This window comes from Xiphophorus hellerii, chromosome 20 (genome assembly GCF_003331165.1).
Source record: "Xiphophorus hellerii strain 12219 chromosome 20, Xiphophorus_hellerii-4.1, whole genome shotgun sequence".
Classification (NCBI taxonomy): Eukaryota; Metazoa; Chordata; class Actinopteri; order Cyprinodontiformes; family Poeciliidae; genus Xiphophorus; species Xiphophorus hellerii.
This window is the reverse complement of record NC_045691.1, coordinates 20635269-20776548: the sequence shown is the minus strand read 5'-3', so window position 1 is coordinate 20776548 and position 141280 is coordinate 20635269. Positions and strand designations below refer to the sequence as shown.

At 38.3% G+C, this 141280-nt stretch overlaps 10 protein-coding genes and 2 long non-coding RNA genes across 17 annotated transcripts in view; 5 read left to right on the top strand and 7 right to left on the bottom strand.

Annotated features, from left to right (window-relative positions):
* Positions 1-1481, bottom strand: part of LOC116709864 (uncharacterized) — a 2454-nt gene extending 973 nt beyond the window's left edge. The window contains exon 1 of the long non-coding RNA XR_004336982.1: positions 1301-1481. This is a non-coding gene — a long non-coding RNA (uncharacterized LOC116709864). The remainder of the gene's footprint in view (positions 1-1300) is intronic.
* A 10970-nt stretch (positions 1482-12451) lies between these two features.
* On the top strand, positions 12452-19994 carry LOC116710221 (leucine-rich repeat flightless-interacting protein 2). 2 transcript variants are annotated; one of them, XM_032549124.1, is made up of 6 exons: positions 12452-12680; positions 12955-13029; positions 16140-16175; positions 16445-16606; positions 16688-16771; positions 17842-19994. In XM_032549124.1, exons 1-6 carry the CDS (start codon positions 12582-12584, stop codon positions 18277-18279), a joined length of 894 nt encoding a protein of 297 aa, XP_032405015.1. In that variant the 5' UTR covers positions 12452-12581; the 3' UTR covers positions 18280-19994. The 2 variants fall into 2 exon arrangements, with proteins under 2 accessions (XP_032405015.1, XP_032405014.1); XM_032549123.1 differs by having other exon boundaries at positions 16137-16175.
* Positions 19995-22095: 2101 nt separating this feature from the next.
* Positions 22096-34188, bottom strand: avil (advillin). The gene is made up of 20 exons (XM_032549122.1): positions 34085-34188; positions 33895-33983; positions 33731-33805; positions 33386-33582; positions 33203-33311; positions 32210-32320; positions 30521-30726; positions 30360-30438; positions 29731-29829; positions 29496-29649; positions 29288-29388; positions 28262-28399; positions 28025-28183; positions 27412-27591; positions 27172-27329; positions 26383-26527; positions 26116-26304; positions 25017-25085; positions 22775-22882; positions 22096-22527 (listed from the first exon to the last, which is right to left on the bottom strand). Exons 2-20 carry the CDS (start codon positions 33952-33954, stop codon positions 22414-22416), a joined length of 2451 nt encoding a protein of 816 aa, XP_032405013.1. The 5' UTR covers positions 33955-33983; positions 34085-34188; the 3' UTR covers positions 22096-22413.
* A 5638-nt stretch (positions 34189-39826) lies between these two features.
* Positions 39827-44426, bottom strand: olfml3b (olfactomedin-like 3b). Its single transcript, XM_032550254.1, has 3 exons — positions 44181-44426; positions 42049-42334; positions 39827-40874 (listed from the first exon to the last, which is right to left on the bottom strand). Exons 1-3 carry the CDS (start codon positions 44409-44411, stop codon positions 40090-40092), a joined length of 1302 nt encoding a protein of 433 aa, XP_032406145.1. The 5' UTR covers positions 44412-44426; the 3' UTR covers positions 39827-40089.
* Positions 44427-45510: 1084 nt separating this feature from the next.
* Positions 45511-51244, bottom strand: cdk2 (cyclin dependent kinase 2). The gene is made up of 7 exons (XM_032550255.1): positions 50553-51244; positions 48733-48810; positions 48517-48637; positions 48244-48414; positions 47012-47113; positions 46725-46928; positions 45511-46634 (listed from the first exon to the last, which is right to left on the bottom strand). Exons 1-7 carry the CDS (start codon positions 50666-50668, stop codon positions 46530-46532), a joined length of 897 nt encoding a protein of 298 aa, XP_032406146.1. The 5' UTR covers positions 50669-51244; the 3' UTR covers positions 45511-46529.
* A 5375-nt stretch (positions 51245-56619) lies between these two features.
* Positions 56620-63882, top strand: pmela (premelanosome protein a). Of its 3 annotated transcripts, none has more exons than XM_032549635.1 (12): positions 56622-56784; positions 57549-57644; positions 57755-57901; positions 58039-58173; positions 59055-59216; positions 59321-59599; positions 60222-60962; positions 61065-61232; positions 61329-61431; positions 62222-62427; positions 62519-62609; positions 63351-63882. In XM_032549635.1, the coding sequence occupies exons 1-12, from the start codon at positions 56733-56735 to the stop codon at positions 63499-63501; spliced, it is 2331 nt and encodes a 776-aa protein (XP_032405526.1). In that variant the 5' UTR covers positions 56622-56732; the 3' UTR covers positions 63502-63882. The 3 variants fall into 3 exon arrangements, with proteins under 3 accessions (XP_032405528.1, XP_032405526.1, XP_032405527.1); XM_032549636.1 differs by having other exon boundaries at positions 56733-56784; positions 61077-61232; positions 63351-63501; XM_032549637.1 differs by lacking the exon at positions 62519-62609 and having other exon boundaries at positions 56620-56784; positions 63351-63472.
* Positions 60018-72608, bottom strand: LOC116710540 (uncharacterized). Its single transcript, XR_004337099.1, has 3 exons — positions 72558-72608; positions 66147-66148; positions 60018-60029 (listed from the first exon to the last, which is right to left on the bottom strand). It is a non-coding gene; the product is annotated as an uncharacterized LOC116710540 (long non-coding RNA).
* On the top strand, positions 72163-80055 carry prph (peripherin). The gene is made up of 9 exons (XM_032549638.1): positions 72163-72799; positions 74268-74328; positions 75591-75686; positions 77076-77240; positions 77648-77773; positions 77870-78090; positions 78186-78238; positions 79186-79268; positions 79345-80055. The coding sequence occupies exons 1-9, from the start codon at positions 72177-72179 to the stop codon at positions 79405-79407; spliced, it is 1491 nt and encodes a 496-aa protein (XP_032405529.1). The 5' UTR covers positions 72163-72176; the 3' UTR covers positions 79408-80055.
* An 867-nt stretch (positions 80056-80922) lies between these two features.
* timeless (timeless circadian clock) lies at positions 80923-94882 on the top strand. Its single transcript, XM_032549634.1, has 30 exons — positions 80923-81050; positions 81847-81975; positions 82065-82218; positions 82334-82448; positions 82581-82643; positions 83374-83475; positions 83556-83711; positions 83790-83923; positions 84710-84797; positions 84883-85059; positions 85680-85897; positions 85990-86093; positions 87285-87454; positions 87540-87665; positions 87761-87912; positions 88582-88679; positions 88761-88878; positions 89174-89375; positions 89937-90076; positions 90182-90261; positions 90373-90496; positions 90576-90658; positions 90794-90960; positions 91506-91725; positions 91889-91957; positions 92068-92186; positions 92975-93224; positions 93650-93701; positions 93786-93883; positions 94155-94882. Exons 2-30 carry the CDS (start codon positions 81894-81896, stop codon positions 94283-94285), a joined length of 3792 nt encoding a protein of 1263 aa, XP_032405525.1. The 5' UTR covers positions 80923-81050; positions 81847-81893; the 3' UTR covers positions 94286-94882.
* A 3078-nt stretch (positions 94883-97960) lies between these two features.
* On the top strand, positions 97961-114826 carry LOC116710534 (transmembrane protein 198-like). Of its 2 annotated transcripts, none has more exons than XM_032549630.1 (5): positions 97961-98347; positions 110933-111185; positions 111323-111898; positions 113156-113233; positions 113461-113637. In XM_032549630.1, the coding sequence occupies exons 2-5, from the start codon at positions 111032-111034 to the stop codon at positions 113511-113513; spliced, it is 861 nt and encodes a 286-aa protein (XP_032405521.1). In that variant the 5' UTR covers positions 97961-98347; positions 110933-111031; the 3' UTR covers positions 113514-113637. The 2 variants fall into 2 exon arrangements, with proteins under 2 accessions (XP_032405521.1, XP_032405520.1); XM_032549629.1 differs by having other exon boundaries at positions 97962-98347; positions 113156-113304; positions 113461-114826.
* A 385-nt stretch (positions 114827-115211) lies between these two features.
* Positions 115212-121307, bottom strand: mmp19 (matrix metallopeptidase 19). The gene is made up of 9 exons (XM_032549627.1): positions 120991-121307; positions 120811-120896; positions 120533-120663; positions 119560-119772; positions 119209-119454; positions 118358-118465; positions 117982-118146; positions 117751-117878; positions 115212-116423 (listed from the first exon to the last, which is right to left on the bottom strand). The coding sequence occupies exons 1-9, from the start codon at positions 121099-121101 to the stop codon at positions 116196-116198; spliced, it is 1416 nt and encodes a 471-aa protein (XP_032405518.1). The 5' UTR covers positions 121102-121307; the 3' UTR covers positions 115212-116195.
* A 3532-nt stretch (positions 121308-124839) lies between these two features.
* On the bottom strand, positions 124840-137244 carry suox (sulfite oxidase). 2 transcript variants are annotated; one of them, XM_032550297.1, is made up of 5 exons: positions 136944-137244; positions 133872-133942; positions 133536-133707; positions 131055-131324; positions 124840-129579 (listed from the first exon to the last, which is right to left on the bottom strand). In XM_032550297.1, the coding sequence occupies exons 2-5, from the start codon at positions 133928-133930 to the stop codon at positions 128368-128370; spliced, it is 1713 nt and encodes a 570-aa protein (XP_032406188.1). In that variant the 5' UTR covers positions 133931-133942; positions 136944-137244; the 3' UTR covers positions 124840-128367. The 2 variants fall into 2 exon arrangements, with proteins under 2 accessions (XP_032406188.1, XP_032406189.1); XM_032550298.1 differs by lacking the exon at positions 136944-137244 and adding an exon at positions 134073-135186.
* Between the last annotated feature and the right edge of the window lie 4036 nt (positions 137245-141280).

Genomic DNA, 141280 nt, shown 5'->3' with positions numbered 1-141280 from the left:
CCATTTTAAACAATTTAGACCAGTTTGTCAACACCTAGGCTGTTCTAAAAACTGGTTTCTTTTTTATAGTGGGTAACAATTAAAAATACCGATTGTGGTAATCCTTTCTTGGACTCTTACGAGTGGAGGATTCTTGCCTCTGCATCCTCAATTGGTTTGCTCCTTCCAAACCCGCTACTTTAAATGAGATAAAATACCTAAAGGTGTTTATACCTCCAATCACACTTCAGTTCCGGAGCTGAAGCGTCTTCACGCAGGACTCCGCCGCCCTGTTTTTTTACGGAATGAAACTTTTAAGACGGATTTAAGCGGCTGCTCGCTGGACTCCGCCATCCAATTATCACCACAACAGCTTAAAGTTAAAGCCGTTTAGTTTCAGCTGTTAGAGCCCAGGATTCACAGCGTTTCTTACACAGGATTTCTTTTAACGCGAACGCCATCAACTCATTCACGCTTTTCTTTTAAAAGACAATTTACTCTCAGTAAACGGAGTCCCGTCAAGCGTCAGATTCCAGCCGGTAAACCAAATACCAGTCCCGGAAAAAGATCTAAACTCATTCTGAAGAGTTTAGCCGTGCGCACGGTCCTTCTGGATTCGGTCTCACCCGCTGGAATCCTTCAGGATCTTGGGATCCGGCTTGGAAGGACCAAATTAATGTCAGGTTCATCTACCTAAGCATTCTCAAACTGAAAAAGAAGAGAGAGACAAGTGAGTTTTAGATTTACTAGCAAGGAGAACGGACAGCAGCGTGCTTTAGTTACAATCTACCCGCTCTAAAACAGCTCCTCCCAGAGACTTTCTTTTTATTTCCTTAGGGCGGTCCTAGTTACAGAGCCTATTCAGGGGTCTCAAACTCCAGTTCTCGAGGGCCGCAGTCCTGCAACTTTTAGATGTGCCTCTGCTGCACCACACCTGAACAGAATAATTAGGTCATTAAGGCTCTGGAGAACTGATCTACACAAGGAGGAGGTCATCAAGTCATTTCAATCCAGTGTTTTGTACCTGTGGCACATCTAAAAACTGCAGGACTGCGGCCCTCGAGGCCTGGAGTTTGAGACCCCTGGATTTGGTTATCTTGAGTTAATCACATAGCAGCTGCTTCTTCTGTTCTCTTGAGTCACAGGTGTGTTGCACCTGCAAGCTGCCGTAATGTAGAATGCAAAATTCAGAGTTCTTGTTTATTTCCTTCTGTAGAAACGGTGCAGGAACTGATGAACCCACAGAACAAGGAGGTGTCACTTGCTCCTTGCCTTTCTCCTTATTTCTAAATCACCACATATGCCTACTTACCAAACCTACTACTCAGTTTATTAATTCCTGCAAACCATGAGCTAGTAGTTTCCATCATTATTTTTCTTTCTATGAAACTTTAACTGTTTAAAGTTTCCTCATCCTTTTCCTTCTTAAAAGGAAAAGGACAGTTCCTCTGTTTCTGGTCCATAAACTTCGACCCTTAATCATCCGTCAGTCATCACTATTGCTGCAGACCATCTGGTGTCAGCTTCCAGTTTGACCCGTTTAGATGTCTTCCTGCAAGCATCTCTCACTAGGCACAAATTCCAAAAGCAAACAAGAGTATTTATATTTGTAATTAATTTAAATGCATCACTATCCCACAAACATCCTGTTTCCAGCAACCCAAAATATCCTTTACTGTTAAAAAAAAACCGAGGGTGGCACCCAATACGCCAACGTTGAATCGTACACATGCATAAAAATTCTCCCTACTTTCTGACATACTGAAAGTTCCTCTTCCTGGATATTTTCCCTTACTGGTTCTTCCCTTTGCTGGACATCTTTGCTTTTTTCCACCAGCCTGGATTCGATCCTGTCATTTTTAATTTTCAGAGATACAATTTCTTTATTTAACTCCTCATTTTCTCTCTCTAGCCACTCGAGTTTTTCTGTGTTTTCTCTTAATTTGTCCGCTGCAGTGTTTCTCTGTTTTATCCGTTCCTCTTCCAGTTTATGTTTTATTCTTAATTTGGCTTCATTATCACATCTTAGTTGGTTTATACTTGCATTTTCTTCCTCCAGGTCCAGATTAATTTTTCTGATTTGTTTTTTGTAAAATGCATTTGATTTTAGAAGTAAGCAATTTTCCTCATGCCAGTCGTGTGTCTTGTCCGTTCTGTTTAGTCTCTCTAGTTTAGTCTTCAGACTTTCTATGGTTTTCTGAAGCTCTTGGTTCTCCTCCTGCAGCTTGCTGCGGTTCTTCTGTAAATTGTTTATTTTTGTCAACACAAAATTATCCTCTTCCATCTTTGCTCTCTGGTTCAAACTGCAAATGAATTTCTCTGTGGAATCTGGCAATACAAAGGCAGCCGCCAGTGATGTCATAGACAGGATGAGTGACATCACTATGACATCAAAGCCACAAGAAGTCTGTTGGGTGTGGGGGAGGGGGGATGTTTTTTTTTAAAACTTTATTCACAGACACACTGTACAACGACAGAGTGAAACATTTGTTCTGCCTCCAGAAAAAAAACAAATACAGATAAATATATTCAAGATGAAGAAAAAGCTACGGGGCTTCGGTTCCCAACTGTTCATTCAAAGCAGTACAGAGTTCAATTGTTTTAATAGCTATTTTCTGTCTTTGATAGTCTGGATATAAAACTTAAGTTCATTGTAAAATGCAGCAAAGCATGGCTTCCCCTACCTGGAACAATGAATATGATATTTAAATAGTGACAATAAAGGATTTATGAGAAACTCTGAACTGTTGGGCTCTTTGCACCTCAGCTTCCGCGTTCGGGGCAAAGCGGCTCAATCTTTTCCGATCTATTGAAAACGGCTCTTTACACTGGGCGTCTGCAGGGCTTGTCCAAGGTAACAATTAATGATGTACATCGATCCGAAGCCCCGACAATAAGCTGGAGAAAGGTTTTAACATGTTTGCCTCGTTATACACAGATACGAAGGTGAGTTTTACTTTCTTTAAACTTTGTGGCTAACATTAGCTTTAGCTTATGCTAGACATTTTTCTTGTAAAAATGTGCTATTTAAGTATCTAAACATTTTTCATCCATTCTAACGGACAATGTTTTTACCTTGTTTTCAAGTATATTACCTGCGTTTATTGTCGTTAGTGTCAGAGACCAAGTAACGGTCTAGGGTACTATAATGTCCCCTCCAGTTCTCCCCGGTTCCTACGCCTACGGCTCTGACTGTAATCCTGGACCTGTGCTTCTGTCTGCTCTGTCCTCTCAACCCTCAGCCGATCACAGTACAGTCACAACGCTCATACTGCTGTTCCTTCCTGTTGAAAGGGAGTTGTTCTCCACCACAGTCGCCCCGTGCTTTAGATGTAGAAATTGTTGGTAAATCAACAATCAGATGGGCTTAATTTATATCCACTAATCAGTTTGTAACAGTGATGAACTAAAATTGTGACTGGATCTGAATCTACGTATTTTTTGTTCAAATGAATTGAATTGATTTAAACTGAATTTAGACCAAACCAGACAAAAACTGGTTTGGATGAATTTGACCTGGTTGAATTATAAAGTGGACTAAGCTGACAGCAGTGCAGTAAATTCCCTGGTAGATGGCTTTGCTGACTTTATATTTGATAAAAACAAAGTGGACATGAACAGCGGATGGCGTTGCTGTCCAAATCCTCTCTGACTGTGGAATAAACTTCACACTGGACTTCAAGCACGGTCGATTCTGTGCCTCTACACTTTTCCTTTAGGTTCTGGGACCTTAATTCCCAAATTAAAGTCAAAATGTATTTTCATCTATAAAGGCAACTGGGCAACTTTATATCACAAGTATGACACTCATGATGTTGTCAGATTACTTTACGACTAAGAGTCTTCAGTCAGAGGCTTCATCAAGTTTGCTGTAATGCAGACTGCTACAAGAGATCCTTCCTAACAACCATTTGAAGAACCTTGAATAACATGATATTTAACCATATTTTACTTAATTTTAGGATCGATAATGTATTCTTGAATTCAAATTGAATTTAACTTTGTATGTCTCTTGAGACTCCAGTGGTTGTCTACACCTTCTGAATCTCTCCCAAATTCTTTACTGGGCTTCGTTTCACAATCCTGACAAAACTGTGATTGTCCTAGACCGGCGGTTTTCAAAGTGTGAGGCGCGCCTCCCCTAGGGGGCGCCAGAGTACTTTAGGGGAGGCGCGGTGCGAGGGAAAAAATAATCCGGAAAAGAAGCTATCTGCTTGCTGTCTACTGATGTGAGAGAAAGAATGGACACATTTTTAGTAAAGAAAAAGGCAGGGGAGACAAGCTCTGGCGTAAGTAGAAAAAAGAGGAAGTATGACAACGACTACTTAAAGTTTGGATTTTCCTGGACTGCAACCCCGCATTAACCGGATTCGCGCATCAAAAGCACAAGCACATTGTTCCCACTAAAACTAAGGTGAGCTGAACAGTAATGTTGCCAATGTGTTGCCATGTTGCCAATTTAGTTAAAATCATCAATAAAATGAGTTACACATGATTCAGGACCATGATAGAAAAAGAAAGGGTGCGCATAGCGTGCGTAATTGTATTTTCCTTTGTATGCCTCCGCTCTTTCATACAGCACGCTCTTTTAGTTCGAGATAAATTGTTTAGATGAGCCACAAAAAGAGCTCCACGATTTTGCAACTGTTTAGGCTTTTGATTTATTTTTTAATTTCAAGGAAATGTGCAACATTTACAGATGTGTTCCAAAGATCTGATCAAAATGTTTTTGTTAAGATGTGAAAACACTGTTGGTATCTCAAACATTAAACTCAGAATCTCAGATGTAACGTTTGTTTGAGAAAACGGTTGAAAAATGAGTTTGGGGTTTGTAAAGAAAATAATTATTGTTTGGTGCTTAATATAGCTAATCCACGACATGTGTAAAGGTATAGCCAACACTTTAATTTGGAATAGTTTCTGTTGAGCAGTTGGGAATTCAGCAGACAAAGCAGGGCCTTTTTTCCTCCCCCTTTTGACAGACACAGCAATAAAATTTACAATTCCGAGAGAGCAGAACAGACTTCTTGGCGCCTCTCGGCCAGGTCGGACGGAGATGGGCACGAAGTGGTTAGATAAAAACCAGACATCGGAGCTGTAAAGAAGGGGAGTTTCCGGGAGTTTCTAAGTTTCTAATTGGTCAAAGAACGGAACGCCTTGACTGCATATATTAAATAGGGAAACACCTCTTTCATTAAAAAGTACAGGTCAGCAAGCCAGAGAGAGAGGTTTTTTTCCATCTTTTCCTCCACATTTTGGGCGCCTTTGTCTGTCTTTTGTGTTTCGTGTTGTCTGTTCTCTTGTCTGTATAAAATGTATATCTCTGTACCTCTGCAGCTTTGTTGTCGATTGCTTTGTATGAGATTAAACTCCGTGATCTGTGACGTCAACACGTTTTGTTGTTGTTTCGTTTTAACAGCACGCGGTTGCGGGTCGCTCATGGAGAACGCCGCTCGATCCCGGGCAAAAGGAAAAGAGGAAGGATCCAAAGGTTTTGTCCAAAGCTAGCATTTAATGATCCTCATTTTTTAATATTTGGGGGCTTCGTCCGGTTCTGGAATCTTGGCGGGTGGCGGTCTCTCCCCGATCGATCCGTCCGGCTGGTGCGGTAAGACGTTTTTTAATTACTCTTTTGTTGTGCGCAGCCACGCGGAGTTTCGGAGCTGCAAGGGTGGATAGTTTTGCTCTTAAAATAGTCTGTTGTTAGTTATAATTGGAATTTAACGATAGCCTGCGGTAGGCTTTCAGTGTGTGGTACACTGTATGGAAATACGCATGTACAGCGGACCGTAGCGGGTTCAGACTGAGGATTTTGCGCTCCCTCAGTTGTAAAAGCTGGGTTTTCTTAAGTTTATGTCTTTTTCCCTGGAGACCCATGGCTGTGCTCCTTAAAGAAAGAAATTTAGGAATTGTGTATTTTGAAATAACCTGGGGTAGGTTTATTCAGTGTGTGGGACACTTTAAAAAAATGGCTTGCGGGAAGCTTTGACAATAGTCTGAGGTAGACTGTTCAGGAATCAAGTATTAGTGTTTGGCACACTTTAAAAATAGCTTGCGGGAAGCTTTGACAAATAGTCTGCGGTAGACTTTATAAACGGCCTGCGGTAGGCTTTGATATGGTGCATTTTTTATTTTTTGGTCGGCATTTTATTTTTCCCCGTCTGTCTGTTACGTTTGTCTGAAAACGTGTTTGTGTTCTCTCTGTGTGTGCTGCTTTGTGTGCCGGCTGCCGTGGAAGTGCGCTGTTTGTCCTCAGAGCTTTGTGTGTGCGTATGTGTGGCCGTGTGTGTGCGCGTGCACGAGTTCGGGCTGGCTGTGTGTTTCAGCAGAGTGTTAAGTTGTTTGGATAGCGCTGTGTGTGTGAATTTGCATTGATTTTGCTGCGTTTTATTGTGAAGTTATTATGGACACTGAGTTGCGACACGTGCTGTACGCTATTTTATGGTCGGGGTTCGTTGAAGAGTCGTAACGGGGAAAGTACAACGATGGCGAAAACGTGGTCGTTTAGTTTAAAACATAAATAAATAAATAAAATAAATAGGAGTTCAGTACATAAAACTGGTACCAGAAAACAAAATTATTGGTTGTGGTTTGATTTTAACATAACTTTGAGATGTCTCTCTTTTTAAACGTGCACGGGGATTTAAAAGGTTACTGACGATTGGGGTTTAAAATTAATTAAATTGACACATGACAACATTGGACAATTTCTGAAGCTTCAGTAAATTTCATATAAATTTTAGTAAAATTGATATAAATTACAGTAAAATTTGATAGAATAATGACCACAGACTGACACTTGGGGACTGATGAAATTTTGACTGACTATAAAACCTGGCCAGATGTGTGTGTTTTGTGTTTTCTGTAATGTGTTGTGTGTTTTTGTTTGTGTTATAATTCATGTTGGTTTGACAGAGTGTGTGATTGGAGATAAAATACCATTTGGTATTTTATGTCATATAACTACTGAATTTTTCTCAGTGCTGTTTGATGGTGCAAAATTTCTAGTTTTTACAAACATCCTCTGTGTTAAATTGAACTAACTTCTTAAAATTAAACAATAACAGCAGTAACTGTGACCTGCAGTGTACAGTTTGGAAGGTGATTAAAGGATAGAATCTTGATAAAATACATTATCTGAACAAATTGAAATTACAATATGGGTTCTACGGTTAAATAAATGAATAAATAAATAACGAAAGAAAGAATAAGCCAAGAAAATTAGGTCACAGAGGATTCTAGAAATGCTGTCTTGGCAAATTAATAGTTAAATACATAAATATGCTGAATGGATAAATAGATAAATACATAACTGATTAGGTACAGCTATGAAATAAATTAAATAAAAATTTATATAGACTTGAGAACTGAATAGTGGATATAATGTTAATTATTCCTTCTAAGGCTGTGAAGGTAGTAGGAAAATGGAATGACATACAATGAGTAAAATAGGATTTTTTTCATGAGTTGAGGATAAGAAAAAAAAACGAAGATTTTTAGAGAAACAGGCTCTAACTGTAAGAGGTAATTGTTCAGATAACAACAAACTGCAATATACAACTGACTCTAGATATTTTCACAATCAGTCTTTTTCAAACAGACCAAAACTTTAAGATAGATAAAATATTGTTAAATCTACAGGACTTACGGATAATTAGACAGGATAAATTAGAAGTCACTCTCTTGTTAAATAGAAATTGGTTAAATATAGAAAAGTTTGCTAAAATTTACAAGATTTGTTGTTGAAGGATAACATTAAGTTTGAAATAACTTATTGGTTAATAAATAAAAAAGATTATATGGAACTATTGTAGAGAATCAATATTAAACTGTAATACGAGATGATTCAATACTGCCTATAGACAGACGAGAGGGCTTCGAATAAAATAAAATAAGAAAATTAAGTAAAATAAATACATAGAACAAAACAAGAAGAAGCGACAAGTATGTTTATTTAAGATATGAGAATAATGGAGCTCAGGGAGGAGTTTCAACCCCCATTCACAGAAGTTCAGCACGGGAGAACAAGCTACAGCTGTGCTGTAATTTCTACCCCCACTAGATTCAACTAATTAACATGTGAAACCTTTTTGCATATCACTAATTTTAAGTACAAAGCAACCTCTGCTCACAGCAGCTCAGCAGAAAAGAACAAACAACTGTAAGGCAAATAATTTTCTCTCCCATCGTTTAAACTACCTCCTGGAAAATGTAAAATATAAGTTTGTAGCATCGAAACACTGAGTCGCCTGTCACACACAGACACTCTTGGTAATGATTTTCTGTTTTCCTTTCATATTACTTTATATATTAAGTAGTGAGTAATTTAGGATTTTAATCTTTACATTTCTTTACATTAGTCTGATTTTTTATTTGGCTATTTGTGTCAGTTCTTTGTTTATTTTGTTAAATATAACGAATTACTTTCTTTCTTTTGAGTTATCAGTTTCCTCTGGACCCGTTCACCAGGGGATAGGGAATTTTGGTCTTTAGTTTAATTTTTTTTCATTTGTAGATTTGGTTATATTCGGACCAGTATTTCTCGAAATTTATCATTTTTAGATTTTCTCAACTAAGACTACATTTTGAATTTTTTCAATGTCTCTCTGGCCGGTTTATGCAACACTTTCACAGAGTCTTAATTGGTAAACACGTTTTGTCAAACGCTAGTGAAAAGTTTTGAGAAGCTTGTAAAATGACTTATTTGACAATCATAACAGTAATGTCCTTTACAACTGTAATGTGAAGTATTTTGGGAAAATAGCAATTTTGAAGGTTTAAACCATGCAGAATGAATTGTTCTGTTTGATTTTTGAAAGGTTTATTTTTTGGGACAAAAGGCAGCCTTAAATTTGGGTAGTATTTTTCAGTAAAATAATAATCCTGTTTCATCATCATCGTTATTTCACATAATAGAAATATGATACATTAGCCAGTAATGTATCATACAGGGGGGAGAATATGTTACGGATTTATTTTTATTTTTATATTACTTACGTAATTTACTGAAACTTTTATTACTTAAACAAATTTTTTGAAGAACATGTCTGATATGTGTTACACAAAAAAGTGAAACGAAAATATGGTCTGATAAGTGCTTATTTTAAATGGATTTGAGTTGTTCTCCATTAAAAGATTTTCTGACAATGGGCTAAGGTATGTTGATACAATAGATAAATTTATAGTGATAATGGAGCATATTTTGGTTAATTAACTTGGGAAAATAATTATAGAAATTAAAATATTATTGTGTCAGCCATTTTCAGAGCATTAATTTAATGGAGCATGAATGTTTTAAGAAATGTTTTGAAGAATCTGTCATTGATTAAAGTTATCATTAATCAGGAAACGTACACAGGTGGGATTATAATGGTTTTTTCTAAACTTGATTTTTGTTTTGATTTACATCCATTTAAAACGATTTTGAATAAAACTTTAAATTCGACGACAAGTATAAGCCTGGGTACAATTGGTGTATTTTGAAAATGTCTGGATTTGTTTCATTATAATTTCTCCAAGTCTAACTTTTGAATTTTGTTTAAGGAACGCATGTAAAATGATTTACACAGATAACCAATAAGATCTAGTTTGTTCTATGAAAGTAATTTAAACTGGACTGTTTAATTCACATTGTTATTCATTTTGATGGTAAATGTAAGCTTTACAACTACATTTTTAAGTTTTTGTTATTGTTTTGTTTCGTTTGTTTAATCCTATTTTTACAAGATTGGTTTAAGAAAAGATCTGCATATGTTTAACATTCTGGGAACACGTTACTTTGGAAACATGTCTTTTGAAGCAAATGATTACAGGGTTTTGGTGTTTTCCATCGGTTAGGAGCTATAGTATATTATAATAGAAACGTAAATTGAAGGGATCACATCCACCATTTGATGAACAGAACTGGACAGAGTAGGAGATAAGGTTTCACGTGATGTGTTGCTCATGGTTTTACACACAGACTGCCCTGGAGCTCGGAGCTCCAGGACTCTGGACTCTGTCATACAAGCTGTGTCATGCAAGGCGGGGGTGGGGCTGCTTGGAGAAGCGGCTTCACACTTATTTCGAAGATAACAGCCACAGAGCCACGAGCGTTGGAAGGATTCACTCGAACACACAGTGATTTGAAGATGTTTGTGTTGAATTACACAAATGAATGATGCCTTTGGATAAATCTGATCTCTGTCTTGTCATTATAGTTTTGCAGCTGGTTTCCTGGTGCCCTGCGGATGTGGTCTCCTTCAAAGTCTGCGTTCTTTGATAAAAAGGATTAAAATAATTTCCCTGGATGGAAAATAACAAAACAAATTTATTTTTAGGTGAAACCATCGTTTGATTATGCTGACTGTAATGAAGATGATATTAAAGAATGTTGTAATTGTGTTTCTGATGCTAATGAAATTCATGTTGAACACAAAATGTCTGTGTAATGACCTGTGACAGGTCGTTTCTTGAGGTTTCCAGTCGAAGAAGATCAGGCTACAAGAGGATCATCATCGACATTAATTTTTATTGCGTGTTTTTCGTTCGTTGGGAACTTTGAAAAGGACTTTCGTTTCGTTTTTTGCGCGCATTTTTTGAACATTTTCCTGACGAAGACTTCATATTTTTTAAGAGACTGTCGATGGACATTTAAAAAAAAAACAGAAAAAGACGAGCAGCAGATTGTAACTTTGTGTGTTTCTCATTTTGGCAGATTGTAATTTTGTGGTGAATGTTGTCCTTTAAGTTGCAGACATTTCTTACTAATTTTTCTATGTATGTTTCTGTTTTGTTTTTTCATTTTATACTTTGGGTTTTGTTTGTCCTGTGTTTTTGGTTCTATTGTGATAATTTTGTTTTATGATTTTATTTTTGGGAGGATAAGTATTTCTTACCCTTGGGTTTTGTTTAAAAAGGGGGACTGGATATAATTAGGGTACGTCACTCTTTTGGTTTTCATTTTTTGGTTTTTTTTTCGTTTTTCTTTTAGTTTAATACACAGTTTTTGGCTCTGTATTAGAAGGCTTAATCAATTTTTATTGAGGTCTTTTTGAAGACCTCAAAAGGGGGAACTGTAAAGAAAATAATTATTGTTTGGTGCTTAATATAGCTAATCCACGACATGTGTAAAGGTATAGCCAACACTTTAATTTGGAATAGTTTCTGTTGAGCAGTTGGGAATTCAGCAGACAAAGCAGGGCCTTTTTTCCTCCCCCTTTTGACAGACACAGCAATAAAATTTACAATTCCGAGAGAGCAGAACAGACTTCTTGGCGCCTCTCGGCCAGGTCGGACGGAGATGGGCACGAAGTGGTTAGATAAAAACCAGACATCGGAGCTGTAAAGAAGGGGAGTTTCCGGGAGTTTCTAAGTTTCTAATTGGTCAAAGAACGGAACGCCTTGACTGCATATATTAAATAGGGAAACACCTCTTTCATTAAAAAGTACAGGTCAGCAAGCCAGAGAGAGAGGTTTTTTTCCATCTTTTCCTCCACATTTTGGGCGCCTTTGTCTGTCTTTTGTGTTTCGTGTTGTCTGTTCTCTTGTCTGTATAAAATGTATATCTCTGTACCTCTGCAGCTTTGTTGTCGATTGCTTTGTATGAGATTAAACTCCGTGATCTGTGACGTCAACACGTTTTGTTGTTGTTTCGTTTTAACAGCACGCGGTTGCGGGTCGCTCATGGAGAACGCCGCTCGATCCCGGGCAAAAGGAAAAGAGGAAGGATCCAAAGGTTTTGTCCAAAGCTAGCATTTAATGATCCTCATTTTTTAATAGGTTGTTCTTATCATTAGAAAAATGAAAAAAGGGCGTATTTGCCATACAAAGGCCCTGATAAAATAATGAAAATGGGAGGAAATGTTTTAAAATGTTCATGTGTTAAGTTTCATTCAGGTAAAGTGTCATTTTAAAAGATGAGATGGTTCTAAAATAAAAGCAATTAGAAGGTGTTTTGTAGTGGCATTTGTTTGTGTGTGGGTTGATTATTGGGGGGGGCGCAGCAGGCATTGTGCTCCTTGGAGGGGGGCTCACCCTTTCATACTTTGAAAACCCCTGAATTAATGAATTACTGCAGTGATGCAATAATTAATGCAAAAGGAGGCCCAACTCATCAGTAAAGTGATATATTTCTAAAGGCTGGGACTCTGTACTAAAACTCGTTTTGTTTGTTACTTTTCTGAGGAAGTTGAATTAGCTGTAAAACCATAGTCAAATAAACTAGCACAAAGAAAAGATGTAAAACACACCACCCAGTCTGTAGTATTGTTACTTGTTGGACAAAATGTCATAAATAAATAAACCTTTTAGTTATTTAATGCACATTTAAGGCGTCGAACTCAACTTACAAGTGTTAAACTTAGGCAATAATTAATTTCAGTTCGTCATGTGCTCGCTTGAACTATAAAACAAAGCCAAACTTTAAACCCTCGATCTATCGTGAAGCATTAGGAGGAAACGCGGCGTTTTAAACTTGTTTGGTCCCTGCGGCTTCCCGTAGTCAACAGCCTGGGCGTCGCTGCGCTGCGTAGAAACCCAACACCTCACAACAGCGCCAGTAGAACCGTGGGCGTCTCTTATATAAAGGAAAACTCGATATAAAGCGTGAAAAAAGAAAGAAAATGCACTCGGCCGCGCTGGACAGCAGTGGTTCACCGAGGAAGAGGACTGTTTCTCGGGGAATGAGCGAGGACGAGTCCCTGCGCAGCATCATAAAGGAGGTGAGGTGAAAAATCACGGAGACGTCGTTAATGTTTAATGCCAGGGCTAAAGCCTCTATTCGGTGCTACGGTTACAACCGATTAACACAATAAAACACAACAAGCCGAGCATTAAGTACTTATTAGACTGTGTGACAAAACAGCAGCTAGCTAAATAAAATATAGTGTTTGATTCTGGCCTGTAGCTGCGCGTCACTTCCCCATTACTAGCTAATTTAGCCCGTTGTGTTTTGGTTGAGGCTGATTGTGATGCTAACTCCTGTGTGTCTTTCAGACGGACAGCTCCTCCAGACGGCTGCCCCGGAGCGACAGCAGGACAGGAACCCTGAGGAAGAGGACCGACAGCCAGGTGGGAGATTAATGCGTTGCCATGGTGACCTCCACCCGCTAATTGTCATCTCTACCATCGCAACGCTAGGATTAAAATTACAGAGCGTCAGCATTGTTTGGACACGTTGTAACCTACTTTTAAACAATATTTAATCCCTTTCTGCATTGTTAGCATCTTCTAAAAATATCCAAATAGTTACAGGTTCAAAACAGCTTCTAAGTAGTATTTCTATAAAAAAAAGAAATCGGTATAGAATATATTTGTTTAAATTATTAACTGTCTAGAAATAATTCAAAACGTCATTAACACTGTATTGTGTAAAGCACGTGTGTCAAACTCAAGGTCGGGGGGCCGAATCCGGCCCACCATAGCTTTTTATGTGGCCCTAGAGACACATACAGAGCTCTCAAGTATACAATTGTATGCCTGCATATTATTATTATTATTATTATTATTATTATTATTTTACCAGTGAAATCAAATTAGTTTTTATCTGTATTCAGTCAAATTATAATAATGTGAAAGGACACTCAATATTTTTTAGCTTACAGAAGTATGGATTGAAAGCAGAGTCATCTATTAATGCATATTTTAACAGTTTATTGTGTAGTTTTATCAATATATATGGCTCTTTGATCTTTAATGTGTCCCAAAATAAAAAATGAGTTTAATGCCTTTGGTCTAAAGCAATGGTTCTCAACCTTGCTGAAAAAAACAGTGATGATTAAAGATAACATAAAGCACCAAAATGACAGAAAGATACATGAGAAACTTCAGTAACTTATTCTAAAACTAAACTATATAACAAAGTAGCAAAACTTCGTAAAAATAACAACAAAAAAAAACAGTGAAATCCTAATTCCTACAGATGAGCAAACCTTCAGAATAAGACGCTACAGATTATGACCATAAGAGGAATAATCTGTTATTCTGCATGCAGTCAGAGATTCATGACTGAAATTATTTTTAGATAATAAAAATATCTGAGAAATGATGTCTGCTGATATTATTTACATATTAAAATACCCCGATCATCACGTCGGAGCAGGGAAACACCAAAACGCGCAGGACAATGGGCCTTGAGGAGCAAGATTGAGATACACGTTAATCTAAATCCTTGAGTTCAGGCGTTTTAGTCGCTTCTTTACCCACTGGCATATTATTTGCTTTGCATTTAGGAGCTCAGTGAAGTCCAATCTGCAAACTTCCTTGCTATGTAAAATTGTCACAAATCAAATAAATGGCTTATTACAGGAATTGAGTGACATCCTGATTAGGAAAATCAGCCATTTAATGAATGTTGTGTTGGAGAAAGGATGCATCTAAAATTTGCAGGATAGTTCCTCCTGAGGATTGAACTTTGCCACCCCTGTTCTGCAGTAAAATGTTAGTGGTATAAAACAAAGTGGAAGTGACTGAGAACAACAGCAACTAAGCCACAAGGTGGTCAGCCACATAAAGTCACGGTGACGGTGAGGAACATATTTTGCAGAGCTCATCAACTTTCTGTACAGGCAGATCTCCAAACGTCATGTGGCATCCAGTTGCTTCCAAACCTTATACCACCAAGTACGTTGCAAAATGTCATTTGTAATAACAAATTTTTCCACTGTAATAACTAGTAGTTGATTGATGAGTGAAGTGGAGTAGTCACTGAAAGTCAGGAGGTGGAGGTAGAAAACAAAGCTTTTATCCTCTCACTCTGCCACCATGCAGCTCATTCTGCAGTGCAGACCTTCTCTATAGGGATGCACCGATTTATCGGTGCAGATTTCCCTACTTTTGTGAGATCGGTCATCGGCCGATTTTTACATGTGAAGCTGATCTTAACCACCGATTTTATCTACCTCGGCAAAGATATTTAAATCAACCGCTATCTTCTTCTGCTCTGCTGTGAGAGAGGTTTGAGCAGCAGACCGGCCCACCAGTCTGCTGTTGCAGTTAACAATAGTCATCTCACTGTTGGCAACTCACCAACTTTCTTGCTACATTTAGCAACATTTTAGACAAAAAGAAATTGGTACCGGCCAAAACTGGGATCGGCACGTCAGGAATTTAATAGATTGGTAATCGGCCAGAAAACTGCAATCGGTGCATTCCTACTTCTGTGTGCTTTAGTTTTAGTCCAGGGTTGGTTTGACAGATGTTGGTTTGCAATGAAAAATCAGACAGAATCCAGAAATTGTAGAGCTCTGAATTTTTTTTTTTTTTCCTTTATGCAGTTCTTCAAACATTTAATTCCAGTTCACAGCACGACATGCATTCAAACAGGAGGGAGAGCCTCCCTCTGATCTAAACCACCTGGCTTTTAAAGCATTGGCTCCTACCAGGACCAATTAAAGGGTGGAGACAACATTTACATTTCCAGATAGAAAAAAACCATTTGTGCTAAACTATATTCCTAGAAAAATATTTACATAATTACAACTAACAACTTCACAACTAAAACAAAAACAATCTGGGCCCAAACAAAATCCAAAAAACGTCTCCCCTCCCTCTCAAACGATGGGTTTTCCCAGTGAGGCTGATTGAAAACACCAGGTCCTTGTCAGCACTGCTAATGGGCAACACATGACCAGGTGACCTCAAACAGAAGAGAGAATGATTAAAACAAAATATTAAATAAAGCAAGTTACTTCCTCCAAACAAAAGCAATACATTTACCAGATAAACTGGAATATAGGAAGTACAAAAAAAACAGCACCTGTTAGGGAGGGGATAAATTCCTCACAACAGACAATATATGAATAAAGAATTAATGCATAATAGATTAAAAAGAGTTCAATAATTTCCATTCTGATGATTAATATTTTTTGAGGGGGAATTTTGTTTATAGAGACTTAATAATCCATTTTATTGATGGTTTTGGTTGTTGTGTTTTACTTTGGACATTTAAAATGTCCTCCAGTTCAAGTATTAAAAACGAAGTGTCATTATCAATTCATATTTGAAAATATTCTCAAAACAGCAATGTTATTGTTTATCTCAATAATTTCTGGGACAATTTATTGTCCAGCAAAAATTTGTTATCGCTACAGGCCTGTTTATGCAGCTGATTTCTTTTTTCCTAATCTGTGTGAACATGTTCTCTAAACTAACAAATATCCTGTATTTATTTCTTTCAGCAGTCCGACCAGGACCTCTTCATGGGACTCCCAGATATGGTGACTCTTATTCCTACTGTCTTAAGAAAAACGAAAGCCGCTTAAAGTAATTAACGAATTAAAAACCTGGAGTGATTCTAAAAACATATTTCTGAACATATGGAGCAACATAAGGCCTCCCTCATAAGTTTGGTCTCCTCCTCTGAGAGCTTGTTGAGCCGTCGCTCTACCTCGGACTGTGGTGTGCGTTCTGCTGAATTCGCCCGTACTGATTTGTTATTGCTGTGTGTGTGTGTGTGTGTGTGTGTGTGTGTGTGTGTGTGTCGCAGTTGGAGCTGCAGGCCAGCTACGACGAGGCGGTCCAGGAGCTGCGTGGGCTGGAGGTCGAGCGAGAGGCTCTGTTGTTCCAGGTGGACGTCCTGCAGGACTCTCTGGAGGGCGTAGAGGAGCTGCTGGCCGAAGCCCAGAGGGAAGCCGGACAGGCCAGTTTGGTAAGGCCGAGCTTTTGGGTCCTGACTGTATTAAAACAAGCCGTGCGTCGCCTCGTTACGCTGGTTTCTCTTTGTTTGTAGGCGCTGGAACGCGAGAGAGAGGAGAAGAGGAAACTGGAGAGCCTGGTTTGCTCTCTGATGAAGGAGGTGGAGAGATTAAGAGAGGTAAAACAGGAACTGAAAGGAGAACTTGATGTAATGTCGGAGAAGTACTGCACTGACAGATAAAGGGTTTGAATATTTGCATACCTACATGCATAAAAATAGGATAATATTATAAATGTAAGCAAACAGGTTTTTTTAATAAAGATTTTGTACAGTGGATATTCTCAGAGCTTTTTCCAACCACAATTAGGAAGAGACACTGAAGTATTGTAAATATTCTTGAATGCATGAATAAATAGATATGACAACTAGACCATTCTCTCTATTTATAAATACATTATTACAACAAATGACTTGTTTGTCTGTAGGACAACTGAGTCCTCTAGGATCATTTCTCTTCCTGCAATCACATCTAAAGTCCTGTGTGACTCTCTTCTCTGCAGCTCCACACAAACATTTTCTATAAGATGAAAGTCCAGCGCAATTAAATATATCTAGGTTTCTATTCGTGTTATTATTTTCTTGGTATTTTACTGGTTGTTTGTTTTTAAATTTATTATTATTATTATTTACGGTTTCCACAGGAACCTTTCTAAGCCTGGTGGCAGGAGCGTAGGGCAGTCATTCACTGTCTTCTGGGTTTGTGAGTTAAAAATGTTTCAAGTTGACAGAAAATTTGAAAATATCACTAAGTAGTTATGTGTTCTTGGAAGACTTTATTAGCAATATCTAAACTACAAAGTCTTAAAAAAGTCAAACATTAAAAAAATCTAAAATAAACAAACTTTCCTTAGCCTGGTGGCCCGCCAGGCTTATAATGTACTGGGGGGAACCCTGTTAGTTTTGTTTTTTTTAATCAAACTTCATTTTATGTCTTATTATGCTGTAATTATTGTGAAGCATTTTAGTCAGCTGAGGTTGTTGTAAATGTGCTATAGAAATAAATTTTGACTTGATTTGACTAATTAAAGACTTTTTGCACACGTTTATCATTCATACGTACACAATTAGTAAATTCTCAGATTTACCTTCTTTGGACGACAATTTTTACAAAGAACTTAAGATTTATGAACATTAAAATATACATTGAAGTGACAGCCAATTACTAGTGTAATTTCTCCTCTTTTCAGGAAGCAACCAGCCACCATAAAGAAGAGAAAGACTCCCTGCTGTGCGAACCTTGCAGCACCAAGCTTGTCAATGGTGGGGTAGCGGGTCCAGAGGAAGGGGGACGTCCAGCAGGGGACATTCTCACAAAACCGCGACGGATGGTCAATCAGCTCCTGGCCCAGATGCCGTCTCTAGCGCTCGACGGCGTCGTCTCCACCAACGGCGTCCTCCAGAGGCCGTACGAAAACCACAGCCAGGACGGGCGGGATCCGTCTCCTGACAGGAACGACTCAGACAAAAGTGCCTACGAGGACGCGTCTGCCGAGACTCCGGAGCAGGACCGGACCTTTCCCGGGGACGGAGACCTGCCTCACGATTCAGAGGACAAAGAAAAATGTCCAGCTGACGACAGCCAGCCCCGAGACCCCGCCAACCCGGATGGCTGCGTTTTGTCTTAAATTCATCCGAGTTTAAAGGTGAACCTTTTTTTCTTTTCACGTCTGGTAAAATTCAAGAGCTTTTCCTTTATAATTATCATCAGAGAAAACTTTGATCTGAGCTGATTAATAAATCAAAAGCATTTCATCAGCTGCGTTTTACACTGAATGTTTACTGTTTTAGTTGCCCTTTAAGCTAGATTGCCAAACATTTCCTAAAAAGGCAAGAACGAGCTTTTTCTTTGTCGCACATCGAGTCATTCAGTCGTCATGATTTGAACTAGACGGATACTTTTCCTTCGGCGTCATTTATAATTGTGTAACCAAATCACTGCAGTACATATTCACTACAAAAGAAAGCTCAGGTTTGCCATGTGAAGCCCACAGACTACATTTATATTAACTGCCAAGAATAATGCTGAAGTCGGCCTTTGCTCCTTTCAACAAGATAAAGAGGGAAAACTGCTGAGTTATTTGTCATCTGGATTTATCTGTATCCAAAACTCTGCAGGAATCCAGACATGGACTGTTGCTGTTTTGGTTTTACTGTTTCATTTCAAAATAGACCAATTCTTTTTACTTGAAGTAGACTTATGACATTTATCTTTGCATGTTATCGTAAGATGCTAGGCACATTATTACTAGGGATTTTTCAATTATGGTTAAACACCATCTAGATATACTCTTCAGTCTTAAGATATTTTTATATGGTCCCTTTGATATGTTTTGCTCTGAAAGTTTTTAAAAATATGGTTGCATTTGCACTTTTTTTAAGGTCAGAGGTTTGTCAGATTACAACAGCAGCAACATTCCTTTCACAACCGAGCGCGTCCGTTTGAAATAATCCTCTGAAGTGCAGCAGGATAAATAAATACCGTCTGTCTACATGGAGACAATTATATGTTTGCACTTTTCTGTGGAACTTGCTGAAGTGTCTGTTTGGACGTCTCTTATTGCTGTACACTATTTTTACGTCACGTTTCTCTTCAGTACTTAAGGCAACTGTAAACCGGTTTGTGTCTTTTGTGATGCATGAACAGAAACATAGTCACTATTTTATAAACTGCACATGAAATGATTCCTGTACTTTTGCACGAAGTACTTCAATACATATTATGTAATATGTCACTTAGTGCATCATTTGTTTCACGTTTTTCTTTCCAGATCAAGGACAGATTATAAAAGTTTGAAACGTATCACGCTAGGTTAACGTAAAAATGCTCCTAATGAGACAATACTAATGAATTCATGGATATCTACAGTGCATTCAGCTGCATTTAGCAGACATGTTGTTGTCAAGCTGCAAAGTATTTGCCTTTGTAATGTTTATTCTTTACCCAAATGCTGGCTCAAACACTAATACTTGACTGTTTATTGTTCTGGTTGCCAAGATACACAAGATAATCAACCATCTCTGATGCCTTGATCAGGTTTGTCCTTCTTAAAATGTCTGTAAGTGCTGTCTGGTCAGAAACAATCTACAGTAGTTCTATCAAATAAACCATACAGTTTCGGACATTGTTTATAAATGGATCCACTGGTCAGCAGACGTTGTGTTCTGCACAATTTTAAAAATACTCTTTTGTTTGTTGTTGTCGTTTGATTTCAATACAATGTAAAAAAAAAGAAAAAGTCCTTACTGTATCTTAATGCCTTTTTTGGGTTTTAATATTTTTTCATTTTCTTAGCTTTTAAATGTTTTGCTGTCAAAATAAAGGATGATTTATATGAAAATACATTGACGTTGACGTTTGTGTTTATATTTATTCAACATTCAGCTGGAACATTAGAAATACTTTCACATGAAGCTTGGCTGGAGGCCGAAAAAGGAAACTAAATACGCTGCGTTGAAAATAAGTGTTTAGTTAACTTGGCATAAATAATATGAATGATACAGAAAGTAACCCTGTGCAGACTAGTGAGTAATGCAAAATGAGCAAGAAATAAAACACATTCTCATGAAGATGCTGACAGAATAAATAAACTTTCAGTAAAACATGTTGTTTCAGCACTTATCCAATAGATGGCAAAGCTGACTCCTGATAAAGAAAAATCACAGCTTCTTCACTCTCGGGTTTCATTTAAAGAAATAAATCTTGGTGCCTCAATAGAAACACTTTTCTCCCATTTTGAGAATTTAATTGAAAGTTTCTTGTCTGGTACATTTCATTGGCATCCCTGTTGAAAACATAAAAATGCCTAAATTAAAATTATAATCATTATAATCTGAGGTAAAATCTCACTGTTAAACATAAAAAATAAATCACTTTAGTTTGTTTAATCAGTTAAGGAGAAACCCCATATCAAAGTCATTAGTGGTAAAACTGTTTTCACCTCAGAAAAGTGTGGAAAAAAAGTCCCACACTAAAAAAACAATTGTATTTGTTTGTTATTTATATACTTACTTGTTATAAATGTTAGATTTTAGCCTAAACTGCACAAGTTTAACTTTCATGGGACGAACACTAAGTGGAAAAACATTGAGTCCTGATTTAAGTTTTACACAGAATACCTAGACAAAGACAAGGACTTCTGGAATATTCCTATTTGGACATCAGAGCAGAAGCATAAAAAATTTACACCATTCCAGGAAACAAACCTCGTAACAACAAACCATAAAGCACGAAGGTGGAAGTGTCATGATCTGGGAAGACTTTGCTGCAGCAGGACACGTCTACCTCTGAAGAGAGTGGTACATGCTGCATCTCTTTGAAGGGTTAAAATGAGCTCTTATGAAAAAGTCCTAATCTTTTCCTAATGGCTGAAAAGTGTGTATTTTTTAAATAATTTGTTTAATGACTAAAACTAAGTGGAATTTAGATGTTTACCTGTGATTATATTACTTTATTTTCTAAAGATAAAAAGTTATATTAGATTTCTAAGCATTTCCTGTAACACTTTATTTGACGGGTTGTGAATAAGACCTTCATGACACCGTCATAAACATGACATAACGCCTGTCATGAACATTAGTAAGTCTTCTTCTTCTTGTTGGATTTATTGGCTGGCAACAAACTTTTAGTAGCATTACCGCCACTTACTGGTATGTAGTGTGGTTTCTGACGGTCTATCTATTTATATATATATATATATATAAACTCCTCCTACTACTACTAATAATAATAAATAAATAAATCCTACCTATAAATATAAATATATATACATATCTATACTCATACACACACGCATACATACTTATATATAACTTTATATTCTACCCATCTATATCATGCACACATTCACAAACACACCTACTATAATCAAATTCTATGAAATAATTTAGTTTACATGAGTAAGTCTTCATGAATATTTATGACTGTTGTCATAAAGTGTCATTCAGTAAATCATGACACTTTTAATACAAAGTTCACATTATTCAAAATGTCTTCGTTATGACAACTTGTCATTAACCAAAAAATCATGATATGACATAAATTAGTTATAAATGTATTACTGATTAAACTTAAAAAATTATGCAGCTTTATGTTATTAAAGCTAAAGTTTAATCAGTTATACTTTTATAACTAATTTATGTCATATCATGATTTCTTCGTTAATGTCAAGTTGTCATAACAGACATTTTGAATAATGTCAGCTTTGTATTAAAAGTGTCATGATTTACCGAATGACACTTTATGACAACAGTCATAAATATTCATGAAGACTTACTCATGTTCATGACAGGTGTTATGTTTATGACGGTGTCATGACAGTCTTATTCACAACCAGTCAAATAAAGTGTTACCGCATTTCCCAACAAAAAAATTATACTTATCTGACTTATCTTAATTTCTTTAGCGTGGCTATGCAATCAGAAAATGACAAATAAAACCAATAAATAGTCAAATAAAAGTTTTAAATGACTGCAACTGTTAATTTTGCCCCCAAACAGTCAGGAGGGGGGAAAATATCCACAGCTGTTAGAAATGTTGCACATTTTTAACTAGGGTGCCAATAATTATAGAGCGAACTGCATTCAGAGACATTGACAACATTATCATGTGTGAATTTAGCAATTATCTTTCTTTAAAAAAAGTAGGATTGAAATATAGTAAAAACGATTCACCATCAAAAGAAAAAAAAAATCAAATTTCTAAATTGAAATAAGGGGTAGAAAACCTCTTGCTGTTAATATTTTAAACACAAAGACTTTGATCAAAACAAGCCTTTCTTTTTCTTCAGGTTCAGCTGTTTCCACTGCGGCAGGCTCACAAAGTCGTCTTTGCTGAAACCAAATATGCTGGTGAAGTCGGCGTCAGACAGGTGCTTCTAACAAAGCAGAAAAAAACTGGGCGTAAAGGCCTGCTCTCTGAAGAAACAACAAATGCTATGGATGAGAAAAACTAATTCAGAATCAATTCAGAGGGATTCATAATAGGAGGAGATCTTCATCTTCACTTTCAGAGACTCTTAGGTTCAATACTGAAGCATAGTGAAGCTGTTTTAGCAGCATGTTGCACCTGGTTGTTTTCCTCCACTAAACTTTACTGTGATAAGCACCAGCGAACTCACACACCTCTTTCTCGGACGGGTCCACACCTTCAGGCAGCTCATCAGGTTGCTTGTTAACCAACATGTCGGGTGGGAAAGGCTGAAAGGTTTTCTCCGTCTCAGCATTTTCCTCCTGGAAAATAACAGCGTGCTCAGACTGTGAATCATGATTAGCTCACATCATCAGGGAAATGCATTTTCTTTTTCCTGTGTAGCGGAAAGGAAGATGAATTGCTGTTTTAAAAAAGAAGCAGAGTCTCGACTCATGCTCCTGGCAGCTCGCTAAGCTTCCCTTCTGCTGGACTTTTTCTCATTTCATCACCTTACAGCCACAAACTTCAGTGGGATTTTATCGCAGCACCTAAATGTGAAATGCTGCCGTTACAGGGAGTGAGTCTGTCAGCTTTCCACAGCTACAAGCTGCTTTTCCTGTCAATTTGGTTTTGCTATTTCGCTCAAGCTCAGTCAGAACGAATGGAAAAACATCTGTAAAACTGCTGTATTTAAGTTTGACTAGGCCATTCTAACACCTGCATACATTTGAATCAAAACGGTGCTATTGTAGCCCTGGCTCAGTTGTTATTGTCACTGTCCTCCTAGAAAGTGAGCCTACGCCTTTAAATTATCCAATCAATTCTGTTCTTGTCCCTGCTGAAGAAAACAAACTCCATAGCATGATGCTGCCACTACCATATTTTAGGGTGAAGAGCAGTGTCATTTTTTCATAAAATACCTAATTTAACATGTAGGCCAAAAAGTTTCATCTTATCTGGACGCCTTCTTGTACAATTATCATAAAACGAGGAAAAGCTTAAGAGATATAAATATATTGCCGGTTGCTTTATAATCAATCAGGGCCGGCCCAAGCCTCCATGGGGCCCTAAGCGAAATGTGGTTTTGGGGCCCTCTAGTTCTACTAACATTGTGGACTGGCTGCAATCAGCAGCCTGATCATTAGATCATTTACACACCTACTATAAACTTATTGCATTTCTGGCTGTGCTGTTTACATTATGGACATGTATAATATAGGATACATTTATTGGCCAACTGATTTATCAACCAGTTGATTTCTGGGCGCCGATTTCCTTAATTTTGGGGGATCGTGATCGACCGACACTTACATAATAAGGTAATCTTATCCCCTGATCTTATCATATTCAGCAAAGGTTTAAAATTCAGTCTCTGTCCTCTTCTGCTCTACAGTGAGAGGTTTGACTGACAGACGGGCCCACCAGCTCAGGTCTGCACGTTTACAATATTCACCCCACTGTTGCCAACTCAGCGACGTTCTTGCTATATTTAGCGACATTTCAGACAAAAAAATGTATATCAACTAAAATCAAAATTGGCAGGTCAGGCTTTTTAAAGATCGGTAACCAGGGATTGGCCAGAAAACTGCAATCGGTGCAGCTCTACACACATATTCATGACATTCTATGATTAAATAAATTTCTCTTAAGCGTAACTCCAATAACTAAAATTTAATTTATACCAGGTGAGTCTTTCTGCCCTGAGAATGTGGACCGGTACCGGTACTGGACTGATTCTGAGCCTTCAAATGATTTTAACAGAAGTTTCACTTAACTTAGAAGTTGATGTAAAAATAATGTTTGTTTTATTATTTTTTAAGAAAAAAAAAGTCAATCATTTGAATTTCTCTCTTAGACCGCAACCCACTTCCTCCATTATTATTATTATTATTATTATTATTATTATTATTATTATAATCACAGTTCATGTTTGTTGCCACAAAATGATTTTGCTCAGCAGCAAACAACAAATCCCCAACTACAGCATGGAGCAGGTCATCGATGTAGCAGCTTTGTAACCTGATGTAAAAACATTTTGCTAGACAATGTCAAACATTGAGAAGTTTTAATTATTCTTATCAAACATGGCATTTTTGATAAATGCCATGTTTGATAAGAAAGCAACAACACTGAGGGGTCCCCTTAGTGGGCCTGGGGCCCTAAGCGTCTGCTTAGTTTGCTTATGCCTTGGGCCGGCCCTGTAATCAATATATTTTGCCATGTAGTCAATACATTCAGGTCTAGATAAAGAAGACTAAATGTTAGTCTTGTCCAAATATATTGAATGTTGCCGATGAAAACCAAATTATTTGTATTTTTCATTATAAGGAATGCATAATGAACTTAAAAAAGAGATGTTCTCGTTTATGCTGCTAATTTAGTTTGACTATTGTCATAAATGCAGCTGCTACTTCTCTGTTGCACATAAAGTTTTAGAGAAATGGATTAACGTACAGTTTGTAGAACAATAGGTGTCAGGTCTTCTCCCAGCTCTTTCTTCAGTTCTTCATAGCTCTTCCCTCCCTAAAATACAAAAGAAGAAAAAATACCATGCTATTTTTAGATTTTAAGTACCGTAATTTTTCGGACTATAAGCCGCTACTTTTTCCCCACACTTTGAACCATGCAATTTATAGCCCGGTGTGGATTTTCTGTGGATTTTTCTTCAACCACCAGGGGCTCTCTAGCAGGAAGTGAATGATTGGAAGTCAAAATTGTAAATCAAAGAAGAATGTGCTAAATTTCATTTAGAACAAGCACAAGAGGATTAGGGCCACCGAAGAAAAAAAAAAAAAGAATTCTGAGATTAAAGTCAGAATTCTGAGAAACTTTAATCTCAGAATTCTGACTTTAAAGTTAGAATTCTGACTTTCTGACTTTAATCTCAGAATTCTGACTTTAAACTCAGAATTCTGACTTTAATTCTGATTAAACTCAGAATTCTGACTTTAATTCTGATTAAACTCAGAATTCTGACTTTAAAGTTAGAATTCTGACTTTCTGACTTGAATCTCAGAATTCTGACTCTCTGACTTTAATCTCAGAATTCTGACTTTAAACTCAGAATTCTGACTTTAAACTCAGAATTCTGACTTTAATCTCAGAATTCTGACTTTAATCTCAGAATTCTGACTTTAAACTCAGAATTCTGAGATTAAAGGACAACTAAAACAGAATAATCCTCTTTCGTATGCTAGCAGTAGGCACGACGGAGAAATTTATTCAAATTCATATGATGCAGCTTTTAAATTGAAGGCTATCGATCTGGCAGTACAGGAGGAAAGTAGAGCCGCTGCACGTAAACTCGGCGTGAACGAATCCACGGTTCGGCGTTAGAGACGGAGGGCTGCGTCCATAATAGCATATTTATTAAGAACGCATCTCTCTGCTGTGTCCTTGAGAGCGGTGGAGATATCAGCAGTGCGGCTTATATATTTACGTTTCCAGTTTTTAAAAAAAAAAATGTAGGTGCGACTTATAGTGAGATGCTCTCTATAGTCCGGAAAATACGGTAAATGTCGTACGGCCTCATGGCTGCATCTGAGACACTCACGCTCCACTTTGAGGGATCCCAGGCAGCAAACCAGCCAGTGAAGGTGGGCGGCTCAAAGCCCTGCTTGATCAGGACGATGGGCGTATCCGGGTCTCTGTCTCCAGGGTGAGTCCGCAGATACTCCTGGCTCGTCACCACGGCCTCTTTACGCTCCACCTCATTCGCCTCTTTGCCAATCCACAGAATCAGCTAAAGGAAAAGAGGAAATTCAGGTCAATAGAAGTCGGTGGAGTGGACGGCTTGTTTGTTAGATGTTCTGCGTCCCACCTGGTCCCAGGTGTCCAGCAGCATGACGTCGTCCTCGCTGAGGTCGTCCTGTGTGAACTGAGCCACCTCACTGACGATGAAGCGCCCCGTTTTGTTGGAGCACTCAAACAGGCGTGGCTCGTGGTCTAAAACCACCTGCTGTAATCTGCAGAAAACCAACACTTAAAATATGTAACTTTTACAAAAACTATGATTCCTACACATATCTAGAAATAGTCACTTTATTGTGACAGTACAGAATGATCTGTGGAAAAAAAGATCTAACTCCTCTGCCTTTTCCCTGTTCTGTCAGTGTTGCTTCTTGATCAGAAACAACCAATCAGAGCCAGGAGGAGGGTCCTAGTGCTGTCAATCAGGCTTGTGTATGCTGCTGGCATACAGCTTCTCCCCATCAACAGAGGCTGCCATGACTGTTCAGGGTAGTCGGCATCACCACCAATGACAGTGGATAAAAGGTTTTTCTGTAAAGGTAAGTTGTTTCTCTGTTATTAAACATTGAGCAGCATGTACATGAGCATGATTGAAAGTGCCAAGACCTTCTTTCTGGCTCTAATTGGCTGTTTTTGGTTGGAAGTTGTGCATTTCTTCAGATGGCAATAACAGCTCAGAGTGGAGGTGCAGGAGATAGATTTTTCTCTGATATAATATTGTCTGGACATGGTGAAAGCTTTAACAAATATGTAACAAAACAAAACATTTTTTAATAAAGGTTCCATCCCCCAGCTTTAAACTTAACTAACAAGCTTCAAATTTGCTTCTCCTATTGGACAACATTTGTCTCATTTTTACCTTTTGTCATTTGCATAAGGAGCTTTCCCCCCAAGCAGCTCCCAGAATTCAACAGGCTCTTGACCCTCGGCCACAATCTCTTCATAACCTCTTTCTGAGCCGAGGCCGACCACAGAGCTCACCTCCTTTGCCATGGCTCTCTCGTCTCCGCTTGAGCCCTGAAAACACCAAAAGAAACTCTGCAGAAAAAGCTTTCAGCGCCGTCCTCAATCAGCCGTACCGTCGCAGCGTCTCTCTCACCTTCCCACACCACAGGTAGATTCCTGATTGGCTCTTCAGCAGAAACACGTCGTTGGAGTTCAGAGAGGTGGCCAGGGCTGGAACCTCAATGGTTTTCGTGTTGGACGCGTCAAAACCATGAACCTGGAACAGCCTTACTGGAGGCTCGGGATCTGAATTCCCATTTCTGGATGTGCCTCCCTGGAAGAAAAGAATAGCACTGAGCGAGATGATTGGTAGCTAATTAGCCGAGTAGATTTGATCACAATACTAAAAATGCCATTATAGGAACCAAATATGTGTATTTTGGGGTTTTCGGTCACTAGATGGGGGTGTGGCCTCCAGTATATGAGCCAAGAGGTGACAGGTAGTTGACAGGTGTTGAACCCGGAAGTTTTTGAAGTTTTTGACCTCTGTGGCAGAGTCATTGTTAACACTGTTGCCGTGTGTCGTGGAATAAATGGATTTTGTTCACAAATGGTTTCATCTGACTGGAATAAATTCGGAATTAGAACAGCAAAGATCTCTGGGATTGACTTTACACACAATCAGCCGCTCAGCGCGTCATAACAAAGCAGCATCGGCTCAACGCTTAACTAGTGCAAAATTAAACTGGCTAGTACAGCCATCTTACATCAAAGATGACCATTTTCCCTTTGAACATGGCCATGAAGTGTCTCGGTTCCTTTCCCATGGTCACTCTCACTTGAACTGGCTCGTCGTTGTACTTCTGATCCAAGTTCACAGCCTGAAACGCCGAAGCGGCCAGCTCATCCTGTGTGGCATGGCGCCCCTTAAAAACACAAAACATACACCACAGTGAAGCAGCTCAACGCTTTTACATCCTGAAGTCAGGTAATCATGCTCTTACCTGCCAGATGTACAGCAGATAACACTTTCTGTTGTTAACTAAGTAAGTGTACAGGATCAGGTAGCAGTCTCCTCCGTAAAAGTATCCGTACCCTTTAGGGTCTACCGGGGCGAGCTCCAGGTTCTCCACTCGCCACACCTGAGTAGGTCAGAGGTGAAAGAGCAAGCATCATCATGTGTAAGCCTGAATAAATTGCGCTTTGGAGAACATGAGTCCTCGCTTTGGGAAAAAAAAAAAAACAGAGTGAGATCCTCTCTTCTCAAAGTTCTTCCACCCAGGAGAATCGGATTTACACAAGCAAAAAAAGTTAAATATACATATATACTCTGTTTGAAGTAATGTTTCTTCCATGATCATAAACTGTTTTAAACAACTTGATAATTATGATGTCTTTAACAACAACTATCTTGAGTTGAAACTCTTTTTTTTTTCTCTGAGAGTTTGAGCCAAAGGAACAAGAAAATGTTTGACTGCTGTTGAGATCTGATTGTTTTCAGTATTTAAACTTCTCCTTTTTCTTCTTGAGGAAAAACACACAACTTTAACAGTTACATTACTGAAGGTCCCGATGAAGACAAAACAAAATAGATATTTGTTTCCGTTTATGTTCACTGCCAACTTGATTTATTTGTTCATGTGAAATAATAATACCTCTACCTGAATACTTTCAAATGTTTCAAATTACAACTTCAATATTCTTGGAGCAGAAGTTATTATATGAAACAACATCAATAGCACATAAATACAACTTTTCAGTTTTGATTCAATAGAGAACTTATCAGTATTTGAGCATTGCTATCATGACAAATTTTAATTTAATTTCAATCTCTGGCATTACATTGTGCCTTTGAAGCCTATCAAAGCTACAGATGGACGTATAGGATGTTCTGAAGATGAATTACAAACTGATCCTCAGTTAAAAATTTATATTTTGTCACATAATTCTGATTTGAACATCTGTCTGAGATAAGATTATTGGGAAAACAACTTTTATATGCAGGTGTTATGTCAAAAAAATTGCCTTACTTCAACCTGACCTCCACCATTGTCCACCATTCGCTCCTGAGCAGCGACCTCTGGCATCGAGTGCATCAGGGAGGCATCAAATTTCTCTTGTGTGATGTTAGCTTAAACAAACAAACAAACAAAAAAATCACTCCAATGACTGACTGATGTGACACAAACCCATGTCTCTTTCTTCATTCCAAATTATTTTTTCCTCTTGTTAAAATACCAATTTTGCCCCTTGTGTTAGCTTTTCCGAGGCCTTGCGTCTGGTCTTTCACCGTCCACTTCTGGAAGAGCTGCTTGAAGAGAGCGGACTCCGCCCCGTCATTTACTGACTCCACGTTAGTGGTTATTGGGTAGTTTTTCGCTTTGATGAAGTCCTGCAACAGGCAGTCAAACAGAACACTGGAAATAAAATGGCGGATAATCTAATCCCAGGCTGATGATGTAATGTCACTCACCAAAGCTCTGGACATGGCAGCCTGTCTCTCAGCTTTGTTTGCCTTTTTCCCTTTCCAGACAAAGATCTTGCTGCCTCCTTGATCCAGGATGAAACAATCCTATAGGACATTCAGATGATAACTATTATTTCCAAAAATATGGAAGTATGTAAATAACTCAAACAGATCTGTAGGCAAGCAGGAAGCAGATGATGAAATCAGACAGACAGCTGATGTGCTTTGTTGAAGAACTCTCAAGCAATTCAAGGTTCAGATTTTATAAAGATAATCAGACAGAAACCATTTCATTAGCTGATGATTTAGCAAATAGTCATTTGAAAGATGTTTCCAACATAGACATTTTATTTTTCAACACAGATGGAAACAGGATTTTACTCATTTTAAATCTAGGGGTGCTGATCTGGCATCTTGTAATTCAAGGTTTTGAAGAAGGTTGTTTTTCTTCCTTTCTGAGTCTCAATGATTGTTTTGCTTTTATTGCTTTGTGTTTGCACTTTAAACCTTGTATATACTATTTCTTATGGCCCACCTGCGATGAACATCGCAAATTTGCTTGGGCTGCAAACAGAAACACTTTGCCAAAACTTAAAGCTTGAGTAATTCATTGGATGGTGGTTGTATAGACTCACGTCATGGGAGAGCAGATCTTGAACCAGAGGGTTTGTAGCGATCTCCGTTACTTTCATCTGACCATCTGCATCTGACACTCTGAAATCAGAGGGATAAACATATAAATAATAACCAAAAAGGGTTTGAGGACAAATGCAATCAGAGATAGAGAGCAGCTCACTGGTAAAGCGTGAGCTTTCCCTTCGTTTCCTGGTCAGCAGTTTCATCAGGCGTCCCGTCTGGCAGGACGGAGGGTCTGTCACCCAGAACGTTCTTCATGACCTCCATGTTCTGAGGAGAGCTGCTCTCTGCGTCACCCTCGATCACCCTGATCTCCGCCCGGCCTCCTCTCTCTCTGTCCCGGATGTCTTTGGCCAGCACCATGCCCTGAGAAAGTGAAGATACAACAAATATTTACAACCTTAGGTTGTTTCTTTAAAATGGCAAACTGTTATCAACGTTATGCCATTCCAATTTTTGGTTGTTTATTTTACTCCAAACTGCTTAAATCAGCAGAAATTAATCACACATTTGGTCTAATAGACTCTGGGGAAATATTGTTTCAATTAAATGGACTTTAAATGATCGGACATGGAGTCCCTGACTGAAATCACTTCCAAATAACTTTTACTGGTATTGTGTCTTTGAGGTGATGCAGCTGGATGGCTCAGATCAGTTTCAGGGTCTATTAAAGAGGGGAAATTGGGTAAAATTGACTTCTTTGAGCTTTATATCGTGCTATAATGTTATTCATTGATCAAAAACATGGTCTGATTCTTTCATGCATGGTTGAGAAATCCTTTAATCTCCCTTGGCAGCCATTTGGAGACACCTAAGAGCTTGGGCTCACAAAGCGCCATCATTTCCATAAAGCTGCAGTCTATATTAGAGCTTATGCCTCACAGAGGACCCCTGCCCCACGCTTTCCCTACTCAGCTCCATCAGACTAGCAGCAGCAGCAATTAGCGAACATCTCGTTGAGCTGCACATCTGAGTTCATCCTGCAAATTACTTCTCAGTGCAACGCTAATAATAAAGGCTGTTAACGGCATGATTAAAAGTATTGTCATGACGAACTGAAGGTGAAGAGTCAGAGTAGGAGTGTCTTAAAGAGACAGTAGCCCAATTTCAAGGCGTTAATTTGCAAAATCGCATTTTTTTTGTCATGTTTAATGTATGGCATTTTTATAACATCCAAAGGCAACACAGCTACTTGATTGTGCTATGAAATGTCACAAAATGCCTCAACAATACATAGTGCTGCCCCCTTTTAACATTTTGGAAAGAAAGGCCTTTCTATACCCCACAGTCTTGGTGTTTGTCACCAAACATCAAAACACCAGGGAGAAAATACAAAAGACAAGCTTATGGCCCAAACTAAATAACTAAATGTGTTATGTTTATTTGTTCATGTTGCATTCACTTTTCTTTCATCCTGCCTGTTTTGCGTTCCTGGTCAGCGTCCTGGTACTAAAATGAATAAAAGCAACTAGTTGTTTGCATTTATTTGTACTTTGGAGTTCTGGCTGTAAAAACTGGAAGAATTTGCACAACCCTCAAGTTTCCCTGCATTACCATAGAAAACAGAAGTCCTTAGCTGTGCAGTTTGACACCTCTCTTAATGTAATTTAGCTGCATTGGCTGGATAGAGACTGATGCGGATGTGCAACCATGCAGCAATGCAAATTTTTACAGGACCTATTAGAATGAATTGGAGATGCGAGCGGTGTTTAGTTAGTGGGGCAATGATTGTAAAATAGGGTGTGGGTTTGTTTCTCTATGAACTGCATTCATTGTATATCTGATTTACAATATATTTATGAGTCCAATATGTCTGATGTAGGGACTTACATTACTCAGAAAGCCTCACCTTAAGCTTTTCCTGAGTGTTGCTCTTTGGACCGTTCCACTGGACGATGTTCTTACCAAGGTCTAACAAAAACACATCTCCAAGGTTGAAGCTCTTCCAGCTCATCTCCACCTAACGCACAAAGAAAATAATGAAATTACTGTTTTTACATGAAATAACACTTGCATTAGTGTTGATAGCCCTTGATTTTTTCCACATTTTGCAAACACATAATTCAATGTATTGTACTGGAATTGTGTGTGACAGACCAGCAGAAAGCAGAAATTACAGCAGTGTTCACAAATTTGGCCCTCATGGAAGAGTGGTAAAAAAAAAAAAGTCTTGTGAAAAAAAGCTAGAAATACTTTCCCACATGCAGGAAACTTGGAAGAATATGTATTCTGGTCAGATGAGACCTGAATTAAACGTTTTGGCCCAGATGCAAAGCACTGTGTGTTGAGGAAGTTTAACTTTACACATTATCCTGAATAAATTATCTGCGCAGTGAAGCATGAGGGTAGGAACTTTAATGATGCTTTTAGTTTTAATAGAGACAGGGAAGCTGTTCAAAGCTCATGAGAAGGTTGATGGGAGTAAATGCATCCCAAACCATGAAGAAAACCTGCTGGATGCTGCATAAAGGCTCATACTTCCACATGGACAACACAAAATATATTTCCTGAGCTACAATAATTCATGCGGAAAAATGGCCCAGTCAAAGCATAGACACGAATCCAACTCAGAATCCATGGCAAAACTTGACAATTGAGATGCACTGAAGCTATCCATACAATTTAACCAAACTTTAGCTAGTTTTCAAAGAATGCACCTGCAATTAATAAAGTATTATGATTCAAGTATCATTTTACTTCCACTTTGCAAGTAAATGTGACTTTGTGATGATCTGTTACATAACATCCCTGAGGTCTAAGGCTCTAATGTGATAAAATGTGGAAAAAAGCTTCAAGGGACAGGAATATTTTTGCATCTGTGCGACTGGAAAACATGTCTCACCTCTTTGGCAATTATTCTTTTCTTTCCTTTCACATGAAGCAGTCTCTGAATATCATATGCATTGGTTTCAGTGTGCCGCATGCCGCTTGCAATGCCCCCTTTCTTATAGCTAAACAAAACAGAAAAATACAATTTATAGTGCACTTCACTTAAAGGCTCACCGTACGAACATCTTTCACTCACATTATTCCACTTTTGAAGTATCCCTTGAACGTATCCGACTCGTTGTGCTGAACCTCTCTGTACTGAATTGGAGAGGAGCCTAAGAAATCATCCAGCTGTATGGTGTACACAGCAGCTGCACCCTGTTCATCCTGGCTGGACTCTGAGCCGATCCAGAAGTGGATGTTGTAACTTACAGAGCTACTCAGCTTCTGCGTCTGGACAAAGACAAAAGTGCAGAATCTGTGTGTGCATGAGCACAGATGGAGAAGGAATGGCTCAAAGGATGATGCAGCCAGTTTAGCAGTAAAGCCTTTTGATCATTTTTATGCTTAAATGAGGAATGATTCTCCATCTGAGACTTACAAACAGAAGTACATAGCAGTCACCCTCGAAAAAGTTCCCAAAGGACTTCTCAGGAACTTGAACCAGCTCCATTTTCTGTTGCATAGAGAGAAATTAAAACTTTTACGTTTGGGTTCATCACTAAATCTACCCCTCTAATAAAAAGTGAAATAAAATCCAATCACCTCAACTCTCCAGATTATAATCCCTGGGCTGCGAGTTACTGCTCTGAACGTGTACTCCATGTTGCTTCAGCGCTCTCAGCTTTGCTTTTCTGGAAAAAAAAAAAAAGAGAAAAGAACAAAAGCAAAATTATTTAACACACAAATTCTCAATTGTAGTTTTTGATACTGGAAGTCAACAAACACTACGTGCCGTGTAAACTTGAATGAAGAGGCGATTGTGGTGTCTTCATCTGATCATCTACAGGATGATTTCCTGTCTGATCACAAGAGAGCCACAGTTGTCACTCATACATTTCTTGTGATAGATTTGCCTACTTTTGCATTTTTGGGCCCATCATGGCGCTCTGCCCAATCACAGAGAGAGATACGAGCTCCTGTAGGCAAATGTGCCGGACAGAAAAAAGCACTGACTCATATTCAAATGCACCCATAGTAGTACTTATTAACTACATTATGTCTCTTTGAACCATGAGAACCACATTTACTGCATTTGATAAAGCACAGAAATTAGTTAGAAGATTTATTTTACAAAACAATAACCACGTCAGTTTTGTATTTTCAGTTCAGTTTATTTATATGGTGCCATTTTACAACAAATGTCACTTTACGACACTTTACAAAAGTAGTCATTTTTGATCAATTATATTTACATTCCAATTGATCAATAAACAAACTGATTTTTGTGTGAAAGAATCCAGAGTCTGGACTGCAGCATATATCTTAAACGTATCTTCCTACCCAATGGGAGACATGCTCTGACAGCACAACAGCAAAAACAAACAAACAAAAAACACTCTTCATGCATGACATCTAGATTTGATTTGTGGTGATGGTACAACTGCAACTATTTCAAAGAATACAGAAATTAAACGACATGCTTCACTATGATAACCCACTGAAGTTTATTAAAACTGAAATGCAACCTACTGATTCAATGAAACAGGCATAGTTTCTGACAACTGTACTGTTTGCAAAAAATATTAATACAATACGCCTACGTTGCCTTTAGAAGTCATCCAAACAATAAATCATTTTTTTAAAATGTCATTATTGCATTAAAAAACACAAACCGGTGATAAAGTTGCAGAGAGGGTTGCAGCAAAGTTAAGTGGTAAAACAATGTCTCAAGCTTTGAACATCTCATGAAGCTCTTTCACTCCATTGTCTAAAAATGAAAAGAGTTTGGTAAGATGCGACCGTACAACAGCTGGGGAAGAAGAGCATTAATCATAGAAGCAGCTAAAAGGCCATTTGTTGCTCTGGAGGAGCTGCGGAGTTTAACACTGTTGGAAAAACAAAAGCAATGTGTCTTTTAAGGCACAGGAAGAAAATAAATCACCCATACGTACATCTAAACATGATGATGACAGCATCATTCTGAGGAAATTATTTTCTTCAGGACGGACAGAGAAACTGGTTGGAGTTAATGGAAATATGACGACCTAAATACAGGTCAATACTGGGAGAAAACCTGACCCAGGCTCCAAGACGCTTAGGTCTGGTTCAGAAACTCATCTTATAACAGGTTAATAACCCTAAAGCTGCATTCAAAGCTGTGATAAAATGGCTTTGATCAAAGCATTTAATAATGTTAGACCGGCCCATTCAAATCACATAAAATCCCAATAAAAAACATTGAAGGACGTGGCTGAAATGCGACAAACTGTGGAAAAATTAGCATTTTTTCAGGACACTAAGGCTTACACACAACCATTTGGGTCATTTGGAAGTGGGTTTGTATGTTTATGTAAATGCAATATTTAGATCCTGCTATGCAAATGAAAGAAAGATAAGGTAAAGCCCCCATGTCGTGTCGACAGTGTATGTTGTGTGTTGAGTGACAAGGAAGGTTTGAAACACAAAAAGCACCAAAGCTTTCTGGAAACACCATGACTGTGACATAAAAATGCATGTTGTGTAATTTTACAATTCTCTCCGTTGTTCCTCAGTTAATAAAAAATAAATATTGTGAAGTTATTTCAATTAATCTCTGATCATGGTTAAGTTTTGTTATTCAGTCAGCTGTTAAAAAAAAGTGCTTCAACTGAATGTAATTAGCATAGATAAACATGTGGAAGGAAGGATTGTTTGGTGAAAGCAGTTCATATGATCTGTAGATGTCAGCAGGCTTTTTGTACTGACTCTCTGGAAAGCAAAAAAACACTTTAAAAGGAAGGATGTTCTTATTGGCTGAACTTTATGCTAACAAACAGCTTCTGCTCCCTGCTGGCCTGGCTGTTGACTATCTGCTTGGATAACAATAGTACACACAGCATAATCTGTGCTAGCGTTCTTCAAATATATAAAGGAATAAATAAAACATGTCTCCCCATTGGCTTCAGTGTTGGGCAGCGTTAAGGTATTGGTCTAATTTGAGGTTAGAGAAGTTTTTGTTTGTTGAGTCTATACCCAAAAAATATACATTATTTACTAAAAAAAACTTTAGATTCAACATTTTCACATTGGTTCATTAGAATGCCACCTTATAAACCTCTATACCACTTTTGTTTTTGCATTAGATGGTTATTCAAATAGAATGATGTGGTTATTAACACTGTGGGACAATGAGTTGGTCTTGGAAATGAGCTGAATGGGGGGGAATAATTTCTGGATGCAAAGTGACACTAAAGTTAGAGACATTTTGTGTCATAAAGTTGGAGACATTTTGTGTCATAAAGTTAGAGACATTTTGTGTCATAAAGTTGGAGACATTTTGTGTCATAAAGTTAGAGACATTTTGTGTCATAAAGTTGGAGACATTTTGTGTCATAAAGTTAGAGACATTTTGTGTAAACCTTGTGTACTGGATATTGGGAAACGAGAGCAACCCACACTCATCGTGGCTCTGAATAAGTACAGTTCACAGTGGTGGTTCACCAGCCTTTTATTATTCCCCATGAAGTGGCAGTTACTGGTTGCTACAGCAACCCACTGGAGCTAACTGGGTTGTGGGTTTTTTTTCTAACTCCTACGATACGAGACCCTAAAAGCTCTGGGCCTGAAATAGAGGACAAATACGTAGCACAGGAGCAGAGAGGATGAGAAGGAGAAGCAGTGAGGACACAACACACATAAAAATAGAATTTATTGTTTTAAAAAAAAATGCGCCTTGATGTTATCTCTATGTATTTGTTAGCATTGTTAGCATACTGAACGTAGAACTGGAGTACCTGAATAAATGTTAGTGATTTTTATATTTCCCCTCTGTTACATGTAGATGTGGTTTAAACCAGTTTCCCAGCATTTTTGGTCCATTTATTTACTCCTCCCAGTGATCTACACACCAAGAATGCAATTTTCTGGGTTTGGCTAACAGTTAGAAGTCTGTTGTAATTTTTTCTGGAAAACGGATTAGCAGAAAAAAAAAAATCTTTGTGCAATAAAAAAAAATTCAAACAGCATCGAAACAGTGTTTGCACACAAATGGATTGCATTGGTTCTCTTTACAGAAACATGCAAAGTAATTCCATTGTAGTTCATATGTAATGACAAGAAGACTGCTTTGCTTTGCAAAATCCAGTCCCCACCTCTGAAACACAGGGCGTGGTCAGTGTTTGGTTTCATGAACAACTACCTTTTGTGGTTTTCATCCTTCACCTCGTCTCTCTACGGCAGAATAAAAGCTGCTACATCTCCTTTTATGGATCTAACCTGAAAGCCGCGTGATATATTTAAAACATCCCTGATCATGTAAGTAGCACATGTGTAGATGCTCCATGGAGACAAGAAGACAAGTACTACAGAGTAAATGAAACCTTTTGGAAAATGATTGTTTAGTGATATAATCTGGCTCTTGTTTGGGAGCGTGAGCCTGTAATTACAGAGAAGATCAGAGCCTGTTTTGAAGATCTGTTTTCTTTTTCTCCTTTAGCTGTTGAGTCTGTTTTACTGAGAGCAGCTGAGATTTTCAATGGTATTACAAGTAAATTATAGACTTTGATTTAGTCTGGTTTCGAGTTAAGTTTTATAGATATTTGTCAAGTTTTATTATTTTAATTTTAATTATTTGTTTTAGCAAGGATCCTGTGTTTATGATTTGAGTTATTCATAATTTTGGTAAGTAAAACAAAATAATATCTGTCATATTGAATCATCAGCTGAACCAGCAGACCTGTAAACAAACAGCCTAATTTCTCAATTTGTACTCTTTTGTAGCTACTGATTCTGGAGGAACTGAGGAACAAATTAGCTTTTAATCTTTCCACAAGCTGAACATAATTACAATTAATCTCAATGTGGTTGTATCTCAAAATACATTACAAAGGTAGCTGGAAAAACTCAACATACACAGCATACACACAGAAATAAAAATGTTTATAATTCCATTAAACTTTAGACATTAGTAAATCATTTGAATTCCTTTTCCAAATATAATATAATATTTACTCTGGATAATTATCTGAAGAAACAGTAAAGTCTGTCAGGAGGAACATAATAGAAATCAACATTACTCGACAGTATAAGTGTACAGATTGTTAAACTAACACTTTGTTAAACCATCTTTTGATTCAGTTTTAAACTTCAATTTACTCGAGTTTACATTCTTAGTATGAAATCTAGTAAATCTGATCAACCATGAACACAGTCCCAGCTGTGGTAAGTATTTTCTGACAATTGCATCTTTAAGCTAATTAAATAGCATGCAGTTAGATTACAAAGGATTAAAATGATGTAACGCATAAGGGTATCCACCTTGAGAACAGAATATTAAAAAAATGTCATGTACATCATGTCACATTAAAGACATGGGTATTTCAAAATTGATTAAAAATAAAAAAAAAAACATAAACAAAAACACCCAGGTCGTGTGTTTTAGTATAGCAGAACAGAAACGCTGCACATTATTGAAAAAACATTATACTTACATTGAAACATGGGGGAGGCTGCATCATGCTCCGGGGTTATTTTTATTATTTAGAGGAACTGAAGCTTTTGTGAAGTGGGATAAAGTTGTAGACAGTCCCGATTACCAGTCAGTTTTGACCCAAACCTTCACAAGTCTGCTGGAAAACTAAAAGTGAAGATAGTTTGAAACAAAATAATGCATTCAGAAGAGGAAAATCCACGTTGTGGATTAGCCATGCCAGAGTTTTCAGTAATATCTGACAGAAAATCTGAACGTTTACCTGGAGAGGGCTGTCTTCACAATCTGATGGATTTGGAGAAATTAGAGGTCAAATACGTCTGAGTGAGGATGTTGCATGAAGATTAGAAGACAGTTAAATCAAAAAGGTGTTCAACACTGTAACAAAGTGTGTACGTGTATGCAAATAGCTTACTGCACCTTTCAGCTTTTATAGCAATAAAGTGTTGAATGATTTATCAGGGTCTCATGCTTTTACATCCAAAATAACAAGTGTTTTAAGAGGATGGTGTACACTTTTCTGAACCAGTGCTAGGCTGCTAGCATGCGCAAATATTCTGACATTAACTATATAGCAACACTTCTGAGGATCTTATAATCAAGACACGACATTCAATTGAATTAATAGGCAACCAGAAAATTCATAATAATTAAGGGCTGATAGAGTTAAATCTACATGTTTTCTTTGCAATTAAAGAAAATAATGTACTCTGTGCAATATGCCAAACCATTTTTGTCATGTTCAGTATAATGGAAACTATGTCTGTTAAGTGGTTTGTATTAATTTAATAAAGTTATGAATAAAAAATTAATTTGATTACTTTGGGAATCATATTTGGGGAAGATGTTATATTGATAAAGTTGGTTATGAGTATTTCACATTTTTCTGATTATGGGTTAAAACTACTGAGAATTGGTTTAATAATCATCTAAATGTGACACACTAACACCTACATTATCCACAAACCGGCTCTTTTTCTAAAATTAAATTGCAAGAAGAGTTTAGTTAGAAATTCCCAAATTATCTGCATTTACATACAAATGCGTACAAAATGACAGCAATGCACATAATGTGGGAGGTGTTTATTGTGAGGGCTCAACAAAGCTTGAGTTGTGTACTGCATCTCAGTCAAAGATTTGTCAGAGCCTGAAAACGGTTCATCAAGTAACATTAATGACAATAATATGCTGAATCTTATAGATTACAAAATTCACTTCAGATAACCTAAAAATGCAAACAGACACTGCAAATATTTGAAATAATAAACGATCTTTGGCCAGGTATGACTTGCATAAACCCTTTTTTAAAGTACTGGGTTACTTCATTCGGCTCAGATTTCTAACTTCTTCTTCATGGAAAGCTTGTAGAGGATTTGGTAGCCATCATCCCAGGCGTAGAGCAGCTGCTCCTGAGGATTGTACTTCAGGCTGGCATGAAAGCCGTAGCGCTTCGGAAAGTAAACCAGAGGTGCCTCCTCGTTAGTCACCAGGTCATTCACGTCAAACACGCACTGCACTCGCGAGCGGCCAGGCTGCTTGGTGTTATACACCACATACAGGGTGCCGCAGATGATGAAGGCCGTCTCTGCGTTCTCTCTTGGGCAGTTCGTGTCCCACATCTGCTCGACGTCCAGGGAGTTGCTGTCCATCTTAGCCATAGAGATGTGCCTCTCGTTTTGCCTCGTGGCGAAGATGGCCCACAGGCCCTCCTCGTCCACGGCCAGGTCCATCACCGTCTCAGGGTTCAGGCCGTACACAGGAACATGATCCTGCACTGGAAAGACCACACTGTCTGTAATAGACTTATTTTTTGTGTCGAATTTGACCACCTTTATCTCCTCTTCCTGATTCACGTAATACACGTGGTTGTTGTAGACCACATGTCCGGTTCCCTTCCAGGACGAGGGAATCTTCAGGTCGGTGGACAGAGAAAAGCCAGCTGAGCGAGTGAAGTCTTGAACCGTGGAAAACTCGCTGATGGTGTCCTCAGCTGTCCCATTGAAGATGTAAACCTTCCCAGAGGCTCCGCCTGCGTCTTTGGTCCACATCCCCTTTGGCCCTCCGACCCTCTTCAGGATCTTCATGGCTTTAATGCTGGAGATCATATCACTGCAGTCTGTAAAAGACATGAGGGACAGCCTTTACACAATTAGTTATAATTTTCTAATGCCTTGACATTTTTAAACACTGTAAAAATTCATTGTGGTTTTGGTGTCCTGCCTTCCTGTAGCTCTTCAATTAACCAGGAACCTTCATCAGGATTGTCTTTGTGGACTTCTCTTTTACTTTCAACACCATCCCCAGGAAGATGAGTATTCAAAAGAGACATCAAGTCAACACTTCACCATGCCTCATTAATATCATCCATAACTTTCTGACCAATAGACCGCAAGCTTCGCAGGTGGACACAACCATTTCAGCAGCGCTCTCCACCAGCACTGGAGCACCACAAGAGTGTGTACTAAGCACCTTTCTTTACACATACTGCACAAACAGCTGTACTAGTCCTTCACCAAGCACCTTATTCCTCAAATACTCCAGTTACGTTGTCGTTCACAACATGGTTTAAAACCATTTATCTCTACCTTAATACCAGCAAAATAAAGGAAATCATCACTGGCCCTCTGTCATTTAAACAGCATTACTATGAACAATATAGATTGTAAAAAGAATGGAAAGTTTTATTATTGTTGTAAGGTATTATTACAAAGGATAATAAACTCACCTGTAACCAACACATCAACAACTTTAAAAAGAGAACAACAAACAACAACAAACACTTCCTGCCATCACACATAAACTCAAACGACTGTATATCATCACCAAAGCATCATGCAGTCAATTCTGCTTTATGGTTCAAAATGTAATCTGTTTTTTTTCCTTTCTATTTTGCTCCAGATATCCCTATAAAGTAGATGTTTAATTCACCCCAATAGTCACATATTTCTATCTACACTCACCATTTTATCTATCTATACAAAAATACAAAATAATACAACAAATACTCTTCATAATAATAGACTTGCTAGTATGTGTATTTGTTAGATTATTACTAAAATAGTTTTCCTCATTGGCCTCAACCAAGAACAAATTTCACAAGTACTCTTCAAAATAAAAGCCCCAATATTTAGTCACACTGGTAATGAAGCAAAACCAATGACAAGTGTATTTTTGGCCTTTCAAATTGAATGATATGATGTAAGAACTGCATTTTTATCTGAAGTTTGATTAAATAAAGTATCCAGGTTCACCAGTTATCAGGAGTTCGGTTCTCTACCAGCACATCTCACCTGTGAGTTTGAAGTATTTGGCCTTCTGCTTCTCCTTAACCAGAGTCACCTGCTGCTCTATCAGCTTGTCGTCCACGTCCACGCACGGCTGAGCCCCGTTCTGCGTCTCCAGGTAGTCCAGTTCCCGTTCGACCCGGTCCACCCTCGTCCCCACTCCGTCCAGAGTCATCCTGAGGGTTTCTTTCTCTTTGTCAAGACTCTCCAGCTGAGAAACCATCTGCTGCTTCAGCTCCCGCAGCTCGGAGGCATAGCGTGTGGTCTGCTCTTGCCACAGAGAGATTCTGTCCTGTTGTAAACAAAGCTGATTAGAGCAGCCTCAGTCTAACCGCAACTTCTAAAGATGTTTATTTTATACTGCAACTAAAATAGTATTTGCTATAAATGACTCAGGCCCACAATTTTCTCTGGCCTTAGAGGCCTCCTTTAATCAGGAAGGACCCACACATAGCAAGCACCCACCCTGCCTGACTGTCTTCCAGGAAAATGGTCTGAGATCTCTGTCACAGATATTCAGTAAAATATTTTATGAACGATCGTTTTTGCCAATAACGACAGAATCTGCTGTATGGGAACTGAGGACAAATTTTGTCTCGTCCTTCTTTGCAAAATTGCTTTAATTCAGCCACTTTGGAGGATAAGCACAACCCGTTTAGAGTCAGGTCAAAGCATCTGAGTTAGCTTCAAGTCCAGACTTTGACTAGGCCACTCCAAAAACTCCATATCACTCAGACCTGAGAAAGGGCACAAGGTCACAAACTTTTCTTTAGGATTTTCTATGAAAGAGCAAAACTCAATCAATTACAGCAGGCAGGAAAAGTCCATCATGTTTGACTTATCTGAAATTACTGTGTTAGCTACACACACACACACACGTGTGACCCCCCAGCCCCCACCACCACCACCACCACGCCCACACACCCCCACACACAGTTTTTTCATCACTTGTGGGTACTTCACATTGACTTCCATTAATTTCTACAGCCTAACCCTTACCATAATCCTAACCCTAAACCTAACCATCACAGACCTAACTACTAACCCAAAAACAACAATTTCCCTCATGGGGACCAAGAAAATGTCCCCACAAGGAGCAATGGTCCCCATAACCCCTCATTGTAGACAGAAATAGGTTCCCATAAGGATATGAAAACCTGGTACACACACATACACTTTCCAAACAGTTGCCCATTAGTTAAGTGAGTTAGCAGAATAAGTTCCCAAAATGTGAGACAATCAACATGTTTTCTTTTTGAATAGCAGCTTTCTCATAGTTAAATCATGAACACTGACTTTTACTGAGCCAAGTGATGCCTTTAGTGTTTAGGACGTTGATCCGTTTCTATTTAAGACCTCCTGGATGAGTCAACAATGTACTTTTGTAGTAATTTTAATAGGCGGACCACTCCTTGGAGGGTTCACCACTGTTTCATTTGTAGGTCTCAAAATGAGGCTTGTTAGTCTTAAATCTTTAGAAGTGAATGGTTAACTGCTTCCTGACTGATTTATTTATCCTGTGTTCATGAATTTCTTCAGATCAGAGGACGGCGCTTTGGTTGTAAAGCTCTTACAGCCGGCTAACGTAGCTGAATAGATTCCTCAAGTGATTTCTTAATTCAACAGGTCAGGTACATACTTGAAATTGAACTCTACTTTCCATAAGAATCAGAGTATGTAATCAGAGATTATCGATATTTTGGGAGACAAAATGTCTTGGATACTTTTTTACTTGAATTAAATCATAATTTGATGACTGCTTTTCTGTATTTAATCAGGTATATTTGCTAGATTTGTTTTTATTATTTGAAACAAAATCTGCAAAAACTTTTGTATCGCACTAAATCTTGCACACATTCACTGTGATGAACAACTGGAACTTCATCGTTCTAAATGCATTTATTCAGAATTATGTAATTTATAGAAACTTAATGTTTTTGTCATCACATTGTCTGCAGTTAGAGCTGCAGGCTCAGACAAAAGAAGCTCACGGTTCCCATCAGTGCAACCGATCTGTATTCCCAACATTTTCCCCAGGATTTTGCCCACATCTGCATTCCATTGCATCAGTTTCTGAAAGTTTCCTCTGCGGGGAAACTCTGGCACTGAGGACTCGACAGGAAGAGAAAAAGTCTTACCTCAATCGCAAGGAGCCTCCGTTCCAAGTAGTCAATAAGAGCTTGGTGCTGAGCAGTAGCAGAGTAAACCAAAGCAAGCAACAGCACGAATCCTCTCATTTTGTTGCAGATCAGGAACCTTTGGGCTACAGTAAAAACCTGACTGGATGTCAGAGAGTGTGAAGGAAGCAGCAGACTCCCAGAGGTGGGCTGGAATGTTTTACTTAGCCGTCTGGGAGGAGCCACAGCCATATGGTGGTGGAGGCACTGGACAATACTCCTCACTCTACAGTTATATCTTGTTTGGTGATCTTGGAAGAAAAATGACAGTGGAGCATTTTTAAATGAACTTGGCGTTTGGCTTTAAGGGTGCCGGACCCTTCTACTGTCTTAAACATTCGGTTTTAAAGACACTCAAAGACAGAAGTTACGTAAAGGAACAAAGGAAAAAATGTGAGGTGCTGCTCTCCTCTGTTTAGACAAAGACACCAGTGGCTGGAAATTCAATTTAGAAGGAAATGCGTGTCATATTGTAATGTCTTTAGCAAACTATCTGCACTCTATATTAAAGCATACACAGCACCTTAACATTTTTCTCAGTAAAGATATTTCAAATGAGGCTTTGGACACAGAATTAACTCTAAAATTTGAATAATACACACATAGAGAAATTAAAAGATAGGTCCATAAATTATGTGTAGTAAAGTGGATCAACTGTTGAACACAACTACTGAGATTGATTAGCAAAAAAGCCTTAATTGCTCATCAACTTCATGACGTCTCCTGTCTGGAGAAACTAGTTGCATGTAGCTCAGGTGTGACTTTTGGTACATTTTATCCACACAGTCTTCATATCCCACAGGTCAGAGTCTGGCGAGTAGCTGGTTCACTACAGCAGTTTAATTTTCTCTGATCACAAACAGAGCATCCCCACAGCACAATACTGCCACTGCTGTGTTCCCAAGTAGGGATGGTGTGTGAAATGTATGAGCGTTTTGCATTTTATTTTAGACTAATTTGACTAGGACATATTTTTTTCTCCATGTTTTCTATATTTCCTACATGCTTTGTGGAAAACTTTGAGACTCTTTAGGACTTTCTATCATTCTTCCACAAAGGTCAAACTTGAGGTTTAATCCATGACTGTCCTGCCAACAAATCCTCCCACCTGGTTGAGTATCTCTGCAGCTCTTGGGTGTTTCTCTGACTGTTCTCTAACCTCTACTGAGATAAAACTACAAATATGCAGGAGCCCACTTTCTACTCAGGTGATTTCCAAAAAGAAGTATTTGATTGGATTTATTGGAAATAATTTAATGATATGAGAGTAAAGTGGGATGATTACAAAAGATAACACTTTTCACATTTTTATTTTTGCAGTTGTAATGTGACAAAGTTTAAAAAAAAAACAATCTTAAGGGTAAATACTTTTGGAAGGCACTATTAATTAGAATATTTGTACAAACTTGGTGAATAGCAAACCTTTTATTTTAATATTCTTCAAGTGTCAGTAAAACTGTTTAAGTTTTTTCTGCTTATGAAAGTGAATGTAAAAATAATTTGTTTTAATAAGATATAGCTTATTGCATTTGTCAGATTTATCACATGCATATTTAACAGCTCGAATCTCTCCGACACAACCAGCAGTTATCTAAACAAGTTTATTTTTTCAGCTGTATATAAACAATACGTATAAAATTTGTGCATTAGGCTTGAATAAAATCTAAAGTAAGAACAATGCAACACCAAGTTTAATTCTGTAAAATGACAGTGAACTACTGTAAATCAGAACCTTAGCCTCAAACGAAGAGCTTTAAAACCACTTCAAGATCGTTTGCACGGAACTGCAAGAAAAGAAAAGTCGGCCCGGAGGACAGCTGGTGCGACCCGGCGTTTATCCAGCACCAGATTGTTGTGCTGAGAGCCATCTCTCGCTCTCAAGGTTACAGAGAATGCAGATTGCTTTATTTGCACACTCCCACAAATTCCTCAATTTAATTTGACTCTAATCAACAAACTAAACTCAAACATCCAAAAGCTACTTACATTTAAATGGGGAAGCTCAAGAGCAGTCACTGTTCTGGCCTGAACGTTATCAAAGAACATCTTGAATCATTAATTGCAGATCAAATATGGCAGTTGTGCATAAACGTGCACAGTAAAATGAGAAATGACGGGTAAACACTTGGAACCATAACAGCAGGACCTCCGTCCGGCTAAGTAAAGGCTGCGTTTAGATACTGAGGGACCCTTCGTCTCCTGTAGTGTCCAGGTTCTCTGTCCGTTGCAGGCACAGGCCTGAAGCAGGGCAGGCGGTCCTTAATGCTTTGATGTTACTCCGATTCCAACCAGCCTGATGCTTTGCACAAATCACAGTCTGAGATGAGGAACTGGCATGGAGACGTCCCGGAAGAACCGATGTACAAGTGCATTTTTGGCAGAAATCCTCTTGTTTGGGTCATAGGTCAGCATTTCCTAAAGAAAAAAATAAGTCCATCATGCATCAGTATTTCACTCTATCACCGGCTAACAGCTTTTTTTTTAAACAAGTGAAAATGTTCTCACTGCCAGCAGCTCTCTCCCGTCTTCATCGAGAAGAGGCACCACCTTGGCTAAATCCTGCCGAGCCCACTTAGGGAAGGACGGTTTGTAGTCGGGCATCGACGTGACTCCAGGCCACACGGTTTCATCTGGCGTTCCCAACGTACGGAAGATTCTGAACAACTGGTCTATCTCCGAGTCACCGGGGAACAACGCCCTCCTGGTGACCTGAGGACGGAGAGCGACCATGCTGCCAATCAGAGACCACTCCTGCTTTGTTAAATATTTATTGTGGGAAACGCTCATGTTACCATTTCGGCAAAGATGCACCCCAGACTCCAGATGTCAACGGCCGTGGAGTAATATTTGCAGCCCAGGAGAATTTCTGGTGCTCTGTACCAAAGTGTGACAACCTGGAAAATGTGGAAAACACAATTTCTTCCAGTAAGAGACCAAGACTTAGAGACGCTCTGAACGGAATAATGGGGATATTTTCCAGGTTTCACACAGCTAATTTTTTTTTTTTTTTGGATTTTTCTTTCTGAGCAACATCTTAAGAAGAAATCAGAATAGCATTTAGAGCATTTTTGTAGCCTTCCTGTCAGTCATTTTTTATTTACTTATAGGCCTGTCACAATAAACAATAAATCAATGAATTGCATGATAAATTAAAAGAAAATCAATCATTTTCATTTGTTTGATTTATTGTTTTTCTATTCTCTTTCTCTTTTTACCAAAAACTGAATGATTAAAGTCTTCAGTCTGGTGCTTTACTGTTGATTACTGTTGATCGCAATAATTTCTCTGACAATATATTGTCCCGCAAAATTTGTTATTATGACAGGCCTATTTACATATATTAGGAGCAGAAGTGAGCGACAGTAGATAGAATGGAAATATCAGGAAACTTTCAGGTGCAATAGCAGTAAAGTGACGGGCAATAATAAATAGACTCACACAAAGAGGAAACAAATATAAAAACAGAATAAAGACTAAAATACTGCACAATAAAGGCATAATGTTTGTCGTCATCATAAACAAGATTTTGCTTTAATAAAACACACAAATTAAATTTCTTTTTTTTTTTTAAACATGTCTTTTGCATCCTATGGCAGCAATCGATGGGAATACTAAAACTTAAACTTTCCCTAAGAGAATGTATACTCTACTTACGTACTCTACTTCCGTGATTTACAAAATCCATCATGTTTCACTGCAGAGGTTAAAACCTCAATGAGATAAATCAGAGCGACTTTGTTGTTCGGCCTTCCTGTTATCTGCTGAAACTCTTTCACTCTTCTGCAGGCTGAATGAATAGCAAATATGTCTCAACATACCATAGATTTATTTATTTTTTCTAAACAGCTTCTTAAATCTTTATGCTTACTGTCTTTATTTTTGAAAGAGCTGGTATGACATGGAAATAATTTATGTACAGTGTCAACACTTTATCGGGGAACTTGAACTAGGAGAAACTTGTGGTTTGTTCAATGGCTGGATGTGAGGAAAAAAAAGAATAAAACAAAACCTACTACCATCTTACCTCGTGTGTGTAAGTGCGAACGGGAACGCCGAAGGCCCTTGCGAGGCCGAAGTCCGCCAGCTTGATCTCTCCTTGGGCGTTGATAAGGAGGTTCTGGGGCTTCAGGTCTCGATGCAGAACTCTGTGAGAGTGGCAGAAGGCCAGGCCTTGCAGCAGCTGGAAGAGATAGCTCTAAAACAGAGAGACAACCGTAACAAATAAACACACACTCACACAAAAAAAGTTATTCATGCCACTAGGAAAGTATTAAGATAAACATGAAGCTATAATTACCTTAACCAAAGGCAGTGGGATGCCAGTGACTGACGAAGAGTCCATGAACTTTTTCAGATCTTGATGGAGGAACTCAAAAACGAGGTAAAGTTTGTTCTCGGTGTGAATCACATCTCGCAGCCTAAAAGAGCATAAGAAAAGAGGTTGGTTATGAATCTAAAGAGGCAACCAGCATAATCAGAACATGTGTTCTGCTAAAATGTTACTAAAACTTACTTGACAATATTTGGATGGCTGAGTTCTTTTAGAAGGGAAATTTCTCGGATGGCTGTGCTGGGAACGCCCTCCGTTTCCCTGGATACAAAGAAAAGAAGAGTTATCGCCCGCTTGCTCTCTTCATTCGTTCACAGCACATAGGATAATGATTAAAAAAAACCTAGTTTAAAAATTACTACAGCAAAACATACACCTAGGGCACACAGAGAAACCCAAAACATCCCTGACCAACTCTGTAAACTGACTTTCTCCATTAAACATATTTTTAATTGGCTACTTATCAGAGACAATCAAGATTTCAACTTCTCATTTGCTGTAGCGCCATAATTTGCAGAACTAAATGCTTGAAAAACACCACTCTATGTGTTTCAAATAATTCATGCTTTGAATTTAATTACTGAAATAAATTAACTTCAGTGTTATTCTGTTTTATGGAGATGCATCTCTAAGTTTAATCATATAGTAAAGACTGGAAAACCTAGAAACAAACTGTTCTCCTCTGGTTGTCCTCAAATTGGCTGGTTTAAGATTCTCACAGTACAATAAGCTTACGTAAAATAATTGATAGTATTAAACAAAATTATGGAATAAAAAAAATCTAATTTTAAAACACAAATACAAACAATATAGTGCATATATCAATAATCTTGTTTATTGTAGTTTAACATATTTATACAATATGAAACGCTGATTTCAATCAAAGCCTCAGGATGAAAACTTGCTATAACTAATTAGGATTTTTAAGCTTGTTTTAAGAATATTATTCCTTTCTGCCACAATATCTGGGGGAGTATATGGAGCTGATAACAGCCGGGTAATTAAGTCAGGCTGACTGATGATGTAATCAGCCTGCAGTCAAACATGCTGCTTGTAGCTCACCAAATGTAGATTTAAAACATTCTTATGTTGATGAGGGTGATTTTAAGCGCTTCATTCTAATCTAGCCTTGAACTGTTATCTGGATTATTTTTTTTTAAATACTGAGCATCAGTGCTTGTTTCCCAATAGTGAGTATCAGCTTGCTGATATTGCTGGGTATGTGGCATTTCCTGGTAGACTCTGGCGCTGATTTTGGACAATAAAACTCAGTGGACCACCATGGATTGGCTCCCCGAATCATAACAGACAGTGGAAAATTCACACTGTTGGACTTCCAAATGAAATCAAACCTGACTTTCATCTAAAAAAAAAAGAAGATTTTGGCCCAGTGAGCAACATTCCAGTCCTTTTTCTGATTAGCCCTGATGAGATGCTTCTGAAGCACTGATTACAGCCACACTCCCAAATTATTAATCTCCCCCAATCTCTTGAATAGGCTGTGCTTCACAATCCACTCCAGGTCAAGGTAATCCCTGCTCCTTAAGCAGGTTTTTCCTGATTTACAGCATCAACATAAAGTAAGTTATACGTGTTAATTTAAGATGAACACGTGAAAAAAAAAACCCTACTTGCTTTGTAATTAATCAACATCTATATAATACTTCAGTTGCACTTTAATGATATTTTAGTTTAATGAGAGAGAACTGTAAGCTTTACGATATAAAAAGTTTAACTTTTCAGGAAACACGGACGAGTGTATGTGTGTCTTATTACAGCATTATTTTTGATGTATTATATTTTGCTTAGGTTTTTGTTTGTTTATTATTAGTTTATGGAGGAGTGCATCTAAAGCTAAGGTAAAGAAGCTCCCGAGTTATTTTTTCCTGTAAAGAGTTAGCTAATGACAATATCCCACGAGGTACAAACATCCAAACGTTTAATAAAACATGAGGTTATGTCACTAAATCATAACCTACTGCATCAACAGTGAGTTGACTTACGTGTCCAGTCTGATTTTCTTCAGAGCAACAGTTTCTCCTGTCACTTTGTTCTTGGCCTTGTAAACCACTCCGTACGTCCCTTCTCCTATTTTCTCCACCTTTTGAAACGTATCCATACTGAAGGTAAACACCCGGCAGAACTTTGTTGTGGGGTTAGCAGCCTAGCACGGCTGCTCTCTTTGTGTCGGAGCTAACGGCTACAGGGACAGACGTTAGGGGACAACGCGGGGACCGACCGACTGCTACTCCGGCTGCTTCCGTCATGCAAGCCGGGAACGCTTCAAACGAGAAGATGGGGTCGAGAAGAGAGTCTTTCGGGCACAAAGCTCTACTAACGAAAACGAAAGAAACTAACGTGTGTACGCTCCGTTGGTGGACCAACGTAAATCTAAGTGTTGGCGCGGCGGTTGCTCCTCAGTAGAAGCCGCTACCGAACCAACACAACAGCGTTTCCCGCGTTGTGCCGGGTGCGTTCGGTTATGTGTCCGGGGCACACCGGATATTTCAGATGAGTAATAGTCTCACGGTTATTTTGCTACTTTTCCCCATAGCGCCCTTTCTTCGAAACGTTACCAATGACGTTATCGATTTCTAGTCTGTTAAATGCAACATAAATTAATTTGAAATGTGGCTTAAATACTTTGTTTTGTTCCAAATAGCTTCTGAGCGGGTAAACGGGTATGCGCGGCTAACGGACCTCGAAAGTCACATGGTTAAAAACGCGGTGACGTTGTTCATGACGTAGTTAATATGGGAGGAGAAAGTTTCTGTCACACAAAATTATTATTATTATCACAATAAGTATATATGATCATCATAATATGTTATTTTTATATTATAACATACTATAACATAACATAATATGTTAGAATATTATATAATAATATTAATAGTTAATATAATAATATAATAATAATCATCATTATTATAATATTATTATATTTTCATAAAATAATGTAATAATTATTATTATCATAATCATAATTGTTATTAATAGTATTATTATATTATTATTGTCAAAATATATATTGAAGTGAAGTGAAGCCGATGGTGCGTCAGTAGCTTCAACAAGAGAGAATTCATAGGAAGAGTCAGTAACGCCCTCTAGTGGCATTTATCTGGTTGGTATACAATTTTGTTTTTAGTGAGTGTGAGTGAATCATCAGTGAAAAACTAAAGTTTCACATAAAGTCTTCCTGTGATCATGTGAGCTTCTGGTGTTCATCCAAGCCAGCGGGTGGATTAAACCTTTACAAAGGCTTGGTAAGAAGAAACAAACAATGAATGGGTGCATCCTGTTGCACAGCACGCTTGAGCTTAAAGACCCGATGCACCAGTTCACCAAATTAAACGTGCAACAAAGCAACCTGACAGATACCAAATCAGGGAAAACGTTGACATTAGTATTTTGTTCTCATTCTTTTTATCTCTTCACTGTAGTGAGAAAAATTTCACTCTGAAGACACAAACAGCTTTGTTTTCTACCATAAAGCTTAGTGACAGCTTTAAGAGCTTTATTTAAGGTCAAAAAGAAAATTAATCAGCCTAGGAGACTGAAAGTGTGGAAAAGGGTGATAACAGCCACTGTGTCTCCTCTGAAATGCATTGATTTAGTGCTTCTCAATTCCAGTCCTCAGCACCCCTTCTCTGCATGTTTTAGATGTGCCCCTACTTCAGAACAGCTGATCCAAATGATTGCATTACCTGTTAATCACTGCCTGTTAATCACTCATAGATTCAATCCAGGCGTGTGGTAGCAGGGAAACACCTAAAACATGCAGGGCAGGGGGGCCTGAGGACCGGAATTGAGAAGCACTGTTAAGACGTAATTTGGTCCACAAAGAATTTGCTTCTGTCTGCTCGCACATAGAAAGCATTCACAACAATGCTGCACATGATCAAAGGCCAGAGGCTTAACACAAACAGCTGAAAAGGTTGTTTCAGAGTAGCTATCCATAAACTGTTTAAATTTCCCTTCTGATTCCACATGCTTCAGTGGTGTTGATCTCAAAGAAAACTCTTTAACATAATCACAGCGCCTTGGAAAAATATTAACACCCCTTAAACCGCTTTTCCGTTTAGAATAGTTACAACCACAAAGTCTTTTCATTGATGCCGCGACAGAAATAAAAGCTAAATCATTGTTCTGCACTAATCAGTCCAATTTTGCACAACTGCACTGTGGCACACTTGCTGTACATATATTTACATAAACATATCTGCATTTTTTTGAATCTTTGCAAGGACTGCTCTAAGTTGCTTTTTATATTAACAGCATTTTATATTTTACAATTTATAGCATTTTATATTTTATTTTTTATTTTTATTTTATCTACAACTACTACTCAGTGGTAGTTGTTATTGTGTCTTGTCTCTATGCTGTAACTGCGAAGTAATTTCCCTGCTGGGATGAATAAAGTACTTCTATTCTATTCTATTCTATTCTATTCTATTCTATTCTATTCTAAAGTAGTTCAGTATAACAAAATAGAAAGCAAACGGCACTGATGTCAAAATTCTGCATGAATAAAACATTAAAAAGTTTTGTGTGCGTTTGTATTCGGCCCCCTTCACTCTCATGCCCAAAATAAAATCCACCATCTCCATTCAAATGTAAAAAGTCAGTGAAATTTGTTGTCAGTATAAATCAGAGAAAGTGCTCAGAACAGCTGGGCAAGCCCACAATTAGAGGCATTAAAAACACCTAAATAAAAGTATTTTCATGTGTTGAATGGGAACAGATCAAATTCTGAAATCTAGAAATTGATGTTTACAGACACTTGTAATCCAACCTGGCTGAGCTTGAGCTGTTTTTCAAGGAAAAATAGAGAAGGATTTCAGTGTTTAGATGTACTGATTTAAGGTTCTGAATACAAATATATATTTCAAAACATTTAAACTTTGTGTATAATTATTTTGTGTGTTTGCTGGTTACATAAAATCCAACTAAACGTCTTGAAAGCTTGTGGCTATTTGATAAAACAGTAAAAAGTTCATGGAGTATGAATACGTCTCTAAGATACTGAATAAGTAATCTAGATAAATGATGTGATGAACCAACAAAGGTCTGAATTTCCTCATTTGTTTTCCATAGAGCCAGTTTTCTCATCCTGTTCTTGGTTTTGCAAAATATTTAGAAATCTAGAGTTGTTGTGAAAAGTGACATCCCACCTGGTTTGTAAAACACAGAGAAAATGTTGAATGAATTGTGCAGAGCCTGTGAGCCGATGGGCCTTAATGGTTCTGCCCAGACAGCTTCATCGATCAGGTTTCAGACAGCAGTCCTACATTTCTTTTCGCTTGTTTCCACTGTCAATAAAAAGCCTGGTCTGAACTCCAGGTTTTCCTCCATTTTCATCAAAACTTTCACTGAACAAAAAAAATAAATCATCTTGCTTAATTAGATACCAAACAACCGTGTGTAACTGATGCTGGAACCGCCTTCTGCTTTGGGTTTTTATTTTTCACAAAATTCGTGAAATATCATTGCTTAGATAATACAAAGCTTGGATAATAAAAAGAAAAGGAACTAAAGGTTGACTCTTTGTGGTATGTTGAATCAGGTGCTCTTTTGGGGGGGAGATTTATTTCCTCTCAAACTCAGTTGTGAGCACATGAGGGGTCACATGCAGTGCAGCCTGAGCAGTCTCAGAGGCATGAGACATCACTGGGAAAACCACCAACAACTGGGATAAAACAACTTAGAGTAACTTGTCTTCTAAACCAAGAGCTGGGATTTTTCCTACTGTTATTTTTGAGTTGACAAAAAGAAATTAGTTGATTGAAACTTTCTAAATATTCATGATGTGACTCAAGCGTTATATTTTATTTTCCTTTGGGAAAAATTAAGTGATTCTAGGATTATGCTAGGATAAAGTAATTTATCAAAAAGTAAAAAAAATGATGCTGATAATGAAAATAAATGTGTGTTTTAATTGAATGACATACACTTTGCCTCTTAATCAATCATAAAAAGACAGATTTGGGGGTTTTGCCGCAGCGTGTTTTGGATTGTTATCTGTACAATACCACAGTGCTGCATCCCATTGGTTTGGCAGCTACCAAAGTTATAACGCAATTAGAAAGTAACATAAAAACACAACAAATAGAGCATACCAATGCTGCAGTCACCCTCCATAAATACTTAAAAACGTATGTAATTGTTAAAATGTTGATGCATATTGTGTCAGGAGGAAATTCTAATCATCATCTGTCCATTGAATTGAACATTACGAATCACTGGTTATTTTCTACCTGAGTTTTTGACCCCTTACTGTGACTCCATTGTTTTTGAAAATACTTCACCAGCAGCAAATGTTTCTGCACTATACAAAAAAAACCACCTTATTTTTACTTGGCAGGAAATTTACACAAGCAGCAGAAAAGGATCAAGATATGTTTTTAATAGTTTGAGATTTTGAATAATTTTTTTATATATAGTATTATTGCAGAGGAAGACAAAAGAATGAAAGCTAATAATACAACTGAAACCAAACTACCTCTTATTGCTCTTGGTTTGGTGCAAGCTACAGTTAGCACTGCATGCAGCACAGCTAGCTGCTACTGGTGGTTAGAAAAGGAGCACTTTAAAGCACATGCCACAGAGGCTCAATTGGATTGAGATCTGGGAAATATACATGTCAACTCCCTTGGCTAATCGTTGGACTATTCCAATCATTTCTGAAAAAGTGTTGCTTTGTGGCAGGATGTTTTATCCCGTTGACAAATGCCACACTGACAGGGGCCAATATATATATATATACTGTATATACTGTATATATATATATATATATATATATATATATATATATATATATATATATATATATATATATATATATATATATATGAAATATGAAATTTTCCTCTACCTCCTTGTTTTAGGTTTAGACTTGTGAATGGCTGAAGAATTGAAGGTTTAAAAAAGTAGAAATACGGCATGAAAAATCAAATTATTTATAGAAATTTTTCTTTTAGTCATTTGTCATTAAAAATGGATTCAGATGTTTAAAAAAATCACAACATCCAACAATAACATTAGTTTTTTTTTTTTCAAGGATGCACCAATCTACTTTTTTCACTTTTGATACAGATATCTGAGATTTAGCATCAGTACAGAAAATCTGTGCTGAATTGACTTAAAATGTTTCTTTTCTTTAAACACAGACATAAATGTACTGGATTACAGGTTGCAGCAGTGCAGCACACTTAAATACAGCAGGAGCTCCACAAGCTTGGTCAAGCATGTTAAAACAACACAACTTTAAAGTGTTCAGTCGGTGCAATTAGGAGCAGAACAGCCAAAGTAAAATAAATAATAAAGAAACAGAAACTGACAAAAACAATAAGTTGACTATCCTGGTAATATCTGTATTAGAATTATTACACATATCAATGTCAGGTTGGTGGATCTCTAGTTACTTTTTTAGTGTGTATGGGTTTTTTTTGACTAAACAAAAGCTATCATTTAACTTGTTTAGTTACATAACTTTAAATTCACCCAACTCGTATTCTTAATAAAAGTTTGAATCCTTTTTAAGGATCTCAGCATGTCTTTGTTGCATCAAGAGTGGATTTCCTGAGCCGCAGCAGCCGAGGGTTAACAGCAGGATGAGGAGGAGAGGTGAAGGAAATAAAAGGATGCTATTGAATGGGCATCCACACTGATCTTGTGATTTCCATGCACACATGGTAATAAGGTCATATCTTAGCTGAGGAATGACTTGGGCTTTGCTCACAGGCGTCATGCACACATTGCTTTCCCAGTAAATACCTCAGGACATTAATTTTATTTATTGGAATGCATTTGTTCACTTTCTTTATGTGAAAGCTGTTGCTTCCAAAATGACCCAAACGATTCCAAACAAAATACTATGGATGGAGTTTTATGCTAAAAGAAATGCGCACAACACATGCGGCAATAACATGTAAGAATATGAAGTAAAATAAAAGAGTTCAGAGAAGGAACAGAACCTCACAGGAAGGGGGTGGACCCAGACTACTGACTCCTCAGTGATGTCAGACGTGAGAGCAGATTTTATGGTAATTCAGGTTCGGGATCCATCTTAAAACCAGTGAGGGAGGCGTTTGTGGGTCCTGTTTGGGAATTGTGTTGGGATTCAGGACAACAGGGTGAGGATCTGGGCTCAGCGAAAAAACATAAAAACTACCAAAGCAGGGATGAAGACTCTGGTGCTACTCCTACTGGCTTTCACATCAGCCATGGCGATTAGTGAGTATCCCTGAAAGCTAAGACAACAAAACGTATGCAAATATTTCTGTGTGAATCTTTATTTTTTCAAGTATTTACTCATTTTGTTTGCTCGTGTTTTCTAACAAAACATCATTCTGTTTGTTCACTGTTGGTTTTCAATGGCTTGGACCCGTAATTGAACAGCAAACAGACTGACTTCTTATTTCACGCTTGTTTCATGGTAACACAAGTTGCATTTTGTTTAAAAGTAGGAGGATAGATAAACATTTGTATGCCAATTTTATGCCATTAAAAGATTTTGGGTTTTTAAAAAAAAAAAATAGTTTCAATCTGGATTTATGAATAATTTCTGCCGTATAATCCATCAAACTGTGATGGATTTGAGAAATGATCTTCGTATTAATGAAAGATAATTTAAAAGTCACTTGTTATTTTCTTTAAAGGGAGTTTTGTTTATCTGAAAACCAATAGTTTATAGCAGGTTTGGGTAAAAGTGTGTCTGGGAGCCCTCATACCTCACACTGGGATTACTGGTGCTGCTCCTGCTCAGCTGAAAGTCACATGAAAGGGATTGAGGGGGATTGTGGGTCGTGTGACTCCCGCTTCTGAGAACCCTCACCTTCATCTTTACCACCAATGAAACACCTTATCATCATCACTTTAAATACTTTCTGGACAGCTGAAAACAAACTAAATCAATGATTTTTCTTTCCTTTAGACGTTGCTTCCTTAGATCACCGTTGTTGATGGGATTTTTTAATAAATTAGTGATACTTTTGCAGGACGAAAAAGCCAGTTCATACGTGACCAATCCTGGAACTCTCAGATGTATCCGGTGTGGAAAGATGGAGACGCAAGGTTCAGAAACTGTTGGTCTGGTGAGGCCCGCTTAGCTCTTCTCTCCCTAAATACTATCCATCCATCCATCCATCCATGTTGGGTACACCTTGGATTTTAATATATGGTTTAATACATTTATGTTTTACAGGAGGTAACGTGACCTTTGACCTTAAAAACGATGCGCCCACCCTGACGGGAGCAAAAGCAACCTTCACCATCAGCCTTAACTTCCCCCCAAACCAGACAGTGCTGCCTGACGGACAGGTGGTGTGGGCACGCAACTGCACCGTCAACGGTAAGAAGCAAATAAAAATAGTTGTGATGCTGTTAATAGGATTACATTTCAGCCTCTTTCATTTCCCTTCAGTATGTAGAGCTTATTATGTCTGGCGTTGTGATTGTGTGGTGAATGTGGCTGCTGTTGTTGCCCAGGCCGTGAGTATCAGGAGGGCCAAGCCGTTTATCCAGACAGAGGCGGCGAGTGGACCGGAGTTTTCCCTGACGGCACGCCTTTCAACAGGAGTCAGAACAGGAAACCACGCTACGTGTTTGTGTGGAAGACGTTCGGTAAATCACCATGAGTCTGCTGGAAACGCAGATTAGCTTTTATTGTGTCATGGGTGCAGGATTTCATTGTGCTCTTTTTGTGCAACTTTCGCGTTGTGATGAATCTTCTAGAGTGCAACTTTAAATCTTTAAAGCTGAAATAGTTTTCCTTCCTTTTAATTTAAAACGTTTAATCTCCACCAAAAAATTAGGAAAATATTTACTGTAAATAAAGCTGTGGAAAAATTAAAAGTTTAATCACTTAAACTGATTGAAAACCTCTTTTTCCACCAAATATTGATTTCTGAGCTCTTCCTGAGTTAAAACATTAGTATTGTTGTTTCTAAATGAATATCAATTTGTTTTCTATGCATTATTTTAGTTCTGAAAGCACTGCATCTTTTTGTTATTTTGACTATTTCTTATTTTCTGCAAATAAATACTAAATTTTTGCTTGGAAGTTCAGAGACATCTTGTCAGTATTTCATAGAATAAAAGAACAATGTTCATTTTACTCAAACATATAGCTATAAAAAGTAAAATCAGAGAATCTGATCATTTTGTAGAGGTTTCTTCTTTTTTTCCAGAGCTGTATCCTGTTTTGGGATTTTTCTTTAGGCTTAAGCTTAGGCTCTTATGAAATAAATAAATCAAGTTCAATCTGAAAACACAATTTTTTTTATCCCTTTCAGTGACAATGCAGCACCAGCTTTAATGGAGCAAAAAAAGATTTTTCACTCTTATTTAAAATCTAATTTAATGACATTAATACAGAGTGCTGTGAAAAAGTTTAAATCAGCTCTTCTAATATTTTGTTTCTAAGGAGCCAAACTTTCTCATAAACTTTTAAAGTGATCTCTGGGTTGATTTGGATCGTCCTCATTTTTATTTTTGTATTTCAGGGCGTTACTGGCAGGTGGCAGATGGACCGTCCTCCTCGCTCACCATTGGGACGGATGACGTCCCACTGGGTTCCTACAACATGGAGCTGGTCATCTATCACTGCCGTGGGAGAGACAGGTTCATCCCCCTCGGCTACGCCTCGTCAGTCTTCACCATCACAGGTGTCCTTCAGAACAATTTCCGCAATCTACTGTATACTTAGAAATAATAAATACTACCAACCAGTCATATAACATAATGTCTAACTGCTTTACTTTGTCTTTAGATCAGGTTCCATTCAGTCTATCCCTTTCTCAAGTCAATGATGTCAATCAAAATGACCAGAACTTCATCCAGAACCAAGCCATCGCCTTCACTGTAGCGCTCCACGATCCCAGCCAGTACCTGAACAGCGCCGACATCAGGTTCAGCTGGGACTTTGGGGACAACAGTGGGACGCTCATCTCCAGAGAGCACACCGTCACACACACATACCTGTCAGTAGGAGCCTTCAGACCTCAGGTGGTTCTGATGGCGAGCATTCCCTGTGGAAACCCCACAGCTGGTAAGACTTTACTCTGATCATGTACTCTGTAACACACCAGTATTATGTAAAATCAACTTTAAAACTTTATATCATGTTTTAAAGTTATGTAGTGTTGCTTTGATTTTTTTCAAGCATGTTTGGAAAAATCTTTTAATCTCTGGTGGCAGCCATTCAGAAAGCTTGCTCTCAAAAAACACTTGCTCCCACTCAGCTTCTCTTTGGTGCTGCAGTCTCCAAACCGAGCTTCTGCCTCACAGAGCCTCTCCCCCACTCTGCTCCCCCACTCTGCTCCTCCAGACTAGCGACAGCAGCAATTAACAAACATCTGATGAACTCAGCCCAGAATGGTTGTAAACGGCATAATGAGAAGCGTTGCTGTGCTGAAGGTGGAGTGTCTGAAAGAGCAGGAGCTTCTTAAAGAGTCAGAGGCCCAATTTCAAGACCATAACTTGCAAAGTCAAATTTCTTTAAAATCATGTTTGATGTGCAGCATTTCTATAACAACTGAAGATAACATAGTTACTTGATTGTGTTTTTAAATGGCACTATGTGCCTGGAAAAAAGATAATGCTGCCTCTTAAGGGTGAGCATACATGTGTATCTTTCTTAAAGATAACTGGGTTTGCACTTTTCCTTCCAGCTGCTCCCATCGATGCCTCTGCTGGTCCAGCTGTAGTCGTTGTGGCCTCCTCTCCTGCACCTCCTGCTGCAGCCGAAGGTGAGGATGCTACAGCTCTGGATGTTACTGCGGCAGACTCCGCTCCTCTCGACACCGCTGATGATGGAGAACCAGCCGCTGAAACCGACGCCGTGGCTGTGGAGGCTGCCTCCGTGGCTCCAGCAGGAGTAGATGCTGCTGTTGTTCCAGCAGAGCAGGATCCTGCCGACACAGGCGATGCTGCCGCAGTGGAGACGGAGGCTGCAGCTGGAGAGGTGGCCACTGTTGCCCCTGCAGCTGAGGAACCAGTAGAGGTGGAAGCTGCTGCAGAAGATGGCACTGAGGCAGCTGTAGAGGCTGTCCCCGCCGCTGATGCTGCTGCTGCCACTGATGCTGCTGCTGCTGCTGCTGCTGCTGCTGCTGCTGCTGCTTCAGCTGTCCCTGCCGCAGAAGGAGAAGAAGCTGCAGAGGTTGCTGAAGCTCCCACTGTTGCACCTGTGGTGGATGCTGCTGTGCAGGAGGAAGCCAACGAGGCAGCTGAACCCGCGTCTGTGGCCCCAGTGGTTGTTCAAGACGAAACCGAAGTCCCTGCTGCTGCTGTTGACAACGTTGTCGCTGCCACTGCTGCCACTGAGGCTGCAGCAGCAGAAGGAGCTGCAGCTGACACTGAGGCTGAAGTTCAGGAAACTGAAAATGCAGCTGCTGCAACTGTGGCTGCTGCAGGTGATGATTTTCTATAAATTCATACAACTACAACACAGACTACAAAGTCAACCTTTGATCCACTATAGCACTGCTATAATAACCCCCTTTATTTTTCACTGGGGGAACAAACAGCGGAAGCAGAAGCTGTTCCTGATGAGGGTGAAGTTCAAGCTGAGGTGGAGGCAGATCCAGCGCAGGTTGTCCTAGTTGTGGCCAAAAGACAGGCCCCAGCAGAAAGCTGCATAATCGACCGCTACGGCTCCCTCACTACATCTGTAGATGTTGTTCGTAAGTCTCATTCTGCAGTTCACATCAAATTTTACACAACACTACTGTGTTATTAATAACAAACTCAATAGTTATTTTTGTCCTTTGGGCCTGCAGAGGGAATTGATAGTGTGGAGATTGTTCAGATGTCCAACGTTGTATCGATGGCAACTGAGCTGGATCAGAACGCTGTGGATGTCACCATTTCCTGTCAGGGAAGGTTGGTGCAAACTTTAAACACTTAATTTAAAACATATCATAAATAATGCAAGTAATCATCCATTTGTCTATTTAAAAAATAATTAGTTTACTTTTAAATGTGCTGCAGCTTAAAGATGAACAACGTGAAAACTGGAAGTGTTACAATCATGACATCTAAAACTTTTTAAAACACATTTTAATGTGTAATTTCTTGTTAAATAATTATGACATTACTTTTCAAATGTATTCAAGGAACAGAAGATGCTCAGAGTAAATAGAAGCATAGATGGGGCTAAATAAATATCTATGTTGGTAAACCTGCTAAATAGTGCAGATGACTTTAGACTCAGGTGGAGATTCAGTTTACAGTAAAAATAACAACCCTAAAAAAATCACAGCTGGAGCAACAATGGCATGTCTTTGTTAGAATGGTCCAGTCAAAGTCCAGATGTAAACATTTTTACAGTTTCTCCATCAATTCTAACTCAAATTTGAGTTTTTTTGACAAACAATTGGCAAATGTTTCAGCCTCTACATTTGCAAAGTTGGCACAGTCCAAAAGGAGAGGCTTTTTTTAAAAAAAAAATCATATACCAACTCCCTTCTATTTAACAGTTATTATTGTCGGTCACATAAAATCCCATTAGATATATAGAAGTTCGTTATTCTAATGTGACAAAAATGTTCCAGAGTTATGGCCAGTCCTGCTGAATCTCTGATAGAGTGAACAATTATCTCAAGATCATATTATAGTTATTATTCTCAGACCAATGTCTTCTTTCCTCGCACTGTGTGTTTTTTCTCCGTAGCTTGCCCAGTGAAGTGTGCACGGTCATCTCTGATGCTGACTGTATCACACCGGTTCAGACCGTCTGCGGCGCAGCCTCGCCCTCTCCAGACTGTCAGATGATCCTCCGCCAGTTCTTCAACGACACAGGCGTGTTCTGCCTCAACGTCTCCCTGACTAATGACGTCAGCCTGGCTGTGGCGAGCGCCAGAGTCAATGTGGCAGTAGGTGAGCATCAGGAAAAACCATGAGCAGCTACAAAACTTACTTCTGAATGTTGTTTAATTTCATTTGTGAAATATGATTCAATTCATTTCAGCCTCTGGTGGTTCCCCAGCTGGAACTGCAGCCACTGTACTGGGAGTTATGGTTCTCGCCTGTGTTGTTTGTTGTATTGGGTTGATGTACAGGTTAGTGATTAAGATCCAAAGTGTATCAGATAAAGATTTATTTATTTATAGAAAGATATTTTTTCCCCTTTGAACTAATTTAGGGGATGTCCTGATTACTTTTCTTTATTATGGATGCAAATCCATATCATTTAATACTTGATAAAGTATTAATTAAGCAGAGCCATGACGTGAATGACTTTAAAAACATACACAGTAAAATAATACAGCACAATTGCTCAACCTTTCCATCCACAATCAAATACAAAATTAACTTATAGTGAGCAGATTTAAAAGTATAGAAGATTTTAAAAGAAATGTTAATTTTTACCCCCTTCTCTAATCAAATGAACTTGAGGAATAAGCTGGATAAAAAAAACTATATTGTTTTGATAAGGGATGTCCAAAGGGTGGTCTGTGGGCCATTCACAGCCCTCTGCTGACTTAGGTGGAATCCACATTTGAAATTATTACACTGGTGTTTTATTGTGGTAATATTCATTACAATGTACTTTTTAAAAAATACAGAAGAAGCAGGATGTAAAAAAATTGCTTTGCTTTTTGCAAATTACTATTAATAATGTGTGGACAAGACTTAAAAAAGTAACACCAAACCTTCTCCTGCTAAGAACTGATTCAGGACTATGTTCACTCACACATGGAGCTGCTTTATTAATGTCACACAGTACAGGAAGAAATATCTCTCTTTATTTTATTTTATTTTTTCACACATAAACCGTCTATGCCTGTGTTTCTGAACAGACGGTTCAAGCAGTACCAGCCGCTGACGGAGGAGCGCGGCGCCGGTAACGGCGGCAACTTCGTGACGTCGGTGCCGTTGCTGCTGTGGAACCTGCTGAGCCGACAGTCGCCGGGCGAAAGCCGCCCGTTGCTTCAGGGAAGGATTGTCTGAAAATGATCACCAGTTCATGTACGCGACATGTACATACTGTGCTAACACGCAGGCCTTATATATGTGACACCAGTTAGTAGATCATCTGTAAAAAAAAAACAAAAAAAAAAAAACAAAACAGAAACACTTCAAATTTTATGGACCCATCTTCATGAATAACAATCTGGTGTCTTTTCTGTAATATGGAAAGTTATTTATTTGTCCTGCAACATCTTATAAATGTCACTTGTAGTTAAAACAGGAAGTTTAATCTGTGGCCTACTTATTTTAACCTGCTAACAAATCAGTTTTTATTCATTTTACTTCTAAACAAACAAAGTTTGTTACAGATAGTATTATCTGTGCCACCCTAAAGCTAATAAAAATGAAAGTTTATTACCATTTTTGTTTCTTTAATGCTTTTTAATTAAGTTTCTGTGTAAATGGTTTAAACAAATCACACGTGAAAGGAGTAATGGGCTTTACCTCACATCAAAGTATTGCTATTGAAATTTTACAACCAGACTTTTTGCGACTGCAGGATTTATTTAGAAGACCGCTCACAGTGCTGCAAGCAACAAACTAGCTCAATTTGTGAAATGATAAATAGCCTTTCACTCATGATTACACAAATGTGGTTTAGTTTTTACATTGACTGATGCAGAGCAGAACTAAAATCAATGGGAACAGGATCAACTAGCATCAATTTGAAGTTGCCTTCAAGCCTGGAAAAAGTAAGGAAACCCTAAAAGTGCACTCATCCGTTTCTCTGGATTAGTGGTCTAAAAATATGCATATTTTTAACATAAAAATCAACAAAAAGCAGTTGTTGTATATATATTTAGCAGAGCTGTCCACAGAGGACAGGTAGTAAGTTATGTCCAAGCAATTTGACATCACAGGTGTGCAGCATGCGAGTCATTTCCATAATAGCAGCTAACAGTATCCAACAACATGCAACATTTATCCAGAATGCTCAATAACAATAAAACAAAACGAAATTCTATAAAACAAATAGCTGTCCATTGGTTGCTATATGCTAAAAAAGAAAGGTTATCTTTTATATTTGAAGGAAAAACTCATTGGAGTTCTAAACTGAAACTTTTCTAACCTGCTGTAGCAGATAGCTGTGCTGTATATTATTATTATTATTATTATTATTATTATTATTATTATTATTTTTAGCCCCTTTCTTTGCTTTGGGCTTCATGTAAAGTCTCTTTAGGCTGTAATATCCATCAGCCATCACTAGAGGGGAAGAGTGTCTTCATTCTTGTTTGTCAAGCAAAGAAATATAACTTTATGATTTAAAATTATCTATAAAATGTTTCTACCTTTAAAGAGTTTAATATATATATATATATTTTTTAATTGAATTAACTATTTAACTATACTGAATTATGTTGTTTTTGTGTGATCTGTAGTAGAAGATCTGCATGTATTTTATGACACACTAAGTAAATATTTATTGGTACTAAGTGAGAAATATATTTACTTTTTACCATTCCATATAAAAATATATGAAAAATGTATTAAACTATGTATAAAACTGCATCAGGATAATGTTTTCTACATATTATGCTTATACTTCACCACAGTAAATTCTTGGTGTTTTAAAGCATCAAATTATTTATGTTTTAGATACTTTTATTTCACCACAAGTAAATTAAAAGAAAAGTTACAAAGAAACAAAAATATGGTATTTTTAACTATATTGTAAGGAATTACACAATTAGCAGTAAGATAGTAAGCAGGAACTAGTTTAATGGAGAATCATAGTACTTAAAGGGTTATTTGAGCTGAATGTGCAATGAAATATTTCTTACTGTCATCTGTTATAGACTTTAAGCAGATTTATGATTACGACTACTTATAGCTTACAGAGCAACAATGCACAATGCCCGATGACACACTGCAGTGCAGGAATAAAACTGACGTCACTGCAGCAAAATATTTAATGGAAGCAGCTTTGGCCTCGGCACACTGGTGGAAACAAAGAAGCAGAGCAACGAGGAAGTAAAAACTGATTTTTCATAACATCAATTTAAAAGAAAATTTGGTATTTTACCTTTTCAATCATGCTGTCTTATCATTTATTTTCATATTTTTACAGATAATTATTCCTTATTTTTGAATTTTCCAGGTAGGAAGGGTTCCAGTAAAAATATAACAAGAGATGACGTAAAGAAGCACTTATATCAGCATGTGTTATTAATATGTTCAGTTTTCCTCTGTGTTCCTTAATCTCTCTTTTTACTTACAGTACACATGAATCTCCACTCAACATACTTGTGTAACCTGCAGTACTCCATTACAGTAATTGCCTAACAAGGCCATCCATCACTCTCATCTATTAACATGTCTCTCTGCCATGCATGGATTAAAAAGGGTTCAGCCGTCTCTGTTCGCCTCTGAATCTATAACAGCCCTTCTGGGAGGCCATTCTTTCTCCTCTCAAGGATAGTAGATGATCTCTCCGCCTCAGCCAAAGCATCCATGCAGCTTTTAGTAGGTCAGTGTCACACAGTGCCGCCGTCATTAATAACAGGGCGAGCTGGAGCGCAGAGGAAAGACTTAAAATGTGTTGTTCTGTTGTTATTTGATTTACTTTTGGAAAATGTCGGGTTTCTGCAGCGGCCAAATTTGAGATGAGTCAGATAGAGGACATCTCCCCGGAAGCGCTCATTAATCTGAGCGACTTTTGCAGCTCGCCACTCCCTGGCAACAGATCTGAAAGGGATGTAATTACCTTCATCTGTCCCCAGCCCTGCAGAAACCTTCACTACAATGGAGCCCAAAGTAGCACTGCTTCAAGCACACAGCAAAAGTATTCATACCCTTTAAACTTTTCCAAAAACTTCAGCTTATGCCATGGAAATATAATGTGCTTAACCAACACAAAGCATCAAGTGGGGAGAAATGATATATGGTCGTGTTTCTATGATACCTGAGTAACTAGTTATACTTACTCTTTTTTGAAAAAAAAAAGAGTAACTAAAAGTTACTTTTAAGTATTTCTTCTACTTGAGAAAAATTTCTGGATTCTCTATCCACTGAATGAAAAACAAACTTGTTTTAACCAAAAGTTCACTGGACAAAGACACAAACCTGCAGTTTTTCTTAAAGTTTCATTTGTTTTTTATTGAAAGAAACTCATTTTGAAAAAATATATATGTTGCCTGATTTTGTTATTTTTTGTTACACATATGTATTATTATCATTTTGGTACTTAAAATGCCAAAATTTCCACTTAATTTTATATTTTGATCTGTCTGATGATGTAATTTTAAAATATTAAGTGATTGATAATTTGATCAGTTACTCAGTATTCGAGTAGATTTTTACCAAATACTTTTTCACCCTTACTTTAGTAATTTCTTGAATGGCTACTTTTTTACTTTTACTAGAGTAAAAATATTTTTGACGTAGTGCTACTTTTACTTGAGTAAAATTTGAAAACATGATACTCCTAAATAAAACCCAACATAACCACCTGCCTTGTCATGACATTAAGAATGTGAGACATATAAAGTTTACATACACTCTTCATGGACATAAATATCACATATACTTTGGGCTTAAATCAGCCTTTTTCAAACTGTGGTCTCCTGTCCACTGGTGTTCCGCGGACGCCCCCTAGTGGTCGGCGGGGTACTGCATGTAAACAACTGTTTATTTGCCGTTATGTTAGCTCAAAGTTCGAGGCTACAGTTAGCTTAGCAAAGGATTGTGCTTAAACATAGTCATGGATAAACGGGTTAAGACCGTGTCACTAAAAAGAAAACCTGAAGATAGTGAAGCTTGAAGTTTATCAGGGTGAGTTGCAGAACTTTTGTTTGTTTTTGAACACTATTACGACACATAGCATGCTACATGCATGCAGATCTCGGTCTGTGGCTGTGCTGAATGCGATATGACGGTGAAGCAGTGAACAGAGCTGAGCCCCACACTGACTAACTGAACCTTAACACCTAAAGTAAAATTATTTATGTTGTACTATTTACTGGCTGAAAATTTCTTTTGTTTTTTAACGCAAGGCAAGTCTATTTTATTTTTATTATGCTTCTAAGTTACAAATAGACCTAAATATCATTGGTGCACACAATACTTGTAGTCAATAGCTACAAGTATTGTAGCTATTTACTACAATACTAAAATATAATATATTATATAAATACATTTATTTATATAATAAATAATGTATTATTTATTATATAAATAATATCAATATATATTATTAATATTATTATTATTTCCATGTGTTTTCTATCATTGGAAAGCGTAGAGTCTACACTTTTAGAATCTGTAAATAACTCTAAATGACCAGAGTAGACGTGTTCATGGTTTTATAGTCACATTTACAAAACAGCCCCACCCTTCTAGGAGGAACCAAGACAATGAGTTAAGAGACTAATATTTGAATTTCAGGTTGTGGATATTAAGATGTTGTGTTATTGCAGGAGGTAATTTCAGGTTGGGTGGTCCATGAGTGTTTTTAAATGGGTTAAGTGGTTCTTGACCTGAAAAAGTTTGAGAAACACTGACTTAAAGAAATGTTTGAACTTTTCTATCGAAATATATTGAATGTGATTCAAGAGAACTGGGTACACAAGTTTGAATATCTTGTAAATTTTCTCTATCCAAATCAGAAATTGTGTATTCTCATATATAGAAATTCACTCACTAGTATTTGGAAAAATAGTCTGTTGGGAAGAAACCACGTGGTTTCAACAAAACTCTGGTATAATTCTGGTTAGAAATCTTCCGAATGGTAAAGCTTATTTAAATGAGTTTGCACTGAATTTTGCGCTCATTTAAGAAGCTTAATGTTAGTCTTAAGAAAAGTCTTAAATTAGCAGGACATACATGTATATAATAGATATATTATGACTGGGATTGCATCAACAAACTAGGAAAGTGGAAAAGAGTAAAAGAAAAACGCACAATACAACAAAAAAAGTCATGAAACAAAGTGGGAACAAAACCACACAGTATTCAACAAATACCTTTAAAAATTCTTCATATGTGACAGATTTAAGTTTGAAAAATGATCTAGAAATCACACAAAATGTATGCATCGTCACTGATGCTTAAGCAGATGTGATCTTCCTTTGGAGACGACTCCCAATCCATTATTACAGAGGAATATTAAGTGTCATCATTGCCCCACAATAAAATCTTCTTTTTATCTTACTTTACCTTGTGACTGATGTATGTACATTTCTGTTTCTATATAAAACCTAACACACACACACACTGTTCAGTGTATTGAAATGATAACAGATATTTCACCCGACCGTGTCAAATTACCTGAATTGGATTCCTGGCTCCTGTGGGGTTTCTAAGAGAAGCAGGGGGATCATTTGCTAATGGTGGCATCTGGCCAGGGTTGGTGTTAGTGACACAAACCACTAGGTTATTTTGTGTTCTTTTGCTTGCATGTAAGTTTATGTTCCTGGAGTGTGGACTGCTAAACAAGGACATGGAAACTCAAATGACCTTAACAATGATGAAAAACCCATCAGAGATGCTATAAAGGCAGGATGGAGGAAGTGAGGTTCTGCCCTGAGCAGACAGATGAGTTGGAGGGGGAGGGAAGGAAAGGAGAGAGTTACTGAGCATAAAGCAGGTTGATTAGATTACAGAGCAATGTCTAACAGGCCATTTGTTAGACAAAGAAACAGACGTGGGCTGTGGCTGCCATGCAGGAGGGAGAGAAGTGTGCATGCATGTGTTTTAGTTAGACCGAATAAGAAATAACCAGAGAGCTGAGGTGGGACCTCATGGGCAGAGATGAAACCAGATTTTAAATTCAATTACAAAATTGCAACTTTATAATAGCAATCATCCAAATGTGCTTACATGTGATTATGTTAAGTTTGGAAATACAACAGCATGAAGCATCAATTGGGACACAAAGGGAGGAAATCACCACACCCAGTCGACACAGAGCATGCTCTGTATGACATCAACTAAGACTGTCTGCAAAAAAACCCCCATCTCACTCTGAAAGGTGAGCAAATGTGAAATCAGTCATCTACATTCATGCTTCACAAGGTTGTAAATAACAAACATTCAGTAAAATCATCAGTGAATCATTTTAAACTCTCTGTTCTAGTGCAAATGACTTTATTATTGTGACCATCAAGTCTTATGAATAAACAATACTAGCATGATTTACAAGTTCCCACTGGGTTTTTAAGTAATGCACTCCTAAAGGAAGGAGAAAAGACGCCTCATTCTCAGGTGTCAAGGGGGAAATATTAATGATTAAAGGGTCATTTTGAAGAAACATTTGGAAACAGACGGTTACAGACCTGCAGAGACTCTGCTCAGGAACTGGGAAGAAAGTGATGGTGGAGTCAGACTCTCTGCAGTCTTTACTTCAGTGGCTGTGTCTCCACAGGAAGGCGGGTTATCGGTTCGGTTCAGCCCTGCGGTCCATTAGGGCGATCAGTCCTGCCTGACCCGTCCTACTTCCTTTTTCCAACAGGAGTTTTTCTAAGAGTTTGGTTCTGAGCTCTACCGGGACGTAGACTTCTACATGGACCGTGTTTCATTCAAAATTGAATAAATATTGTCATAAATTAATATTGTTATTAGTTAACAAATACTCTCAGACAAATAGATGTCCCCATGAAAAAAAAACAAAAAAAATTGTGCAAATATTTTTTTTAATGGGGAAATTGTTTTGACAGTCGCAGTTTTATTTTTTATTTATATCAAGATTTATTCGTGTATATATTTCATAGTTTCTTTATTTCATAACGGTGTTTTATTTAAATGGTTGCCCAACACAGCTGAGAGTGAAAATTTTTATCTTGTTGCTTTGACAATCACCTTTTTAATCCAAAGAGGAAGTTCTGCTCTCCCTCCAAAATAAAACTTTTCTAGGTTCACAAAACTTACTTCATAAGTATTAAATGTATAATATCTATTTATGTTTTGTTCTACTATTATAATAAAACAACAACACAATAGCATCCTATTGTGTATATAAAATAATATACAATACAACACACTACAATATGACAGGCACTATATTATAAATTATGTTTGTAGCAGCAGCAGACAAAGAGACATTTAGACAATTATTACAACAGTAGAATGAACAATTTGGAAAAAAATATTGTGCAAATTATATTTGACGTATACACTTTTTGCTATTGCTACTATAAAAAAAGCAATGTTGCATGAAAACATACAAAAGGAACTCATAAAAGCCCCTTTGCTGTAGGGAGGTGTGATAGATCAGCATTATCATCTCTATCAGTACCTCTGATGTTAGCCCATTTTTAAGCATAAGTTCATCTTTATTTCTATCTGATCATTTGTTCATGTTTTCAAGCTTGTTAAGATTATTGCACAAAAATATGCATCTTTTGCATTCCTTGTTTATGTGGTTTATTTTATACTTCTATCATCTTTGAAATAAATAAATAAGTAAATAAATAAATGTGTTTTAGGAGAAAAGGGTGTTGGCCATGTTTAATTTGTTTTTCACAATGTCCAAAGAGTAGAGAAATATATATAATATTAGTAGAAATATGGGTTATTTGCCATGATAGCAACTTTAATATTGAATATCAATATTGGCCCAAGGAGAAATGTTGATTCATCTCTCCTTTTCTATAACCGCTATTATGAACATAATTGCTTGTTTCTGTTTAATTTTTGCTCTTTTTTTAGCTCCTCCCAAATGGAGTTAAAACACTGCATGTGCCTTTAGGGCCACCGGATGCAGATCCCGTTTTAAATGAGCTAAGTTCATTTTGCAGAATAAATAATCAAATCTAGCATAAGGAATCGTCTCAGATGGAGAGATTCAAATAAAGGTGACATTTTCTGCTGGCGCATCTCATAAAATCCTAATAAACTTTAAGTTTCTGATTTTAGCTCAATAAAATGTGGAGAAGCTGAAAGGTTTGAATACTTTTGCAAGGCACCTTGCTTAACTAAAACTGGTTTGTTTAATGTCATTGAGCGTGTAAACTTGTAATGACAACAGCCACCGCCTGTTCCTGGTGTCGTCCTCGCATCCTGCCCCGACATGAACTCATTGAACTAGAAACCCACAGCCGACCCCGCGCGCAAATGGACTTAATGGTCTGAAAACGCCAATCCTGACTGGGATTACTGGACATGGAGCTTTTTCCAAAGGCGTAAAATAACTGCAGAGTCATGGCGCCGACCCAGACGGCCGGAATATCAATAAAGTATTCCATTACTGTAAAAGGAGAGTCCGACACAGAGGCGAGAGGCAGGGAGACAAATGGACGGGGAGGAAAAAAGAATCAAATAAAAGCGTCCAGGAAAATCAGTACAGGTTAGGATTTCAAATCCCTTTTTGGCATTAAGCAATGAGTACATATGTATATGCTGGGGAACAAAAGATAAAACTAACCAGTTAATCAGCTGAAAAAGTGACAATGAAGGAATCAATATGTGATGCAAGGAAAAGACAAAGTTAAATCTGGCTTAGAGCAAAATTATCTGATGAAAAGGATGGAGAAGTGTTGATAAAGATCTAGTTTGCAGCAGCAGGAAGGAGAGAGGCAGGTCCTGCCTGCGAGGGCAGGGAGTGGCCAAAGCATGCATGGTGATGAGGGATGGAGAGAGGAAGGCTTGATGTGGGTGGGGTGAGGACAGCAGAGGGAGGGGTGAGGGCATAAAAACCTTCAGCTCTCCTCAGCCTGATGTCCTGTTGCTTTAGGAGCATCTCAGAGCCTCCACTTCTTCCTCCTTTCTCTGCGGTAGAGAGAACCAGCGCAACCATGAGCCACTCTTCGGTGACCTCCACCTCCTACAGGCGCACCTTTGGAAGCCCTCACCCCATCTCCCTGTCCTCCTACTCTCCCGTTTCCTCTCGTCTTCCCATGTCTGGAGGCCGCTACGGCCGGTCGGCTTCGCCCGCGGTGGCCGCCCGCTCCACCACCTACCACCAACAGCGGTCCCGTCCTGCCCCCCAGGCCCCGCGCCTCTCCTACGATAAGGTGGACTTCACCCTGGCCGAGGCCATCAACCAGGAGTTCCTGGCCACGCGCAGCAACGAGAAAGCTGAGCTGCAGGAGCTTAACGACCGCTTCGCCAGCTTCATCGAGAAGGTACGCTACCTGGAGCAGCAGAACGGGGCCCTGATGCAGGAGCTGAACCAGTTCAAGGGTCAGTACCAGCACGGTCAGCCCAACCGGGCCTCCGAGCTATTCCAGGAGGAGCTGAGGGAGCTGAGGCGCCAGATGGATGCAGTCGGCAAGGAGAGGGACCAGTACCAGCTGGAGAGGGACAACCTGGCCGAAGACGTGTCCCTGCTCAAGCAGAGGTTGGTATGAACGGGACGCACACTGAAAGACCGCTGCATCCCACAGCATTATTCTGCCACCACCACAAACATTCGGTTTCTGTGAACGTCTAGGAGACAAACAGACGCCACAAATAGATAGAGAGCATTTTGCTGTTGGTGTTTTAGGGCGTGGCGCTCTGGCAGCAACCTGAAGCAGGACGCTGCAGCGCAGACTGCAGCCATGCACAATGAAAATACGTTTTTACTGAAGTAGAAACCCACAGAAAACAATAATAATAATGTAATTCAGTTTTCTTAGGGCTTAAATGACTCAAGTTGTGTATTTTTAGTAAAATATTCAATTGTGATGATTTAATCAGTTTCAACAAACCCACATTTTCCTCAGTCTTAGCTCTCTTAGCTCTCTTTCTATTACCATGACTTTCCAGGCTTGCTATGAGGATTTTAGCATCTCAGCAAAATCAATCCAAGGGCAATGAAACACCATCCAGCAAGCCAAATATATCAATGGCCTACAGAATCTGAATGCATTATGCTTAAAACGTAGTCACAAACCAATTGTCACATCCTTTGACATGGAGGTTTTGCTCATATTACGATGGTGGTGATTTGTGCAGCTCTAAATTTGACCAGATCAAAACTTGGTGTTGTGGAGTGACTGAGGGCGGAGGGACTGGTCACAGGGTGGGGCCGGCTGAGGGACAGGAAGGGGCAAGAAGAAAAAGGGAGAGGAGACAAGATGAAGGTAAAAAAAAAAAAAGGATTTCAGAAAGAATAGCGTCAGGAAAAAAATCAATGTGACTCAATAACTCCATTAGTTGTGTTCCAGTGTCCTTCTGTTGGGATGGTGCCAGACAGCCCATTAGGACAAAAACGGCCCTGTGACGCACAGCATGAATAAAAGATGAGAGCAGAGGGCAGTCTAATACTTTATGTCCACCTCTACACCTCGACACACACATACTTCTAATAAGTCAGAAAATGAAAGAAACCTCCTCAGATGGTCCATTACCGTAATTGGATGAGTGTGAAATGAATGAAACACTTCCTGTTTCATTTAATTTGACCTGGACTTTGGATAATAGCACTATAGTTTTATAACATAATTATTTGCACTATTACAGAAACGTTATATTGAAATAATCTTTTGGGATTCCAGACAACAAATGTGTGTATATGCAGCCTAATTTGGTTTGTGGATCTGACCTTAGTGAACTGCAGACAAGCCGCATTAGTTCAACAAAGCACCTGGTGGTCCCAGTGGGCGCGCTCCCAAAATGCTTTTAGCAGGGCGGTAAATTACCAGATTGATCCAGGAAGCTTTTCGCCATCTGATGCCCTGGCACCACCTTTGACAGGAAGGTTCACACAGCCAAAAAGCTTTTATACCACTTTCCCTTTCTTGAAAAAGAAAGTACAATGAGATTTTAGGGTGCTGGAGGAATCCATTTAATGTTTTGAATGATTTTTTTTTTTCTGCTCGCAGGTTGGAGGAAGAAGCCCAGAAGAGGGCAGACGCTGAAAGTAATCTGGTTGCCTTCCGCAAGGTAAACACAGAGGTCACTCAATGAGGATTATTGTATTCTTTCCAGGGTTTATCTCTCCTGCAGCATGTTCCATCTCCAACACTTACATGCTAACGTCACTATAATATATATATACAGTATAGATAGGAGCAAATAACAAGGTGTCTAGTTAATTATATTTATTTTTAAAAAATGAAATGAAATTTGATATAAATCGGAATCAGCAGGATAGATATCAAATAAAAGAAGAATAAATCTGTACTGGCCAAAAAAATACTGATTGATGAACGTCCATAATTGGTTAAACAATAGCGCTAAACAGATAATGTTTTAACTCTTCCTGAGTTCAAACTTTAGTTTTGTTGTTTCTAAATGAATATGAACTTGCTTTGTTTGCATTATTTGAGGTCTGAAATCACTGCATCTTTATCATTATTTTGACCATATTTCTTTTTTTTGCAAATAAATCTTTTTTTTTTTGTAAAATCAGAGAAACTGATCATTTTAAGCAGTCTCTTAATTTTTTCCAGAACTGTAAGGTGAAACAAAAAAGAGAACAGAGAAAATTAGTTAGAACGCAGTAAATGGAAGAGGACAGTGACTAGACAGTCTGAGTAATATAAAGAGATTGAGAAAGCAATCCTCAGCTAGGGCATGAAATATTCTCAGTCAAATGCTACTGCATAAGCTCACAAACACGTTGCAGAACAATGGAAGAAAATAAAAATTAACCATCATACTTACAGCTGAGAGTAATGCAATAAAAACTACCAAGAATGTAGATTAAGATTTATCTAATCTAAAACAGAATGGTAAGCCAGACTCTTGTAAAATATTTGGGATTGTTAAAGTGTATGAGACTGATGATGAAATCAAGCTCAAAAGATGTAAACACCAAAAACTTTCCAATATGTACAATATTATGTAGAAAACCGAGTTTGAAAATGCTCGATAAGACGCCATGTTATGAAAGAAAGATGCTGAAAATGAGTGATTTTAATCAGAACTACATGCATAAACACAAGGTCATGATGTTTTTCATTCTGACATTATTTGACAGAAATATGAAGGATCAATGTGGCTCTTTGGTTTAAAAGAAATTTTAATAGAAATGATATGATGCAAATTAGTCACATATTCCTGTGTTGCCTGGATGGTTGTGCTACATGTGTGTGAAACCACATGGGAGAGATGAAAAACCACGGGAGGAGACTAAAACTCCTGTTAGCTTCTGGGGTTTCATTCTCACACTTTAACTTGCTTTTTTCTTCTGAAACAACCAGGATGTGGATGATGCTACGTTGTCTCGTCTGGAACTGGAGAGGAAGATCGAATCTCTCATGGATGAGATTGAATTCCTGAAGAAACTGCATGATGAAGTAAGTGATCCACTGTAGAAAAGTACTTTTTCATGGTATTTGTGCAATCTCGTAGTATAAATAAATAAACATTACTCCAAGTTACACTAATTTTAACTAAACTCTAAATTAACTATTTTAAAATATTTGCCAGAATTGGACCGTTACTACCCAAGACACTATATAATCAACTTGAAGTAGAAAATACTTATCAGTTTAAAGTAAGTGAAACTTCACTTACCTTTCTCTTAGGTGAATTTTTCTGTCTTAGTGCATAATAAGCATGTAGTAATGTCCTTTTTTATTGCTTTGAAATTGAAAATTAGGTTTTTGGAGCTGTCTCATATTACCACATTCCCTCCACAACTCGTGTTTGTTTGCTTCAACCTGTGATGTCACACATAAAGTAGAGGTGAACATTTTTGACACAATGCAATAAGAACATACAGTAACTTGACAAAAAATACTTATCTGTGTCCAGACTTTTCAAACTTTCAGACATATATTAATTTTATGTGCGTTTGTTCCTTTTGTTACTTTGGAAAACACGTCGCTGTTTCAGAAGACACAGCTCCTCCTACAGGCAGAATTAGGAGCAAGTTTTATAAATGAACAACTTGGTCATTTTGTATTTCTCTCTACTAGATAATGTCTGCTTTCACTGAATTAAAAATAACAGGCAACAATTTCTACTTTTGACAACAGGAAAGATAAAATGCAAGTATTCAAAATTAGCATTTTGTGTTTTTATACAAAAATTCAACAGCACATTATTTTTAGTCAGTGGGAATGAGCGCCCCCAGGTGGTAACATCCACATTTAACACTTGAACACATTTCTGTTCACAGAGGTGAATGATGATGATGACTGAGTTTAGTGTCTGATTCACATTAAATAATTACTTTATTTTATTTTAAAGGGTTATTTCTTGATTTTTTTAAAGCTGTCTGAGATGTTGGTCAGACCTCAACTCAGTTTTTCTACAGCAAAAAAAGAATCTATAAAATTCAATTTGAGATTAAGAATCCCTTGTTCTGCTTGTAAAAAAAACTCACAAAATTATTTTTCAATGCTTTCTTGACATTAGGAGCATCTTAGATTGAGATATCTAGTCATGCCAGGACTGAATCATTTTACTGTGTCTATGGATGCTTTTAAAGGAAGTTTGAAAAATGGGATTCTTAGTGTTTTGTATTGTAGAACTCAATCTGCTATCCATCAAATTAAGTAATGTATAATATGTGAATTTTGTTTTAGTTGTGGCTGTTTCTGATAAGATGTACTGAATTAAAAGATGTTTTGCAAATGGGCGTGTGCGATGCCGCAGATGTTTGCCGTTGGTGTCATTAATGCAGAAATCAACACTGATTTGTGCCTGAATCCATTTGTTTTGAATGCTTCCCTTTGCAGGAGATTCAAGATGTGCAAGTGAGTGTCCAAACCCATCAGCTGAAGATGGAGGTGGACAGCAGCTCCAGGCCGGACCTGACCGGCGCTCTGAGGGACATCAGAGCGCAGTATGAAACCATCGCCATGAAGAACATGCAGGAGTCTGAGGAGTGGTACAAGTCCAAGGTGGGATTTACACTGTATTAAGGATTTTTAGTCTAGTTTCTAGTGCATTTATCTTGACAACTTGAAATAAGACAAAATAACAGAAGTAAAGTCTCAACAAGATATAGGAAATTGTTTTAAGTCATTAATTGCTTATTATTGTTTTAAAAAAAGATTATTTCACTTATGACCAGACATTTTCCCCATGTTATAAATGATCTGCCAGTGGAACTAATACTATTTCATCAATATTAAAAAATTACTGACTTAAAACAATATCTTGCTGAAAAGTTACTTGTAAGTTAGGCTTGTCTTATTTTAAGTGAACTAAGACATTTTCGCTAGAAATTAGTATAAAAATGCTTGGTAGTATTTTGTGGTTTTGCAGGGTAGGTTTGTGTGCATAATTTATTTTATTTTTCTGGCAGTTTGCAGACTTGACTGAGTCTGCAAAGCGCAACACTGATGCTCTGAGGCAGGCCAAGCAGGACGCCAGTGAGTCCAGGAGGCAGATTCAGGCTCTAAACTGTGAAATTGACGCCATGAAGAACACAGTAAGAGCAAACGCAGATCCTGGTTTCTACATGTAGATTCATTATTCCTTTTTTTAAAGAATGCTTAAAGTCGCTTCTCCTCTTCTCTGTTTCCAGAACGAAGCTTTGCTGAGGCAGATGCGTGAAATGGAGGACCAGTTTGGCATTGAGATCGGCACCTACCAGGACAATGTGGGCAGACTGGAGGATGAGATCCGCCACCTGAAGGAGGAAATGGCGCGCCACCTGCGGGAGTACCAGGACCTCCTTAACGTCAAAATGGCCCTGGACATTGAGATTGCCACTTACCGTAAGCTGCTGGAAGGAGAGGAGAGCAGGTGGAGCTGAAAACCTTTCATATCTTAACTATGGACACAATATTCAACATATTTTAGACAGTATATTTTATAATAAAAAAATTTTTACCTCACAGGATTTCTGTTCCAATCCTCAATATCGGTATGAGCAACCACTTTGGTGATCGAGGTAAGACGTTTTTCACTCTTCAAACTAGATTAGATTAACAGTTGAAATCTAATCAGGATTAATTTCTTGTTTAGATGCAAGTTATTTTGTGATCAGAAAAAAAGTATTTTAAAAATATGCATTTTTGCCCTTTTTCCTGTCGGTTCACTGTCAGATGAAGGTCACTAGAGCCAATAAAATCTTTTTTAAAAAAAATGAATTTTTTGAAACTGAAATTACAAAATGATGGCAACGTTCTTAAGCTCAAGTTTGCATAGCCTTGTATTAATTCATTAATTTTATTGTTTTCAAAGCAGCTGTTTGTTCATCTCAGAAGGAAGATTTTCTGCCCCACTACTTTAAGGATTAAATCAGAAAATCAAACTACATTGGGCAAACTTAAACTTTTTTTTCTAACTCAGTTATTTAAAACCCATTTTCTTACTCTATTCAGCTTCTTTGTAGTTTATCAGGTCCGTGTGTGATTGGTGGTTTGTTCTTCAACTTATCAATTTATGTCTTTGCTGCAGAGCTCTATCTAAATATAAATACTTACACCTTATGTACAGCTCTGGAAAAAAATTAAGAGACCACTTAAAATGATCAGTTTTTCTGATTTTACTCTTTATAGGTTTATGAACATTGTACTTTTATTCTATGAACTATTGACAACATGTCTCTGAAATTCCAAGCAAAAGTTTAGTATTTATTTGCAGGAAATGGCGAAGAAGATGCAGCGCTTACAGACCTCAAATAATGCAAAGGAAACAAGTCCAGATGCATTTAGAAACAACAAAACTAATGTTTTAACTCGGGAAGAGTTCAGAAATCAATATTTGGTGGAACAACCTTGAGGTTTTCAATGGGGTTCAGTGCAGTGAGATCTTCATTTTTTCCAGAGCTGTTTATAAAAATGAAAGATTATGACAGCAGCTTTATGTCGCTCTTGGGTCTGACTGTCTTTACAGACTATGAAAGAGCTCCGGTCCTTCCGGACACTCACGGCAAAAAAACTGTGGTGATAAAGACCGTGGAGACTAGAGATGGAGAGGTAGAAGGATTTATGACATAATCTGACAATTAATTCTGAAAATCCATATTTCTAAAATGTGTGCTTTCTTCACCAGGTGGTGAAGGAATCCAGGAGGGAGAAGGAGAGCGACTCGGGAAAAACCGACAAGGACGAGTAAATGTAAACTGTGATGACAGATGCCGTGCCATCACAGGAACAAAATAAAGTGAAAAGAGTAGAAAATAATAATTCTGGCAAATTTAGTTTTTATTTCCATTAGTTAGGCTGTGTGTCATTGTCTAGCAATGTGCTGTCTCAGCATAGGTGCCGCGTTGGATGGATCCCTTTGGACAGAGTCACTTTGGTGCTATGGAAGCGATTGATGAGTTGTTCAAGTCCACTTTACTACTGTACCACTCGAGGCCTTGATTTACAGTTCAGTCCTGTGGAAAACTGGACAACCGTGCATTTACAGCAGTGAAGTGAAGTACTGACTGAAACGGGTGGCTTAGATAGGAGATGTTTGTAGCTGGAGTTATGTATGCCTTATAGTAACAAACCTGCTGACACTGCCCTCTGGCCAACACACCTTAAAACACAGACGGAGATTATTTAAAACCGTTGGCTTTTGTTTTAGAAGCTTTGCTATCCTCTCACTGTTCAATAATGTGGATTAGTTCATGCACACGCAAGACAGAAAGAAAAAAATGCTGACACTGAAAATATGTCCGACTAGACTTCTGCAGAATGTGCTTTTCAATGATGTGTGACTCTGGCACGAATAACGAAAGAATATGAATGTGCAAATAAATATATCTGGAACAAATGTTTGTCGTTTGTCTCCTTGAACACTTTTACAATCTCAGCTATTTTACTTTGTGTTTTTAATATCCATGAGATAGAGTAAAAGAGGATTTAGAGAGCATGGTGAAAAGGGAATGTTACAAGTTAATCAGCTGCTTCTTATTTCAAGCACTAAAAACATTAGAACATTCAGATAAGTTGTTGAACACTTATGGCAATATCTATTTATATTTAAGCATTTTTTTTATGATTTTGGGTCATAACTTTAACATATTTAACGTACCAGCATTTCAGTTTTGAACATGCTTAATCTAAATATTTTTCCTTTTGTGTGAATAATGGGCTACATGGGTGGAGTTGATGTGTGGTTTGGAATGGGGGACGTGAAGGGGAACCGCTTGCCCAGGGCGCCATCCATGAAAGAACCGCCACTGTTTCAGACGGAGCTCCATGACGTCAGGTTCAAAGTAAAACTGCAAAAAATAAACAAAATTAAAAATGCCAGATTACTTTGACCTGTTCACAATTAATTAAATATATGTCCGTTTTTTTAAACTTGTGTCAAGATAAAAAAAAAAAGTGTTAAACAACAAAATCGTCTCATTTTTAATAATCTTCAGGTTAGCCTATTTTTCCCTCGGGTAAAACTGATAAGGAGACAAATTACATCAAAGTAAACTTAAATTGTATAGTAAATAAAATGCGGCGCTTTCAGACGTGAAGAGTCAGACTATTATCTAGTTTAATCAAGCTATTTTAAATACAGTCATCAAACTTTATCTCTTTTAATGTATCACAGAAAGCCCGCTGTGCCTGAAATACTAATCTCAGGGCACAAAAACACAGACAAAGTGACGAAGCTCCACTTCCGCTCTCTGAGTTGGCGCGGAACTTGTGTCCGACTAGAGAAACAACAGGTCGATAACAACTTTACAACCGGAGGAAACTTCAAACTTATCCACTGACTGGTGATAAATTCAAACTCTGGAGACGAATAACATCCGAAATAATTTCTTGGTATGTTATTTTTTCGACTTCGTCTAAGTAACTAATTTATTTTGGAGGCATATTTGTTATGTTGCAAGCTAACTTCTCTGAATACACCTCACAATGGTAGGAGTGACATGTTACTGTTTTATTGTTCTATAGAAACCACAGCCGTGAGATAGTTTGCTGTTGATGTCTTCATTAATTAGCTCCGAGGTTTTTCTTCAATGAAGTCATATTTGCGGAGCGCATAGAACAGAAAAATCCTTTATTGTCCAATTCAGTAAACCAGGCGTATCAGCAGGAAGTTGGAGGTAAATGTAATCATGCACATTTTAGCTAAGGTAAGGATTGTAATAACAGAAAAATAATAAGAAGAAAGAGTATTGTACATTTAGAAATCATTACCTAAACACAAGTCGGAGCAGAAACATTCCTAATGTTCCAAATATGTGTTTATTATAAATAATAAAAAAATAGAAAAGGTAGTTATGTACCAATCAACAAACAATAACTGAATGTATCTGATCCAGCTCTGTAGTTATAATAGAGGGAGTTTTCAGATAGTTTTTTAATACCAAGGACTATGACACATAAAGTAGAGGAAAAATATTTCTTGCTTTTGTATTTTTTGATATTAGCACTTTGAAATCCATCAGAAAAGGAAAGAATAACTTGTATGAGTTATTGAACTCAAAATCATGCATCAGACTGCATGTTGGCTGATGCGTTTATAGATCCAGTTTAGGGGAAATAGGCTGACTATTAATTACAAATTAATCTCTTTGAATAAAACACACAACGCGATGTTCTTTTTTCTACCCAGGCTTCTGGATTCATCAGGTTGGCTGATGGTGCATAAACCCATTCAGGATGAACTGTGAGCTTTTGGCAACATGCAGCGCTCTGGGTTACCTAGAGGGAGACAGTTATCACAAGGAACCTGACTGTTTGGGTGAGAAACTAATTTACGCAAACATCTAACAAAATGGGCATTCTCTGATTTCGATCGGCTTTCCTTAAACTTTTCCCCCTGTGGTACAGAGAGCGTTAAAGACCTGATCCGCTATTTACGTCATGAAGATGACACTCGTGATGTTCGGCAGCAGCTCGGCGACAGCCAGATTGTTCAAAACGATCTCCTTCCAATTATCGTTCAGTACAGACAAGACAAAACCTTGTTTGACGCCTGCATCAGGTATGACTCTCTACAAAGCTTTACTGGTATGGTAATATGTATATTTGTTTACAGTGTATTGGTTCGCACAGAATTGTGACGTTGGAATGGTTTTTATGCTGTTGTCTCGTTTCAGGCTCATGGTTAACCTCACCCAGCCTGCCATGCTGTGTTTTGGTAAAATCCCAGATGATCCAGTGTTCAGGCAACACTTCATGCAAGTCACATCTCATTTGCAGGCCTATAAAGAGGTATTTTTTATAACATTGTGTTGTAAACTCTGAGTACATTGTCTCAGCTTCTGTTTACTAAGTAAACCTCAGTAATTTGAATTCCTAGGTTTTAGTCTTTACTATATTTTTGCACTTTGCTTCTGTTTCAAGGCTTTTGCCAGTGAGAAGGTGTTTGGGATTTTAAGTGAGACTTTGTACAACCTACTTCAACTGGTAAGTCAGTGATTTTTTTTTTTGCATAAGTTTTCATACAAATTGAAAATCAAAATTTTTATCTCATAATAACCACAAACTTCAGTGGTTTTGTGTAAAAGACCAACACAAAGTAGTACACATCTGTGAGGTCCAAGAAAAACACATTATTTTCTGTTTTTATATAAATAAAAAGCTGAAAAGCGTAACAAACATTCAGATGGAAGAAGAGTCAACTTTTGTCTAATTTATTTTTGACAAAAGTGAACAAACAGCATCACAAAAGCCAAAAAACACAGCAGACATGCATCTCCCCAAGCTTTGAACATTTCACAAAGCAATATGTGGTCCATAATGTGGTAGTGGAAGAATTAATGCTACCAAGACATGACTGTCTTCTTAAACCGACAGACTAAACAAGGAGAAGTTTAATCTAATGGGAAAATAATCTGAGATAAATCCAGGATTAGACTGGTTCCTCTACCAGGATGACAACGACCATAAAAATACAGTTAGAGCTGGAATGTTTTACGAATTCATGTGCTACTTTGAATTGATCTGTCATATAAAATCACAATAAAAAAACACTGAAGCTTCTATTTGTAGCTTGGCAGAAAGCAGAAAAAGTTAGTGGAAGGTAAAAACTCTTGCAAGGCTTTAAAATGCAAACGTTTTTGTATTTTCAATACTAAGACAGTTCCGTTTTGTGTTGGTTTTCACTGCTTGTCTTGCTGCACCTTCATTCATCCAGGATTGGGAACAAAGACAGGACGAGGACAACCTGCTGATCGAGAGGATTTTACTGCTGGTCAGAAACGTTCTTCATGTGCCAGCAGATCCCTGTGAAGAGAAGGTTTGACTGATAACAGATCCTTTACTCCTTATCTCACCGTTCCTCTCTTTTCTAACTGGTGGTCGTCTCTCTGCTGGCAGAAGGTGGATGATGACGCCAGCGTACATGACCGGGTGTTGTGGGCCGTTCACATGAGCGGTTTTGACGACCTGGTCAAGTTTCTGGCGTCTGCCCAGAGCGAGCAGCAGTGGAGCATGCACGTGCTGGAAATTATCTCCCTCATGTTCAGAGACCAGGTGAGGCGTTGAAAGCCTTTCCGCCTTTCATTCATGGACCTGCAGACGAGCTCAATATGATGCGTTTGAATTTTTCAGACTCCCGAAGCGTTGGTGAGCGCCGGTCACGCTCGCTCCGCTGAGGAGAAGCAGAGAGACGCTCAGGAGCTGGAGGCGCTGAGGCAGAAGGAGCAGGCAGAGAAACGCTCTCGCACGCTGCAGAGAGGAACCAGGTAAAGACAAACTGATGAAACAACAGTAAAAGTATCCTGCAGTGATGCTCCAGGTGACTGAAAGTTGAGCAGGTTATTTCCCCGCTTTGTTAAATGCATTTCAATTGAAAACTTCTCTATTTCTTCATTCTCTAGATGAAGAGAATGAAACATTTGATGCTCTTCATTTTTAGTTTAGTATAAATCAGATTAGAATCAAACTCTTTGATGCATCAGTGGGAAGAACTTTCTAATCCCTTCATTTTAAATTGGATTTAAAACATCTGCCTCCATTTAAGATCTTTCAGGACATTTACCAAACAAACATTTCATTGTCAGTGTTTGCTGTCTGACTTTTAAGGACTGAAATAAAACCGGAAAGCAATGGCCTGAAATATATTACTATGTTTAGTGAATGTATATAATTTGTTTCCATTTTTAAATTAATTTATGGACATTAATTCCCTTTCTGATAATATGATGATTTATTAAGAGGCACTATGGTTTATCTTCATGCACTTGTAGAAATAACATTAAGATTCATTAAACACAATCAGTTACTTGTATGCAAAAACAATAATTTATATCTTTAAGTCTTAGTTAATGTATTTTCCATGATGACATTCAGGTGGTACAGCACAGGATATTATTTACTTGTGATAAAATTGTTGAGGATTGTGACATTGATTACAATAAACCTTTAATTTCCAGACACTTTGCTTGGTTTACCATATTCCAAGGATCTTTAGATATACTGCAGCACATATTTTTCATGAGTTGAGAGTTTTGTGTTGCTGTTTCTTCCAGACATTCTCGCTTTGGGGGATCTTTTGTGGTTCAAGGCCTGAAAGCAATCGGGGAGAAGGACGTGATCTATCACCGAAATCTAAACAATGTGAGTCACCAACCATACAAGCCCTCTCCTCTGCAACGAGATGAGAAGCGAGCAGCAGCTCATGTCTTTGGTTTTGATTTTGCAGTTCAAATGTTATACTCACGACCTGGGAAAAGCAGTGAGGCGTGTTCCTAAGAGAAACCAGCAGGCCCAGGACTGCAGGGACAAACGGCGCTCGGCGCTAAACGTTCGGCTCTTCCTGCGCGAGTTCTGCGTGGACTTCCTGGAGAACTGCTACAACCGACTCATGTACCTCGTTAAGGTCAGTGATGTACTGTACAGTAGATGTTTCATTGATGCATGTTTCACTTCCACATGATGGTGACACAGTTAATACCTGTGGTGAACCGAGAAACTTTTAACTTGTTTGGAGAACAGTAGAGTTGTGTTATTCGTTTCTCATGTATTTCTTTGCTCACTTACGTCTTTGCGGTTTTTTCTGGTATTTAACCACTATGAAAATATCTGCTGTAAGAGTGTTTATTTTGTTTTGTTACTTATTTATATATTTTGGAAATTTACAATTTATGCATTAAAACTGGATTGAAATTGACCAAAAATATCTGAAAATCTGAGTTTGGGAAAGTGTGATATTAATAAAAATGTACAGACAAGCAAGTTTTTTTTTTATAAATGTAAATTTATTATCATTCTGCTTTTAAGTGTAGAATTATTGTAAACCTTTTTTTTAACAGTGAAATGTTGTTTTACTAAGAGCACAGCATTCTCTTTTTTTGTTTGCTGCTGCAATTAAATTACAAATAAAACATGAAAAAATTGTGATTTCTGAACAGAAATATACACATTTACTTTCGCTTGATTTTATTTTAAATAAAACATTTTAATGATTCACACTATTATTTATATTTCTATCTATTCCAGGAAAGTCTAATCCGCGAACAAACGCAGCAACACGACGAGACCTATTACCTCTGGGCGCTCAGCTTCTTCATGGCCTTCAACCGTGGCAACGGTTTCCATGCCGACCTCGTCTCAGAGACCATGTCTGTTCGTACATTTCACTTCATTGAACGCAACATTACCAATTACTATGAAATGTTGCTAACGGACCGCAAAGAGGCGACATCCTGGTCCCGCAGGTAAAATCAGCTGGACGGATCGCAAAAAGGACAAATTCATGAGGAATAATCAGATTTTTTTCTGACATGTTCAAACCTCTTGTTGTTTTCAGGATGCATCTCGCTCTAAAGGCGTATCAGGAACTTCTGCTAACTGTGAACGAAATGGACCGCTCTGCCGATGAAGGCATCCGTCAGAGCTCTAATGTCATTAAAAGTGAGATGTTATATAAAAAATAAGTCAAATTAGGAGGGCAGGTGTACAAGCACACATTTTTTAAAATCACAATAGATCATTTATATTTACATTTAGATATAGCGTACTTTTCTTACAACTTTTTATAGCACAGAGTACTTTATAAAAATTAGAAGCGAGCTTCCACTCTGCCAAAAACCAAAATAATAACAAGAAGCTAAAATGCACTGAATTATGTGTAAATGTGTCATTGTAGACCAGATAAAATGCTATTATTTTTATCGACATTGTAGCACATATGAATATGTCCAAAATAAAACTAGAACAATTATTAAAATATTTCTAAAACTAATCAAATTAACATCAGCTAAAATTATACATCATTGTTAATTGTATTTAAATTAAACAAACATAAAATAAATCAAATATAAATATATTATTTCTCATCTAAAACCTAATTTAAAAGTCAACTGACAGCAAATGTGTTATTAACTTCTTCTTTCTGAGTTTATGGATGTTATATAAAAAATAAATTATTCTAGTTTTTGTGTTCAAGGAAAATCTTAAAATTAGTGAAGACTGTTAATTTGAATGAATAACAATGTAAAGCTCAGTATTTATTATGGAAGATAGCACAATTATACATAATTGGGCTGAACTCTTAACACAAGATGAATTGCTTTAAATTTGGCCTTTACTATGTGTGAAATATGCATCAACCGTCTTTGGTGGGGTATCATTTAGAGCAGTGGTCCCCAACCTGTTTAGTACCGCGGACCGGTTAAGACTTCGCAAATTTTCTGCGGACCGGGGGGAAGGGGGTGCGCGTCTGGAAAAGAAAGGCCGATGCTGCTTGTGGGCTCAATGTTGCCGCGCAAGACGTAACCGACAGAATCCAGTTAAAGGATTTTCAAAAGAAAAGATCCTCCAGACTCAATACATAACACGGAAATATTTAATTATTTCTTGCACGGCCCGGTACCAATTGGTCAGCAGAGCGGTACCGGTCCGCGGCCCGGGGGTTGGGGACCACTGATTTAGAGCACCTTTGCTTCGTAAAGACATAAGACAGGGTCAGGTGAATTTGTGGCAGTGGTCTACAGTTAAAACTGTAGAAAAAAAGCTAAATTAATACATTTTTAAAACTTGGAAGCATTCTCAGCCTTGCTTTGTATTTTATTGTTTACTGATATCTGAAATCTCCTCATAAAGGCAACATCTTCTACCTGATGGAGTACAGAGAGATTTTTCTGACCTTGCTGAGGAAATACGACGAAACCAAGCAGCCTCACTCCTACCTTAAAGACCTGGTGGAGTCAACGCATCTCTTCTTACGAATGCTGGAGCGCTTCTGCAAAGGCCGGAAGAACTTAATCGTTCAGGTGAGTTGTTCTCTGTTCCTGGTGGTTTTCTGGATAGCTTGGAGCGTCTTTGAGGTGTTAATGTTTTCATCCTTCATGTCTTCAGAGGAAGAAGGTCAGGCGGAAGAAGTCTCAAGGTCAAAAGAAGCAGCCGGCTCAGGAGTCGAGTCCAGAAGTGCTGGAGGAAACTTGGAAGATTGTTGAGGAAGAGCTGAGGGCGACTGAGTTTCAGGTTGGTGCCAGAACTGGCCTCCAGGGGGAGAAATCCAGTTTTCTGACAAAATGAGCCACTCAACATGTTAGCTAAGTTTTGTCCTCTGGTTTTAGGTGTCGGCATCGTTGACTGAAAGCATTGTGCCTTTTGATGCTGCATCAGAAACGCCTCTGGAGGAGCAGCGAACTGAGGCCATGGTTCGGGTGCAGGACGCTCTGCTGGCCCGACTGGGACCTGAAGCTCTGGCGCTGCTGCGGGCCGCCAGGTCTGGACCACATCCATGTTTCACCAGCCATGTTCCAATTAACTGATCTACAACTCAGTCTTTGAAGCAAACTTTAACTAAATTCATTTTAAAGTGACATAAAAACAAGCAGCAAGTTGTTATATTTAAAACTTCAAATAATCTAAATAAACTGTTCATCCTTCACGATCACAAATTTTGCTGGACGATAAATTGTTCCAATAATTATTGCATTAAGTTACAATTTGGTTATTGAGAGAGGATTTTTGAAGTGCTATATTGATAATATATTTCCTTTATTTAATCAGGTAAACCCCGTTGAGATCTAGATCTCATTTTCAAGAGGGACCTGAAAATAATAATAGCATAATGAAGCAAGTTTGTGCTTTCAAAGATCAATAGAATTTAATTTTGTAAAAAGAAAAAATCTCTTTACATGATATTTGAAATATCCAAAGTAAAACACAACAGAAGCCATAAATAAAATGGATTATGAAGTTTCTGTAAACAAAATTGCCCTTCAAAAGATATTAAATCATCAGAGTGGAAATTATCAGGTTCATTTTTAATTTCTCATGTGATTAATTGATTATTGCAACAGACTTAGTTATCAGAATATTATTTACATTTTCTTTTCAACCAGAAAGGCATCCATTTATGTAACTGAGTGTATTTTCCTGCCTCGTTCAGGGAAGTATGGCCAGATGGAGATGTGTTTGGTTCATCTGATGTTGAACCAGAAGAAGAACTGGATCTTCTTAAACAGATCTTCCAGGCCAACCTGCCAAGTGAGCCTTTAACGACATGTTCACCCCCGTTTTCACCTGTACTCTTATTTTAATTTGACAACTTTTGTTCTTGTGCGTCAGGGCCTCCTCCTGAGACGATTGCTGAGGACGATGATGAAGGAGCAGAATTGGAAGAGGAGGAACTAGAATCTGTCCAGCTTTCTGAAAAAGAGTTCAATATCCTAGACTTTATCAAAAGGTGAGGAACGGATCAAAGTTTCTTCTTTACGCTGAATTTAAGGCTGCCTTCAATCTGCTTCAAAAAAGCAATAAAACCTTATTTTGTGAACATCAAGAGTACAGTAGTTCCTTACTGGAGTAAAGTATTCCTGATTTACTCTGCCTGGCTCAAGCTGGCATCTTAAACCTCAACTAAAGGAGGCCCAGACAATGTGTGCATTCAACCCACATAGAGTGTATCTTTTTATTTGGCTTCAGAAAGACATTTCAAGGTCTTGGTTAGAAGATTTCACCTCTTCTGTTTGCTGTTACAGGTTTGCCAACCCCAGCATCGTGCGTTCGTATCTTCTCCTCTTGAAATCCTACTCGAAGAACACGCCTCACACAAACCACTGCGTCGCTCGGATGCTGCACCGCCTGGCCGTCGACCTCAAGATGGACGCTCTGCTTTTCCAGCTGTCAGTCTTCCACCTTTTCAACAAAATCCTGAATGATCCCGCCGCAGACGCTTACAAGGTGCAGTAATTTAATTAAATTCTTTTTTGTTTCTTTCTTTCTTTTACTTTTTTCCTTCTTTTTTGCTTCCTTCTTTACTTTTTCTTTTCCCTTTTTTGTTTGTTCTTTGTTTCTTTCTTCCACTTATCCTTTCTTTCATTCTTTACTCCCCTCCTTACTCCTGCATACATTTTCTCTTCTTCTTACATTTCTTTTTTCTTTCCTCACTATGCACTCCCTTACATTATTCTTTCCTTTGTCCTTCCTTTTGTCCTTTTATCTTTCCCTTGTGTCCTTCAGTTTTTATTCTTATTCTTCCTTCCATCCATCCATCCATCCATCCATCCATCCATCCATCCATCCATCCATCCATCCATCCATGTTCAGTTTGTGAAGCCTTCCTATTGCAGAAATATCAGCCATCAATCCACAGTGAACTTTAATATTTGATATAATATAATTAATATAAAGGACTGAAGCCTCTGCATAGTTCAGTCTGGAGTGAATCTCTGGGAATCCTGGATATGAAGCCGATCGTAGATCATATTCTGGTGTCTAATCTTTTCTCCTTTCCCTTCACAGGAACTGGTGACCTTTGCCAAGTTCGTGCTGAAGCGCTTCTTCGCAGTGGCAGCTCAGAACAACAAGGCTTACGTTGAGCTGCTCTTCTGGAAAAACGTGGGCGCTGTGCGTGAGATGACCGAAGGCTACACTAAAGATGGGTGTGTGCTCTGCTTTGTTTGCATTTATGAAGTGTGTGCCTAATCTGATGCAACTATTAATCCCTAATCTAACGAGTAATCTGTCATTGTAATGAAATATTTCAGAGAGGGAAAGAAGCCATCTTGGACTGAAGAGGAGGAAGAGGAGCTGCGAAGGCTCTACATGGAGCATCTTGACTCTGAAGGTTTACTTTTTTGCAGCTCAAACATTTTTTAATCGGTTTGTCGTCTTGAAAATGACCAGACCAGGCTGACCTCTGAACTTTAACCCCTGACTGTTAATTTTTTGCGTATAGTGCCAGACATCGTGGAGACGGTCATCCAGTTGCTAAGCAACAGCAACCGCACACGGCGGCAGGTGGTGACCCAGCTGGTGCACATGGGTCTGGTGGACAATGCTAAAGAACTGAAGAAACAAAAGTATGCAGTCGGATTTATTTCTATCAAAAAGTGTGTGTAGAAAAACTCAGAAAGCTTTTTTATCGTTTTTTTTTTAAAGGAAGGGCACTCAGATCGTTTTGTGGACTGAGGAGCAGGAGCAGGAGCTGGAGATGCTGTTTGAGGAGTACAAAGACTCTGATGGTATTTGGAGGCTTCGTTCTCATCACTATGCAAACTGTTTGATTTCCCGCTGCCTGTCTGTGTTTTCTGTAGCAGTTCCTATCTGGGATTCGGCTTTGACAGGTGAATGATTTTAAAGTGATTGTGTTGGCACAGATGTTCTGGGTGACATCATGAAGAAGCTCACAGCCAAGCGCTCTCGAGCACGCGTTGTGGACAAGCTGCTGAGTATGGGCTTGGTGTCCGAGAGGCGCCAACTTCACAAGAAGAGAAGCCGCAGCTCTCACGGAAAAAGCTCCTGGAAGAGCTCCGGAAAGGACATGGTAGGTTTTCTTAGGTCTGCTTTCTAAAGGTTTTTTAAAAGAAATCATCTACCAGAAGCTCACTGACTGTATCTTCTATGCAACACATTCCTGTTTGTATGAGCCTTAAGTCCAGTTATGTACAGTACAGACCAAACGTTTGGACACACCTTTCTAATTCAATGGGTTTTCTTTATTTTCATGACTATTTATAAGGCAAGAAATCCCACTTATTAACCTGACAGGGCACACCTATGAAGTGAAAACCATTTCAGGTGACTACCTCTTGAAGCTCATCAAGAAAATGCAGAGTGTGTGCAAAGCAGTAATCACAGCAAAAGGTTGCTACTTTGAAGGAACTAGAATATAAGGGGTATTTTCAGTTGTTTTACACTTTTTTGTTTAGTGCATATTTCCACATGTGTTATTCATAGTTTTGATGCCTTCAGTGTGAATCTACAATGTCAGTAGTCATGAAAATAAAGGAAACTCATTGAATTAAAAGGTGTGTCCAAACTTTTGGTCTGTACTGTATTTTATTATTAAATGCTTAATTTGTTTTGCAGACTGAGGAAGACTTCTTGGCTGAACTAACTCAAGGCCTTGCAGATGAAGCTGCGGATGAAGACGACGAAGATGAAACCGAGGATGAGTCTGCGGATAGTGAGGAAGATGAAAATGAGAGAGAAATACCACAACCTGTTAGAAAAAGGAGACAAGACTTTAACCTGACAGCCGAGCGCAGAGCAGACATCAGGTCCATGGTAAAGGCTCTGCAGCAAGAAGGTAAGATTAAAGCTGCCCATCGTTTTTTTTATTTTTAAGGTTTTCCCATGTTTTTTTTCTTCAAGTAATGATTAAAACATAATATAATAAATTAGTGTAGCATAGAAAATTGATTATGTTTCTTCAGCTGAAGTCTGAATTGTCATATTTTGTCTTATCAAAGGTTTGTCTGGACCGCTGTTGTGGCTGCAGAACAGTTTAAACAAGACAGCAATAGATAGAAATGACGATTGTGAGTATGACTGATTATTCAGACGGATTGTTCTCATTAAATCTTGCAACATTCATGAAAAAAGTTCATTTACTTAATGCTGCTGCTGCCGCCCTGTTTCCTTCCCTTAGGTCCGTCCCAGCCGGTTCCACTTGGCCCTTTCTCAGAGGAAAATGAAGACGCCATGGAGAACAGGAACTTCCTGAAGCTGCTGAGCAAACTGGGAATCAGGCCACCTGAAAATGAACAGGTGGGTTCACATGTACAGTGATTGTTCATTATTAGAAACTTTACTGTTTCAGCCAGTAATTATGTAGTTTCTTTTTTGTTCTATTTTCTGTTATTTATGTTGTCATACAGTAAATAAATTTAAATTGCAATAATGAATTTGCCTCTTGCATAATAATGGCTGGAAATAGGAATTAGTTGATGGATGGATTTTTCTAGTTTATCTGCTTTTGCTTTATTTAATGCATAAGTAAATAAGTTATAACAACTAAATAAATTATTTGAATATGTATTTTTTTATTTAAAAAATACATTCATTCAACATTAGTTTATATTTACATCTTTTTAAATTAATAAATGAGTAAATTCAGGGTTTTCTCAGGAAAATTTGCTAAGCCCTTTGCTCAGGGCGCCAGGGCGTTCATCCAGCGGTCTGCTGTGTTTTTGATTTAAAATTTGTTTAATTTGACAGGAAATTTTAACATATCACTTGATAATTATGTGTTATTGGAAGACTGGAAGATTAATACCTAAACACCAACTAGAAAATCTTTTTAAAAAACTAAAATAAATCAATAAACAATGCTTAGCCTGATGGAGACACAAGTAAAACCTGAAATATATAACTGCTCCCAAAGAAATGAATTAATTAAGTATTTTAGTCATTGAAAAATAATATCAATTATTAAATAAATGCAATTGTTTTTTTTCTAAATTCTGTTTAAGTATTTAGAAATTTATGTCCATTTTTTAAAAATGTGCTTCACATCATTTCTATCTTTTTTCTGTCTTTCTTTTTTTTGTAATTAGGAAACTTTCTGGAGGATTCCAGAAAACATCAGCACATCTCAGCTTTGCAGTGTGGCTGCAGCATTGACCCCTGGAGAGGACGAACCTGAACACTCAGAGGAGCAGCAAGGGCCCAGAGAGTCACCAGAAGAACCACAGGAGCAGGCCGAGGAGGAAGAGGAGGACGATGAAGAGAGGGAACAGAGAGCTCAGGCTCTGAGAGCTCTGCTGCTGGCACGCAGCAGGAAGAGCCACTCTGTAGAGGATGCAGGTACAGATGGCGGATCCGTCCTCGACTCGGTTTTGCGTCGTTTCTAACACGACGCAAAACCTCCATGGCCGTTTGATTTGTCTCGTTTAACTGTGCATGTTGTGGCTGAGGAAAATCAACTTTAAGCTGCAACACAAAACCACAGAGTTAAATATAACTATGCAAATCGACTCTGTTCCCCCGGAGAGGTGGCAGATTAAAATAAAGGTAAATCTAAAGCAGCAATTCTGATTAAGCGATCTTTAATGGCTCTATAAAAAAACTGCATCTAAATAAACGTCCCTCCAGAGTATTGGAGGTAAAAGCTCCCCGCTGGAGGTGTTTATTATATAAAAGAGGAAAAATCTTCCTAATTTCAAAGAAGTAGAACATTACACGTTCTCTCTAAGATCATCTGTCGATCATTTTGTTGCTTTGTGTTTTAGGTCTGGTGTCAGACTCGGCTCCTGCTGGTGAAGCAAACAGTCTAAGTGAGAGGTAGCTAATCACCATGACGGTACTTTTCATAAATAAGGTTTTTGAATGTTGTTCATTTTCACACATTTCGTTCTGATCCAACAGATCCCAGGAGAAGATGTCAACCAAAAGAAGCAGAAACAGGATATTGGATGATAATGATGATGATGGTGGTGATGGTGATGATGATGAAGAGGAGAAAGGTATTGGTGTTTCTGACGTTAATTTTCAACAAACAATATTTGCAGGAACAGCTAGTTATGGATTTTCTCATAGTTTTCTGAATATACTGAAGCAGTATATCCAACTGCAGTTGTTTTAATCCAAACTGAAGATGTTCAGTTAGAGAAAAGATGATGTAACACGTTTTACTCTTCTGATCAGACCAATTAATAGAATCCATGTTATTACTTTAATTTGTCCAAGCTGCAACATTTGAGTAAAGCACCCCTAATTTATTTTTATTTTTTACAGAAAATGATTCTTCCAAGGCCATGGATGTTGATACAAATAAGGATGCAGATTCCGACACGGAGGATTTCTCTGCTCCCGTGAAGCGGAGGAGGAAGATGGCCGTAATAGACGATGAAGAAGACGAAGATTAGTGAAAGTCTTTAATGGACCACATATAGGCAGGTCCCTCATGTTACTTAGAGGGGATTCAGTCCTCTGGAGGCCCAAACAGCAGACCAGATTATTGGAATCCCAAACAGCTTGTTTATGATGTAAATATATATATATATATATATATATATTATGTGAACCTGTAATTCATGGTAAAACTTTAGAGAATTTGGTTGTTTCAGCTTTTTATAGTTATAATTCCCTGTTCTCTGTCATTGTAACTTCTTAGAGTTAATCGTTCTCTGTAAAATTGTTTCAAATTCAGTTATCTTTAAAAGTTTTCCCACAGCTAAAAGTGCTTCTTTTCACATGTACAATTTTATGCGTCTGTAAAACTGTTAAATAAAACAACTTATCAGAATAAAAAAGCCGCTCTGCTTCTCACATTGTGCGACACAGAATTTGAACACTAGGAGGCAGAAATGTTTGCCCCTTTTTCCATTTCAGTGCATGATTTAAGAACAACTTTGTCTCAACTATACGCTGTATCAATAAATTAAGTGTATTCCTGAGTTGTTTAATAAAAAATTTCATTTTGCAGATAAAAAGTTTTAAATAAAAGCAGAGCAGAAATCAAATAGCTTCAAAGTAATTTTTTTTTCTGCAACCTCTGCTAGATTTTCTTCTATTTTTTTGCCTCACATGTCTGCAGTCACCACGCAGTGTTGTCAGTTTTCCTTCTGGGTCGGAGGCGGTGTGTTGTCGTCACATCTGGACTGCATTAGTGACTTCCTGTCACAACATCTGCTCTGCCCCTGATTCAAAGGAGACCTGGAAATGGTGTTATTAGACGAGCACAGTAATGAGTGGGGTAATGAATTCACATGGCTGGCCGTATATCACTTGTTCTGTATTGGGAAGGTTTCAGAGTTTAATAAATATGGTGACTCGTCCTGTGTGAACAGAAATGCTGCAAGCTGGATTTTCCACGTGGAAAAAAAAAAGGCTTTTAAAGGTCGTAAAGTCCAACTTCTACTGAACAGATTTATAGATTAGGTGAGTTCTGAGAGCAATTAGTTGCACTGGATTTAATTTAGGGGTAAAATGTTAAAGATGGAGGAAAAGATGCATACCATACTCAGATTTTTTTAACTGGAAAACAATTATTGTAGTTGTAAGAAAATGTTTGAGGGATAAAGAGGACATTACAAACTAAATGTTTTTGTTTGTTTGGTTTCTTTTGAGCAATTTTAGACCATTAGCCTTTACAGGAGTCCATTAAAAAACTGTTGAGAAATCAATCATAATGTTGCAGTTAAAGTGATTTTACATGTGGGCAGCAAAACACTGGAAGGCACTTGTTATTTCAAGTCAAAGCAGAGGTTACATGAACTAGGCCACATAGAAATGCCACGTTGCCTTGGGTTAGTTCTCAGGGAACCGTGCCAGGTTTTTCATTTAACAGGTAGAGAATTTATTACTAAACAATAATTTGCCTTCTCCAGAATAGGAATGGAAATTTCCCTTTACTGTCTTGGATTTCGTAAAGAGTTTCATGTTGAAACACACCTTAAAGTCACGCTCATACTTTCCATCTGTCTGGTTTCTGACAGACGCAGCAATCTAATTAATACTGAACTGCTTAGCATGAGGAACTTATCTCTTAAAAATGAAGATTAGAAAATTATATGGGAGTAATATTTTCTTGAATACTGTAATAAGAGATTTTGTTTACTAATAAATCCAAAGTAAAATACAGTTAAAGGAATTTGCATATCCACTTTTAAATAGTTAATTAACTACTTATGTGAATGGTTAATACTTAATAAACTATACATTGGCAGGTATAGAGCATTGTTTAAATGATTAGACAGGACTAAAACACACATTTTCTTGCCAAATAGTAATTATAACTCAGCTTTTGAAAAGCCTTTTATAGCTCCTTTGTAACTGTTTATTACTGAATCATTAGGTGTTAAAGTTATAAGGAGAAACAGCATTATTGATTTATCTCATAAAAATATACCATAAACTGCTGAATACTGTCCAAAACTCATTAAGTAATGATATTGTGCAATCACATATTTAACATTTAAGATTAGATAATATACTAACTTCATGCATATGCTGAGCGAAGGAGCCACGCTGTTAGGTTTTATTCATCAGGTACCTTCATGAGGTTGTTTGTGAACTCGAACAACCACCTCCTGTGAGTCTGGCAGACGCTGCGAAGGAAAAGTGCTTCTACAGCCAATCCTTTCAGCTGCAGTTCATTTCTGATCGGACCAGTGCAATCTGTAGGGGGTCCTGTCTGCAGCTTTTTACTCACCGCACCCATCAAAAGACAAGCTTTAATACACAACATAATAAAATAGCATTGATTAAAATGTCCAGCTTTGAATTCCAAATCCTGTATTATTGACCCAACGTGACTCTTATTGAGACTGACTGAAGTGAGTTTTATAAATGAGGCCCTTATTAAAAGAGTGCTGATTGCCAAATGCCGTCATTTGTTCATAATGCTGTTGCATAATGAACAAATGGGGGCGAAGCACATGGCTTTCCCCGAAAATGCAGGCTCATGAATCATTTTAAAGACAATTGAATCCTACTAAGAGCTTAGATGTTTTCAAACTTTCACTCACTATGCCATCTAACTGATTAAATCAATGTTTTGAAAAGCTGTTAGCTTCAAAGACACAGATAAGACGCTGATTACCCAAACTGTGTTTGGGATCTTTTTAGTCTTTGTTGTCAGATTATAGCCTGCCAAGACAGAGATCTTAATTATCAGAAAGTGTAATTGTTAAGCTACTAACCCAGCGTCATCCTCTGTATTTAAATTCATCTAGTCGAAGCAATCTTCCTCAGAGTGATCCTAAGCCATAATAAACAATGACTTAGGGCCCCAATGACAGTTATGACACAAATCAGTTTAGCAAATGTTTGAGTAACACATCTGTATCACTCATCCATCCTCTCTTAAATGTTTTTGCAGAATTGTGGCCTTTTTTTGACAGTCACCAGACAGGAAATGGGCAGAAAGAGAAGGGGGAACGACATGCAGTAAAAGTCTCAAGGTTGGGGATGGAACCCAAGATGGCCGTGTTGATCACTATAACTCCTGTCTTGGCTGTACAGGCAATCGTAGTCAAGGAAGATGAATTGGGCTTCCAGCTAATAATGTGTCAAGTAGATTTGCACCTAAGTATTTCAGCTACCTAAACTGCATTTTCTGTCGCTTATTTAAAATATGTATGAATCCGCGAATAATGAATCTTGAGAAGCTGATTTTTGTTCTCTTAGTTGTGTGAAAGGACCCCCTTCAAATCAAATTCTGTTTAAGGCCCCATAAAATCTTGGGCCGCCCCTGGCTAACTTAACTTAACGCTATTTAAAAGTTGAATCAGAGAACAATGGCTTGAATTAAATTAGCAGCTGACAACCCAATCAGTCCACCATTGTTCCCTTCAGATACAACAAGAGGTGAAAAGTGATTTCAGTAGCCTGTTGGGGCAGCTAGCCCTGCAGGCTAAAGCCCCCCGGCTCCTCAACGGTCCAACTGCCGAGGCTGGATGCTGGTAGGAAGGGGAAGATTACCCCGAGGCGCGGGGGGCAGGAGGAGGAGGGAAAAAAAACTTTTCTCTCTTTTGTTGCGCTATTTATTTTAGAAAAGGGAGGAGAAAAGAAGCTGTGTTAAGATTTTATTTTTTCCTGCTTTCAGAGCGGCAGGTCTGGACTCCTGTTGCGTCCCAGACGGAAAGTTTAACGGTTATGAGCAGAAAGCGGCTCCGACCTTCGTCACATCTGCCGTCAGAAGAAGAGAGAGAGAGAGAGAGAGAGAGAGAGAGAGGGAGAGAGAGAGCGGGAGAGAGAGAGAGAGAGAGCGGGAGAGAAAAACAGATTTGCATAAAGCAGGGAGAGGAACAAAACGATGCCGCTCGTGTTGGAGGAAGTCTCCTAGTTTGAACACAGCCTCGGGATAAAGTGAGAGAAACCCGGCTCTCCTCGGTAGCTAGCTTCCCTGTCTTTGTGTTTTTGAATGGTGGGCAGTTTTTCCTGCCTGAGCGGATTGTCAAGGAGAAGTTTCAGCTGGAGAATCGGTGAGTTTTTTGCGCTAGCTCTTCTGAAAAGTTTAAGACGGTATTAGGAAATCTCGATGTTTTCAGTCAGTTAAACTACTTTACCAGCACCTGTGTGTATTAACCTGGATCGGTTTTGTTTGGACAATGTTTTATCCCGGATCTCGACTCCTTGGTGCCAAAGTCTACAGCTGGAGATGTTTGCTACAGAGCACGTAGCCAGGCTGCCTCCATGGCTGCAATAAAACGTTTCTCTTTTCAAGCACATAATTCAACTTATCCTTCAGGCATTGAGGACAAAGACATGATGAGACAAGCTAATAAAGACCGTATTCATACGCACTGAACCAGGCGTTCATACCAAAGTCCCACAGAAATGTGCCTTAGTAAGTCTTGGCTTAGATAAACGGGACGTGTAAGAGTCCAAAAATGACAAGAAAGCGCTCAAAATCTCATTCAGATTTGTGCTTTTATTTATTATTGCTAACTTAAATACAGCCAAGTTAGTGTAATTAACCAGAAGCCGTGAGCTATAGCAGGGTTTTAAAAAAGTAGGCTTTTAAAACTGCTTTAAAAAAAGTTTCTGTTAAGACGTCCATGCAATTTCAAGTTCTTTACATAAGATGTCACAGAATAACAGCAAACCCCCATGTAGCCGTGCACTGCCAGTCAGCTGGCTAAAATTCTGGCATTTTTATAACAACAAATATGTCCGGCTGCAAAAAATATAAACACTGAGGTCTTGGAAAATGCTCAAGGTTGCAACTATAAATCTATGATGACACGGACTAATACGGGCTGTGATGCTAAGCACTGAAACAGGTGTTTATCGCACAGGTAGAGGCATATATTAGAACAGTTTGTGGTGTCAAGACATACCAGTGTATTATAAGCCTGGCAGGCCACCAGGCTGTACTTGTGCCCTCACCAGGCTAAGCATTGCTTATTTATTTAAGTCTTTTAAAAATGTTTGCATTTTTAAAGATTTTATAGTTGGTGTTCAGGTATTTCTCTACCAATCTTTCAATAGTACATAATTATCATATGATATTTTCATATTTCTTGTCAACTTTAAACATTTTTACACTCAAAAACACAAAGGCCTGCTGGATGAATGACTGCCCTAGCGCCCAACCACAGAGCTTAGCAAGTTTTCTGGGGAAAACCTTGTATACTAAGGCTTTTAAAAGTTGCTTTCTTAAAACTTTTAGTAGGGTTTAAGGATGTTTCAATGAGATGCCAGTGAAAATACCAGACTAGAGTTTTCTTCAATTAATTAAAGGTAAGCTTTTTACCTTTAATTTTACCTTTAACTTTTGAGGTTCAAACTTCAAAAGCTTGTTATGCCCTTACAGTGACTATAAGCCCTTTCAACGAGAGTAACAACTAGGCACCATCCTAAATCTACTGCTGCACACTGCCTGTCAGATGGCTAAATGAAGGCTGCTACTTTTCATTTTCTTGCTTAAAGATTAGTTCCTGTCTTTTTAACAAAAATATGTGTGTTTTTTGCTGAGAAAAACACAAACAGTGACAACTTGGAAGCTACAGGAGTTCCCTCGTTATCCTTACTAAGGCAAAGCATTTGAGGACTAAGACGTGATGACCCAGAGTAATAAAGGCTGTATTCATAAGCACTGAAACAGGCGTTCATATCAGGGTTTCACAGAACTATATGCTAATTAGTACCGGCTTGTTATGCAGAGCATGTGAGAGTTTGACGATTAATTACATTTTTCACCCACGGCGAGCTGGTTCAGGTTTCCAGCTGAAAACAATGGATTTCTCTTAATTTCATGTGGTTAAGCAGTAAAAGTACATGCTCACAAATCAATATTTTACAGCATTACTTGCGCCACTTGTTCAATGAGAAGCAAACAGAAGTGCTAATGCAAAAGTGTATACTAACAGCTATCCCTCCATTATCTATGCACAGTGATAATGTTGGGTTCTAAATTCAGGGCTGCTTGAGGAGCTTTGAGTTTTCCAGACAGAAAATCGACTTCAGGTGGGGTACTAACTGTATTTTGGACTTGAAATACTCAAAAACAAAGAGGACACGCCACAAGCGTACAAGACGAAGGTTGTTCAGCTTTTACTAAAGACTAATTTGAGTTCATTTTATTAAATTAAACTTTAACATAATCTACTTCTTTTTCTTTAATCTGCGTTCCCTGATGATGCTAATGTGCATCAGCTTTAGGTGTGCGTTGCTTTCTGTGAAATGCTGTGAAAATGCTGAAGTTAGCATCTGACTGAATCGTCTATTCCCCTCCACCACTTGTTGCTGTTCACTGCTGGTTAGATACTCGAATTAAAGCTAATCGGCTGATATATGTGTTTTCTTGCTTACAAGAACTACAAAACCCACTGTTCTGAAAAAAATATATATATATGTCTGGTTGTAAAAAACATGAACAGCTATGATTTGGACACTAAAGGAGGGAAAGAAAGCCATTCTTCTAAAAGTACAAACTAGCTTTGTATAGAAGCCATAAAGCCGTGAAATCTTTGCTCGGGGGTATCATCCTGAGAGAATCTTATCCAGGCCATGCCTAGTATGAGATATCTTCCACCCTCCTTTGTGAAACATTTATAATGTCTACTTATGAGCCCTGTTGCTCCCAGAAAGCCCTGCCCTTTGGTTTTACTGTGTGATCAAGCTTGGGATTGCCTTTTGGTTTGGGACTCTGATGACAACCTTCAGGCCCTCTCTTTACTGGGGTGCTTACAGTCTGTACTTACAGCCACTCGGTGCAGAGCAGAGCTCCTCTAACAGCCTGCACCAGATGGTTTAATCCCTGTGAAAACCCAAAGAGGAAACTCTTCCTAGCTCTGGGGGGAAAATAAGGGTAGGCAGGAAAAGAGGCACAGAGAGCCAGAGGCTGATCAAAGTTGGACTGCTTTTGACTCTGTCCTTATTGTTTCGATTATGATTCCACCCTATCTGTAGTATGGAGTGGCTGTAGCAGAGGTAGTCTATCTGGGAGAGCTGAAATGCAGAACAACACAAGTTTGTATTAGAGATGGACGAGTCTGGTGACTCCGTCCTGCAAGAAAACCCTCATTGTCCAAATAGTAGCCACAACGAAAGTGGTTGCAGTAACTCTGAAACATCCTACTATGGACTACTTATGGCGCTTTAAACATAGCTCAGATGACAGGGTGCCTGGCTGACTAGGAAAAATAAAAGCCATGGATGACATTCTAGGTTTGTGAGATTGCTGTAGGAGGTTCAGTGACTGCAGAGTGGAATTTAACAAAGAGAGCTAAACGGCTGAGCTAAATGACAGAGCTGCTGCTGACATATATGGCCACTACTCTGGAGGTCTGAAACACTGCTCTGTTTTTATCTGACTCTTCATTTTAAATCATTTGTATCTTTGTATGTAAAACATTGAGCTCTTGGGATCTTGTACAATAACCCCTTCTACATGGAAGAAAGTAAAAAACTTAAGTCTAGATAAGTGTATTTCAGCAAAGAATACACACATGCTATAGCCAAAATGTTTACCTTTAATTTCTCTATACTTTAGCAACAGTCTCTTAGTATTTACACATAAATTGAGTACAAAAATGCATGATACAGTCTGATTGATTTTATTTAAACAGAAATGCAACAATCCTTTTGCAATTTCTTGTTTAGGAAAACAAGAAATTAGGATCTTATTCTTGTTCTTGAATATTACCTTTACAATATTTACGGTTATCAGTATGAACATGTCCTCACAACTCTTCCTGAGCTTTACCATGTGTGTCACTAACATCTACATCAGTTTTTGCTGTCATGCTCTTTACTTTCGTAATTAGTCAGAGTATCTGTTGTCAGCCGACTGCTTAACAAACATACTGCTTGTAGATTGCCAATGGTTGTTGCCTTTAAAAGGTGGAGCTCACGCAATGGACGGGAATTTTTCCAATCTGTCTGATTTGTCTTTCTTGCAAGAGTGGGGAATGTAGTTCAGCCAGCTGGTCGGCAGTGACAAGTAGGGAAGGGGGAAGAACTGACATGACAGCCAGGGTTCTGCTGGTTATTTCCTTATGTATCTTATCAGATGGACTTTAACCATGTGCTGGAAAATTGTAATTTTTTTTTTGAACATCAGTATACCTTCACGCGAGAACACGCCGACGTATAGCGTGTGTGCTGAGGAAAAAACAATCTCAATCAGATAGCGATTATCTGACTGAAAGTCATCTTTTCCACTTTAAAAGTTGACACGAAAGGTGGCTTGTTGGGAGGAATGCTTAAAGAGTTTACTCAAGACTTTTCCAAAGTACTCGATAATATCTGAATAATAAAATTTCTCTGTCATTGTTTTACTAGCATCTCACTCTGGGGCGTTTCTGCATAATTTGTGGTTACTTTCAGGGTTCGTCGTCCAACTTGTTCAACAACAGCTCACACTATCGTACTCCAGGCCTCTCAGTCAGGCTCTCACTAACATATGGACGTCGCCTGCTGAATGTTCCTCTGCACCACAGACCTTAATGGAGAATTATGGAACGGCCCCTCCTTACCCCACACGCTGCACACTCCACCCATAACATTTGAATTACAGCTCTGACTTAGTGCAACTCAATCTGCAGATGGAAATGACCATGTTAATGAGCATATGCTGCGTATGACACATAAGCATGCGTCATGCGACAACATGCTTTTGTCCCTCTGCAGATTTAACAGGAGTGAAGAAACTGAAGCTTAGTTTTTATCCAGAGTGGACATAACTAAGTACACAAAGGTAGAAGGCAACTAATTAGAGAGCGTATTTAACAGATGTTTGGAAAAAGTAAAATTTTCCTCTTAACACGACAATATGTGGAAATGTTAGAATTGTAAGAAATCCTAAATCCACACTGATATGAATATTTTGCATAATTATATTTTTCTGACATGTCTGCAACTTCCATCAACTTCCAGGAACAATATTTTAGAGGATGCATACATGGTTTGTGGACTGGATATACAGAGTTTTCCATATAGCTTCCTTCTTGCCTGCCAGCCGTTGTGTTTCTGTACTAGAAACCACAGCGGCAGAGACATGGTGTTTAAGGGGTTTTCCACTCATGTTTCATTTGTCTCTGGCTCTTTTAACTTCAAAAATAAACTCAACAGGTTGAGTGACTGATAGGAAAATGTAAATAAAACTGTGCCAGACAGTGTTTCATTTACTTTACCTTTGTGTTGGGAGACTCAAGTGAGGAACATGTGGGAAATCACAATAAATATCATTGTGGTAATATCAAATATCAAGATTTCTTTATACTATCTAGTTTACACTATATTTCCACTGATTACGGTTCTGATAAATGAAACATGAGAGATGACAATCTCTGATCAAACTAAAAGAGAACCTTAATGCTCTTCTGGTAAACGTTATTGTCACATAGCCAACTTTTCTTTCAGCAGACCAGCTACCATCTTATTTGCAGACCCAGTCCCTGTTTAAGGCATAAAATATTAATAAAAATATAATTTTTAAATAAATTATGATGTCATTAATCACCATGTAGTGAAGCATATATGTCAACATCTTTTTGACTAGAATCCCAGAGAGCATATAGATGCAAATCTCATTTGAAAATATATAAATCTGGAGTATTTTTAGCAGAGGCTTCACAGGTTGTCAAAGATGTTTGTCCCTATTAAGTAGGTATCAAAAATGTGTCCAATTGGCTGCTAGTTTTGTAGAGTGGAAAAAGCGTGGAACATTCCTCAGAGCTGGAGACACATCCGAGACGATTCATCGGGTGTCAGATATTGATACATAAAGTTTCCCCAGAATGAAATTACCGTTTTTCACTATATTTAACTCAAGTGGTTTAAAAGCAGAGCCATACTTGGACTAAGCCAACATTCTCTGTGCTTCTCTAGTTTCAGCGTGGTATTAAGTTCAGGAGTGTGTTTAGTTCTTCAGGAGGCAGAAAGTGTGAATAAGCCAATAAATGAGGAGTTTTTATAAGTTTATTATTGGACATTAATTATTTTTGACACATGTAAGTGATGATTAACTGCAATGGGCTCAAAAACAGAGTTTGAGTTCAGCGAAAGCATATTAAAAATGAGTGGTAAAAGTAAAAGTCAGCTGACTGTATTTATTTAGTCAAGCTGTTTGAACAGACGTAAATCTTAGTAACTGCTGTGCGCAAAATCCCGTCTCAGTTGCAGCCATGCACATTACACACTTGCAACACAATGGTTTCGCTTATAGATCAGCCTGCAGGGCAGATTAAAAGCTTATTTTTATTGTGTCATTACGCCGCTCGCTTTTCTCCTTGAGTCTCGGATAAAAGTGTTTATTTAACCGGCTACACTTTCACCTGGTTCTCTTTTGTGAGTTTTGCTTTCCGTGCGTGATAACCAAACTCGTTCTGTTCTGTTTCTGCTCCTTGTCACAAACACAGGATTAAGTTCCTGCTGAAACATGATGTTCCACTTCCTCTTTTGGTCGTGCACTTCCTGCCGTGGAGGGACAGGAAGCTCGGTATTTGATGTCTCGCTCAAAATGGTTTAGAGCAAATGCTATTGTGATGAGGAGCTGTGATGAAGACAACACATTGTTGCATCATTTTGTATTCCCTCTGAGACCTTTCGGCTTCGCACCCGTAGTTACGGTTGTCAAGACCTGGCCGGTCCCTCAGCTGGTTGCTGTGTTCGGCTCCTAAGGTGCCATGATTTACAGCCACAAGTGTGTGTGTGTGATCCTGGGTGGATCTTTAAAGCCAGCATGCCGGACAGCGATCCGTGACGCGGCAGGTTTTCCGGCCTCTCAGCTGGTCTTGGCTGTCATTTAAGTGGAGGAATTGCAGAATCTCCCCCCCCGGCTGTGACCACACAAGACCAAGCCCTGATCAAACACACCCAAATTAGCAATGTGGAGAACTTGGAAGTCAGCTTTGCGTCTTCCCCAGCAGCTGAGCGCTGTAACCTGCTCCGCTCACAATTTTACCAGAGGGTATCTCAGGCCAGCAAAAAATATCTTCTTACAGTCCCTCTGCAGCCTGCCTTGTTTTTTCCACACAGTGAAAAAAAGGAGTGGCGACTTAATTATTTGTAAGCGTTTAGTATTTACTTACATTTAACATGCAAGTGTTCAAGCCAGTCATTTGACATTAAAACCAGAAAATGTTGTTTTTATCTATTCTTCTGGTAAGTTTGTTTTGCCTGAGTCCAATTTCACTTTTAGGACCGGAAAATAGCGACGAGCAACTTTTTATTGTTATTTCTGATTGCAGTGAAAAATTGTTAAAATCTTTACCATAAAACATTTATATAAAATGTAAAAAAAGAAAAGAAAAATGCTGTGCTTAGAGTCAGTTCTGAAATGATTTTGTTGAAGCAAAACTAAGATCCAGTTATTTTTCCAGACAGTTTTGATAAGCAGGTTCTGATGTAATTTTCTGATCACACTGCAGTAAGACACCGTATGTGTTTCTTCATACATAGAAACTGTTCATCTCAGCTTATAAACGCTCTCTCAAACAATCAGTATTTTTTTATTTGCTTTGCACAACTTTTATCCTGCATTTCTGTTCTCTTATCTGTATGTAAGCTCTAATAATAGCATTAGAAGATATTAAAGGCTTGACAGTGTTTATAAACAACATTGCACGCAGCATTAGATAGATTAGGCTGAATAGCTGTGTTATAAAGCAGCTACATCTGGTTTACCAACTTTATTAGATGTCTGTAATCAGCAGGAAGCTAACAGAGAAAATGATATTTTGTCATTCTTATGCATTCATGACTTTTTATTCTGACTTTTTTGACTTTAATTAAGAAGATTAAAAGTCATACTAACAGGTTTGAAAGAAGAAGCTCAAGCAGTAACACAAGAACCAGGTTTTTGGTTGTGGAACCGGTTTTCTCCTTTGGAAATCTACATAAATCAAATGGAAAACGCAGACAGCAAATGTCATGGGCTATAAACCTCAGCTGCAAAACACTTCTCAATTTGTACTCAGAAGTAGTCATTTCTCAATTTCAAGTCTAAACAAGTCTTATAGATTCCTTAAAGTTGGAATCCTGACTCGGAAAACCAAAAGTACAAACAGCCCAGAGTTCGATGGTGCTCCATGTCAACAGGTTGAAATGTGCATTAACAAACTTGAGGCTCTGTTTATCTGCACCTCTGACAGTTTGTTTCACGTTAAAATAATGTTTTAGTCAGCATTAGCAGTGTGAAGTAGTACACTCCCATGTCTCTGTCTGAAGTTACCTCCCTTCATCACAGTGGTGTCTTATGTCAAGGCAGGCTTGGAAGTCAATGCTGCAGGGGGAGAATAGAGCCATTATGGGGCAAAACAAAGACTCTGAGGCCCATGCTGTGACCTCTAGTGGCACTGAGAGGAAACCATGCAGACTCAAAAAGGAGAGCACATAAAGATGCCGGGGAGAAGCAGGGATACTGCTACAACCCGAGTTGTTTGCTTTTTGTATATATGCCGACTATACAAATTCAATGAACTGGTGAATGGCAGCAGTGGGGGGTCCAAAAAAGAAGCAGGACTATCTAACTAAACTTTCGTGAGGCCCCACAAAAATCACACAAACCACTGAGGATGAATAATGGAGCCTGAGCCTCGAGAGAATATTCAGTGCAAGTTAGCTAGTTTTCTCCAAGATCTGTAATAGAACATCAATAAAAACCTTGGTTATAATTTGTATATTTTTACTGAAAACACATTTTATACTCCAAGCAGGGAAAGGACAAAAAGCCCGGTGTGCATCATTCAACAATTTTCTTGTAATCTTTATTTTGTACTAGGCTCAGGCTTGAAATTGGACAACATTTAGCTTGAATGACAGTCTATCCAATGCTGTACCTTTTAAAAAGGAATCATATTTAATTGCAGTTTGTGGACATTCTACTGATGGAAGAAGCAAATATTACCTTTTAAATCTGTTACATGCAACGTGAAACGAAACAACGGATTACAGTTTAAGTCTGTGTTTTGCCTGAGAAGTCAAGCTGTTGTCAGGAAAAAAAGTTTTTTTTGTTGTTGAGCTAATTACTGTTAGCAATTTAAACTAAAACATGTTCACCCCCAGTGATTCACCTGGTTTATGAGTGTTGTTTTTGGCTGTTGGGAAGGAGGGGTTCGTATTTTGTTTCAACCTGTCATTCACATCCAAACTTTTGTAACTTTCTGCATGCAGTAAAAGCAGCAATATAGAAGCAAATTAGATGTTTTCACAAGCAAAGCAACACTTACAAGCTGGTTTAAAGGGAGTAGTTAGAGGTGTATGTCATACTCCAGTCACACTATTTTGTATCAGCATTTCTACTGTGTTTGAAGACATGATGCAATAGGACAATAAGACTTTTGAAGCATCTAACACACAAAAATAGATCACCCCAAAAATTGAATCAATGTAGCTGTGGTTCAAATATGACATTTGTGACCCAATAAAGACATCACTACAATCTCACGCTAAGCTATGCAGATGCTTTACTCATCTCTGGATGCTAGATGCTTGAAACCAAAATTAAAACTTATATTTTCGTCTACTCTGTGACTAAATTGGCTAATAATTAGCAGACCACTTGGAGGACCACATAGAGCAGTGTATTTTAATTTCTCATTCTTGATTTAAAAAAAAATTAATAACTAGATATTGGCATCACAGAAAAATAACGTATCTGGCGGTGGCACATCAGAACACTGTGTTCCACAGCATTGTTTTCAGTAAACACACTCTATTCGTAAAAAGGAGTGTGTGAAAAATGAGACCCAACTTCTAAGACACTGCAGGATGTGATATTCCTCAAGATCTTCTTCGTTTCCTAACATTTAGACCCACATAACATTTGTTTTAAAATGTACATGGCTAAAAACAGTTCAGTTGGTTCTTCTTCTGTCTGTTGTTTATAAATATCATATAGTGTAATGAGTGTGGTGTGCCTGAAGCAAAGGTAAACTTTAAAGGGATCATCTATCTTAAAAGTCAGAATAGTCTCGAGGGAAGTGCTTACAGGTCCAATCTGGCAGTGTTCCACTAATCTAACAACTTTTTGCATCTGTACAACATGGTAACTTTTACCATGGTGCATTCACTGATGGGGAAAAAGTGTAGAATTTTGAGTTTCTGATCGGTCAGGGACCATCAAGTTGAAAACTGGTGAATCTCCAATTAGCTCTTGAAATGCAACAGGTTTGTGGGAGTTCGTTAGTATCTAGTATGTTTGAATCTGTAAAAACATTTAGTAGTAAATAGAATTGAGGCTTAGTACGTTTGTATGTTGTATAGATTTAGCTATGTTTGATCTAAGGTTTTAAGTCTCGCGTGACACACAGGTGTGGTCTGTTTCTATTCATCATCAGAAGACAGGTGGGCCGAGGTTTATTCAAATGTAAACCAATCAGGTTTTCCATACCAGATGTCACGTTAAGTTGGATAAAAGCCAGCTAGGTGAAAAGGTACTAGACTAACATCTACTCACAAAAGGAATGTATTTCACACTAGTCAACTTTTTATTTCCTTTCAGTTACATTTCAGTTTTACACAAATCATGTTCAAGTTTAAACTTGCAGGAACGTATTTCTCCTCTTAAACACGAAGAGTCAGATCTCGGTACCGCCCAAACAAGAAGGAAACAAAAGTTGTTGTTTTGAACTCTAATCAGATTCGGGGTTGCAGAGTCTCTACTTGCAACCATGAATTCACATCTGTTACAAATTTGGAGTTTATTTTCAATTTCCTGAAATGTACATGACACACACCCTCCAGTTGTCACAAAGACGCTCTTCTTGCTTTAAGGCAACAGTCCAAACCCTCTTCCTGCCAGAAAACTATTTGTTTCCTCACTGATAAAGCTCTTTAATTTGCATCGTTTTGTTTTTCTCATATTAAAACTGTTTGGATAACAGTGCATGCCATTTTAAATACATTGTATTTTCTATTTTGGTATTATAGGGAAAAGTTAAATTCATATAATCTGTTCCTTTTTATGAATTACTGTAAAAGATAAATATCTCAAGAGAATAGGTGTAGAAAAACTGTGACTGAAGAGGAGAGGAAAACTTTCCGCTGGTCTAATTTTTTCCTACTAAAGTCATTCCTGGGCAGGACACTCACATTACACAGCCTCATGTCTGCAAACATGTCAAAACAATAGTGGCTCATTTTTGCTTTAATAAACAAACAAACATATTTCTCCTCTTAAAAACGTTGAGGTAAGGAAGAACATGGTAGTAGGTATGACAATAAAGAAGGAAGCAGGGCGTTATATTTGCTCAAAAGACAGAACTGCCTGTTCCTGAGTGTTTGTCTGAGGTAGACAACGGGAATAAGTTGTAATCTGATCTCAGCTGCGGTGAGCTCATACAGCAGTCCTGCCAGCAGCCTCGCAGAGAAGAAGCAGTCCACCCATACGCCTTCAGCCCTCTGCGGCTCCCCGAAGACCTAACGGCTTAAATGTCATATAATTTTTCAAGACAAATAGAGGGTGGACGGCTTCTGAAACAGAAATCCTAGGAAGAAACGGAAAAGTTCTAGAAAACGTTTTAAAGTGGGAGAGAAATATGAATATTGTGCATGTGCTCGTTCAAGTTTTAACCCAACAAGGGGCGATGTGTTTTAAGTTGACGACACAGTTTATTTTTTTAAAATCTGAATAACCGATTGAAAACAGAGGAAAAACAAAACGACAGAGATGGAAACGGGGTGGAGACATTTTTCACTGAAAAGCCAATGTTACAGATCATTTGCTACTTCATTAAATCAATCTAAGAACTCTTAGTTCACGACTCGAGCACTTCACAGGAAACTGCAGAGTCAGCAGATGCTGCAGAGTCAGCAGAAACTGCAGAGTCAGCAGATGGACTTTAGTGGTTATGATGGCAACTGTACCTACAGACCAGTTTGGAAAACGTCCTGATAGACTAGAAGAACCAGTACCCTCTCTTTGCCTATTAAGCAGCTTGTGAATGCTGAATGCGTTACTTTACAAGCATAAACTCCAGCGCTTTTTATTGGGATTATGTGATATAGACCAGTAGACTGATAGGTTTTAGTGTCGTTTTAATTTGTATTTTAAAAAAATCTAAAATGTGCTGCAAACTCAGGTGAAACTAAATTTAGTTTTCTTTCCTTTAATTAAAAACACAGTACTTATCCCTGAAGACAGTATCCCCACAATGAGACATGGTAGTGGTAGAATCATGATGTGGGGATGTTTGTCTTGAAGATCAAACCTCCTTGGAGTTAATGGAAAGATGAATGGTGGCAAATACAGGACCAATCTTGAAACAAAGGAAGAAACACAAAACCCTTCAGGGATTCACCTTAACAGTCTCTATACAGACGCAATTATGATGGACTAAAGGTGTAAGAAAGTTCATGTTCAGAATCAATTTTTATGTTTTTATTTTCTAACAAAGAGTGGGCAAAAATCTCAGCTTTTGGATTAATAAAACTGGTTGAAAATTTCCCCAAAACACCTTCAGCTATAACTGCAGCTGGTTCCATGAGGAAATGTACTGTATAAGAGGGAGGAATGCTAATGCACACAATGCTTAAAATCTTTCCCCCTCCACCTCAGTTATCTGATACTTTATGTGGTGATTTTAGGTTTGTCCTAATATTTTTCTCTTCTCCTACAGTCACCAATCCTGTACAGATGGACCTTAGATAACAGCAGCTGCAGGTCTGCCTTAATCTTGAAGTTCAGCCGACCTCGAGGCGTCCATCGTCCAACCAAAATGGCTGATCCCACTGGGCTGAGCCCCGAGGTCGGGGGGGCAGGTGTGGCCGAGGTCAACGCCTGTAGTTTGGAAATTGAGCGAAAATATGACATCATCCCTACCATCATCTGCTCCATGTGTTGCCTTTTTGGCATCATCTACTGTTTCTTTGGTGAGGACCTCTTTTCCTCACGGACACCAGAATTTTATTTATTTTTTTCACAGTTCATGGAGTATTTAAAGTTATATCTTTGGATTACTGTTAGTTGCTCTGTTCATTTCCTGTTTTTTGTGTGTTTCCTGCTTTAGGTTACCGCTGTTTCAAGGCCGTCATGTTCCTGTCCGGTCTCATGTTCGGCTCGGTCATCATCTTCCTGCTGTGCCACAAGGAGCACATTCTGGACACTCAGCTGAGCGTGGAGGCCAGCGCAGGCATCGGCCTCGGCATCGGCCTGCTGTGCGGCCTGGTCACCATGCTGGTGCGAAGCGTCGGCCTCTTCATGACCGGCCTGCTGCTGGGACTCCTGCTGGCTCTGGCCGGCCTGCTGGTCACTCACCAGTTCTACACACCGACCACGCTCTGGGTGCCTCTGGGCACGCTGCTGGGCACCGGCATGCTGTTTGCTGTGCTGACGCTGCAGTGGCAGAAGGCCTTCACCATGCTCTCCACGGCCGTGTTCGGAGCTGCTATCATGACCGTGTGCGCTGATTACTTTGTGGAGATGTTGGCTCTTGCCAATCACGTATATGACTGCTTGCGCCTCACGCCCGGGCCGGCGCTGTGCTGGTACAGCTGGGTCATTCTGGGCATCTGGCCCGCCCTCAGCCTCATAGGAGTACTGATCCAGTGGAAGATGACGGGTGACAGCTTCTCACACACTGAGGGTAAGGAAAACATACGGTTTGGCTTAGGAAATTTAACATTATCACAACTGTTTCTGTTTTAACTTTACATGGTACGTTTATGTGCTTCCCCTATCCACTTTGTTGCTATATTTACCGATTTTTCAGACTCCTCTAGTATTTTATTTTTTTTAAATCGATTGGTGATAAGTTTAGCGATTGTTTTTCTGGGTAGTTATAGATTTTATGGCGACAACGCCTTCGCTTCCTCACCACTGCAGTCAGTCTGATAGTCGGCCATTCGACAGCAAACCTTCACCAATAGTCAGAGCAGAGGAGAGCCATTCCACTCCGTGTCCACATTGCACATAAATCACATTTGCAAAGCTGAGGCATTGATCGCCACGGCAACGCTCATTATCCGAACTCCTCGCTGTCCACTGAGCGGGGGCGTGTGTCTGAGTTAGATGGTTTAATACCCGACAAAGTTGTACCGAGCTGTACCGCTACAACCAGCGAGACAGTTTTAGGTCAAATATCGCAGCACTAAAAAATGAACATGAAAATGTCAACATTTGCAAAGTAACATAAGATAGGACTCTAAATAACCTATTTAGGTAGTTTTATCAACAAAAATAGTTGATTTGGGTTTAGTTACACTTTAAGTGTTCATCTTCTGACTGAAGAAGAAACATTTAATTTGTAGATAGTTGAATCCAGTAGACCGAGAGCTGAAAGTCGAGTTTTAGAGAAGTGAAGGATTTTTAGATCACACTGTTTTTGGGACAGTTCAACACTTGAGTTTGTCTACAATGTTACTAGATAGATTTACAATAAAAAAAAGAAAATCTGTCATGTTCTTTCATGAAACACTTTAAAGTTACATTTTTCACACTTGACAAATTGCAGACATTTTTTCAGTTGACACTTTTTAGATGTTGCTCAAAACCTCAAACAGAAATATTTTGATAACACAAAACTTTTTCTGCTAAACTCACAAGCTCTCTTCGCACTAGAAACCCTGAGATTAAAACTTATTTAATATCCAAGTAAAGAATGAGAATTTTATCACATGACTTATTGTCTTAACAAGATATTGAAGGATCTCTAAAGAATAAGCTAATTTCAGGCCAGAGCAAAAATCTCTTGTCAGAAATCTAAATTATTCCTTCAAAATGCTGCCTGTTTGCTTAAAGTCAGACAGTTTGCTGAAAGTATTCATGATCGATGTTTTGGTCAGCGTTTCACAGACACGATCAGTTTCCAAAGGCCGGTTTCAAATTGCCCTTCCTTTTGCAGTTGTCATCAGCCGGAGACAGAAGCGGGTTCAGCTGATGCGGATTCGAGAGAAGGACGCCAAGAAGCGACAGCAGGCAGGTGGGCAGGAAGGCACATACCGCCGTAAAGCCACCCCAGTGAAACGTTACGCTGGGGATCTACTGGCACCGGTCAGTGTCTCCCAACAAGGCGTGTGCTGTAGTGACTTCTTTTCTATTCTTATTTTTTTTAAATACGAGCAAACGTCTTTCTGAGTGGGTAATGTTTTCTATCTTACTTCCCGTCCATAACTCATGTCTCTCTGTGTTTGCCGTTCGTCTTCTCAGAGCTACCTGCAAAGTCTGCGAGATCGGCAGATGGGAACAGGTACTTCCCTTAGCAGCCTCGGCACCACCAACCCGACCATGGTCGACATGGACTGCGAGACCGGATCCATGGTTCCCCTCACAGCCACGACTCCAGTCGTCAGGGTCTGACCAACGCAGAGCAAAAAGACAGGACTTCCTGATTCCTGGTGGGAGGTACCTTCATCAGGAGATTCCTTTGGTTAGGGGGTCTTCCTCACGCAGAGCAGCTCATGCCAACTGCTCTAGCGTCTCTAATTGCTGTGAAGTAGATCTGGTAGCGAGGATGTGTTTTTTTTGTTGTTTTTTTTTTTGTTTGTTTTGCGGTGAGTCCTGTGTGTCAAACAGAATGCCACTGAGGGATAACAAGCATCGAACTCTGTTTTGATGGTGTTAAAACCACTATGACCACTGTGTTTCTCAGAGAAACAGTATCCAGTCGATACTAACAGAAAAAGGTCTCCCATTTCCACTTATTGTGTATTTGATACACAGCAACAACTGGAAGCCTCAGAAACAGACGTATCTCTGCATTTAGTGTACTGTACTTCAGAAGTTAGCCATTACCATGAAGAGTTTTAGTATTACACGTCTTACATGCTAGTTGGGTGGTTGTAGGATTTGATGAAGTAATGCGTTTGATTTTATGTACTTCTTTTATTTTTAGAGATGCACCAATCTTTTGTTTTTCTGCTGATTTTCAAAACGTCTTTGAGGTCTGAGCAAATTAGTGTTTTAGTTTCTGTAAAACATGTGCTGCAGGTTCCTCAGTAGACGTTCTACTGTTGAATTTAATATAAAATGAACAGCAAAAACATCCCCATTTATTCATCACAGCACTTCCCCTAATATTTATCTGAACTATTCTGAACTCCCTAACCTTTATCTGAGGTTCAGTGAAAAACGCATCAAGGTACCGGCTGTTGGTTTTGTTTAACTTAAAACATTAAAATGTAAATATGTTCAGTTCTTTTCCACTTAACTTACTAAAAAGAAATTATTTCTCAGCAAAATGTGGTGAATTAGGGGTGATATTTACCATCCAGAAAAGAGATTTTACTGGAAAAAATTATCTTTTCACGGTGGTATTTCTTTATCCATTTATTAAATTGTAAAAAATCCAAAATGCCTCAGTATTTGAGCTGATCAAGAAAAATTGACTGATTGTGATCTTTAGGTGGTTTTTTTAGACATTTAAATCATATTTAGACATTATACAAAAAGTTGGTATGATAAAAAAAAAGAAAAGTGTTGGAAATATTGGACCTTTCCTACGTTCACATTCTCTTTTTTGAATTTGGTTTAACATTTTACTGAAATATCAGAAAACACTGATCCACAAAGTTTTGAGAAGATTAAATCACATTTACACATCAGAATGTAAATAATGTTCTGTTTCATCTTTATATGTGCCAGTGTATTGGCAATAAATTACTGCATAAACAGTGTTTTTAATCCAACAAGGGTTATTCACTGAAACATGCATGTGGTGAATAAATGGCTTGATTGTTCAGAATTACTGATCAGAGCTCAGTGAGGGAAAATTAGCTCCTTTCCGATACCTGGCCAATTGATTGGTGCATCTCTATTTGTTTTCTGTGTGGATAAACGGTGAGATGTGATGCGAGTTCATGGCGTCTGACAATGTAAAGTAAATCTGCGGAGAAACTGTTCTTCAATGTTCTCTGCTGGAGCCTCCAGGATCTGTTTTAGATCTACCGTAGATCTGTTTGTTTTTTTTACTTCATAGCTTTGGTCAGAACTCAGTCAGTAAAAGATGTATGCTAATGTTTTATAAACGTAATTTATGTGATAATCTAGTACCTGGTAGTGTTTAAAAAAAGGACAAAACTGCATGTTTGAGGGGTTTTTTGTTGCCCTTTTTTTTTGTAGGTTGTGTTTAAAGATTTAATGTCTCGTTTGTTGTTTTTCAAAAACAGCACACTTGTTGCCTGAATGTGTAAATACTTGTTAATAGTTTTCACAGATTTTAATAAAAAAAAAACAGTTTTAACTCAAAACTTGGCTCGACTGTGCAGCACTGTTTGTCTCCTCTGGTTCTCAGCAACTCCAGCAGCATTACTCACTGGATTTTTCATCCACAATAAAGAGGTCATGGGGAGGATTTCCTACCCTCTGATTGGTTGGTGTTGCCATGGCGCCTCCAAATTTTTTTCTTCTCTTTTTTTGTGCAGATAGCACAATGCAGGACAGACCGTTCTTTCATCACTATGAACGTAGCATAGTTATCTGATTTTTATGTAATTATGAACAGCTTCTTCTGCTGGCAGAGCAAAACGTTTGCATTGTTGACAAAGTCTTTTTATTTTATAAAATCTCACATTTTCTCTTAAAAAAAAAATCAGATACAGAACATGCAAGAAAAAAGCCATAATGTAACATCTTAACAAAAATGTTGCAACACATAATCCAACACATATGTGAAAGAAAAAAGAAAAACAGATGGCCTCGATTTCTCTCCAAAATTATACTGAAGCTTACATAATTCATCAGCCTGTGGAGACTTTCTACTCTCCACAAATCAGCCTGAAGGGGCTCAACAGTAATAAAATCCAGTGAAGTTAAGTCAGTCAGTCTCTCACTATTTTTCACCAATTCACAATTAATCACTGATGTTGAGGTTCATTAGTCAATGCCCTCGGGATTGGAGTCAGAATCCCGTCGTCTGGTTGCTGCTGCCCCCTGGTGGTGGGTCGCTAGCATCCCATCCATCGCTTCGCCTTGCTCTGCGGGTACCAGCTGTCCACTTTCAGCTGCTCGTTCACTCTCCAGTAGTTGTCGCCCTTGAAGAAAAAGATCTTTCCGTTGTTCCAGGTGAAGGCTGCGTCAGGAGAGGACGGCAACCCGCTAACGAGCTTGCTCAGCGGCTTAGGGTAGAAAGAAAAATTGGGTTTCACCTCATCAAACTGCCAGTGGTCCGATCCCTGCATAGATAAGGAGCAAAGAGTTGAGATTAAAAAAATATACCTACCAGTTGAGATTGTTAAACACGAAGGCAGGTGCATCTCAATAAATATCTTCTGGGTTATTTCAGAATTATAGCTTACAGCTAATGAAAATGTCAAATACAGTTTCTCATAAAAGTACCTACAAAATCAAGGGGAAGACTGTTGACTTGACTCAGTCACTGACTCCATTCAAAAGGAGAGTTATTTACAAAGAGCTGGAGAAACTGACTGTTCGGGGAGTGTTTTACCCGGGCTTAATAATGGAAAGTTTAGTGGAACAAAAAAATGTGGCGAAGCAAATGTCAGACAAGCAACAGGTATCCTGTAGAGGACTATGAGCAAAATCCATTCAAAGGAATTTGCGTAGCGGCGTTTTCATTACAAATGTGCATAAATCTTAGTCACTACTCTGCTAATGTCAAAAAACACAATTTTGCAATTGCAGTGTTTTCATTAAATAAGAAATTAAATCAAAATTACACATAAACAATTTATTTTTAATGAGTTTTAATGATAACTCAATAAAAATAATGGTAGCCACATATGTCAAGAGTGACATGAGATTATACAAAAAATTCTGCCATAATTCAATGATTTTACAGAAGGATTATGGATTCAACATGTTGGAATGACAGACAACTTTTTTATGAACTGTGCGATGCTGTGAGAGAAAACTACTTCCTGCTGTCTTCTTCGTCCTTTTCACCGGTGGTAACGTCCGGCTGTTGATCACGTCACCGCAGTGATGTGAAAAAATGTTTCCATTGCAGTTTTACCAAATACACACATTTTGATACGGCTGAAAAAACTACTTCATCTTAGCCCCCCCCCCCCCCCCCCCCCCACACACACACACACACACACACACGCACACACACACACACACACACAAAACTTTTTATAAAAAAAACAGAGATTTTTTTTATTTTTTAATTGGCATGTTTCCATTAAGTTAATTTATTTTCGTAATTTAAATTAGATCAACTCTGTGGTTAAGGGAAATGCAGCTAGTTAAGCTAGTTTAACGACTGACTAGTTAAGCTAGTCCTCAATACAACTCAATACAGACACAACTTCAGGAGTTTTACCTGGGCTGAGGTAGGCACTAATAAGCACAACTAACAAAGAACTTAATGCTTTATTGCAGAGTATTGATGGATTTTTATTTGCTGTAAGCAATAATTAACAAAAATCAACATAAATAAGCACTTAAAAACTTTGTCCTGTGACCTTTTTCTTTAAAAATGACTAAAACATTTTTAAAGTATTCATTTACTGAGATGCTGCTTTGCTTTATGCCTACCTTTATGAAAACAAGCTTCTGGTTAATCTGCAGGTATAAGGCTGCGTCGATGTTAGGCGGGACGCGTTTGACCTGTTTGGGGTAGCCGTAGTCAAGCATGAACCTCGTGTACCTCCACACTTTACTGCCTGTGACCAGAAAGAGTCCAGACGTTTAATGTTTAGAAGCAGCAGCTGCAGAGCAGAAGAAATCCAACAGAGGCTCAGCGCCATGAAACAGAAATGGTTGTACCTTTAAAAAAGTACGTCTTGTTGGTTCTCTGTGAGTGGACAGCAGCGTTCAGGCTTCCCGGGAGTTCCCACCACAGTCTGTTGATCCTTATTGGACTGTTGTGGCCCATATCAGAGATAGTCCACACATAGTCCCCACTAAAGGCGAAGGTTTTGTCCCACGGTCCTGAATAGACAGATTTTGATATTATTGTAGAATCTATTAAACCTTTATGTATAAATCAATTAACAATCTCTTTCGATCTAGTCAGCAGTGTTTGTTTTGTACATTTCATTTATGCATATACTTTGAAAATGGAAGGAAAATTTAGTATAGTTCTGGTTATTTTCTCTTTTAAATGGTCAGAATGCCTGCAGCAAGGTGTCGGGTAACAAACCCAACATGATGGCGTCCAGGTCCGCAGTGCAGGGGTCCAGTATGGAGCTGCTCTCCACCGGGCTGCCCACGGTCGGTGTACTGGACGTTATGGTACTGATGGGTTTGCCTGCAACACAAATTGAAATCTAAAGTTTGAGGAATCATAAATGTTTCCCTTTTTTTCACATCTTGGGACATAAAAGTAAATGATTTGCTCTCTTGAGTTGGGATACGTTTTGCTGCTCATTTAAATGCTTACTGTCGATTTTCCATTAAGCTTGTGAGCAAAATAATTTTGTTATCTATGTTCAGAGACGGGGAGTACTGGTTGCCTTTACTTGAGTAACATTTTTTGGGGGAAAAACATAATTATATTTGCACTTTTACTTGAGTTTTAATCAATCTACTCTTCCTTGAGTACATTGATTTCACATTTAAAGAAACAGACTTCAAAGAATGGAAACATTAGATTCTTAGATTCCTGCAATGTATGAATTCATGTTTATGCAAATCTGAGCATAATTACTCAACATTTTCTACATGTCACTTTTTCCATCATTATTATTTGTTTAGTTTGTGTCCATAAACATGGCTACTTTAATCAAAAGGTTAGATAAAATGGATTTTCTCAAACATGCATGAAAGAATCCAGGTATGTTTTTGATGTGCGAATAACATGATGACATCATGTAAAACTCAAAGAAGTCAACTTTACATAATTCTGCCTTCCTAGAAGAGTTTAAATTCTGTGGATTAAGAATGGGATGGCACTCAAGTTTATAAAAAGGAATAATGTCAAGGTTGATTCACTTTGTCAGGATCATAATAATTATCATGAACCATCACAGGAACTTTTCTTACTGCACTTACCGTAAAGTGTCTGAATGCCGTTAACATCGTCTGAATGCAGCCTGAAGTTGATGCGATAACCAGCATAAACTGGTGCCATCAGAGCGCTCCTGAACTGGGAGTGACCCAGTCCCAGAGCGTGTCCTATTTCATGGGCAGCTACGATACGCAGGTTAGTGCCGTAGTATGATGCCTCCGTCCAGAACTCGTCTTCATCAAAATGGACGATCCCAGATTCTGGTGACTCAGCATGAGCCAGCACGTGACCTGCAAAGAGCATCCACACACACACCCACACACACACACACACACACAGCAGGATTACACTCCTGCTAAATGGGAACAGCGAGTGGATTTGGAAAGGGAACAAACCCCGGCCGTCAAACGGGACTGGGCAGAAGCCATCTTTCTTATGAAAAGAGATCTTGATGTCTGCTCTGCCGAAGTCGATCTCTGTGAACGTCAGATCAGCCGCATCGCTCCAGTACTTAAAGGCAGAGCGGAGGGCCTTCCTGACCTCCGACCTCACCATGTCAGGTGTGTAGTTGTGGATGCGGTAGGTGAGTCTCTTCCTCCTCCAACGACCTGAGAAAGACAAGAATCCTTTACTGTGAGTCGCCATTAAAACCACATTTAAAGGAAGTCAAACCTTGTCATGTTTTGTAGCGACATATTTCCAAACCTCACAGTATTTCATTAGGATTTTATGTGACTCAAGCGCAAAAGTAGTGCACAGTTTAATAGGAGAAGGAAATGATACATAGTTTTCATATGTTTACATAGTGAAACCTAAAAAGTGTGTGATGCATTTGGATCCAGGCCTTTTGAGTCATCACTCTCAAAATTACATCTGCAGAACATTTGTGTTATGTCTCCACCAGCTTTGCACATCTGGAACTGAAATCTCTGCCTGTTCTTTCAAGTCAGAGTGGAGTGAATCTCAAAAAGATTTAGATCTGGACTTTGACTGGACCATTTTAGCACATCTCTGACATATCTGACTGTCTCTAACACGTTTTCTTGTCCTGTGTTGAACTCCACGAACTCTGCTGCACTGTCGGATGACGAAAACAATCCCCATATCAAGACCTGCCACGAGAAAGCTAATTTGGCTTTAAATAGGTTTGGAAAAGTCTAGAATTATTATTATTTATTATTTTACTATTATAAATTGGTCTTAAGAAATGTTCCTGTTTATGGTCCCCCCCAATAATGAGATGGGATTTACACCCTTGTGTAAAACTACATGATATTTCTACCTCTCACACAGACGGCTGGTTGCTAGAAAAGCTACTGAGGTTTTCAGGCTAAAACGAAACATTTATGTCTACATTTTCTGACTCACCCATCACTTTGTACTTGTGTAACTTCTTGTTGAACGGATCCTCCAAGCCGCAGCGGGGCTGCCTCATCACTCCAAGCGTGGCTTCATCTAACTCTCCAGTAGGGGGCAGCTCATTCACCCCCTGGAAGACTCTGACCAGACAATCTAAGACAATTAAACATCTGCAAACTGATGCTTGATTGACACATTTATTGTTTGGAAATGCCTGTTTGCGACAGCAGGCACCTTTAAGTTTAGTCTACGTTTGCTTGATTAAAAGAAAACAACAATAAAGTCACCTCAGTGCTTCAATGACCTCCTCCAGGTAAGAAGGGTCCTGTGGGTCAGCTGGGTCATTTAAGTAGCCGTACTGCTTTAAATACGCCTGTACGCAGAGCAAAAAGATACACTCGTTTCACAAGAAGTAGTTTCTACACTTGGAAGATGAAGGTAAGTAAGTGTGATGAAGCTGACTTTACCTCTGCTTCGTTTAGCTCTGTCCACTCCACCTCACACAGTGCAGCTCTGAGGCTGAGCAGCAGCAGCAGCAGCGGCTGCAGCAGCAGCAGGAGTCCTGATCCGTCCATCATCAGGTTCTCATCCACAGGTCCGGTCCCCGCGGATCCACAGCTGGCGCTTTATGGAGTGAGAAGTGTTCAGCAGAGGCTCACAGCAGACTCTTTGTGTTCCCGGGCGCTGCAGCAGTTTTAACTCAGCCGGGCGTGAGTCAGCCCCGCGGCTGCGATGATCCACCTCCGAGGAATGAGAATTACAAAGAGCGGCCAGCTGACCTCAGCCAACATGTGTGCAGTTAAACTGTACAGATGTTCAGAGAGCTTCTCCTCGCTCCACAGTTGACCCAGTTGTTTGAGTTGAGCTCCGTTTAGAGGGGAGTTCTTCCCGAATACAGCTAAACAAGCAACATAATCTCCAGGATGACAGGGTTTGTGTTTATTCCCAGTTGTCCTGGATATGCTGTGTATCTCAGATAATGATGGGCCTAAAACACAGGGTAAGACTCACCTTCTGTCTCCCACGTTCCTGTTTCAGCCCAAACACATGCATGTTTTTATCTGGGACAAAGCTTTACTTCTATTGTTGACAAAGAACAGTGTTCTCGCTTTTTTATATAGATTTGTGACGTACTTGCACCATGCGTAAAACACAACTTTACAATAAAAGTATTTGGTATAATTAAGGTCGGATTCATCTACATTTAGAAATGCAGCTAAAAAAGTACAAAGTGTACCAGGATTTGCTCCCAAGGGGGTCAAAACTTACATTTTTCACAACATTTGAATTGAATTGCATCTGTATTTTTTTTACTTCTGGAGCTTTTGTACATATTAACATGTTACAAACACAAACATCAACGTATGTAAGCAGATATGCCAACACAAAGCAATGCACAATTGTTAAAAGAACTGAATACGATTGATGGTTTTCAACATTTTTCTCCAATTAAAAAACTAAATATTTTCTGCATCAATATTCAGCGTGTCTAACATGTTTTCTTACAAGATCCCCTGTATTTTTCCTAAAAAGTCTAAGCAGCTTCTCTGTCCCTGTTGAAGAATAGCCTCTAAACAGCATGATACTGCCATCACCACGATGTTCAGATCGATGTGCAGGGTAAGTTTTACTCTGCATAATCTTTTGCTAATAGGTCAAAAAGTTAACTTTTGTTCTTGTTTAGCACTTTTCCACATGTTTTCTGTGTCTCCTAAAACTTTACACAGGTATAATGAATAACTATGGTAGGAGTTTTAAGTTATCCTCCATTTTCAGATGAAAGATTGAACAGTTCTCCGAAAGATGTCTAAAGCTTGGGATATTGGGAAAGTAGTTCCTAAAGCAGTTTGTTTTACTAGATTTTGTTTAAGGGTATCAAAGTAAAGAGGGCTGAATATAAATGGATGCCAGTGAAATTTTGAAAACAATGTATATTTCTCATTTTACTTCATAATGTTATGCATCTGAGTCTTTTAGGCATTGTCCATTTTAAAGTTACCAGCCAGAATTTTGTGTACAATAAATCCAAATAGCTTTAGATGTTTTCCCTAAATGGTAAAGTTTTAAGGCTGTTTTGCTATTTAATTTGTAAATCGTTGTTTACTTTTCCAGACCATCACCAAGGGATGACTTGTTTTCTTTACAGCAGCAGCAAAACATATTTGAGCTGAACGACTGGGCGACAATAAAACACATGGAAGTGGTTTCTAAAGAGGACCGGTGTAGGCTGGTTTTTATTTGCTAAGATTTTAAAGCATTAACAGGAAGCCACGCTGTTATAAAAACCACATGTCCTGGTTGATGAGTTTCTAAGTACCAACAAGACGTCCTGCAAAAGTGCTGGATCACTTCCACCAAACACAATCACTAAACAGGCAGACTAAAGCATAACTATTAAGGTGAGAAAAGAAGCATACGATATTTACTCCTTTTATAATCAGCAAATATGCACCGAAAGCCACCAGACGGAGAAATTCAACAAGGAAAATTAAACAGAATCGATTAAAGATGATCATCATCTTCACTCTTTGTTTCAGATTTCTCCTGCAGCTCAATGCAGCTTGAATGTTACTGTATATATGTTCAAATCTGACAAAAATCTCTTTCTGCCATAGTGTTGTTAACTAATGTCATCTGACCGGCCTAATTCTTGTGCGTCTTGTGACGTCAAATCAAAGTTACCAACCTTTCCTCCTTCAAAACGCCTTTGTATTTGGAGGTATCACATTACCACTGTGTGATATCTCTAAAGTCCTCAGAGTAAGGGACCTGCGGTTCTTAACTCATTTTATACCACAGTGTACAGAAACCAAACGTCACTGAAAAACATTTGCAAGTTTGAATAAACCACTCTAATGACACATTTATGTGACTTGGAGAACAGTCAGCTTTATGTTTCCTGTATCTGTCTGTGTTACAACAGATTTGTGGAGTTAACAAAAAAGCAGAAACATGATTTTATGTCTCTGATATGAAATAGGAAAGCTTAATGTTTTTCTATTTCTCTACATCTTGGTGAGTAGGACAGTAACACATTCACCTGCACACACACCCCCACGCACACACACACACCCACCCCTACACACCCCCACGCACACACCCATACCCACCCCTACACACCGTCACGCACACACACACACTCACCTCGGCATATTCAATATTTTTACTCGAACTAGATTATTTGCAGAACATCTCACCCAAACTTTACTGTCTCAAGATACATCAGAGCACAGATTTAAGATTTAATGTTTCATTCATTTCATCTTGTAGTCAGAAAAAAATTTAACAATGTGCTGCAGCTACAATTTTGTCACGATTCACAAATTAAATTTTCCAAAAATACAACATAAATCATTTGGTTTTACATTGTCAAAGAATCTAGGACACATTTCTGGCCTTGATTGAAATTATTGTTATTATTTTTTTGAGAATATGTATGTAAAAAGTTTTTTTTAACTTCAAGAAGTTATTATAAATATTCTTTTTTGTGTCTTCCTAGTCACTCAGGGAAGTAAGTTGCATGTTTTTGCACTCATCTGCTTTACATCCAAATTTTGAGACTATTTCTATAAATTAGAAAGATCTATTTTAAATTTTACACGTTCACTTAGATCTATTAACACTTCCTGTTGCTTTAGGAAATTATCAAAAACCTAACTAAGTAGCAATAAATATTCACTAACAATTGAAAAATAATGCACGGTATTGCAATTGTAGCAATATTTGATCAATCAGCCTTTACAGTGACATTCGGCTGGATGTGATTCAAAGCATGAAACTGCTTAAGGTCATGGCAAACATCCCATCTTACATTAAAATAGGAAATTAGCAAGCATGCTACCTGCTAACACTTAGCAAACAGTCCAGGTCCGGCTACATACATTTTAAGTCTCTTCAAGTTATGCCATACTTTGCTCAATAACAAGGTAAAAAGGAGAAGGCGGACCTTAATATCTAAAGCTAATAAATGCATCGACTCATCTTCACACTTTTCTAGTATAAAGCAGCAAAGGGACTAAACCCAAGAAAAGCAACGTTTCTGGTCTCAAGCTATAAATATCTGCCACCTATAAGCAAACCTAATGGCGCTCATATAAAACTTATATGCAGTATTATCCTTTTCCTCAGAGCTGCAGTGCACCCCCGCTGAGCTCCTTCAGACTAGCCAGCAGCAATTAGCAAACACCTGGTGGAACTGCTCACCTGCTGAGCTCATATCATTGCAACGCTCGTAAAAATGTTGTTAAAGGGTTAATAGAGGAGAGGTGATGATTTTCTTTCAGGAAGAGTTTTTAAAGAAACAGCAGTCCAATTTAAAGTCGTTAAATTAGGGAGTAAAATTTGTTTTAAGTCATATTTGACGTAAGCAGGATTTTTATAACAACTGAAGGTGACACGGTTACTTGATTGTGCTATAAAACGGCACTATGTGCCTGGAAAACACATAATACTGCTCCTATAAAGGACTCCAACGTTCTGGTTCTTACCCAATTTTAACAACTAATTGACTCCCACATTTGTTTCTTACAACTTCAGTCACTGAAAAACATTTACAAGTTTTAATTCACTAGTAAAGTGGCACACTTGTTTTATTTAGAGAACAGTCAGCTTTCCGTTTCCTGTATTTGTCATTTTTATGGCAGCAAACTGGTAATTAAGGAAAAATGTACAAAAAGACGTTCTTCCTGGAATGGTGACACACACACAAATAAATAAACTGTATAATTTTATATTTGATTTCCAGTTTTCCCATTTATCTCAAAGTTTTGAAGAGCAGAGAAGGACCATACGGTCCAGCATGAATACCAGCATAAATCACCAGAATCTCTCTTGGTTATCTGCAGAACATTTCTGCTCATCCAAACATTACTTCTGTATGAGTCACACAAAGATGCATCACAGAACTTCCTGAATGTTTTCTGATTTATTCCGTTTTCTGAGTCTCTACCAGTCCCAGGCTCACGAGAGAACATCTGGACTGAATCATGTCCAAGCCGAAAAGCAAACTCAGGCATCACAGAGATAACACAACGGCCTTGGTCATCAGTTACCGGTCTTGTAAATATACACACACGATGTGCGCTGGCTTTTCTTACATAAAAGATCACGAGTTTTAAGGAACTTTCCTTCTTGCCTCCTGCCCAACATCAAACACACCGAGAGGCTGTTTAGGTTTCTAGTTTATCTCATTCCCAGATATTCAGAAACATTTTCTTTAACTACAAATGGTCTCATGAAGGAATAAACAAAATCCTGACTATATTTTATTGTAAACATGTGCTAGGTGTATTTTCAAGTGGACACATTTTAAATTTTTTGAAAGATTAGATGTTTGTGCACAAATGCAACAAAACAAATCAAAAAATACATTTTTTTATGAATAAGTGAATAAAAAGATTATGACTGCATAGCAAAATATACTTCCATTCTAAAGTGTTAGGGTTAAAAGTTAACACTAAAGAAAATGAAACATTAAAACATTACAGAAAACATTAAGCTTACATTACTGTGAGAAATGATGAAAAATAAAATGTACTTGGTACATAAAACAAGAGTGAGAATCCAGGAGGTGCTGTGTAGTTTGGCATCCTGACAGTTTTCACACTGAGCAGCAACAACATCAGCAGAAGGAAGTCAGAGTCAAGTTAGAAGTCTATAAATGCACAGTACGCATTTTAAAAGCACTGCTGGATATGACACATCAGCAGGTAACCATTTATAAATCTGATTTAACAGAACAAAAACACATCCAGTGTCATGAAAATTAGCTCCCTTCTTGGAAATACTTTCTAAAAACTGTATATTTGGCTCAAAACTTCAGGCCCTGGTCAAAAAGTTCTTCATTGCCAAGTCAAAAACAGTTTTAATTCTGTCATCTTTCTTTAAACCCACACTTGTTTCCATTAGTGCTGTGTCATAAACACACATGACAACCACATCAGGGTGTTGTACCTTACATGACTTAACACTTTTAGCTATGACATCAACACAGTGTTGGCTAAAGGCGTCCCTCCTGGTGTGTTGACAGTGAATGACCTGAAATACTCTCATTAAGAACAAGAACAAGTTTATTAACTGGTCTCGTGTGTAATGTCCTTCTATACTGAAACATGAAGTACTTTTTAATAGTTGGTGCTCATTTTCCCCCCGATTTTGATAAATCTTGGGCAGAGATTTTCTTCAGTGCCAGTTTATAACCTAGTATGAAACATAAATAAGTGGGAATTGTCTTTTCATTTGTTTTCTAAAACAGAAAAGTAATAAGTAATTTTAAAATCACTTTACAACAAAAAACAGTCTTTGGTAGCAGGCCTCTGAACCCCACACATTGCTTTAGTGCAATTAAACCTCAAAACACATTGAAAACAGGCTGATTATGTGGAAAAAAGTGAGACTTGCACAACCACTGCATGGCTAACAAAGTGTGCATTGTCTGATGACACTTACTAAGAGAGGCATGCTGATGAATGGAAGTGCTCAAAGTAACAATACTGGATTAAAACACCAACCTGAATACTGCATCAGTTTAGGCACAACCAGTCTTCTGCCCCATCCACTGCGGTGAATTACAGGGAGACTACATCCGTGACGACGAGCTTTTACAACCTTGCCTATGGTGTCGGTTTGTTGGGTCTCCAAGTCACTCTTTCACCTGACTTTCTACTCATCAATGGATGCATCAAAAACATCTAAACCTATATATAAATTCAGTGAACAAAACTTTGAGCTGGAGACTTTGCCTTCACTACTTTTGTAGAGATTACCTTTAAAGTAACAACTCCACTAAATTTGTACCTTCAAATAAACTGTAATGGGGACAGTAACACTAAATAAAATATGTCCTTAAAATGTTCCTATTTACAGAGATTTAAATATATAACCGAACACATGTTCAAAAATAAATGTTCAATCACAATTGCTGAGAAAAATCACTTCTTATGATGCTCTGATCAAAGAAACAAATTAAGACAATTGTGTATTGATCGGCTGATTTGTTTCTTTTTGTTTAGTCACTAACTGAGTCAAAACCAAGATCTCTCACCATTTTCTATTATGACTATATTTAAGGTCCAACCAATAGCTCTTTGGCGCCTGTACAACGGCTCTAACAAATTATTAAGAAATTAGCTGTTATGTTACAAAGAGAGGAACTAAGAAATTCCAGTTTTCCAACATCAGCAGAGAAAATCCCAAACAAATTTATACACAATTGTTTTTTTTTCTTGCTCAGTTATTTTATGCAGTGATGTTGTAAATTATGTGCTGCATTTATTTTTTTTTAATTTTCATTTTTTAACTAAATAAAGAGATGTAAGGAATTGTATTGTCTCCTACTTGTTGCTAAAGTTGATCACAATACAATCAGTACCATCACTTGTTAAAAATTAAAGACCTTCAGTAGTCTCTGATTCACCCTCATCAACAAACGGCATGTATTTTCATATGAAATCTTTTATATATAAAAATATATATTTATAAAGAGCCTAACTACTGCTATCAAAGAACCTACAGAAATATTTTATTTTCTTGGTTACATTTAAAAAAAAAAAAAAAAAAAAGTCTAAATCTGCAGGTTAGACGTCAGAGACCCAGATATCAGTATTGATCAGGAAAAGTCTGATCGGTGCATCTCTAGTCCCTTCATCACCCTGAACCTCCTGTGTGGCACGGCAGATACCGTTGAGATGTTTGACTTTATTCATATAAAACTTTCATTTTTCAAATCTCCCAAGCAACAAGATCACATAAATACTTTGTAAACTTTAGACAGAATCTGTTAACTGCGCAGATTGACACAAAACAAAGCTCCCTCCTTGATGATGAGTTTTGGGCCGGGCCTCCCTCTAATCCTCGGTCACCTTGACCTTCACTCTGTGCCAGGCATTGCTCAGCAGGCCTCTCAGGTTCCAGATGGGCGGGATTGAGTCCGGCTGCACGTTGTAGCTATTATCCACCGCCTTGCAGATAATCTCCAGCTCGTCAGCGTCAGGAGGAAGAGGAGCAGTCAGCTCCCACAGCTTCCAGGCCCAGGCTCGACCCGGAGGAGGCGAAGGCTCGTCCGGTTGACCTTTGTCCCCGCTCGTCAGCTGAGCCACCTGCCATGTCTTCCCTCCATCCAGGGAGACGTCGACCCGCACTACCTCTCTGCCGCCGCCACTCCATGCGTAGCCCTTGACGGTCAGCGTTTCGTCGCTGCGGTCGATCTCGGCTCCGTCTGCCGGGACGGTGATGGCGGACTGAACGGGCAGCTCCTGGATGGCCGGAGAGGACGCGTGGTCGACCTTGCTCCAGTCCGTCCCCGGGGAGAAGCCTTTGTAGTCGAGCTGCTGCCAGTGGCTGCTGCTCTCCTCTGTGCTGACCACGATCCGCCCCAGCCACTTCACGTTGCGCGCTCCCACCACGCCCGGAACCACGACCCGCACCGGGAAGCCGTGATCAGCGGGAATATCCTCGCCGTTCATTTCATACGCCAGCAGCACGTCGCCGTCCTCGTTCATGGCCTTGTTGATGGGGATCGAGGTTCCATATGCTGACCCCGACACATCTTTATCCAGTCCTTCAAAGTGAACGTGGCGGGCCCATTTGGCCACTTCTGGGCCAAACCCAGCAGCCAGTAGAACGTCTCTGAGCCGCGCTCCGCTCCATTTGGCATTCCCAATAGCAGAAATGCCCCAGTTCAGTCCTTTCACCTGCTTTACCTTGTTCATGTCACTGCGGCGGTTCCCGGCACACTGCAGCGTAGCCGTGACGGTGTGTTTGGGGAACCGGGTCTTCAAATCCTTTAACGACAGAGTCAGCGCTCCTTTGGGCAGGCCCTCCACCTGGAGGCGATATGAAACCGGGTCCACCTGAGGAACAGGCAGGTGGTTCCGCTTGAAGAACAACACATGGGGAGTGATGTAGTTTTCCGTCAGGATCTCAGGAGGAGGCTCGGCATTGAAAGGCTTCTTGCTGTTGACCCGGAGCACCGGGTGGCGTTCGGGGTCCGAAGAGTAGGGGTCCGACGCTTTGGCATCGTGCTGCTTCTTCAGGTCTTCTACACTCAGCTCACCAACCTTTGTATTAACAGAAGGTTACATTAAAGCTGCAGTACATAACTTTAATAAAATATGATTTTTACATATTTGTTCAAACTGTCTCCATGTTGTGACAGTTTGTTATGAGACAGATAATCTGTGAGATCATTCTCCTCCAGCTCCTCCCTGAGCTACTACTGCTGTCTGAAGAAATGCACAACTCCCGACCAAAAACAACCAATCAGAGTCAGGAGGAGGGTCTTAGCGTTGTCAATCAACCTGACAGAGAAACAATTTAATGATGAAAAAAAACAACAACATTTATCCACCATCATCGGTGGCCAAGCTAACTGGCTTGAGTAATCACAGCATGCTATGCTAACTGCAGCGCAAAGGGAAGCGAGGGAAGGGAGCATGAACAGCACCACATGGAGGGTGATTGACAGCCCTAAGACCTTCCTCCTTGCTCTGATTGGTTGTTTCTACATAAGGAGAAGCAGGGAGAAGGCAGAGGAGCTCGATTTTTTTCACAGATTATCTCTCTCGTATCATACCTTCATGACATAGTGACGGTTTTAACAACTACAGGAACCAGCAGGCATTTCAGGTGAACTTCCCCTCTAACTGGCACAAACAGATGCTCCAACTCCAAGCAACAGATTTTGACATCAATTTTTAATTTTTTTAAATAGGGGCATTATGCGAGATCAACTTTTTTTTAGCTATATATGTATATATAGTATATGATGTTATGTTATTTCTTCATCAAAATCACAGCCCGATTGGCTTTGTTTCATTCATGCATGTTCGAGAATTCATCAAATCTTTGCTGCCTTATGACGCAAAGTCAAATTTATTTCAAGTTATTTTTGATATATGCAACTTTTTCGTAACATTACTTGAAAATATACCCTCTTTAATGGAGTTTGCAGTTTTCTGCGCTTTCATTTTTCATTCAAATATATTTTCTTCACTAAATAGAAAATTGTTATAAAGTTATTTCTGGTAAATGTCAAATTAGTCATTGTTGGGTCTGGTTTAGAGTACTGGTCAGATGTTTTCATACAATCAGCATGACTGAGTGTCATTAATTTTGGTATGTTACTTAAGGAATTGAACAATTTTGTTATTTTGATGGCTCAATTAACTTTGTAAAGATGACTAGGAACACAAGTCTGAATTTATTGTGAATTCTGCTTCATTCACAAACTTTCAGCAAATTAGTTTTGATCATATTAACTGACCTAAAACAAGATTGGTCTGATTTAATGTCAAATAGTGAGAAAGAAAGTAGTGACTTTTCAGACAGGTTCTGTAAATATCTGGTCTAAACTGTATTTATTTAAAAATGTATGTATAATTTTTTCTGTATAGATTGACAAAATTATGCCTTTTAAAATTGACAATTTTGTTGCATGATCACTGCACCTGCATGGTTTTAAAGTAAAATTAAGTTTCAAATAATCTATGGCATTTTAAATTTTGAAAAGAAAACCAACACAGATGTGTCTAACCTTATATTGTGAGAGGATCTCCAATACATACTCCTGGTCATGAACAGCATACAGGGCCCAGAAAGGTTCAAGGGCACCACCTGCTGCTAGCAAGATTTTATTCCCACCAGGGTGCATCGGCACAAACTCGGTGATGTCATAGACGCCTCCCTTGTACGTGACCCACACGCCGTCTTCCAGAGAGCGGTGCTTTGAGATTTCATCGTGGCTGAAGACAGGAAGAGAGGAGCGCTTCTCTGTGGTGGGCAAGCCAGCGTCTGCTTGCTCAACCTGAACAGGGACAGAGCCGACATCACTTTCCTTAAAAGTGATACAAACGCTCAGAAATGTCAGCTTGGACTTGACGAGCTGCTAATTTCAGTACATAGTGATGCACACTGGTAATATCCAACATGTAAATCTATACTGAAACACATTTCATGTTTAAATTTACTTGCAAACTAAATGTACTTTTAACTTTACTATTCGAGACCATTTGCACAAGTGGTTCATAGTAAAACATATGGCTGAAAAATGTTTCACAATATATATACGGATATTAGATTTTTGTTTTAAATATCTGAAACGGTGTCAAACTTATCCACAGTTTCCCCTCGAGCTGTTGTACTTCTTGTCTCCTTTCACGCCACACCGTTGTTTTATTTTTAAGCAGTTATGAGGCACAGTGGCAAAACCTTTAACTGCTGCTGTGCCAGTTACTCAACAGCTTGTTGCTAGGCAACCACAAGTTACTCAACAGCTTGTTGCTAGGTAACCAAAGAGCGAGTGAGTTAGTTGAAAGCCACACACTTTGCTTAGCAAGCCATGAGAGGGGTTGGAGTGACGTTCAGTGAAATTATTGAAAGTTATATTAGATGTATTATCTATTGATATTAATCATTTGTTTGTTCTTATAGACTGTTATTGATGTACTGCTAATACTAATGCTGAGTCAATCACAACTACATGATCACTTTAGTCTTTAAGCAGATTCAAACTTGAGAGTGATTAATGTTTCATCTACTTCTCTGAAACTGTCATAATCCCTGAAGGAACACAAGGTAAACGAGCACATTAACAAACGCATAATTTACCAGGATTAGTGACGCTACAACAAAAAGCTCTGTAAACAGAAAAGCTGTTCAGTTTACTATGGAGAAGATTTTGACCTCTTTGAATTGTTACAATGCACAAGTTTTCCCATTTCTAGACATCTTTGACCTTAAGGCCAAAATTCTATTTTAAAAACACAAAATTTCAGCATAAATCTGTAACAAGTATTTTAACAGTGAGCAGGCTTTAAATATGGAAAACACAGACCAGAATGGAGCAAAGAAAGAAAGATGGAAAGAAAGAAGGCAAGACATGAGGAAAGGGAGAGAACAAAGAAGGACACAAAGAGCAAAGGAAGGAGACAAGAAAAGACAGCAGAGAGAATATAAGGATAAAAAAAATCAATAATAGCCAGGAAGGGAAAGAGAAGGAAGAAAACAAAGACATTAAACAAAAGAAGTAAAGTATGAAGTAGATTGGAAGGTCACATAGAATAAGGTATAGAAAGATAGAAGGAAAGAAGAGAGAAAAGAAGTTAGAATAATAAGAAAAAGTGGATAAGATGAGGAGTGAAGACTCAGGAAAGCAAAGACAAAATTGAAAGAAGGGAGGACACAAGGAATGAAACAGTATGACAAAGAATAAAATCTGAAAATACAAACTTTAAAAAAAAACAAAAAACTATATTTCAGCAATAGCACACCTTCCTAGGCTGTAACAGATTGTGCACAAACCCTGTGAGAGTGTTTACTATCTAGCTGGGCAGCAGATAAAAATATGGTTAAAATGATTTAACCAAAAAACAGACAAGTGGACTGGTGAAAGTCCCACCAATAAATCTGATGGTGATCAGGCCAATTTTCAGCCGGATCAAACCTGATCAGTGGATGCACACCTTTATCCTCGTCTGAATCCATCACAAATAAGAGCCAGTAGTTTATGCTAAAAAACAGTCTTCAGTGTAGAAGTTATTACTGACAGAAAAGCAGGGGTTTTTTTTTTGCTGCAAATCTTGTCAGAAAAAACCCAGTAGGTGTAAAAATAAATGTAAAAGGAAAATATATCAACTACAAAGACATGCCAGCATCCATGACTTCAGTCAGGGCAAAACTTTTAAATGAGTATTAAAACAGCAGATAACAGTATTGGATGTATTGTCTTTGTGCATGGAGCTAGGATATTCTCCCCACGTGTGTCTGGATTCTCTCTGGATACTCCAGCTTCCTTCAAAAACATGCATGTTAATTGGTTGCTCTGAATGTAATGAGAGTGTTCCTTATCCTGAGTGTCTGTTGCCTGGAGAGGGACAGGCAATGGACAGATGGAAGACAAATTAGAAATAATTAATGACCTCTAATGGCAGAAAAGCTTGGAAAAAAACTGTGAATGCAAAAACTGATTCCCACCACAAAACAAATTGTTTTTTTTAAACTACAATGCATTTCTGACCTCTTGGTGGAGTAGACCATAGGTCAGTACAGCCCCGGTACCAGTCAGCACCCCAGCAACAATACGTTTCCAGTTGGCACTCCAGTTGGCACGCTGGTATGATCTCTGATCCTCCCTGCTGCTGCTACAGAGACGAACTGCATGAGATGCAAAACAAGGAGCCGCCTGATACCTAACAAAAAAAATAACAAAAATACAATACATCTCAATAAGGATTGAACTAGCCTCTCCTATTACTTATGCTTGATTTAAAAAAATTTATGTGTAAAGCCACATTTTACAAAGCCAAGATAAAATGTAATGAAAACAGCTGACCGTGGTGTTGCTGCTGCATACCTTAGAGTGCCGACAGCACCAAGTCGAGTCAGGCTCTGGCAGTGCCTGAGAAGCAGCATTGCATTGATGTCCTGAGAAAACATTCAATTAATTAAGTTCAGAGAAAAAAAAAAAAGATACACACTCACATAATATCCTTTGTTTTAGAGAATTATACATAATCTCTGCTCAGCTCAAAACAATCTAATTTAAAAATTTTACACAAAATTATCTCCACTGGGAAGAAGAACTGTCCACAACACAGAGAAGTTTAAAGATGATTGAGTTTTCTCGTGATGCAATAGTCAACCAAGCAGGAGTAAAAAAAAGATGAAAGCATAGTGTTTGACTTTAAACCTTTACACTTGCGTACACAACGTTCGGTTTTGAACGTTCGGTTTTCAAATCAGCATTTAAATTCTGACTAAGGCTTTGCTCAGGAACACTTTATTCACCTTTTCAGCAAAAATGTGCTTTTATTATCAATCAAACTGAACCTTTAAACCTTTACCTCCTACTAACCTGACCAATCAGCTGTTACCTTAACCAGCTAGACGAGCCAACCAGCTGAAGGGGAGTGAGCAGCAAAGACAGAGGAAGCGTTATGCACATCATTTACAGTAAACAAAACGGGACTACACAAACTAGTAACTCTAATTTAATTTGTACTTTAACATCCATAATAAAGTGAACAGGGCTGTTTTAAGATAAAATATATATATATATCTGTGGCTAACAGGAGGAATGAACCTGTTTCCCTGCTTTTCTCTGGAACTGGAAGCACAAACTTTGTGAAAACCAGCACTCTCTCTTTAGGCTCATAAAGCAGCTAAAAGAGAAGCTCTGCTTTATCAGTCAGTCACACATGTCTTATCACTGTCTGCAAGGCCTGTTAAGATTAGACAGGGTTATCTTGAAGCAGTTTTCACTGAGATAACACATCCGTCTGCAACTTTATACCTGGAAAACCATATTCTTTTTACAGCAAGCATGATAATGTGCAGCTACCTGTTATTACCCATATTGTGAACCTCAGAAAGACTAAAAGGTGAAGGCTGAACACTGACTGATCCAGTTCATCTACATGCCTGTTAATGCCCAGCGAACATTCAGAACTGTAATGATTAAGGACATTAAAATTACTCAACAATAATAGGTTAGGAAAATAATTCAGTTTCTTTGCAACAACATGTGCAGACTCTCAGATGATCTCTTAATAAGTGGTGCAGATTGTTTGGAAAGTCTTTAATGGCATATCATCTTGTTTAGTAAAATTAAAAAAAGATTTGGTAACAGCATGCATTCAGTGAAGATATAAGAAGGAAGATTATGGATTTACAAAGTCAGAAAAGTATTTTTCAGCCATTTCTAAATACAGCTGGACAATAAATCAATAACATATATTGCAATAAACACACAATGAATATCAATAGAAAATACATCTGACACAATGTTCACTATTTTCACTGAACTCCAATCCAGAACTGCACAGCATTCTGGGGGATGTAGGCAGAGGGAAAACTTTAGCTGCTCAACCCCTCATGGTGAGCTAAGCTAGGTGGGTGGTTTCAACTAACTCACTCGCTCTTTGGTTACCTAGCAACAACCTGTTGAGTAACTTGTGGTTACCTAGCAACAAGCTGTTGAGTTACTTGCAGAGCAGCAGTTTCAGGTTTTGCCACTTTGTCTCATAAGTCTTTAAAAATAGAAAGAACGCCGGTGAGTGAAAGGTGAAACTGAGTACAACAGCTCGATGGAAAATGTTGGGATAAAAAAGGTTTGGAAGCAAGTCGGATATTTAAAACAAAAAAAAAACAAATCAATAATTATCAATATCAACTGATATAACATGCTTAAATCGTGCGGTGTTTTTCAGCCATATCCTCCAGCCCCATTTCTAAATAACTATGACACCACAGAGAGGCTGGTCCTGACAAAAACAGTAGCTCCTTCACAACAAAGATGATCAACACTTTTAGGCTCTCATGGAAAAACCAAAAGCTTTCAAGACGAGTCAAATATTGATGTATTTAAACAACATGACAAGAAAAATTTGACTTTCAAAGCAAAGAACACTACTTATATGGTAGTGGTTACATAAAGTAACCTTAACCTCAACCTTGCTGGGTATTCAATGAACTCTTCCAATTCTGCAGAGAAGATTGATCAAATATCCAGCCATATTTAAGCCACAAGCACGTTAATGGCTGCAAAAAATGTGTTGTTCCTCTGCAACTTCCAACAAGACATTTAATGGGCTGAGTGGAGGAGATACTTGCCTGATCCTGCCAGACAGCTTGTTCCGCTACCGACTCTTGTTTGGTGTGATTTTTTTAAATGACTAAAGTTAGCAGCAGTGCGGTTGAGGTCAGAACTGCAAGAAAGCAATGCAATCATCTTTCCTCCCTAATGCTGGAGGTTTGAGATAAATCCGCCTCTGTGGGGGGTGTTAGGATATAATTGAGATTTCCGCTGGTTACGAAATCATATCTAGACATCTCTATGGACTGAGATTGCCTCCAGTGATGAAGAGCCTTGTTTCTGTCAATGTCTAGTCAGCCCACATCATCACACTGCCTCTACCAAAAGCTGCTTGGCATTGACGGAGAGGATGTCAGACATTACTCTCCTGTTTATTACCAAGAAGCATTGTTGTTAAAATCACAAATGTACTGATTTTATTTTGCTAAGAATATGACAATAAATATATCAAGAATTTTAAACTTGTGTGTTTTAATGTTTTTTGTTAATTTGTGCATCTTGAGCAGAATATTATTGAATATATGACAGCAACAATCACAGCAACACGCCTCAGCTGTGCGTACACTGATTAATTTGGAGCATTATTTTAACTACAAACCAAATAAATATCAATACAAATATAAACTGTCTGCATTGATGATTTTTTTTTTTGCTAATCATAAATATAAACCAGGCGGTTCCTGGTTTGGAGATGGAGAGTAAGCTTTAGCTCCGATAGTAAACATCCTCACTGACATAGCTAACTAAGCTAACGTTAAAACTAGCCGCTTCATCCTTTCCGTTAACCAAACGGCTAACTCCAGCTTCCTCCACCCACAGCGGGACACTCACTGCTCAGTGGTCAGCCTGTCGCCTGCTTCTTCACAGAGGTTTTCCACGAAGCTCCACCGAAGTGACCCCTTCTTCTCAGACTGAGCGTTTCATGAACACTAAAAGCGAAGCACGAGGAGGCTTGGATACCGGTACAGCTGATCTCAGAACAGCCACGGCGCGCGGCGACTTAGCACAGACTGATTAATGACGCAGCCTGAGAACACCGGTAAAACTGACCCCAGATCAGCTATAACGCTGTGCCTTATAAAATACAGGTAGCATGAATGAGGTGGCAAGTTTTTTGGCACAGCTGATCCCAGAGCGGTTCTAATTGAGCAGGCTCTTCTGCTTTACATAAAACAAAACATTTTAATTTTGTTTTATTCCCCAGAACAAGTATGTATGACTTTGTGATGATACAAGGCTGAGAAAGTAGGGCACTTATTTTAGCGCTTATTAGGCTACTGTGTAGAGCGAACTTATTCTGGCTAGCTCCCATATTTATATTTATAAACAATATCTATATCTTTTGCTATAACCCCTTATAGTCCATACATACATAGTCTTGTACACCTGTAAATAAATATTTATATCTCGTAGAGCACTTCTGGATAGATGCAAACTACATCTCGTTGCTTGTACTTGTGACAGTGCAATGACAATAAAGTTGAATTCTATTCTATTCTATTATATTATTAAATAAGGTGACATTAATATAAAAGATTAGAATAGATCATATCACACATATTTCTTCATCCTATATGCAACCATGCACCAACACAGATGAGTAGGTTTCTGGAAATACTCATCCTATTCCAGAAATATTTCCTTTCTGGGAAGGAAGGGACATTTAAAGGACCTGAGACAGGTTAAACATGTACCACAACATATATAACATCTTTACCTGGAAAAGAGGTAAAGATGTCAGACATGACTCTGCTGTTCAACCCACAAATGTAATTTTTCTTACAGAGAAAGCACATTTTTTAAGAAAAAGTAGATTAAAAAAACCCCTCCTTGAACTTTAAACTGCAACTCTAACTTTTTCTTAACTTCTTATATTTTAAGCATGCTACATGCATTGATGTCCATTTGATTGAGACAGAGACAAAATGGAGGAAACAATTATATAAAAAAATAAATAAATAAAGCCTATACATTCGTACCTTTTAACTTTTATGCATAACCACAATTTTCTATGCGTTTAATTGGGTTTGCACTCCACAAATCTGGTCTTTATGCAGACTGGCAGGAAAGAAACCATACCTGACAGAAATCCAAGTTGTGTTTGTAATTTTCCAAATCACGGGAGACACAGAAAAACTGAGTGAGGAAAAGGTGCATCCAAAATGTAACCTTTTCATCTACAATCATACAACTATGTGTGGAGGAAAACCTCCATAGTGAGTAGTGGCAACAGCATGCTGTGAGAAGGTTTTTTATTTTTTAAACAAGGACAAGAAACCTGTTCAGGATTGACCGGAAGATTGATGGAGATAAATGCAGAAAGGTTAGAAAACCTGTCATAGGTTGTAAAAGGCTTGAGACTGAGGTGGAAGTTCACCTTCTGGCACACAGGTAACAAAGAAGCTGCAGGACGTCATCGGCAGTCATTGTCAGTCCTGAAGCAGAAAAACAACCTTAAGCATAAAGTTAGAGTTCAAACGGCGGCAGCAGCTTAACTGCAGCCTTCAGTCTGATAATAAAGTTATCTGAGCATATTCCAATGCCAAAACGGCCCAGTCAAAGCACAGACCTAAATCCAGTTGAAAATCTATGGCAAGACTTGAAAACGTTTGTTTACAGACACTCCATTTCCAATCTGGCTACTTTGCAAAAAAAATTAATTAAAACTGGCAACATTTCAGTCAAAGCTGGTAGAAACTAACACCTGTTGCTACAGCAACAAGGAAGTTGCTTCAAACAACCGCAGGTCATATTCTTCAGATTTGCACATGAAAAATTTGAAAACCACATATTATTTTCCTTTTATCACATAAAATCACAGTAAAATATATTTAGGTTTGGAGTTGTAATGTGACTAAATAAAATATATAAACGTTTTTGTTCACAGAGAAAGCTCTCTGAGATAAAAACTTTAAAAACTTTAACCTAACCACATGGAGCAGCTCCAGCAGATCAGCTGCAATATTATAATCTCTTAGCATAATAGCAGAAAGGATTAACTGGATTTATTTCATTAATCTCAACTTACAGACAACTTATAAATAAAAAGACAGAAAAGAGTAGCAGTCAAAAGCAGTTTGAAACACCATTATTTACTATTACAGTATTTATAAAATAAAAAATGTACCTAAGATAAATATTCATACTATGAAAGGAGGTCGTAAATTTGTTTTATTACCACTAAACCAACATATGCTGCTGTCTCTGTGCCCTCTGTTTCAGGGCTCAATTCTGAAGGTTTAGTGATTTGGAATGACACACATCTGAGAAGAAAAAAATGACAACTATGTGTGTCCAGATCGGACCGCGCTGTTGCGTAAACTGTGGCTCAGGGTTGCCTGTTTCCATTGTTTGACTTAGCCGGGCTAAGCTGTGCCACGTTTGATGAACCCAGTCAAAACAGGTCTGAAGACTGTTGACATGGCAACAGGGGATTCACCAGACGGCCCTCTGATTTACTGTTCTTCATGAGTAAAGGTGGCAGCGAGCTCACTGATTGATTTTAAAGCCTGAAATGTTGGTCTGTTTGCAATATGGTCGATAAAAGCGTCAGTTTTCCCTCAGGTGGTGTTCTGCTGTCTCTCAGCTGAGAGACACATGATTTGACTGCTGGGAGAAAACATGAGGACTTTGTTTCTTAGATCTTAACCCAAATTATTCCTTTGTGATTTTACAGCAAATTGGATTGTTTGTGTTTTTCTTCTGTGACTCGCAGTTTAGTTACAATACTGGGAAAGAATATTCATAACCCTTGAAGTGTTTCACATTTCTAAACTGTAAAGTAAACACAAACCCAAAGAGCAGCAAACATTTCGCTTCAGTCTCCTGAGTCAATACTCTGTAGGTTTATCTTTCACACAGTCACAGCTTTAAGTCTTTTGCTTTGTGTCTCTGGCAGCTTGGCACATCTTACTGATTATTTTTTGCAAAATACCAGAAGCTCATGCAAATTAGATGAAAAGTCTCTATGAACCTAGAAATGCAACCTGCAGTTGTAAAGTTTAGATATTAATTAAATATATTGTAGAAAATTATGTGTCTCTTTACAAGCACCGAGGCAGAAAATGATTTATTTAACTAAATAATTACATAACATTTATGGCCACATTCGGCCTTGTTGCTTATATCTTTGCTCTTGTCAGTTCTTGGAATGTAAATGTGCAAATGATCTGGCATTTGCTGGTTTTAAATTAACTATAAAGTAGCCTAAAAAGCCAAATATTAATATGGCTGAAAGTAATGTTTTTCTTCTGTACTATTTCCTTTCTAAAACTAAAGCTAAGTAAAATATTAAGCATATTAGAGGGAATTAATAATTACACCCATAATCCATGAATTAGATTATTATTGATAAGTTCATTTATCTCAGTAACTCCATCACAAAGTGAAACAGGCGATAGAAATAAATTGCACAAACTGATATTTTTAAGCATTTATTAGTGTTAAGTATGATTTTATGCTGACAGTAAAGCTAATGAAAACACATTTAAGACTAAAATATTATATCAGACCAATAAATAAAATGAAGACAGAAAAGTGGGCTTAATGAAAAGTTATGTTTAGTTCCTTAGTTATAGATTGCTATTTAGAAGGTAAAATTAGCCTTTTGAATACATTATTAAATATGATTGGATTTTCCAGAATAAACAAAAAAACAAACATTTATTTTAAAAAAAAAGTAATTATCTGAAAATTCCTGTACTTGTGCAGAATTATTTCTCATTCTCAGTCTCAGTCTCCACTGAAACTTGTAAAGAAGCAGAAGCTCTCCCACAGGGATTTTTTATTAGCTTCATATTTGTGCAGATAAATTTGGACAGTAATAAAATGCACCACTGATCCCGAGTGCCAATAAAATCCTGAGATATGGAGAAACCTTGTCATCTCTTAAAGATATTTTTTCTTTAACATCACAAACATTATGGATTTCTTTATAATTTACACAAAAACTTTTCGTCTTGTTATTGTTTTGTCTTTAATTTGTATTTATTTATTTTTTGCCCTACTACAGGTAAAAGTTTGAAGAATCATAGAAACGTAAATAATTATTGACTGGTTTTAACAAGCTAATTTAAATTTGTAACATTTACTCTGGAGTTATTTCAAAATCAGTCAACGTTCCTATAATGAACATCTTCACTTAAAAAAAAAATTAATGGGAGTGTACT

Coding starts and splice junctions, on each gene's coding strand:
- LOC116710221 (XM_032549123.1), top strand. CDS start 12,582: ATGCACTCGGCCGCGCTGGACAGCAGTGGTTCACCGAGGAAGAGGACT. Junction 13,030..16,136: donor GGAAGAGGACCGACAGCCAG/GTGGGAGATTAA, acceptor TATTTCTTTCAG/CAGTCCGACCAGGACCTCTT. Junction 16,176..16,444: donor TCATGGGACTCCCAGATATG/GTGACTCTTATT, acceptor TGTGTGTCGCAG/TTGGAGCTGCAGGCCAGCTA.
- avil (XM_032549122.1), bottom strand. CDS start 33,954: ATGGAGTACACGTTCAGAGCAGTAACTCGCAGCCCAGGGATTATAATC. Junction 29,389..29,495: donor TAACACAAGGGGCAAAATTG/GTATTTTAACAA, acceptor TGTTTGTTTAAG/CTAACATCACACAAGAGAAA. Junction 22,883..25,016: donor CACCTATTGTTCTACAAACT/GTACGTTAATCC, acceptor GTTATTTTCCAG/GAGGAAAATGCTGAGACGGA.
- olfml3b (XM_032550254.1), bottom strand. CDS start 44,411: ATGGCTGTGGCTCCTCCCAGACGGCTAAGTAAAACATTCCAGCCCACC. Junction 42,335..44,180: donor GGAGGCTCCTTGCGATTGAG/GTAAGACTTTTT, acceptor TGTTTACAACAG/GACAGAATCTCTCTGTGGCA. Junction 40,875..42,048: donor CAAATACTTCAAACTCACAG/GTGAGATGTGCT, acceptor TGTCTTTTACAG/ACTGCAGTGATATGATCTCC.
- cdk2 (XM_032550255.1), bottom strand. CDS start 50,668: ATGGATACGTTTCAAAAGGTGGAGAAAATAGGAGAAGGGACGTACGGA. Junction 48,638..48,732: donor AGCCATCCAAATATTGTCAA/GTAAGTTTTAGT, acceptor ATGCTCTTTTAG/GCTGCGAGATGTGATTCACA. Junction 46,635..46,724: donor ACGGGAGAGAGCTGCTGGCA/GTGAGAACATTT, acceptor TTTTTTCTTTAG/GAAATGCTGACCTATGACCC.
- pmela (XM_032549635.1), top strand. CDS start 56,733: ATGAAGACTCTGGTGCTACTCCTACTGGCTTTCACATCAGCCATGGCG. Junction 56,785..57,548: donor CACATCAGCCATGGCGATTA/GTGAGTATCCCT, acceptor ATACTTTTGCAG/GACGAAAAAGCCAGTTCATA. Junction 61,233..61,328: donor TACATCTGTAGATGTTGTTC/GTAAGTCTCATT, acceptor TTGGGCCTGCAG/AGGGAATTGATAGTGTGGAG.
- prph (XM_032549638.1), top strand. CDS start 72,177: ATGTCCTGTTGCTTTAGGAGCATCTCAGAGCCTCCACTTCTTCCTCCT. Junction 72,800..74,267: donor GTGTCCCTGCTCAAGCAGAG/GTTGGTATGAAC, acceptor TTCTGCTCGCAG/GTTGGAGGAAGAAGCCCAGA. Junction 79,269..79,344: donor TGGAGACTAGAGATGGAGAG/GTAGAAGGATTT, acceptor TTTCTTCACCAG/GTGGTGAAGGAATCCAGGAG.
- timeless (XM_032549634.1), top strand. CDS start 81,894: ATGAACTGTGAGCTTTTGGCAACATGCAGCGCTCTGGGTTACCTAGAG. Junction 93,225..93,649: donor CCACTCTGTAGAGGATGCAG/GTACAGATGGCG, acceptor TTTGTGTTTTAG/GTCTGGTGTCAGACTCGGCT. Junction 93,884..94,154: donor TGATGATGAAGAGGAGAAAG/GTATTGGTGTTT, acceptor TATTTTTTACAG/AAAATGATTCTTCCAAGGCC.
- LOC116710534 (XM_032549629.1), top strand. CDS start 111,032: ATGGCTGATCCCACTGGGCTGAGCCCCGAGGTCGGGGGGGCAGGTGTG. Junction 111,186..111,322: donor CATCATCTACTGTTTCTTTG/GTGAGGACCTCT, acceptor TTCCTGCTTTAG/GTTACCGCTGTTTCAAGGCC. Junction 111,899..113,155: donor CAGCTTCTCACACACTGAGG/GTAAGGAAAACA, acceptor TTCCTTTTGCAG/TTGTCATCAGCCGGAGACAG.
- mmp19 (XM_032549627.1), bottom strand. CDS start 121,101: ATGATGGACGGATCAGGACTCCTGCTGCTGCTGCAGCCGCTGCTGCTG. Junction 117,879..117,981: donor CAAGACGTACTTTTTTAAAG/GTACAACCATTT, acceptor TTCTGGTCACAG/GCAGTAAAGTGTGGAGGTAC. Junction 116,424..117,750: donor AGAAGCTTGTTTTCATAAAG/GTAGGCATAAAG, acceptor TTATCTATGCAG/GGATCGGACCACTGGCAGTT.
- suox (XM_032550297.1), bottom strand. CDS start 133,930: ATGCTGCTTCTCAGGCACTGCCAGAGCCTGACTCGACTTGGTGCTGTC. Junction 131,325..133,535: donor ATGGTCTACTCCACCAAGAG/GTCAGAAATGCA, acceptor GTCCCTGTTCAG/GTTGAGCAAGCAGACGCTGG. Junction 129,580..131,054: donor AGATCCTCTCACAATATAAG/GTTAGACACATC, acceptor GTTAATACAAAG/GTTGGTGAGCTGAGTGTAGA.